Source organism: Struthio camelus, chromosome 14 (genome assembly GCF_040807025.1).
Source record: "Struthio camelus isolate bStrCam1 chromosome 14, bStrCam1.hap1, whole genome shotgun sequence".
Taxonomy (NCBI): domain Eukaryota; kingdom Metazoa; phylum Chordata; class Aves; order Struthioniformes; family Struthionidae; genus Struthio; species Struthio camelus.
The window spans coordinates 24,873,809-25,012,452 of NC_090955.1; positions in this window are offsets into that span (position 1 = coordinate 24,873,809).

Below are 138,644 nucleotides of genomic sequence, written 5' to 3' on the forward strand. Positions count from 1 at the left end.
GAAAGTTGGCCTGCGGCAGCAGTGACGTTGTTCCTCTTCTGAGTAGGCAACGTGAAGATCAAGCCGCTGAACTACTGGCGCTTGTCCCTGGCCACCTCCTTCTCGAGGCGCGTGGTGGAAAACTGTGTGGCAGAGACCATCCGCTTGTTCGCTTCCCACGTGAGGAACAAAGAGAGCGTCGCCTTTGCCTTCAGGGACATCGGTGTTCTGACCTGCCACGAAGAAAAAGTGCACATGAGGTTTTATGCCCACTGCACCCAGCGGCTGGAGGGCACTGCAAGCCTGACTGCGGCCCGCTGCAGTGTACGTTGCTCAGGTTTCCCAGGCTACTTTGATGTCTCTGGGAATCGTGCCGAAGGACGAGCGAGCGGATGTCTGTTGGCCAGCCCGGAGGTGGCAGGCCAACCTTCGGAACGCCTTCCGCAGGCCTTGCCCCCACGGCCTTCTCCATTAGCAAAGAGAGCGTCTCCTGAGTTTCTTGCCCCTACACAAAGCCTGGCAGCATTATTAGCTGCTCTCTGGTCTTTGGTGGGCAGCTTCTCCGCACCAGAATGAGGGGCTAATGATCTCGGTGGAGAGCTTAGGGGAGGGGTTTGGAGAGGCAGCTTGCTCCTGTAGCAGGAGAATGGTGTGCTGCCTTTGGGAGCAAGGAGAGAACTGCCTTGGAAGCCTCCCAATGGGTCTGGGTTACATTGCAGAGGTGGCGTTCGCCAGATCTGTGCATCTCTGGCAGACGAGCTGCTCTGGGGACCCGGCTGAGCCCCATCCACGTGTTCCCGAGGTGAGCGTGTTTCCTTTGCAGCCCTTGGCCAATGGAGCAGGCGGCTTCCCAGCTGCTGCTCGGGACCGGGCGCCGCCAGGGCGCGACACTCAGCTTCGAGTTGGGACTAACTCGCACAGTGATCGGTTCCTGCTTCACCAAGGCTCAGCTTGGGCTACGCCGTGTCTTTGCCTGGAGCGACCAGGAATCGTGACCATGTTTCTCATGGCCAGCCTGCCGTCCTTCCCATCGGAGAGAAGGGACTAGACACAGAGAGGCATCGAGGCTGTGCCTTCTGTCTTTTGGGGGAGAGTGCCCCAAAAAAAAGCCCCCAAAGAGCTGTGCATGGACACAAAGGAGGTGGGACGCGAGAGGGTCTCAAACGGCAGTGGGGAGGATGAGTGGCTGCAAGCTGCAAAGGGCAGACGGGGGCCTCTCTTCAAAGCTGGCTTGTCTTTTGCTTTCCAGGTTTCAGCTCAGTGTGGAAAGCGGCCCGGAGGCCAAGGCTGCCCACGCCGGCTCCACACAGCAGAAGGAGCCGGAAGAAGAGCTCGGGGGTGTCAGGAGCAGCAAAGGTAAGGGAAACGCTCCCTCCTGACCCGCCTGGCTCCCTGTGCCACGCTGGGTGACAGCAGCCAGCTTAAGACGCACGCCCCAAGAGGCTGCTCTCAAGAGCTTCCTTGTGTCCTACTTACAGAGCAGCGTCCTGGCAAGCTGCTGCAGCACCGGGAGGAGCTTTCTCTGCCCGTGCTGCCAAAGTGGGGGGCAGGCACGAGGGGGCAAGGCGCGGAGAGGAAGCCTCCTGCCAGGTGAGACCCTTGGGGGAAGGGCTGAGGGGGACCCTGGTACCTGCGCAGGGCAGACATCCCCTTTGGCCACGCCAGCCTGGCCTGAGGCACTCAAAAACGCTCCTGACACATGTCCCAGCAAAGGCGCCCTCTTGCCGCACGGCAAGCATGTGCAGGTTTGCGGGAGAGCGTCCCGTTGGCTTCGTTTCCCTCCAGCTCCCTCCGATCTTTTGGGGAGCTGAACGCAAATCTTTGTTAGCAAACGCCTCCTGCCCTTGTCCTAACGCAGCCTGTGGTGTCTTCTCAGGATCATTCTGAACCCGACAGCCCCCATGCTGGGCACCTCCCTGGGGAAGGAGGTTGGCCTTAAATACCTCCCGCATCCTCCCACCGGACCTCGGCCTGGCCGTGCCGGCGCCACTGCCAGGGGTGCAGCACAGGTGCGTGATCGGGCTCTGGGTAGTCCTTGCATCTCACTGACCGCTAGGAAAGCTCAGTCCTATGAGGCTCACTCTGCAAAGGGCCCTCAGTGCGTGGTCCCTGGAGCCACCAGTGGCCTCTCTGGCTGCTACTCTGGGGCGTAGCTAGGCACGACTTTTACAAGGGCTTTTTCAGCCTGCCTTCTGCTGAAAAAGGGGCAAACGGGTGGTGGTGGTGAGGCTCCAGACAAGGGGCAGAAGAGCGGGAGAAAAGGAAAAGCCAGTACCCACCCTGCCCAGAATCCCCACCCAAACAGACCAGACTAATACTGTTGCCTTTCCGTGGCCCCCCGCCAGGAAACAGCCTGCCCTCCCATGCAGGGCTTCGGAAGAGCTGCCCACGTCTCCCTCTTGCGAGAGAAGCAAAGGCAGGACCAAGCACTGTGGGAGGAGCAGCGGGCTGCACAGGAGAAACACGCCCGGCGTCAGGCCCAGGTACAGGCTGCCTCTGACAGCCCTCCGCGAAAGGGCATTTCCCACCTCCGGGGCGACGGAGCCTTGCAGGCAGCCAGGGCCCAGCCAGACTGCTGCCTGCCTCCGAGGAGCAGCGCCCAAGCTGGCCCACCCCTTCCTGGGAGGGAGACGGCTGCAGCCAGGACCCGGAGCCAGAAGCGGGGGGGGCCAGGTGCCGGAGCCAGGGCAGCTGGCTGGGTTGCCTCCCCACTAGGCAAGCTCTGCCTGCGGCGCCTGCCCTCGAGCCGCAAACCAGCTCTCAGGGGCAGCTGGCTTGAGCCACTGGCACCCAGACGTGCCGGGGGCAGAGCTCCGGGGCCCAGCTATGGTAGCCCGCTGTAGCAGCTCCTTGTGTAGCCCGAGTCTGGCTAACAAGGACTAGGTGCCTCCCCTGCGGCTGGGCCAGCGCTGTCTGCCCCATGCAGCCCTCCACCCTGAAACGCTTTCCTCTTCTTTGCCTTGCAAAACAGATCATGCTGCCAGAGAAGCAAGTCCACCTCGAGCAGCACCGTTACGCAGAGACTGACATGCTGGGGAGCCCCCCCCAAAAGTAAGCATGTGTGGGTGCACAAGCTCAGAGCCAGGGCCAGGGCCAGTGGAGGGGCTGTGACCGCCCACCCCCACCCAGCCCCGGAGGTGCCAGGAGCCCAAACGCCTCAGCTCTGGGGCACAACCTACCACAGCGCCTGGTTTCTGTCCTTCCACCATGGGTTTGCAGGGGCTGGGGCCGGAAGGGTCCCAGGAGAGCGGGAGAGGGACTTTGTCACTCCTATTGCAGGCAAGTGTCCCCGCAAGCAGAGCAGAACTTGCAGCTTTTGGCATCGTACACAGTACTTCGGGACAGGTGGAAGGAAAGGGTGGAACAAAACCGAGAGAGGCTGAAGAAGGAGGAGGTGATGCGCCGGTAAATACCTCCCAAGCCAGACGGCTTCCCCCCTTTCCACAATGCCCTGCCCTTCCTGCCATGGCCCTGGGGAAAGAGGGTCTTTTCCAGCCCTGCCTCGGGGGACAGAAGCAGCCTTGGAGCCTGGCCTGGGCTCTCACATCCAGCAGGGTGAGGGTGGGGGGTGCACCATAAGATTCCCAGGCACGTCTCGAGTGGCGCAACATCTTCCTCCTGAACCCCTCAGCGCTTTGGTGATGCGCCGCCTCCAGAACAGAGAGCAGCAGGACGGCACGTTGGGCAGTTACCGCAGAAAAGGCTTTTCTCCACGGAAATAAACGACCTTTCCGAGTTGGTGTGAGCCTTTCCTTGGTGGGGTGTGAAAAGGCAAGGGGCAGCAGGGCAGCTTGCGAGGGGCCGGCAAGAGGCCCGCGGGAGCAAGGAGAGGGGGCAGCCCCTCTTCCGGGCAGCTCTCACCCCGGCCATGCCCTAGCAGGTGACTTTGGGGACTGCCCTGCCAGGGGAGAGTGTGCAACTCGGCCTCCTGAAACGTGGGGAGCGTTCTCTCCTCCAGGCAGGCCCTGGCGGGGAGGCGGGAGGGAGGGGGACGGCAGCCGCTCCTTGGCATGGGCCGGAGCCAGCTCCCTCAGCGTGAAGGCAGAACGGACCCAGAATGTGGCTAGACATCACCTCTGGGGTCAAGGGATGTCACGGGAATGTAGGCGCTTGCAGTAACACTGTCTGTCATCTTCCTCACAGCAGCGGACCAGGTAGCAAATGGCAGTGGTGCCTTCCTAGGGGCTAAAATCCACTTTAGACTGCAAAGTAAAGACAGTTGGTGCCTGTTCACAGACCAAGTCACCAGCCTGTTCCTTGCAGGGGCTTGCTTTGCGGGAACAATAAAAGGAAGAACCTTTAAAGATACCATGTGTGGTCCCACAGTATCTCCTCTGGCCCTAATGGAATAGATGTTCTCCTCTAGCTCCCTACACTTGAGCACAGCAGTGGTCTCATGCACTCTTGGTGAGGCACATGGGATGACTTTTAACCCCGGCCTTCGGCTTTTGCAGTAACCTCACTTAACTTTCCAAGTTGGGGATGGTATGAGGGCTCTCATGCCATGGCGCACCATTCCCAAAGCACCTCTGAGCCTGGCTATGGTTAACAGCCCCACTGGAAAAGGTGAGTTCTGGTCTGTCTCTCATTTTCCCATTATCCCATTATCTCCTCCTTCCCTCATTACCTTTTATTCCTGTCTCACCAGGCTTTGTGCTTCCTAAGCCTGAGACCTGGCTCTGTTAGGATTTCTTTTTAGCAGCAGAGCCAAGGCCTTCTAACACCCCTTAGAAACCGCAAAAACAAAGTGTGAAAACCAACCCCATCCCCAGCCTTGCTACTGATGTATTCAGCACCAGAGAGCAGGAAAAACGAGCAGAGGTGAACAACGCTGTATAATGCTGTGAGGGCCAGCTGCCTGGCCTGCCCAGGGAAGGGAGATGAGCTGCGAGGAAGCAGTGCAGCTACACAGCAACCAGAGCGCAACAATAGTGTGCCCACCACAGGCCTTGTGTGTAAGCAGTGACAGACTGCTGCATGCCTGGGATGGCCCCCAAGGCTTGGGATTCTCCAGAGGGAAGTTTAAACAATTAATACTTTCAGTGTATTGATAAGAGGAAGGAAACATGTAAGCCCTGCAGAAAGGCCCTTAACCCAGCTGTTGCTGAGAGAACTCTGAGCACAGCAGCACTAGTTTCTCCTCCTCTGCTTCACTACCAGGAAGCTGTCCTTCCTGTTCCTCACTCTGCCCTGGGGGTGACACATGCCTGGCCTTTGAACTGGCTGCGGAGAAGGGGGGGGGGGGAGGAGGGGAAAAGAGGGGACAAGGGATCCCAGGAAGGGGCTATGGCTGCTACAGAAGTGAGGAGCAGGGGACTGCACCAGCTGCTGGCTTAGCTGAGCCAACTAATCCTGCAGCAAGTGTGGGTGATTGGGGGTGGGGGGGGTGGTGGCGCTACTTGGCTCAAGGGCTACTTGTGGGTGAGGATTGCTGGGCTCCCACCACAGCACCTTCAAATCAAATGTCCTGCTCGCGATTCCTGCTCTACCCTGCAGCCTGATTCAGGGGGTGTCAGACCTGGCACTCCCTCTTCCCTGGGACAGCAACCACAACAGCCTTCCTGGGCACCAGTCCCCATCACTTTGAAACCAAGGGACTGAGCACAGGCTCCCTTCCACACCTCCCCAAAACACACTCTTCTTCGTCTGGCCAGAAATCCTTTCTGCAGCAAATACAACTCAGTGATGCTGGAGCACTCCCGTCACACCTAGCGTCCTGACCAGCCTTCCAGAAACAACCATCAAAAAAACCTTGTCAAAACCAGTGCCTCTCCTCTTCCGTGTCCACCTGACCCCCTTTGATCCCTTCCCATCTCCATCCTTTTGGCCACGCAGTAGGGCCAGAAGTGCCTGGGGAAGGCAGAGCCACAGGCAGGGGAGAGCAAGCGTTCCCCTCAAAATGCAAGGGAGCCCAAGCCTTCATTGCCTTCTCCAGTTTTCTTCTCTCTTCTTGATAGAGCCACTTCCCACAGCAGTTTTGCCTGCAGAAGCATCACAAGGAATTGTATTGTTGGATCTTTTGTGGAGGACTCAGGAATTCCTTAAGAAAATGAACCAACTAAACTGGGTTGTGAGCTAGGGCAGCCAAAACACGTATTGTCTTCACAGCTTTGCTAGGAGAAATGGGGGGGAGAGCAGAGTCATCAGCAGTGAAGTGGGGGAGAAAGGCCTGGAAGAGGTAATGTAAAACCATTTCTCACACCCATTCCTCCTATATGCAGTCAGTATTTTATTGCAAGGGACCCCTTCTGCAGCTCCTCTCCTCCACATTAAAATGAAGGTCTAACCCAACTTTACCTCCACAGGCTTTTCTGCCCTCCTCTGCCACAGGGGCCAGAGTAGAGCCACCACCTACATTGAAATATTCTAGGACAAGAGGCTTTAGGCCCCAAATGTATTTAAATTACCAGCCAAAGAATATCCAGCAACTCAGTGTGCCATCTTTTGCCTTCCAGATTATGACTTTTTTTTGTGATAAGCAAAGGAGAAAAAAAAAAATCTGGTTGCATCCCAGAACAGTTTTTGTAGCCCTGTCAGTGAAGTCAGCTAGCCAGAAGCAGCAAAGGACTGTTTCCAAATGACCCTGTGGTCACTGTGCTGTACGAGCAACTGTCTCACAGCAGCTGGATAATCATCATAGCCTGTGCTGAGGTCAGTTGACTCAACTATTAACTTCAGCTAATGCCTGGCATGGACTCCACACATTCTAGTTGCTCCCTCACATAAAGAGCAACTCCAGCACCTCGCCTTCCTGGCCTGTCTTTCCTAAAAATGCCACACGTAGCCATCCATGACAGCATTCCAGTCACGTGAACTATCCCACCGTGTCTCTGGAACTGCAAGGAGATCATGGTCCTGCAACCGCACACAGATCGCACACAAGCGCTTCTGGGTGGTGGTGGCAAGGGACCGGCCAGGATCGCAGGGCTTGTGTGAGTCACCCTGTCGGCATGGCGTCAACTTGGGAGGAGAGCAGCAGCGCAGAGGTGCAGGCGTGGTGGGGCAGCTCTAGGGAGTGCAGGGCCGGCTGAGGGGCCCGAGAGAGCTGGGCTGCCAACGCCTCTTCATCGCTGCGGCAAGCGAGTAGTTAGGCCCAAATGCCTCTTGTTGTGCGAAAGCGCCAGCAGCAGGCACGGCGTCAGGTTGGGAAGAGAGGGGTGCGTTCATTGTGTGGTCAGCTAGGCATGCCAGGGCCCTGTTGGGTGGAAGGGGCGTTGGCTGCAACGCTTGTTGATGGCAATGGCGAGTGGTTTGGCCAAAATCACCTTTGCGCTAAGACTGTGCTAGCAGGCATGGGCTCAGTTTGGGAAAAGAGAGCAATGAGACCAGTGCTCTTTGTGCAGGCTTGGGGGAGGCGTTCAAGTTGCAGCGCAGGGCCCTAGCTGTATAGCTCAGCTGTGAGCCGTTTGGGGGGCCCAAGCCCTCTCACCGGCTTCACCTCTCTCGTTTGACTCTGCATGTAGGCATGTTGCCCCTGAGCAGCCTCCTCTCACGTCTCGCCCTACCCATGCCCCAGGAGCCCAGCTGAGCTTAGCGCAGGGCCATCAGCGCTAGCCCAGCAATGCTCTAGCACTGCCCGTCTCTGGCTCCACCACAGCCATAGCCCTCTCAGGCCACGGGCCCCGAGGATCAATCCGGGCTGCAGCATCCGTTTCCTTCCTCTGCTACCTGGCCTCTACACCTGCCTTTTCTTCTGATCACAGGCACCCCACTAAGCTCCTGCTCAGCCGGTACAGGTTGCCAGAGATTCCCGGGTGAAAGGAAGGCCTCCTGTGGTGTGCTTACCTGGGCTCTCCCTTGCCCACCAGTAGCAGGCCCCCTCAACATCCTCAGAGGGATCCCAGGGATCCCCCCCAGGCTCCACAAAGGTCCTAGGGAGATCTAAGCAGAGCCTAGAGACTGCGGCACAACCTTTTGTCTCTGCTGGCTGCGCTCCGGGCCTGCCTCTGACAGAGGCCTCTCCCTAGCACCGCCTCAAAAGGGGCTTTTCCTGGCAAGCTCTGGCAAGCTCTGGCGAGCTCTGGCAAGCTCTGGCAGCTGTGAAGCAGCTCTGTGGTTTGCCCCTGAGCAGAGCAAGAGCCAGGCCTTAAAGCACAGCTGCCAGAGCACAGGACACAGAGACAGCCAACCAATGCTGCAGCCTGCACTGATCATCAGGGCCTGTGGCCTGCTAGGGGCATGGCTGTGGTGGAGCTGGAGACCAGCAACGCTATGGCTTTGCTAGGCGGCGACTGATGCCCCGGGCTAAGCTCCAATGAGCTCCTGAGGCCTGGACAGGGCTAGGCGGAGGCCCCAGCAGCAGCTGCTCAGGGCCAGTGAGGCACAGTAGCGCACCCAAGGCCCTGAGGAAGAAGAAATACCTACAGCACGGCCCAGGCCTGCACCTCCTCTGGGTAGCCCCTTTTGCAGAAGTAGACTGCCTTACGTGGGCAACTAGGACGCGGCTTGGGGCCTTCCTCCTTTAGGCATCGGCTCGGGCTCTTTGGAAAGATATGATGATATGCGCGAGAAGAGCACGTGTGCCCTTAACACACATTGCCCAAGGTGTTTAGACAGGAACCTGGCCTCAGCCAAGCCATGGGCCATGCCAAGAGGGCAAAGCTGGGCACATGGCCCCCTTTCGCATGGATTTGGCCAGCTTTCCTGCTGGGCAAACCTGGGGAGAGACACTTCTCGTCTCCAAACCTCAGCCGGTCCGTGGGTTGTTCACGGTCACCTCTCCTGGCCGAGGTGCTCCGGCCAGAGTCGGGAACCCTGGCTCCACCCCTCCAGCTTCCCTGCCTCTCCAGTTCTTGACACCTCCTCCTCCCCTTTTTGGCCACCGAGCTTCTCAGCAAGTGCCCACGCCCTGCACTGCTGCTTTCCGGCCTCCAGTGGGCAGCCTTGAAGGCGAGGTGTCCAGAACTGCATGTTGACTCTTTGCACAGTTGCTAAGACCAACTTTGAGCTCGTGGGCTGTGTCTCGTAGGGCCAGGCTTTTCTGCTAGTCGCCGAGAGGCAAGGACTACCTGCCTCCCAGTCATGGCCCTGGGAATGGCACCGGCACGGCCGATCCAAGGCCAGGCGGGAGGATGCACGCGGGCAAGTATGTGTTAGAGAGCCTTGTAAGAGAGGCACTGGGGCTCCGTACGCTATGGATGGAAATGCTCTCTAAGGGAGGTGCCGTGAGAAGGAAAAGGGGGATAGCATAGGTATCCGGCGTCCCTTTGGATGCTGGGAGCGTTGAGCTGTTCAGCATGGGAGTGGCCTGGGGGGCTGGGGAGCCCGGGGAGATGCGCGGGCTGCCAGGGCAGGGGCCTCGCCCTCCAGGGCCCGTCCCACTCGCCGCCAGCCAGGGAGAAGGGCAGGTCGGGGCTTGGCAGGGGGCAGCCCTGAGCCCAGGCCGTTCAGGCACCTCCATGGTGAGGGGGGCCAGGCCAAGGCTAGGCCGCACAGTCAGCGCGCAGGTCGGGCTCCGGCTCGGCAGGGCCCGTGGCCCGGGAGGGGCACAGCCTTGGTGGAGCTGGGGAGCGCCACTGCTACGCCGCTGCTGGGGCAGGCACTGATGGCCCCGAGGGGAGCTGAACGGGGGTCCCGCTTGCAGTTTTGGAAGAGAAGTGGAGGCAAGGGATGTGCTTCCCGGGGAAAGAGGGCAAATCTCTCTGCTCCTTCCCTGGCTGTGGCATCTCTGTGCCAGTGAGCTAATGAGCCCCCAGAGATGACACAGGCTGAGGTCACAGTGGGACGCGCTGCATCACAGAGAGGTCTCCCCAGTCCCGTGGTGGCGTCTGTCCGCACTTCCCTGCCGAGGCCCGGGTGCAGGCCTGGTGCTGCTCACTGTGCTCCCCATCGCTGCTCTTTGGAGGCGCTCTGCAGCAAGCAGAGGGGACGGGAGGCAGCAGGGCCCCGCTGGGGGCCCCTCTCTGTCGGGCAGAGGAGCAGGGGCACCTTGGGCAGGAGTGTGGGGCGAGGAGACGCCAAGAGCGTCCTTTTCCCCTGGCTGGAGAGGCGAGCTGAGGGCAAGGGGGACAAGGGAGATGGAGGGCTGCTGGACGGAGACCATCAGCCCGGAGCAGAGGTTCTTGTTCCCAACGCTCCTGCAGCTCTGCACGGAGGGTAAGGGCTTGGGGAGCTGCTTCCCGAGGTGCCGCGGAGACTGTTGTCTGTCCAAGTCGCTGTGGCCCCTGGGCTGTGGGGGTGGCGGCACAGGGCTGGGGGCTGCCACAGAGAGCCTGGCCCGGGAAGAAAGGGGTCCCGGGTGCCAGAGGGCTGGGCTGGGGTGTCCTGCAGCTCCTGTGGGGTTCCCGAGTGCCTGCCAGAAAAGGCCCCACAGCGGGCTCGGAGTAAGGCCGGCGGTCTGCAATCGGGACAAAGGCCAGCTCTGCAGCCAGGGCAATGGCTTTTGGGAGGCTTTGTGACCCGCCTGCATCTGTCACCGCCGGGGTTAGGAGCTTGCTTGGGGAGAGGTTGCGAGCTGCTTGACCTGGGGCCTGACATGTCCTTCCCTTGCTTTCCAGAGATCGTTGCAATTTGGGACGCTGTGTCCACTTACATCCTGGAACAGCTGATGCAGGACAAGGTGGGCTGGTGTCCTGGTCGCCCTCGCCCTGCAGGGTTTCAGCTGTCCGGAGAGCCCTGGGTGCCCGGGAGCATCCCTTCCCCCAGCGCCACGGCAAAACACCACAACCGGCCCCTGTGCTGCCGAGCAGCTTTCTGGTCGGCCGGGCGAGAAACCACGCGCACCTCTAGCGTGAGAAAGCGTTTGGCACGTGCCAGGGCTTCTCTCTGCCCTGTGGCCGCAGAGGAAAGACCAAGCAGGGAGATGGGGGTCTGTGCCAGGGTTCTTGGAAACGCCTGGGATCTTCTCTAGCTGAGGGACGTTAGCGAACGCTTCAGGGAGGGGGAGGGCGCAATCTGGGCAATGTGGCTCTTCTCAAAAGCCTTCCAAAGTGCCCCATTTGTACGTCAGGAGCGGGCAGGGCACAGAGCAGCGTTCCCCCGCTCCCGGACAAACACGACGTTTTTCCATCGCCAGAACGCTTACTGGTGGGCCTTTTTGTCTTTGCTGCGTGCAGGGTGTCCTGGTAGCGGGGCTCGGGACCTTCTGCACGGTCCGAGAGCCACCTCGCCTCGGCAAAGAGGACCTGCTGATGGTTCGAAGGCCTCTTTTCCAGCTGGGCATGGACATGGTCTGGCTGCAGGGCCTCCAGCGCCCCAAAGGGACTCTCCCTGGTGAGATGGCAGCGGCCACCCTCTGCTCCCCCTTGCCACGTCACGTACGGGGCGGGTGGCTGCTCCCTGCTCTGTGGAAGGGGCAAGGAGAAGTAGGGATGCCCAGCTTCACCTCCCCCCAAACACACCGCCCTCCCCCCACCCCACCCCCCCCCGAGAGAGCTCTTTCTGAAAAGGACCTTTTCTGTAGTATTTTCTACGACAGAATCTGGCACACGGTCGGGCTCTCTCTCTCTTTGAACTGCCCTAAACACCCGGCTCCACGCCACTCACGTTTCTTGATGGCCCAACGATGGAAAGTTGGCCTGCGGCGGCAGTGACGTTGTTCCTCTTCTGAGTAGGCAACGTGAAGATCAAGCCGCTGAACTACTGGCGCTTGTCCCTGGCCACCTCCTTCTCGAGGCGCGTGGTGGAAAACTGTGTGGCAGAGACCATCCGCTTGTTCGCTTCCCACGTGAGGAACAAAGAGAGCGTCGCCTTTGCCTTCAGGGACATCGGTGTTCTGACCTGCCGCGAAGAAAAAGTGCACATGAGGTTTTATGCCCACTGCACCCAGCGGCTGGAGGGCACTGCAAGCCTGACTGCGGCCCGCTGCAGTGTACGTTGCTCAGGTTTCCCAGGCTACTTTGATGTCTCTGGGAATCGTGCCGAAGGACGAGCGAGCGGATGTCTGTTGGCCAGCCCGGAGGTGGCAGGCTAATCAAACGCCTTCCGCAGGCCTTGCCCCCACGGCCTTCTCCGTTAGCAAAGAGAGCATCTCCTGAGTTTCTTGCCCCTACACAAAGCCTGGCAGCATTATTAGCTGCTCTCTGGTCTTTGGTGGGCAGCTTCTCCGCACCAGAATGAGGGGCTAATGATCTCGGTGGAGAGCTTAGAGGAGGGGTTTGAAGAGGCAGCTTGCTCCTGTAGCAGGAGAATGGTGTGCAGCCTTTGGGAGCAAGGAGAGAACTGCCTTGGAAGCCTCCCAATGGGTCTGGGTTACATTGCAGAGGTGGCGTTCGCCAGATCTGTGCATCTCTGGCAGACGTGCTGCTCTGGGGACCCGGCTGAGCCCCATCCACGTGTTCCCGAGGTGAGCGTGTTTCCTTTGCAGCCCTTGGCCAATGGAGCAGGCAGCTTCCCAGCTGCTGCTCGGGACCGGGCGCCGCCAGGGCGCGACACTCAGCTTCGAGTTGGGACTAACTCGCACGGTGATCGGTTCCTGCTTCACCAAGGCTCAGCTTGGGCTACGCGTGTCTTTGCCTGGAGCGACCAGGAATCGTGACCATGTTTCTCATGGCCAGCCTGCCGTCCTTCCCATCGGAGAGAAGGGACTAGACACAGAGAGGCATCGAGGCTGTGCCTTCTGTCTTTTGGGGGAGAGTGCCCCAAAAAAAAGCCCCCAAAGAGCTGTGCATGGACGCAAAGGAGGTGGGACGCGAGAAGGTCTCAAACGGCAGTGGGGAGGATGAGTGGCTGCAAGCTGCAAAGGGCAGACGGTGGCCTCTCTTCAAAGCTGGCTTGTCTTTTGCTTTCCAGGTTTCAGCTCAGTGTGGAAAGCGGCCCGGAGGCCAAGGCTGCCCACGCCGGCTCCACACAGGAGAGGGAGCCTGAAGAAGAGCTCGGGGGTGTCAGGAGCAGCAAAGGTAAGGGAAACGCTCCCTCCTGACCCGCCTGGCTCCCTGTGCCACGCTGGGTGACAGCAGCCAGCTTAAGACGCACGCCCCAAGAGGCTGCTCTCAAGAGCTTCCTTGTGTCCTACTTACAGAGCAGCGTCCTGGCAAGCTGCTGCAGCACCGGGAGGAGCTTTCTCTGCCCGTGCTGCCAAAGTGGGGGGCAGGCACGAGGGGGCAAGGCGCGGAGAGGAAGCCTCCTGCCAGGTGAGACCCTTGGGGGAAGGGCTGAGGGGGACCCTGGTACCTGCGCAGGGCAGACATCCCCTTTGGCCACGCCAGCCTGGCCTGAGGCACTCAAAAACGCTCCTGACACATGTCCCAGCAAAGGCGCCCTCTTGCCGCACGGCAAGCATGTGCAGGTTTGCGGGAGAGCGTCCCGTTGGCTTTGTTTCCCTCCAGCTCCCTCCGATCTTTTGGGGAGCTGAACGCAAATCTTTGTTAGCAAACGCCTCCTGCCCTTGTCCTAACACAGCCTGTGGTGTCTTCTCAGGATCATTCTGAACCCGACAGCCCCCATGCTGGGCACCTCCCTGGGGAAGGAGGTTGGCCTTAAATACCTCCCGCATCCTTCCACCGGACCTCGGCCTGGCCGTGCCGGCGCCACTGCCAGGGGTGCAGCACAGGTGCGTGATCGGGCTCTGGGTAGTCCTTGCATCTCACTGACCGCTAGGAAAGCTCAGTCCTATGAGACTCACTCCGCAAAGGGCCCTCAGTGCGTGGTCCCTGGAGCCACCAGTGGCCTCTCTGGCTGCTACTTTGGGGCGTAGCTAGGCACGACTTTTACAAGGGCTTATTCAAGGGCTTTTTTTTTGCTGAAAAAGGGGCAAACGGGTGGTGGTGGTGAGGCTCCAGACAAGGGGCAGAAGAGTTGGAGAAAAGGAAAAGCCAGTACCCACCCTGCCCAGAATCCCCACCCAAACAGACCAGACTAATACTGTTGCCTTTCCGTGGCCCCCCGCCAGGAAACAGCCTGCCCTCCCATGCAGGGCTTAGGAAGAGCTGCCCACGTCTCCCTCTTGCGAGAGAAGCAAAGGCAGGACCAAGCACTGTGGGAGGAGCAGCGGGCTGCACAGGAGAAACACGCCCAGCGTCAGGCCCAGGTACAGGCTGCCTCTGACAGCCCTCCGCGAAAGGGCATTTCCCACCTCCGGGGCGACGGAGCCTTGCAGGCAGCCAGGGCCCAGCCAGACTGCTGCCTGCCTCCGAGGAGCAGCGCCCAAGCTGGCCCACCCCTTCCTGGGAGGGAGACGGCTGCAGCCAGGACCCGGAGCCAGAAGCGGGGCCAGGTGCCGGAGCCAGGGCAGCTGGCTGGGTTGCCTCCCCACTAGGCAAGCTCTGCCTCGAGCCGCAAACCAGCTCTCAGGGGCAGCTGGCTTGAGCCACTGGCACCCAGACGTGCCGGGGGCAGAGCTCCGGGGCCCAGCTATGGTAGCCCGCTGTAGCAGCTCCTTGTGGAGCCCGAGTCTGGCTAACAAGGACTAGGTGCCTCCCCTGCGGCTGGGCCAGCGCTGTCTGCCCCATGCAGCCCTCCACCCTGAAACGCTTTCCTCTTCTTTGCCTTGCAAAACAGATCATGCTGCCAGAGAAGCAAGTCCACCTTGAGCAGCGCCGTTACGCAGACACTGACATGCTGGGGAGCTCCCCCCAAAAGTAAGCATGTGTGGGTGCACAAGCTCAGAGCCAGGGCCAGGGCCAGTGGAGGGGCTGTGACCGCCCACCCCCACCCAGCCCCGGAGGTGCCAGGAGCCCAAACACCTCAGCTCTGGGGCACAACCTACCACAGCGCCTGGTTTCTGTCCTTCCACCATGGGTTTGCAGGGGCTGGGGCCGGAAGGGTCCCAGGAGAGCGGGAGAGGGACTTTGTCACTCCTATTGCAGGCAAGTGTCCCCGCAAGCAGAGCAGAACTTGCAGCTTTTGGCATCGTACAAAGTTCTTCGGGACAGGTGGAAGGAAAGGGTGGAACAAAACCGAGAGAGGCTGAAGAAGGAGGAGGCGATGCGCCGGTAAATACCTCCCAAGCCAGACGGCTTCCCCCCTTTCCACAATGCCCTGCCCTTCCTGCCATGGCCCTGGGGAAAGAGGGTCTTTTCCAGCCCTGCCTCGGGGGACAGAAGCAGCCTTGGAGCCTGGCCTGGGCTCTCACATCCAGCAGGGTGAGGGTGGGGGGTGCACCATAAGATTCCCAGGCACGTCTCGAGTGGCGCAACATCTTCCTCCTGAACCCCTCAGCGCTTTGGTGATGCGCCGCCTCCAGAACAGAGAGCAGCAGGACGGCACGTTGGGCAGTTACTGCAGAAAAGGCTTTTCTCCACGGAAATAAACGACCTTTCCGAGTTGGTGTGAGCCTTTCCTTGGTGGGGTGTGAAAAGGCAAGGGGCACCAGGGCAGCTTGCGAGGGGCCGGCAAGAGGCCCGCGGGAGCAAGGAGAGGGGGGCAGCCCCTCTTCCGGGCAGCTCTCACCCCGGCCATGCCCTAGCAGGTGACTTTGGGGACTGCCCTGCCGGGGGAGAGCGTGCGGCTCGGCCGCCTGAAACGCGGGGAGCGTTCTCTCCTCCAGGCAGGCCCTGGCGGGGAGGCGGGAGGGAGGGGGACGGCAGCCGCTCCTTGGCATGGGCCGGAGCCAGCTCCCTCAGCGTGAAGGCAGAACGGACCCAGAATGTGGCTAGACATCACCTCTGGGGTCAAGGGATGTCACAGGAATGTAGGCGCTTGCAGTAACACTGTCTGTCATCTTCCTCACAGCAGCGGACCAGGTAGCAAATGGCAGTGGTGCCTTCCTAGGGGCTAAAATCCACTTTAGACTGCAAAGTAAAGACAGTTGGTGCCTGTTCACAGACCAAGTCACCAGCCTGTTCCTTGCAGGGGCTTGCTTTGCGGGAACAATAAAAGGAAGAACCTTTAAAGATACCATGTGTGGTCCCACAGTATCTCCTCTGGCCCTAATGGAATAGATGTTCTCCTCTAGCTCCCTACACTTGAGCACAGCAGTGGTCTCATGCACTCTTGGTGAGGCACATGGGATGACTTTTAACCCCAGCCTTCGGCTTTTGCAGTAACCTCACTTAACTTTCCAAGTTGGGGATGGTATGAGGGCTCTCATGCCATGGCGCACCATTCCCAAAGCACCTCTGAGCCTGGCTATGGTTAACAGCCCCACTGGAAAAGGTGAGTTCTGGTCTGTCTCTCATTTTCCCATTATCCCATTATCTCCTCCTTCCCTCATTACCTTTTATTCCTGTCTCACCAGGCTTTGTGCTTCCTAAGCCTGAGACCTGGCTCTGTTAGGATTTCTTTTTAGCAGCAGAGCCAAGGCCTTCTAACACCCCTTAGAAACCGCAAAAACAAAGTGTGAAAACCAACCCCATCCCCAGCCTTGCTACTGATGTATTCAGCACCAGAGAGCAGGAAAAACGAGCAGAGGTGAACAACGCTGTATAATGCTGTGAGGGCCAGCTGCCTGGCCTGCCCAGGGAAGGGAGATGAGCTGCGAGGAAGCAGTGCAGCTACACAGCAACCAGAGCGCAACAATAGTGTGCCCACCACAGGCCTTGTGTGTAAGCAGTGACAGACTGCTGCATGCCTGGGATGGCCCCCAAGGCTTGGGATTCTCCAGAGGGAAGTTTAAACAATTAATACTTTCAGTGTATTGATAAGAGGAAGGAAACATGTAAGCCCTGCAGAAAGGCCCTTAACCCAGCTGTTGCTGAGAGAACTCTGAGCACAGCAGCACTAGTTTCTCCTCCTCTGCTTCACTACCAGGAAGCTGTCCTTCCTGTTCCTCACTCTGCCCTGGGGGTGACACATGCCTGGCCTTTGAACTGGCTGCGGAGAAGGGGGAGGGGGGAGGAGGGGAAAAGAGGGGACAAGGGATCCCAGGAAGGGGCTATGGCTGCTACAGAAGTGAGGAGCAGGGGACTGCACCAGCTGCTGGCTTAGCTGAGCCAACTAATCCTGCAGCAAGTGTGGGTGATTGGGGGTGGGGGGGGTGGCGCTACTTGGCTCAAGGGCTACTTGTGGGTGAGGATTGCTGGGCTCCCACCACAGCACCTTCAAATCAAATGTCCTGCTCGCGATTCCTGCTCTACCCTGCAGCCTGATTCAGGGGGTGTCAGACCTGGCACTCCCTCTTCCCTGGGACAGCAACCACAACAGCCTTCCTGGGCACCAGTCCCCATCACTTTGAAACCAAGGGACTGAGCACAGGCTCCCTTCCACACCTCCCCAAAACACACTCTTCTTCGTCTGGCCAGAAATCCTTTCTGCAGCAAATACAACTCAGTGATGCTGGAGCACTCCCATCACACCTAGCGGCCTGACCAGCCTTCCAGAAACAACCATCAAAAAAACCTTGTCAAAACCAGTGCCTCTCCTCTTCCGTGTCCACCTGACCCCCTTTGATTCCCTTCCCATCTCCATCCTTTTGGCCACGCAGTAGGGCCAGAAGTGCCTGGGGAAGGCAGAGCCACAGGCAGGGGAGAGCAAGCGTTCCCCTCAAAATGCAAGGGAGCCCAAGCCTTCATTGCCTTCTCCGGTTTTCTTCTCTCTTCTTGATATAGCCACTTCCCACAGCAGTTTTGCCTGCAGAAGCATCACAAGGAAATGTATTGTTGGATCTTTTGTGGAGGACTCAGGAATTCCTTAAGAAAATGAACCAACTAAACTGGGTTGTGAGCTAGGGCAGCCAAAACACGTATTGTCTTCACAGCTTTGCTAGGAGAAATGGGGGGGAGAGCAGAGTCATCAGCAGTGAAGTGGGGGAGAAAGGCCTGGAAGAGGTAATGTAAAACCATTTCTCACACCCATTCCTCCTATATGCAGTCAGTATTTTATTGCAAGGGACCCCTTCTGCAGCTCCTCTCCTCCACATTAAAATGAAGGTCTAACCCAACTTCATCTCCACAGGCTTTTCTGCCCTCCTCTGCCACAGGGGCCAGAGTAGAGCCACCACCTACATTGAAATATTCTAGGACAAGAGGCTTTAGGCCCCAAATGTATTTAAATTACCAGCCAAAGAATATCCAGCAACTCAGTGTGCCATTTTTTGCCTTCCAGATTATGACTTTTTTTTGTGATAAGCAAAGGAGAAAAAAAAAAAATCTGGTTGCATCCCAGAACAGTTTTTGTAGCCCTGTCAGTGAAGTCAGCTAGCCAGAAGCAGCAAAGGACTGTTTCCAAATGACCCTGTGGTCACTGTGCTGTACGAGCAACTGTCTCACAGCAGCTGGATAATCATCATAGCCTGTGCTGAGGTCAGTTGACTCAACTATTAACTTCAGCTAATGCCTGGCATGGACTCCACACATTCTAGTTGCTCCCTCACATAAAGAGCAACTCCAGCACCTCGCCTTCCTGGCCTGTCTTTCCTAAAAATGCCACACGTAGCCATCCATGACAGCATTCCAGTCACGTGAACTATCCCACCGTGTCTCTGGAACTGCAAGGAGATCATGGTCCTGCGACCGCACACAGACTGCACACAAGCGCTTCTGGGTGGTGGTGGCAAGGCAGTAGACCGGCCAGGATTGCAGTGCTTGGGTGAGTCACCCTGTCGGCATGGCATCAACTTGGGAGGAGAGCAGCAGCGCAGAGGTGCAGGCGTGGTGGGGCAGCTCTGGGGAGTGCAGGGCCGGCTGAGGGGCCCGAGAGAGCTGGGCTGCCAATGCCTCTTCATCGCTGCGGCAAGCGAGTAGTTAGGCCCAAATGCCTCTTGTTGTGCGAAAGCGCCAGCAGCAGGCACGGCGTCAGGTTGGGAAGAGAGGGGTGCGTTCATTGTGTGGTCGGCTAGGCATGCCAGGGCCCTGTTGGGTGGAAGGGGCGTTGGCTGCAAACGCTTGTTGATGGCAATGGCAAGTGAGTGGTTTGGCCAAAATCACCTTTGCGCTAAGACTGTGCTAGCAGGCATGGGCTCAGTTTGGGAAAAGCGAGCAATGAGACCAGTGCTCTTTGTGCAGGCTTGGGGGAGGCGTTCAAGCTGCAGCGCAGGGCCCTAGCTGTATAGCTCAGCTGTGAGCCGTTTGGGGGGCCCAAGCCCTCTCACCGGCTTCACCTCTCTCGTTTGACTCTGCATGTAGGCATGTTGCCCCTGAGCAGCCTCCTCTCACGTCTCGCCCTACCCATGCCCCAGGAGCCCAGCTGAGCTTAGCGCAGGGCCATCAGCGCTAGCCCAGCAATGCTCTAGCACTGCCCGTCTCCGGCTCCACCACAGCCATAGCCCTCTCAGGCCACGGGCCCCGAGGATCAATCCGGGCTGCAGCATCCGTTTCCTTCCTCTGCTACCTGGCCTCCAGACCTGCCTTTTCTTCTGATCACAGGCACCCCACTAAGCTCCTGCTCAGCCGGTACAGGTTGCCAGAGATTCCCGGGTGAAAGGAAGGCCTCCTGTGGTGTGCTTACCTGGGCTCTCCCTTGCCCACCAGTAGCAGGCCCCCTCAACATCCTCAGAGGGATCCCAGGGATCCCCCCCAGGCTCCACAAAGGTCCTAGGGAGATCTAAGCAGAGCCTAGAGACTGCGGCACAACCTTTTGTCTCTGCTGGCTGCGCTCCGGGCCTGCCTCTGACAGAGGCCTCTCCTTAGCACCGCCTCAAAAGGGGCTTTTCCTGGCAAGCTCTGGCAAGCTCTGACAAGCTCTGGCAGCTGTGAAGCAGCCCCGTGGTTTGCCCCTGAGCAGAGCAAGAGCCAGGCCTAAAGCACAGCTGCCAGAGCACAGGACACAGAGGCAGCCAACCAATGCTGCAGCCCGCACTGATCATCCGGGCCTGTGGCCTGCTAGGGGCATGGCTGTGGTGGAGCTGGAGACCAGCAACGCTATGGCTTTGCTAGGCGGGGACTAATGCCCCGAGCTAAGCTCCAATGAGCTCCTGAGGCCAGGGAGAGCCTAGGCAGGGCTAGGCGGAGGCCCCAGCAGCAGCTGCTCAGGGCCAGTGAGGCACAGTAGCGCACCCAAGGCCCGGAGGAAGAAGGGATACCTACAGCACGGCCCAGGCCTGCACCTCCTCTGGGTAGCCCCTTTTGCAGAAGTAGACTGCCTTATGCGGGCAACTAGGATGCGGCTTGGGGCCTTCCTCCTTTAGGCATCGGCTCGGGCTCTTTGGAATGATATGATGATATGCGCGAGAAGAGCACGTGTGCCCTTAACACACATTGCCCAAGGTGTTTAGACAGGAACCTGGCCCCAGCCACGCCATGGGCCATGCCAAGAGGGCAAAGCTGGGCACATGGCCCCCTTTCGCATGGATTTGGCCAGCTTTCCTGCTGGGCAAACCTGGGGAGAGACACTTCTCGTCTCCAAACCTCAGCCGGTCCGTGGGTTGTTCGCGGTCACCTCTCCTGGCCGAGGTGCTCTGGCCAGAGTCGGGAACCCTGGTTCCACCCCTCCAGCTTCCCTGCCTCTCCAGTTCTTGACACCTCCTCCTCCCCTTTTTGGCCACCGAGCTTCTCAGCAAGTGCCCACGCCCTGCACTGCTGCTTTCCGGCCTCCAGTGGGCAGCCTTGAAGGCGAGGTGTCCAGAACTGCATGTTGACTCTTTGCACAGTTGCTAAGACCAACTTTGAGCTCGTGGGCTGTGTCTCGTAGGGCCAGGCTTTTCTGCTAGTCGCCGAGAGGCAAGGACTACCTGCCTCCCAGTCATGGCCCTGGGAATGGCACCGGCACGGCCGATCCAAGGCCAGGCAGGAGGATGCACGCGGGCAAGTATGTGTTAGAGAGCCTTGTAAGAGAGGCACTGGGGCTCTGTACGCTATGGATGAAAATGCTCTCTAAGGGAGGTGCCGTGAGAAGGAAAAGGGGGATAGCATAGGTATCCGGCGTCCCTTTGGATGCTGGGAGCGTTGAGCTGTTCAGCATGGGAGTGGCCTGGGGGGCTGGGGAGCCCGGGGAGATGCGCGGGCTGCCAGGGCAGGGGCCTCGCCCTCCAGGGCCCGTCCCACTCGCCGCCAGCCAGGGAGAAGGGCAGGTCGGGGCTTGGCAGGGGGCAGCCCTGAGCCCAGGCCGTTCAGGCACCTCCATGGTGAGGGGGGCCAGGCCAAGGCTAGGCCGCACAGTCAGCGCGCAGGTCGGGCTCCGGCTCGGCAGGGCCCGTGGCCCGGGAGGGGCACAGCCTTGGCGGAGCTGGGGAGCGCCACTGCTACGCCGCTGCTGGGGCAGGCACTGATGGCCCCGAGGCGAGCTGAACGGGGGTCCCGCTTGCAGTTTTGGAAGAGAAGTGGAGGCAAGGGATGTGCTTCCCGGGGAAAGAGGGCAAATCTCTCTGCTCCTTCCCTGGCTGTGGCATCTCTGTGCCAGTGAGCTAATGAGCCCCCAGAGATGACACAGGCTGAGGTCACAGTGGGACGTGCTGCATCACAGAGAGGTCTCCCCAGTCCCGTGGTGGCGTCTGTCCGCACTTCCCTGCCGAGGCCCGGGTGCAGGCCTGGTGCTGCTCACTGTGCTCCCCATCGCTGCTCTTTGGAGGCGCTCTGCAGCAAGCAGAGGGGACGGGAGGCAGCAGGGCCCCGCTGGGGGCCCCTCTCTGTCGGGCAGAGGAGCAGGGGCACCTTGGGCAGGAGTGTGGGGCAAGGAGACGCCAAGAGCGTCCTTTTCCCCTGGCTGGAGAGGCGAGCTGAGGGCAAGGGGGACAAGGGAGATGGAGGGCTGCTGGACGGAGACCATCAGCCCGGAGCAGAGGTTCTTGTTCCCAACGCTCCTGCAGCTCTGCACGGAGGGTAAGGGCTTGGGGAGCTGCTTCCCGAGGTGCCGCGGAGACTGTTGTCTGACCAAGTCGCTGTGGCCCCTGGGCTGTGGGGGTGGCAGCACAGGGCTGGGGGCTGCCACAGAGAGCCTGGCCCGGGAAAAAAGTGGTCCTGGGTGCCAGAGGGCTGGGCTGGGGTGTCCTGCAGCTCCTGTGGGGTTCCCGAGTGCCTGCCAGAAAAGGCCCCACAGCGGGCTCGGAGTAAGGCCGGCGGTCTGCAATCGGGACAAAGGCCAGCTCTGCAGCCAGGGCAATGGCTTTTGGGAGGCTTTGTGACCGCCTGCATCTGTCACCACCGGGGTTAGGAGCTTGCTTGGGGAGAGGTTGCGAGCTGCTTGACCTGGGGCCTGACATGTCCTTCCCTTGCTTTCCAGAGATCGTTGCAATTTGGGACGCTGTGTCCGCTTACATCCTGGAACAGCTGATGCAGGACAAGGTGGGCTGGTGTCCTGGTCGCCCTCGCCCTGCAGGGTTTCAGCTGTCCGGAGAGCCCTGGGTGCCCGGGAGCATCCCTTCCCCCAGCGCCACGGCAAAACACCACAACCGGCCCCTGTGCTGCCGAGCAGCTTTCTGGCCAGCCGGGCGAGAAACCACGCGCACCTCTAGCGTGAGAAAGCCAGGGCTTCTCTCTGCCCTGTGGCCGCAGAGGAAAGACCAAGCAGGGAGATGGGGGTCTGTGCCAGGGTTCTTGGAAACGCCTGGGATCTTCTCTAGCTGAGGGACGTTAGCGAACGCTTCAGGGAGGGGGAGGGCGCAATCTGGGCAATGTGGCTCTTCTCAAAAGCCTTCCAAAGTGCCCCATTTGTACGTCAGGAGCGGGCAGGGCACAGAGCAGCGTTCCCCCGCTCCCGGACAAACATGACGTTTTTCCATCGCCAGAACGCTTACTGGTGGGCCTTTTTGTCTTTGCTGCGTGCAGGGTGTCCTGGTAGCGGGGCTCGGGACCTTCTGCACGGTCCGAGAGCCACCTCGCCTCGGCAAAGAGGACCTGCTGATGGTTCGAAGGCCTCTTTTCCAGCTGGGCATGGACATGGTCTGGCTGCAGGGCCTCCAGCGCCCCAAAGGGACTCTCCCTGGTGAGATGGCAGCGGCCACCCTCTGCTCCCCCTTGCCACGTCACGTACGGGGCGGGTGGCTGCTCCCTGCTCTGTGGAAGGGGCAAGGAGAAGTAGGGATGCCCAGCTTCACCTCCCCCCAAACACACTGCCCTCCCCCCACCCACCCCCCCCCGAGAGAGCTCTTTCTGAAAAGGACCTTTTCTGTAGTATTTTCTACGACAGAATCTGGCACACGGTCGGGCTCTCTCTCTCTTTGAACTGCCCTAAACACCCGGCTCCACGCCACTCACGTTTCTTGATGGCCCAACGATAGAAAGTTGGCCTGCGGCAGCAGTGACGTTGTTCCTCTTCTGAGTAGGCAACATGAAGATCAAGCCGCTGAACTACTGGCGCTTGTCCCTGGCCACCTCCTTCTCGAGGCGCGTGGTGGAAAACTGTGTGGCAGAGACCATCCGCTTGTTCGCTTCCCACGTGAGGAACAAAGAGAGCGTCGCCTTTGCCTTCAGGGACATCGGTGTTCTGACCTGCCACGAAGAAAAAGTGCACATGAGGTTTTATGCCCACTGCACCCAGCGGCTGGAGGGCACTGCAAGCCTGACTGCGGCCCGCTGCAGTGTACGTTGCTCAGGTTTCCCAGGCTACTTTGATGTCTCTGGGAATCGTGCCGAAGGACGAGCGAGCAGATGTCTGTTGGCCAGCCCGGAGGTGGCAGGCCAACCTTCGGAACGCCTTCCGCAGGCCTTGCCCCCACGGCCTTCTCCATTAGCAAAGAGAGCGTCTCCTGAGTTTCTTGCCCCTACACAAAGCCTGGCAGCATTATTAGCTGCTCTCTGGTCTTTGGTGGGCAGCTTCTCCGCACCAGAATGAGGGGCTAATGATCTCGGTGGAGAGCTTAGAGGAGGGGTTTGAAGAGGCAGCTTGCTCCTGTAGCAGGAGAATGGTGTGCTGCCTTTGGGAGCAAGGAGAGAACTGCCTTGGAAGCCTCCCAATGGGTCTGGGTTACATTGCAGAGGTGGCGTTCGCCAGATCTGTGCATCTCTGGCAGACGAGCTGCTCTGGGGACCCGGCTGAGCCCCATCCACGTGTTCCCGAGGTGAGCGTGTTTCCTTTGCAGCCCTTGGCCAATGGAGCAGGCGGCTTCCCAGCTGCTGCTCGGGACCGGGCGCCGCCAGGGCGCGACACTCAGCTTCGAGTTGGGACTAACTCGCACAGTGATCGGTTCCTGCTTCACCAAGGCTCAGCTTGGGCTACGCGTGTCTTTGCCTGGAGTGACCAGGAATCGTGACCATGTTTCTCATGGCCAGCCTGCCGTCCTTCCCATCGGAGAGAAGGGACTAGACACAGAGAGGCATCGAGGCTGTGCCTTCTGTCTTTTGGGGGAGAGTGCCCCAAAAAAAAGCCCCCAAAGAGCTGTGCATGGACACAAAGGAGGTGGGACGCGAGAGGGTCTCAAACGGCAGTGGGGAGGATGAGTGGCTGCAAGCTGCAAAGGGCAGACGGTGGCCTCTCTTCAAAGCTGGCTTGTCTTTTGCTTTCCAGGTTTCAGCTCAGTGTGGAAAGCGGCCCGGAGGCCAAGGCTGCCCACGCCGGCTCCACACAGCAGAAGGAGCCGGAAGAAGAGCTCGGGGGTGTCAGGAGCAGCAAAGGTAAGGGAAACGCTCCCTCCTGACCCGCCTGGCTCCCTGTGCCACGCTGGGTGACAGCAGCCAGCTTAAGACGCACGCCCCAAGAGGCTGCTCTCAAGAGCTTCCTTGTGTCCTACTTACAGAGCAGCGTCCTGGCAAGCTGCTGCAGCACCGGGAGGAGCTTTCTCTGCCCGTGCTGCCAAAGTGGGGGGCAGGCACGAGGGGGCAAGGCGCGGAGAGGAAGCCTCCTGCCAGGTGAGACCCTTGGGGGAAGGGCTGAGGGGGACCCTGGTACCTGCGCAGGGCAGACATCCCCTTTGGCCACGCCAGCCTGGCCTGAGGCACTCAAAAACGCTCCTGACACATGTCCCAGCAAAGGCGCCCTCTTGCCGCACGGCAAGCATGTGCAGGTTTGCGGGAGAGCGTCCCGTTGGCTTTGTTTCCCTCCAGCTCCCTCCGATCTTTTGGGGAGCTGAACGCAAATCTTTGTTAGCAAACGCCTCCTGCCCTTGTCCTAACGCAGCCTGTGGTGTCTTCTCAGGATCATTCTGAACCCGACAGCCCCCATGCTGGGCACCTCCCTGGGGAAGGAGGTTGGCCTTAAATACCTCCCGCATCCTCCCACCGGACCTCGGCCTGGCCGTGCCGGCGCCACTGCCAGGGGTGCAGCACAGGTGCGTGATCGGGCTCTGGGTAGTCCTTGCATCTCACTGACCGCTAGGAAAGCTCAGTCCTATGAGACTCACTCCGCAAAGGGCCCTCAGTGCGTGGTCCCTGGAGCCACCAGTGGCCTCTCTGGCTGCTACTTTGGGGCGTAGCTAGGCACGACTTTTACAAGGGCTTTTTCAAGGGCTTTTTTTTTGCTGAAAAAGTCGCAAACGGGTGGTGGTGGTGAGGCTCCAGACAAGGGGCAGAAGAGCAGGAGAAAAGGAAAAGCCAGTACCCACCCTGCCCAGAATCCCCACCCAAACAGACCAGACTAATACTGTTGCCTTTCCGTGGCCCCCCGCCAGGAAACAGCCTGCCCTCCCATGCAGGGCTTCGGAAGAGCTGCCCACGTCTCCCTCTTGCGAGAGAAGCAAAGGCAGGACCAAGCACTGTGGGAGGAGCAGCGGGCTGCACAGGAGAAACACGCCCGGCGTCAGGCCCAGGTACAGGCTGCCTCTGACAGCCCTCCGCGAAAGGGCATTTCCCACCTCCGGGGCGACGGAGCCTTGCAGGCAGCCAGGGCCCAGCCAGACTGCTGCCTGCCTCCGAGGAGCAGCGCCCAAGCTGGCCCACCCCTTCCTGGGAGGGAGACGGCTGCAGCCAGGACCCGGAGCCAGAAGCGGGGGGGGCCAGGTGCCGGAGCCAGGGCAGCTGGCTGGGTTGCCTCCCCACTAGGCAAGCTCTGCCTGCGGCGCCTGCCCTCGAGCCGCAAACCAGCTCTCAGGGGCAGCTGGCTTGAGCCACTGGCACCCAGACGTGCCGGGGGCAGAGCTCCGGGGCCCAGCTATGGTAGCCCACTGTAGCAGCTCCTTGTGGAGCCCGAGTCTGGCTAACAAGGACTAGGTGCCTCCCCTGCGGCTGGGCCAGTGCTGTCTGCCCCATGCAGCCCTCCACCCTGAAACGCTTTCCTCTTCTTTGCCTTGCAAAACAGATCATGCTGCCAGAGAAGCAAGTCCACCTTGAGCAGCACCGTTACGCAGACACTGACATGCTGGGGAGCTCCCCCCAAAAGTAAGCATGTGTGGGTGCACAAGCTCAGAGCCAGGGCCAGGGCCAGTGGAGGGGCTGTGACCGCCCACCCCCACCCAGCCCCGGAGGTGCCAGGAGCCCAAACGCCTCAGCTCTGGGGCACAACCTACCACAGCGCCTGGTTTCTGTCCTTCCACCATGGGTTTGCAGGGGCTGGGGCCGGAAGGGTCCCAGGAGAGCGGGAGAGGGACTTTGTCACTCCTATTGCAGGCAAGTGTCCCCGCAAGCAGAGCAGAACTTGCAGCTTTTGGCATCGTACAAAGTTCTTCGGGACAGGTGGAAGGAAAGGGTGGAACAAAACCGAGAGAGGCTGAAGAAGGAGGAGGCGATGCGCTGGTAAATACCTCCCAAGCCAGACGGCTTCCCCCCTTTCCACAATGCCCTGCCCTTCCTGCCATGGCCCTGGGGAAAGAGGGTCTTTTCCAGCCCTGCCTCGGGGGACAGAAGCAGCCTTGGAGCCTGGCCTGGGCTCTCACATCCAGCAGGGTGAGGGTGGGGGGTGCACCATAAGATTCCCAGGCACGTCTCGAGTGGCGCAACATCTTCCTCCTGAACCCCTCAGCGCTTTGGTGATGCGCCGCCTCCAGAACAGAGAGCAGCAGGACGGCACGTTGGGCAGTTACCGCAGAAAAGGCTTTTCTCCACGGAAATAAACGACCTTTCCGAGTTGGTGTGAGCCTTTCCTTGGTGGGGTGTGAAAAGGCAAGGGGCAGCAGGGCAGCTTGCGAGGGGCCGGCAAGAGGCCCGCGGGAGCAAGGAGAGGGGGGCAGCCCCTCTTCCGGGCAGCTCTCACCCCGGCCATACCCTAGCAGGTGACTTTGGGGACTGCCCTGCCGGGGGAGAGCGTGCGGCTCGGCCGCCTGAAACGCGGGGAGCGTTCTCTCCTCCAGGCAGGCCCTGGCGGGGAGGCGGGAGGGAGGGGGACGGCAGCCGCTCCTTGGCATGGGCCGGAGCCAGCTCCCTCAGCGTGAAGGCAGAACGGACCCAGAATGTGGCTAGACATCACCTCTGGGGTCAAGGGATGTCACAGGAATGTAGGCGCTTGCAGTAACACTGTCTGTCATCTTCCTCACAGCAGCGGACCAGGTAGCAAATGGCAGTGGTGCCTTCCTAGGGGCTAAAATCCACTTTAGACTGCAAAGTAAAGACAGTTGGTGCCTGTTCACAGACCAAGTCACCAGCCTGTTCCTTGCAGGGGCTTGCTTTGCGGGAACAATAAAAGGAAGAACCTTTAAAGATACCATGTGTGGTCCCACAGTATCTCCTCTGGCCCTAATGGAATAGATGTTCTCCTCTAGCTCCCTACACTTGAGCACAGCAGTGGTCTCATGCACTCTTGGTGAGGCACATGGGATGACTTTTAACCCCGGCCTTCGGCTTTTGCAGTAACCTCACTTAACTTTCCAAGTTGGGGATGGTATGAGGGCTCTCATGCCATGGCACACCATTCCCAAAGCACCTCTGAGCCTGGCTATGGTTAACAGCCCCACTGGAAAAGGTGAGTTCTGGTCTGTCTCTCATTTTCCCATTATCCCATTATCTCCTCCTTCCCTCATTACCTTTTATTCCTGTCTCACCAGGCTTTGTGCTTCCTAAGCCTGAGACCTGGCTCTGTTAGGATTTCTTTTTAGCAGCAGAGCCAAGGCCTTCTAACACCCCTTAGAAACCGCAAAAACAAAGTGTGAAAACCAACCCCATCCCCAGCCTTGCTACTGATGTATTCAGCACCAGAGAGCAGGAAAAACGAGCAGAGGTGAACAACGCTGTATAATGCTGTGAGGGCCAGCTGCCTGGCCTGCCCAGGGAAGGGAGATGAGCTGCGAGGAAGCAGTGCAGCTACACAGCAACCAGAGCGCAACAATAGTGTGCCCACCACAGGCCTTGTGTGTAAGCAGTGACAGACTGCTGCATGCCTGGGATGGCCCCCAAGGCTTGGGATTCTCCAGAGGGAAGTTTAAACAATTAATACTTTCAGTGTATTGATAAGAGGAAGGAAACATGTAAGCCCTGCAGAAAGGCCCTTAACCCAGCTGTTGCTGAGAGAACTCTGAGCACAGCAGCACTAGTTTCTCCTCCTCTGCTTCACTACCAGGAAGCTGTCCTTCCTGTTCCTCACTCTGCCCTGGGGGTGACACATGCCTGGCCTTTGAACTGGCTGCGGAGAAGGGGGGGGGGGAAGGAGGGGAAAAGAGGGGACAAGGGATCCCAGGAAGGGGCTATGGCTGCTACAGAAGTGAGGAGCAGGGGACTGCACCAGCTGCTGGCTTAGCTGAGCCAACTAATCCTGCAGCAAGTGTGGGTGATTGGGGGTGGGGGGGTGGCGCTACTTGGCTCAAGGGCTACTTGTGGGTGAGGATTGCTGGGCTCCCACCACAGCACCTTCAAATCAAATGTCCTGCTCGCGATTCCTGCTCTACCCTGCAGCCTGATTCAGGGGGTGTCAGACCTGGCACTCCCTCTTCCCTGGGACAGCAACCACAACAGCCTTCCTGGGCACCAGTCCCCATCACTTTGAAACCAAGGGACTGAGCACAGGCTCCCTTCCACACCTCCCCAAAACACACTCTTCTTCGTCTGGCCAGAAATCCTTTCTGCAGCAAATACAACTCAGTGATGCTGGAGCACTCCCATCACACCTAGCGGCCTGACCAGCCTTCCAGAAACAACCATCAAAAAAACCTTGTCAAAACCATTGCCTCTCCTCTTCCGTGTCCACCTGACCCCCTTTGATTCCCTTCCCATCTCCATCCTTTTGGCCACGCAGTAGGGCCAGAAGTGCCTGGGGAAGGCAGAGCCACAGGCAGGGGAGAGCAAGCGTTCCCCTCAAAATGCAAGGGAGCCCAAGCCTTCATTGCCTTCTCCAGTTTTCTTCTCTCTTCTTGATATAGCCACTTCCCACAGCAGTTTTGCCTGCAGAAGCATCACAAGGAATTGTATTGTTGGATCTTTTGTGGAGGACTCAGGAATTCCTTAAGAAAATGAACCAACTAAACTGGGTTGTGAGCTAGGGCAGCCAAAACACGTATTGTCTTCACAGCTTTGCTAGGAGAAATGGGGGGGAGAGCAGAGTCATCAGCAGTGAAGTGGGGGAGAAAGGCCTGGAAGAGGTAATGTAAAACCATTTCTCACACCCATTCCTCCTATATGCAGTCAGTATTTTATTGCAAGGGACCCCTTCTGCAGCTCCTCTCCTCCACATTAAAATGAAGGTCTAACCCAACTTCATCTCCACAGGCTTTTCTGCCCTCCTCTGCCACAGGGGCCAGAGTAGAGCCACCACCTACATTGAAATATTCTAGGACAAGAGGCTTTAGGCCCCAAATGTATTTAAATTACCAGCCAAAGAATATCCAGCAACTCAGTGTGCCATTTTTTGCCTTCCAGATTATGACTTTTTTTTGTGATAAGCAAAGGAGAAAAAAAAAAAAATCTGGTTGCATCCCAGAACAGTTTTTGTAGCCCTGTCAGTGAAGTCAGCTAGCCAGAAGCAGCAAAGGACTGTTTCCAAATGACCCTGTGGTCACTGTGCTGTACGAGCAACTGTCTCACAGCAGCTGGATAATCATCATAGCCTGTGCTGAGGTCAGTTGACTCAACTATTAACTTCAGCTAATGCCTGGCATGGACTCCACACATTCTAGTTGCTCCCTCACATAAAGAGCAACTCCAGCACCTCGCCTTCCTGGCCTGTCTTTCCTAAAAATGCCACACGTAGCCATCCATGACAGCATTCCAGTCACGTGAACTATCCCACCGTGTCTCTGGAACTGCAAGGAGATCATGGTCCTGCGACCGCACACAGACCGCACACAAGCGCTTCTGGGTGGTGGTGGCAAGGCAGTAGACCGGCCAGGATTGCAGTGCTTGGGTGAGTCACCCTGTCGGCATGGCATCAACTTGGGAGGAGAGCAGCAGCGCAGAGGTGCAGGCGTGGTGGGGCAGCTCTGGGGAGTGCAGGGCCGGCTGAGGGGCCCGAGAGAGCTGGGCTGCCAATGCCTCTTCATCGCTGCGGCAAGCGAGTAGTTAGGCCCAAATGCCTCTTGTTGTGCGAAAGCGCCAGCAGCAGGCACGGCGTCAGGTTGGGAAGAGAGGGGTGCGTTCATTGTGTGGTCGGCTAGGCATGCCAGGGCCCTGTTGGGTGGAAGGGGCGTTGGCTGCAAACGCTTGTTGATGGCAATGGCAAGTGAGTGGTTTGGCCAAAATCACCTTTGCGCTAAGACTGTGCTAGCAGGCATGGGCTCAGTTTGGGAAAAGCGAGCAATGAGACCAGTGCTCTTTGTGCAGGCTTGGGGGAGGCGTTCAAGCTGCAGCGCAGGGCCCTAGCTGTATAGCTCAGCTGTGAGCCGTTTGGGGGGCCCAAGCCCTCTCACCGGCTTCACCTCTCTCGTTTGACTCTGCATGTAGGCATGTTGCCCCTGAGCAGCCTCCTCTCACGTCTCGCCCTACCCATGCCCCAGGAGCCCAGCTGAGCTTAGCGCAGGGCCATCAGCGCTAGCCCAGCAATGCTCTAGCACTGCCCGTCTCCGGCTCCACCACAGCCATAGCCCTCTCAGGCCACGGGCCCCGAGGATCAATCCGGGCTGCAGCATCCGTTTCCTTCCTCTGCTACCTGGCCTCCAGACCTGCCTTTTCTTCTGATCACAGGCACCCCACTAAGCTCCTGCTCAGCCGGTACAGGTTGCCAGAGATTCCCGGGTGAAAGGAAGGCCTCCTGTGGTGTGCTTACCTGGGCTCTCCCTTGCCCACCAGTAGCAGGCCCCCTCAACATCCTCAGAGGGATCCCAGGGATCCCCCCCAGGCTCCACAAAGGTCCTAGGGAGATCTAAGCAGAGCCTAGAGACTGCGGCACAACCTTTTGTCTCTGCTGGCTGCGCTCCGGGCCTGCCTCTGACAGAGGCCTCTCCTTAGCACCGCCTCAAAAGGGGCTTTTCCTGGCAAGCTCTGGCAAGCTCTGACAAGCTCTGGCAGCTGTGAAGCAGCCCCGTGGTTTGCCCCTGAGCAGAGCAAGAGCCAGGCCTAAAGCACAGCTGCCAGAGCACAGGACACAGAGGCAGCCAACCAATGCTGCAGCCCGCACTGATCATCCGGGCCTGTGGCCTGCTAGGGGCATGGCTGTGGTGGAGCTGGAGACCAGCAACGCTATGGCTTTGCTAGGCGGGGACTAATGCCCCGAGCTAAGCTCCAATGAGCTCCTGAGGCCAGGGAGAGCCTAGGCAGGGCTAGGCGGAGGCCCCAGCAGCAGCTGCTCAGGGCCAGTGAGGCACAGTAGCGCACCCAAGGCCCGGAGGAAGAAGGGATACCTACAGCACGGCCCAGGCCTGCACCTCCTCTGGGTAGCCCCTTTTGCAGAAGTAGACTGCCTTATGCGGGCAACTAGGATGCGGCTTGGGGCCTTCCTCCTTTAGGCATCGGCTCGGGCTCTTTGGAATGATATGATGATATGCACGAGAAGAGCACGTGTGCCCTTAACACACATTGCCCAAGGTGTTTAGACAGGAACCTGGCCCCAGCCACGCCATGGGCCATGCCAAGAGGGCAAAGCTGGGCACATGGCCCCCTTTCGCATGGATTTGGCCAGCTTTCCTGCTGGGCAAACCTGGGGAGAGACACTTCTCGTCTCCAAACCTCAGCCGGTCCGTGGGTTGTTCGCGGTCACCTCTCCTGGCCGAGGTGCTCTGGCCAGAGTCGGGAACCCTGGCTCCACCCCTCCAGCTTCCCTGCCTCTCCAGTTCTTGACACCTCCTCCTCCCCTTTTTGGCCACCGAGCTTCTCAGCAAGTGCCCACGCCCTGCACTGCTGCTTTCCGGCCTCCAGTGGGCAGCCTTGAAGGCGAGGTGTCCAGAACTGCATGTTGACTCTTTGCACAGTTGCTAAGACCAACTTTGAGCTCGTGGGCTGTGTCTCGTAGGGCCAGGCTTTTCTGCTAGTCGCCGAGAGGCAAGGACTACCTGCCTCCCAGTCATGGCCCTGGGAATGGCACCGGCACGGCCGATCCAAGGCCAGGCGGGAGGATGCACGCGGGCAAGTATGTGTTAGAGAGCCTTGTAAGAGAGGCACTGGGGCTCCGTACGCTATGGATGAAAATGCTCTCTAAGGGAGGTGCCGTGAGAAGGAAAAGGGGGATAGCATAGGTATCCGGCGTCCCTTTGGATGCTGTTGAGCTGTTCAGCATGGGAGTGGCCTGGGGGGCTGGGGAGCCCGGGGAGATGCGCGGGCTGCCAGGGCAGGGGCCTCGCCCTCCAGGGCCCGTCCCACTCGCCGCCAGCCAGGGAGAAGGGCAGGTCGGGGCTTGGCAGGGGGCAGCCCTGAGCCCAGGCCGTTCAGGCACCTCCATGGTGAGGGGGGCCAGGCCAAGGCTAGGCCGCACAGTCAGCGCGCAGGTCGGGCTCCGGCTCGGCAGGGCCCGTGGCCCGGGAGGGGCACAGCCTTGGCGGAGCTGGGGAGCGCCACTGCTACGCCGCTGCTGGGGCAGGCACTGATGGCCCCGAGGCGAGCTGAACGGGGGTCCCGCTTGCAGTTTTGGAAGAGAAGTGGAGGCAAGGGATGTGCTTCCCGGGGAAAGAGGGCAAATCTCTCCGCTCCTTCCCTGGCTGTGGCATCTCTGTGCCAGTGAGCTAATGAGCCCCCAGAGATGACACAGGCTGAGGTCACAGTGGGACGCGCTGCATCACAGAGAGGTCTCCCCAGTCCCGTGGTGGCGTCTGTCCGCACTTCCCTGCCGAGGCCCGGGTGCAGGCCTGGTGCTGCTCACTGTGCTCCCCATCGCTGCTCTTTGGAGGCGCTCTGCAGCAAGCAGAGGGGACGGGAGGCAGCAGGGCCCCGCTGGGGGCCCCTCTCTGTCGGGCAGAGGAGCAGGGGCACCTTGGGCAGGAGTGTGGGGTGAGGAGACGCCAAGAGCATCCTTTTCCCCTGGCTGGAGAGGCGAGCTGAGGGCAAGGGGGACAAGGGAGATGGAGGGCTGCTGGACGGAGACCATCAGCCCGGAGCAGAGGTTCTTGTTCCCAACGCTCCTGCAGCTCTGCACGGAGGGTAAGGGCTTGGGGAGCTGCTTCCCGAGGTGCCGCGGAGACTGTTGTCTGTCCAAGTCGCTGTGGCCCCTGGGCTGTAGGGGTGGCGGCACAGGGCTGGGGGCTGCCACAGAGAGCCTGGCCCGGGAAGAAAGGGGTCCCGGGTGCCAGAGGGCTGGGCTGGGGTGTCCTGCAGCTCCTGTGGGGTTCCCGAGTGCCTGCCAGAAAAGGCCCCACAGCGGGCTCGGAGTAAGGCCGGCGGTCTGCAATCGGGACAAAGGCCAGCTCTGCAGCCAGGGCAATGGCTTTTGGGAGGCTTTGTGACCGCCTGCATCTGTCACCACCGGGGTTAGGAGCTTGCTTGGGGAGAGGTTGCGAGCTGCTTGACCTGGGGCCTGACATGTCCTTCCCTTGCTTTCCAGAGATCGTTGCAATTTGGGACGCTGTGTCCGCTTACATCCTGGAACAGCTGATGCAGGACAAGGTGGGCTGGTGTCCTGGTCGCCCTCGCCCTGCAGGGTTTCAGCTGTCCGGAGAGCCCTGGGTGCCCGGGAGCATCCCTTCCCCCAGCGCCACGGCAAAACACCACAACCGGCCCCTGTGCTGCCGAGCAGCTTTCTGGTCGGCCGGGCGAGAAACCACGCGCACCTCTAGCGTGAGAAAGCGTTTGGCACGTGCCAGGGCTTCTCTCTGCCCTGTGGCCGCAGAGGAAAGACCAAGCAGGGAGATGGGGGTCTGTGCCAGGGTTCTTGGAAACGCCTGGGATCTTCTCTAGCTGAGGGACGTTAGCGAACGCTTCAGGGAGGGGGAGGGCGCAATCTGGGCAATGTGGCTCTTCTCAAAAGCCTTCCAAAGTGCCCCATTTGTACGTCAGGAGCGGGCAGGGCACAGAGCAGCGTTCCCCCGCTCCCGGACAAACATGACGTTTTTCCATCGCCAGAACGCTTACTGGTGGGCCTTTTTGTCTTTGCTGCGTGCAGGGTGTCCTGGTAGCGGGGCTCGGGACCTTCTGCATGGTCCGAGAGCCACCTCGCCTCGGCAAAGAGGACCTGCTGATGGTTCGAAGGCCTCTTTTCCAGCTGGGCATGGACATGGTCTGGCTGCAGGGCCTCCAGCGCCCCAAAGGGACTCTCCCTGGTGAGATGGCAGCGGCCACCCTCTGCTCCCCCTTGCCACGTCACGTACGGGGCGGGTGGCTGCTCCCTGCTCTGTGGAAGGGGCAAGGAGAAGTAGGGATGCCCAGCTTCACCTCCCCCCAAACACACTGCCCTCCCCCCCCCCCCCCCCCGAGAGAGCTCTTTCTGAAAAGGACCTTTTCTGTAGTATTTTCTACGACAGAATCTGGCACACGGTCGGGCTCTCTCTCTCTTTGAACTGCCCTAAACACCCGGCTCCACGCCACTCACGTTTCTTGATGGCCCAACGATAGAAAGTTGGCCTGCGGCGGCAGTGACGTTGTTCCTCTTCTGAGTAGGCAACGTGAAGATCAAGCCGCTGAACTACTGGCGCTTGTCCCTGGCCACCTCCTTCTCGAGGCGCGTGGTGGAAAACTGTGTGGCAGAGACCATCCGCTTGTTCGCTTCCCACGTGAGGAACAAAGAGAGCGTCGCCTTTGCCTTCAGGGACATCGGTGTTCTGACCTGCCGCGAAGAAAAAGTGCACATGAGGTTTTATGCCCACTGCACCCAGCGGCTGGAGGGCACTGCAAGCCTGACTGCGGCCCGCTGCAGTGTACGTTGCTCAGGTTTCCCAGGCTACTTTGATGTCTCTGGGAATCGTGCCGAAGGACGAGCGAGCGGATGTCTGTTGGCCAGCCCGGAGGTGGCAGGCTAATCAAACGCCTTCCGCAGGCCTTGCCCCCACGGCCTTCTCCGTTAGCAAAGAGAGCATCTCCTGAGTTTCTTGCCCCTACACAAAGCCTGGCAGCATTATTAGCTGCTCTCTGGTCTTTGGTGGGCAGCTTCTCCGCACCAGAATGAGGGGCTAATGATCTCGGTGGAGAGCTTAGAGGAGGGGTTTGGAGAGGCAGCTTGCTCCTGTAGCAGGAGAATGGTGTGCTGCCTTTGGGAGCAAGGAAAGAACTGCCTTGGAAGCCTCCCAATGGGTCTGGGTTACATTGCAGAGGTGGCGTTCGCCAGATCTGTGCATCTCTGGCAGACGTGCTGCTCTGGGGACCCGGCTGAGCCCCATCCACGTGTTCCCAAGGTGAGCGTGTTTCCTTTGCAGCCCTTGGCCAATGGAGCAGGCGGCTTCCCAGCTGCTGCTCGGGACCGGGCGCCGCCAGGGCGCGACACTCAGCTTCGAGTTGGGACTAACTCGCACAGTGATCGGTTCCTGCTTCACCAAGGCTCAGCTTGGGCTACGCGTGTCTTTGCCTGGAGCGACCAGGAATCGTGACCATGTTTCTCATGGCCAGCCTGCCGTCCTTCCCATCGGAGAGAAGGGACTAGACACAGAGAGGCATCGAGGCTGTGCCTTCTGTCTTTTGGGGGAGAGTGCCCCAAAAAAAAGCCCCCAAAGAGCTGTGCATGGACACAAAGGAGGTGGGACGCGAGAGGGTCTCAAACGGCAGTGAGGAGGATGAGTGGCTGCAAGCTGCAAAGGGCAGACGGTGGCCTCTCTTCAAAGCTGGCTTGTCTTTTGCTTTCCAGGTTTCAGCTCAGTGTGGAAAGCGGCCCGGAGGCCAAGGCTGCCCACGCCGGCTCCACACAGCAGAAGGAGCCGGAAGAAGAGCTCGGGGGTGTCAGGAGCAGCAAAGGTAAGGGAAACGCTCCCTCCTGACCCGCCTGGCTCCCTGTGCCACGCTGGGTGACAGCAGCCAGCTTAAGACGCACGCCCCAAGAGGCTGCTCTCAAGAGCTTCCTTGTGTCCTACTTACAGAGCAGCGTCCTGGCAAGCTGCTGCAGCACCGGGAGGAGCTTTCTCTGCCCGTGCTGCCAAAGTGGGGGGCAGGCACGAGGGGGCAAGGCGCGGAGAGGAAGCCTCCTGCCAGGTGAGACCCTTGGGGGAAGGGCTGAGGGGGACCCTGGTACCTGCGCAGGGCAGACATCCCCTTTGGCCACGCCAGCCTGGCCTGAGGCACTCAAAAACGCTCCTGACACATGTCCCAGCAAAGGCGCCCTCTTGCCGCACGGCAAGCATGTGCAGGTTTGCGGGAGAGCGTCCCGTTGGCTTTGTTTCCCTCCAGCTCCCTCCGATCTTTTGGGGAGCTGAACGCAAATCTTTGTTAGCAAACGCCTCCTGCCCTTGTCCTAACGCAGCCTGTGGTGTCTTCTCAGGATCATTCTGAACCCGACAGCCCCCATGCTGGGCACCTCCCTGGGGAAGGAGGTTGGCCTTAAATACCTCCCGCATCCTCCCACCGGACCTCGGCCTGGCCGTGCCGGCGCCACTGCCAGGGGTGCAGCACAGGTGCGTGATCGGGCTCTGGGTAGTCCTTGCATCTCACTGACCGCTAGGAAAGCTCAGTCCTATGAGACTCACTCCGCAAAGGGCCCTCAGTGCGTGGTCCCTGGAGCCACCAGTGGCCTCTCTGGCTGCTACTTTGGGGCGTAGCTAGGCACGACTTTTACAAGGGCTTTTTCAAGGGCTTTTTTTTTGCTGAAAAAGTCGCAAACGGGTGGTGGTGGTGAGGCTCCAGACAAGGGGCAGAAGAGCAGGAGAAAAGGAAAAGCCAGTACCCACCCTGCCCAGAATCCCCACCCAAACAGACCAGACTAATACTGTTGCCTTTCCGTGGCCCCCCGCCAGGAAACAGCCTGCCCTCCCATGCAGGGCTTAGGAAGAGCTGCCCACGTCTCCCTCTTGCGAGAGAAGCAAAGGCAGGACCAAGCACTGTGGGAGGAGCAGCGGGCTGCACAGGAGAAACACGCCCGGCGTCAGGCCCAGGTACAGGCTGCCTCTGACAGCCCTCCGCGAAAGGGCATTTCCCACCTCCGGGGCGACGGAGCCTTGCAGGCAGCCAGGGCCCAGCCAGACTGCTGCCTGCCTCCGAGGAGCAGCGCCCAAGCTGGCCCACCCCTTCCTGGGAGGGAGACGGCTGCAGCCAGGACCCGGAGCCAGAAGCGGGGCCAGGTGCCGGAGCCAGGGCAGCTGGCTGGGTTGCCTCCCCACTAGGCAAGCTCTGCCTGCGGCGCCTGCCCTCGAGCCGCAAACCAGCTCTCAGGGGCAGCTGGCTTGAGCCACTGGCACCCAGACGTGCCGGGGGCAGAGCTCCGGGGCCCAGCTATGGTAGCCCGCTGTAGCAGCTCCTTGTGGAGCCCGAGTCTGGCTAACAAGGACTAGGTGCCTCCCCTGCGGCTGGGCCAGTGCTGTCTGCCCCATGCAGCCCTCCACCCTGAAACGCTTTCCTCTTCTTTGCCTTGCAAAACAGATCATGCTGCCAGAGAAGCAAGTCCACCTTGAGCAGCGCCGTTACGCAGACACTGACATGCTGGGGAGCTCCCCCCAAAAGTAAGCATGTGTGGGTGCACAAGCTCAGAGCCAGGGCCAGGGCCAGTGGAGGGGCTGTGACCGCCCACCCCCACCCAGCCCCGGAGGTGCCAGGAGCCCAAACGCCTCAGCTCTGGGGCACAACCTACCACAGCGCCTGGTTTCTGTCCTTCCACCATGGGTTTGCAGGGGCTGGGGCCGGAAGGGTCCCAGGAGAGCGGGAGAGGGACTTTGTCACTCCTATTGCAGGCAAGTGTCCCCGCAAGCAGAGCAGAACTTGCAGCTTTTGGCATCGTACAAAGTTCTTCGGGACAGGTGGAAGGAAAGGGTGGAACAAAACCGAGAGAGGCTGAAGAAGGAGGAGGTGATGCGCTGGTAAATACCTCCCAAGCCAGACGGCTTCCCCCCTTTCCACAATGCCCTGCCCTTCCTGCCATGGCCCTGGGGAAAGAGGGTCTTTTCCAGCCCTGCCTCGGGGGACAGAAGCAGCCTTGGAGCCTGGCCTGGGCTCTCACATCCAGCAGGGTGAGGGTGGGGGGTGCACCATAAGATTCCCAGGCACGTCTCGAGTGGCGCAACATCTTCCTCCTGAACCCCTCAGCGCTTTGGTGATGTGCCGCCTCCAGAACAGAGAGCAGCAGGACGGCATGTTGGGCAGTTACCGCAGAAAAGGCTTTTCTCCACGGAAATAAACGACCTTTCCGAGTTGGTGTGAGCCTTTCCTTGGTGGGGTGTGAAAAGGCAAGGGGCAGCAGGGCAGCTTGCGAGGGGCCGGCAAGAGGCCCGCGGGAGCAAGGAGAGGGGGGCAGCCCCTCTTCCGGGCAGCTCTCACCCCGGCCATGCCCTAGCAGGTGACTTTGGGGACTGCCCTGCCGGGGGAGAGCGTGCGGCTCGGCCGCCTGAAACGCGGGGAGCGTTCTCTCCTCCAGGCAGGCCCTGGCGGGGAGGCGGGAGGGAGGAGGACGGCAGCCGCTCCTTGGCATGGGCCGGAGCCAGCTCCCTCAGCGTGAAGGCAGAACGGACCCAGAATGTGGCTAGACATCACCTCTGGGGTCAAGGGATGTCACAGGAATGTAGGCGCTTGCAGTAACACTGTCTGTCATCTTCCTCACAGCAGCGGACCAGGTAGCAAATGGCAGTGGTGCCTTCCTAGGGGCTAAAATCCACTTTAGACTGCAAAGTAAAGACAGTTGGTGCCTGTTCACAGACCAAGTCACCAGCCTGTTCCTTGCAGGGGCTTGCTTTGCGGGAACAATAAAAGGAAGAACCTTTAAAGATACCATGTGTGGTCCCACAGTATCTCCTCTGGCCCTAATGGAATAGATGTTCTCCTCTAGCTCCCTACACTTGAGCACAGCAGTGGTCTCATGCACTCTTGGTGAGGCACATGGGATGACTTTTAACCCCGGCCTTCGGCTTTTGCAGTAACCTCACTTAACTTTCCAAGTTGGGGATGGTATGAGGGCTCTCATGCCATGGCGCACCATTCCCAAAGCACCTCTGAGCCTGGCTATGGTTAACAGCCCCACTGGAAAAGGTGAGTTCTGGTCTGTCTCTCATTTTCCCATTATCCCATTATCTCCTCCTTCCCTCATTACCTTTTATTCCTGTCTCACCAGGCTTTGTGCTTCCTAAGCCTGAGACCTGGCTCTGTTAGGATTTCTTTTTAGCAGCAGAGCCAAGGCCTTCTAACACCCCTTAGAAACCGCAAAAACAAAGTGTGAAAACCAACCCCATCCCCAGCCTTGCTACTGATGTATTCAGCACCAGAGAGCAGGAAAAACGAGCAGAGGTGAACAACGCTGTATAATGCTGTGAGGGCCAGCTGCCTGGCCTGCCCAGGGAAGGGAGATGAGCTGCGAGGAAGCAGTGCAGCTACACAGCAACCAGAGCGCAACAATAGTGTGCCCACCACAGGCCTTGTGTGTAAGCAGTGACAGACTGCTGCATGCCTGGGATGGCCCCCAAGGCTTGGGATTCTCCAGAGGGAAGTTTAAACAATTAATACTTTCAGTGTATTGATAAGAGGAAGGAAACATGTAAGCCCTGCAGAAAGGCCCTTAACCCAGCTGTTGCTGAGAGAACTCTGAGCACAGCAGCACTAGTTTCTCCTCCTCTGCTTCACTACCAGGAAGCTGTCCTTCCTGTTCCTCACTCTGCCCTGGGGGTGACACATGCCTGGCCTTTGAACTGGCTGCGGAGAAGGGGGGGGGGGAAGGAGGGGAAAAGAGGGGACAAGGGATCCCAGGAAGGGGCTATGGCTGCTACAGAAGTGAGGAGCAGGGGACTGCACCAGCTGCTGGCTTAGCTGAGCCAACTAATCCTGCAGCAAGTGTGGGTGATTGGGGGTGGGGGTGGTGGCGCTACTTGGCTCAAGGGCTACTTGTGGGTGAGGATTGCTGGGCTCCCACCACAGCACCTTCAAATCAAATGTCCTGCTCGCGATTCCTGCTCTACCCTGCAGCCTGATTCAGGGGGTGTCAGACCTGGCACTCCCTCTTCCCTGGGACAGCAACCACAACAGCCTTCCTGGGCACCAGTCCCCATCACTTTGAAACCAAGGGACTGAGCACAGGCTCCCTTCCACACCTCCCCAAAACACACTCTTCTTCGTCTGGCCAGAAATCCTTTCTGCAGCAAATACAACTCAGTGATGCTGGAGCACTCCCATCACACCTAGCGGCCTGACCAGCCTTCCAGAAACAACCATCAAAAAAACCTTGTCAAAACCATTGCCTCTCCTCTTCCGTGTCCACCTGACCCCCTTTGATTCCCTTCCCATCTCCATCCTTTTGGCCACGCAGTAGGGCCAGAAGTGCCTGGGGAAGGCAGAGCCACAGGCAGGGGAGAGCAAGCGTTCCCCTCAAAATGCAAGGGAGCCCAAGCCTTCATTGCCTTCTCCGGTTTTCTTCTCTCTTCTTGATATAGCCACTTCCCACAGCAGTTTTGCCTGCAGAAGCATCACAAGGAATTGTATTGTTGGATCTTTTGTGGAGGACTCAGGAATTCCTTAAGAAAATGAACCAACTAAACTGGGTTGTGAGCTAGGGCAGCCAAAACACGTATTGTCTTCACAGCTTTGCTAGGAGAAATGGGGGGGAGAGCAGAGTCATCAGCAGTGAAGTGGGGGAGAAAGGCCTGGAAGAGGTAATGTAAAACCATTTCTCACACCCATTCCTCCTATATGCAGTCAGTATTTTATTGCAAGGGACCCCTTCTGCAGCTCCTCTCCTCCACATTAAAATGAAGGTCTAACCCAACTTCATCTCCACAGGCTTTTCTGCCCTCCTCTGCCACAGGGGCCAGAGTAGAGCCACCACCTACATTGAAATATTCTAGGACAAGAGGCTTTAGGCCCCAAATGTATTTAAATTACCAGCCAAAGAATATCCAGCAACTCAGTGTGCCATTTTTTGCCTTCCAGATTATGACTTTTTTTTGTGATAAGCAAAGGAGAAAAAAAAAAAATCTGGTTGCATCCCAGAACAGTTTTTGTAGCCCTGTCAGTGAAGTCAGCTAGCCAGAAGCAGCAAAGGACTGTTTCCAAATGACCCTGTGGTCACTGTGCTGTACGAGCAACTGTCTCACAGCAGCTGGATAATCATCATAGCCTGTGCTGAGGTCAGTTGACTCAACTATTAACTTCAGCTAACGCCTGGCATGGACTCCACACATTCTAGTTGCTCCCTCACATAAAGAGCAACTCCAGCACCTCGCCTTCCTGGCCTGTCTTTCCTAAAAATGCCACACGTAGCCATCCATGACAGCATTCCAGTCACGTGAACTATCCCACCGTGTCTCTGGAACTGCAAGGAGATCATGGTCCTGCGACCGCACACAGACCGCACACAAGCGCTTCTGGGTGGTGGTGGCAAGGCAGTAGACCGGCCAGGATTGCAGTGCTTGGGTGAGTCACCCTGTCGGCATGGCATCAACTTGGGAGGAGAGCAGCAGCGCAGAGGTGCAGGCGTGGTGGGGCAGCTCTGGGGAGTGCAGGGCCGGCTGAGGGGCCCGAGAGAGCTGGGCTGCCAATGCCTCTTCATCGCTGCGGCAAGCGAGTAGTTAGGCCCAAATGCCTCTTGTTGTGCGAAAGCGCCAGCAGCAGGCACGGCGTCAGGTTGGGAAGAGAGGGGTGCGTTCATTGTGTGGTCGGCTAGGCATGCCAGGGCCCTGTTGGGTGGAAGGGGCGTTGGCTGCAAACGCTTGTTGATGGCAATGGCAAGTGAGTGGTTTGGCCAAAATCACCTTTGCGCTAAGACTGTGCTAGCAGGCATGGGCTCAGTTTGGGAAAAGCGAGCAATGAGACCAGTGCTCTTTGTGCAGGCTTGGGGGAGGCGTTCAAGCTGCAGCGCAGGGCCCTAGCTGTATAGCTCAGCTGTGAGCCGTTTGGGGGGCCCAAGCCCTCTCACCGGCTTCACCTCTCTCGTTTGACTCTGCATGTAGGCATGTTGCCCCTGAGCAGCCTCCTCTCACGTCTCGCCCTACCCATGCCCCAGGAGCCCAGCTGAGCTTAGCGCAGGGCCATCAGCGCTAGCCCAGCAATGCTCTAGCACTGCCCGTCTCCGGCTCCACCACAGCCATAGCCCTCTCAGGCCACGGGCCCCGAGGATCAATCCGGGCTGCAGCATCCGTTTCCTTCCTCTGCTACCTGGCCTCCAGACCTGCCTTTTCTTCTGATCACAGGCACCCCACTAAGCTCCTGCTCAGCCGGTACAGGTTGCCAGAGATTCCCGGGTGAAAGGAAGGCCTCCTGTGGTGTGCTTACCTGGGCTCTCCCTTGCCCACCAGTAGCAGGCCCCCTCAACATCCTCAGAGGGATCCCAGGGATCCCCCCCAGGCTCCACAAAGGTCCTAGGGAGATCTAAGCAGAGCCTAGAGACTGCGGCACAACCTTTTGTCTCTGCTGGCTGCGCTCCGGGCCTGCCTCTTACAGAGGCCTCTCCCTAGCACCGCCTCAAAAGGGGCTTTTCCTGGCAAGCTCTGGCAAGCTCTGGTGAGCTCTGGCAAGCTCTGGCAGCTGTGAAGCAGCTCTGTGGTTTGCCCCTGAGCAGAGCAAGAGCCAGGCCTTAAAGCACAGCTGCCAGAGCACAGGACACAGAGACAGCCAACCAATGCTGCAGCCTGCACTGATCATCAGGGCCTGTGGCCTGCTAGGGGCATGGCTGTGGTGGAGCTGGAGACCAGCAACGCTATGGCTTTGCTAGGCGGGGACTGATGCCCCGGGCTAAGCTCCAATGAGCTCCTGAGGCCTGGACAGGGCTAGGCGGAGGCCCCAGCAGCAGCTGCTCAGGGCCAGTGAGGCACAGTAGCGCACCCAAGGCCCTGAGGAAGAAGAAATACCTACAGCACGGCCCAGGCCTGCACCTCCTCTGGGTAGCCCCTTTTGCAGAAGTAGACTGCCTTACGTGGGCAACTAGGACGCGGCTTGGGGCCTTCCTCCTTTAGGCATCGGCTCGGGCTCTTTGGAAAGATATGATGATATGCGCGAGAAGAGCACGTGTGCCCTTAACACACATTGCCCAAGGTGTTTAGACAGGAACCTGGCCTCAGCCAAGCCATGGGCCATGCCAAGAGGGCAAAGCTGGGCACATGGCCCCCTTTCGCATGGATTTGGCCAGCTTTCCTGCTGGGCAAACCTGGGGAGAGACACTTCTCGTCTCCAAACCTCAGCTGGTCCGTGGGTTGTTCGCGGTCACCTCTCCTGGCCGAGGTGCTCCGGCCAGAGTCGGGAACCCTGGCTCCACCCCTCCAGCTTCCCTGCCTCTCCAGTTCTTGACACCTCCTCCTCCCCTTTTTGGCCACCGAGCTTCTCAGCAAGTGCCCACGCCCTGCACTGCTGCTTTCCGGCCTCCAGTGGGCAGCCTTGAAGGCGAGGTGTCCAGAACTGCATGTTGACTCTTTGCACAGTTGCTAAGACCAACTTTGAGCTCGTGGGCTGTGTCTCGTAGGGCCAGGCTTTTCTGCTAGTCGCCGAGAGGCAAGGACTACCTGCCTCCCAGTCATGGCCCTGGGAATGGCACCGGCACGGCCGATCCAAGGCCAGGCGGGAGGATGCACGCGGGCAAGTATGTGTTAGAGAGCCTTGTAAGAGAGGCACTGGGGCTCCGTACGCTATGGATGGAAATGCTCTCTAAGGGAGGTGCCATGAGAAGGAAAAGGGGGATAGCATAGGTATCCGGCGTCCCTTTGGATGCTGGGAGCGTTGAGCTGTTCAGCATGGGAGTGGCCTGGGGGGCTGGGGAGCCCGGGGAGATGCGCGGGCTGCCAGGGCAGGGGCCTCGCCCTCCAGGGCCCGTCCCACTCGCCGCCAGCCAGGGAGAAGGGCAGGTCGGGGCTTGGCAGGGGGCAGCCCTGAGCCCAGGCCGTTCAGGCACCTCCATGGTGAGGGGGGCCAGGCCAAGGCTAGGCCGCACAGTCAGCGCGCAGGTCGGGCTCCGGCTCGGCAGGGCCCGTGGCCCGGGAGGGGCACAGCCTTGGCGGAGCTGGGGAGCGCCACTGCTACGCCGCTGCTGGGGCAGGCACTGATGGCCCCGAGGCGAGCTGAACGGGGGTCCCGCTTGCAGTTTTGGAAGAGAAGTGGAGGCAAGGGATGTGCTTCCCGGGGAAAGAGGGCAAATCTCTCCGCTCCTTCCCTGGCTGTGGCATCTCTGTGCCAGTGAGCTAATGAGCCCCCAGAGATGACACAGGCTGAGGTCACAGTGGGACGCGCTGCATCACAGAGAGGTCTCCCCAGTCCCGTGGTGGCGTCTGTCCGCACTTCCCTGCCGAGGCCCGGGTGCAGGCCTGGTGCTGCTCACTGTGCTCCCCATCGCTGCTCTTTGGAGGCGCTCTGCAGCAAGCAGAGGGGACGGGAGGCAGCAGGGCCCCGCTGGGGGCCCCTCTCTGTCGGGCAGAGGAGCAGGGGCACCTTGGGCAGGAGTGTGGGGTGAGGAGACGCCAAGAGCATCCTTTTCCCCTGGCTGGAGAGGCGAGCTGAGGGCAAGGGGGACAAGGGAGATGGAGGGCTGCTGGACGGAGACCATCAGCCCGGAGCAGAGGTTCTTGTTCCCAACGCTCCTGCAGCTCTGCACGGAGGGTAAGGGCTTGGGGAGCTGCTTCCCGAGGTGCCGCGGAGACTGTTGTCTGTCCAAGTCGCTGTGGCCCCTGGGCTGTAGGGGTGGCGGCACAGGGCTGGGGGCTGCCACAGAGAGCCTGGCCCGGGAAGAAAGGGGTCCCGGGTGCCAGAGGGCTGGGCTGGGGTGTCCTGCAGCTCCTGTGGGGTTCCCGAGTGCCTGCCAGAAAAGGCCCCACAGCGGGCTCGGAGTAAGGCCGGCGGTCTGCAATCGGGACAAAGGCCAGCTCTGCAGCCAGGGCAATGGCTTTTGGGAGGCTTTGTGACCGCCTGCATCTGTCACCACCGGGGTTAGGAGCTTGCTTGGGGAGAGGTTGCGAGCTGCTTGACCTGGGGCCTGACATGTCCTTCCCTTGCTTTCCAGAGATCGTTGCAATTTGGGACGCTGTGTCCGCTTACATCCTGGAACAGCTGATGCAGGACAAGGTGGGCTGGTGTCCTGGTCGCCCTCGCCCTGCAGGGTTTCAGCTGTCCGGAGAGCCCTGGGTGCCCGGGAGCATCCCTTCCCCCAGCGCCACGGCAAAACACCACAACCGGCCCCTGTGCTGCCGAGCAGCTTTCTGGCCAGCCGGGCGAGAAACCACGCGCACCTCTAGCGTGAGAAAGCCAGGGCTTCTCTCTGCCCTGTGGCCGCAGAGGAAAGACCAAGCAGGGAGACGGGGGTCTGTGCCAGGGTTCTTGGAAACGCCTGGGATCTTCTCTAGCTGAGGGACGTTAGCGAACGCTTCAGGGAGGGGGAGGGCGCAATCTGGGCAATGTGGCTCTTCTCAAAAGCCTTCCAAAGTGCCCCATTTGTACGTCAGGAGCGGGCAGGGCACAGAGCAGCGTTCCCCCGCTCCCGGACAAACATGACGTTTTTCCATCGCCAGAACGCTTACTGGTGGGCCTTTTTGTCTTTGCTGCGTGCAGGGTGTCCTGGTAGCGGGGCTCGGGACCTTCTGCACGGTCCGAGAGCCACCTCGCCTCGGCAAAGAGGACCTGCTGATGGTTCGAAGGCCTCTTTTCCAGCTGGGCATGGACATGGTCTGGCTGCAGGGCCTCCAGCGCCCCAAAGGGACTCTCCCTGGTGAGATGGCAGCGGCCACCCTCTGCTCCCCCTTGCCACGTCACGTACGGGGCGGGTGGCTGCTCCCTGCTCTGTGGAAGGGGCAAGGAGAAGTAGGGATGCCCAGCTTCACCTCCCCCCAAACACACCGCCCTCCCCCCACCCCACCCCCCCCGAGAGAGCTCTTTCTGAAAAGGACCTTTTCTGTAGTATTTTCTACGACAGAATCTGGCACACGGTCGGGCTCTCTCTCTCTTTGAACTGCCCTAAACACCCGGCTCCACGCCACTCACGTTTCTTGATGGCCCAACAATAGAAAGTTGGCCTGCGGCGGCAGTGACGTTGTTCCTCTTCTGAGTAGGCAACGTGAAGATCAAGCCGCTGAACTACTGGCGCTTGTCCCTGGCCACCTCCTTCTCGAGGCGCGTGGTGGAAAACTGTGTGGCAGAGACCATCCGCTTGTTCGCTTCCCACGTGAGGAACAAAGAGAGCGTCGCCTTTGCCTTCAGGGACATCGGTGTTCTGACCTGCCGCGAAGAAAAAGTGCACATGAGGTTTTATGCCCACTGCACCCAGCGGCTGGAGGGCACTGCAAGCCTGACTGCGGCCCGCTGCAGTGTACGTTGCTCAGGTTTCCCAGGCTACTTTGATGTCTCTGGGAATCGTGCCGAAGGACGAGCGAGCGGATGTCTGTTGGCCAGCCCGGAGGTGGCAGGCTAATCAAACGCCTTCCGCAGGCCTTGCCCCCACGGCCTTCTCCGTTAGCAAAGAGAGCATCTCCTGAGTTTCTTGCCCCTACACAAAGCCTGGCAGCATTATTAGCTGCTCTCTGGTCTTTGGTGGGCAGCTTCTCCGCACCAGAATGAGGGGCTAATGATCTCGGTGGAGAGCTTAGAGGAGGGGTTTGGAGAGGCAGCTTGCTCCTGTAGCAGGAGAATGGTGTGCTGCCTTTGGGAGCAAGGAAAGAACTGCCTTGGAAGCCTCCCAATGGGTCTGGGTTACATTGCAGAGGTGGCGTTCGCCAGATCTGTGCATCTCTGGCAGACGAGCTGCTCTGGGGACCCGGCTGAGCCCCATCCACGTGTTCCCGAGGTGAGCGTGTTTCCTTTGCAGCCCTTGGCCAATGGAGCAGGCGGCTTCCCAGCTGCTGCTCGGGACCGGGCGCCGCCAGGGCGCGACACTCAGCTTCGAGTTGGGACTAACTCGCACAGTGATCGGTTCCTGCTTCACCAAGGCTCAGCTTGGGCTACGCGTGTCTTTGCCTGGAGCGACCAGGAATCGTGACCATGTTTCTCATGGCCAGCCTGCCGTCCTTCCCATCGGAGAGAAGGGACTAGACACAGAGAGGCATCGAGGCTGTGCCTTCTGTCTTTTGGGGGAGAGTGCCCCAAAAAAAAGCCCCCAAAGAGCTGTGCATGGACACAAAGGAGGTGGGACGCGAGAGGGTCTCAAACAGCAGTGGGGAGGATGAGTGGCTGCAAGCTGCAAAGGGCAGACGGTGGCCTCTCTTCAAAGCTGGCTTGTCTTTTGCTTTCCAGGTTTCAGCTCAGTGTGGAAAGCGGCCCGGAGGCCAAGGCTGCCCACGCCGGCTCCACACAGCAGAAGGAGCCGGAAGAAGAGCTCGGGGGTGTCAGGAGCAGCAAAGGTAAGGGAAACGCTCCCTCCTGACCCGCCTGGCTCCCTGTGCCACGCTGGGTGACAGCAGCCAGCTTAAGACGCACGCCCCAAGAGGCTGCTCTCAAGAGCTTCCTTGTGTCCTACTTACAGAGCAGCGTCCTGGCAAGCTGCTGCAGCACCGGGAGGAGCTTTCTCTGCCCGTGCTGCCAAAGTGGGGGGCAGGCACGAGGGGGCAAGGCGCGGAGAGGAAGCCTCCTGCCAGGTGAGACCCTTGGGGGAAGGGCTGAGGGGGACCCTGGTACCTGCGCAGGGCAGACATCCCCTTTGGCCACGCCAGCCTGGCCTGAGGCACTCAAAAACGCTCCTGACACATGTCCCAGCAAAGGCGCCCTCTTGCCGCACGGCAAGCATGTGCAGGTTTGCGGGAGAGCGTCCCGTTGGCTTTGTTTCCCTCCAGCTCCCTCCGATCTTTTGGGGAGCTGAACGCAAATCTTTGTTAGCAAACGCCTCCTGCCCTTGTCCTAACACAGCCTGTGGTGTCTTCTCAGGATCATTCTGAACCCGACAGCCCCCATGCTGGGCACCTCCCTGGGGAAGGAGGTTGGCCTTAAATACCTCCCGCATCCTTCCACAGGAGCTCGGCCTGGCCGTGCCGGCGCCACTGCCAGGGGTGCAGCACAGGTGCGTGATCGGGCTCTGGGTAGTCCTTGCATCTCACTGACCGCTAGGAAAGCTCAGTCCTATGAGACTCACTCCGCAAAGGGCCCTCAGTGCGTGGTCCCTGGAGCCACCAGTGGCCTCTCTGGCTGCTACTTTGGGGCGTAGCTAGGCACGACTTTTACAAGGGCTTATTCAAGGGCTTTTTTTTTGCTGAAAAAGTCGCAAACGGGTGGTGGTGGTGAGGCTCCAGACAAGGGGCAGAAGAGCAGGAGAAAAGGAAAAGCCAGTACCCACCCTGCCCAGAATCCCCACCCAAACAGACCAGACTAATACTGTTGCCTTTCCGTGGCCCCCCGCCAGGAAACAGCCTGCCCTCCCATGCAGGGCTTCGGAAGAGCTGCCCACGTCTCCCTCTTGCGAGAGAAGCAAAGGCAGGACCAAGCACTGTGGGAGGAGCAGCGGGCTGCACAGGAGAAACACGCCCGGCGTCAGGCCCAGGTACAGGCTGCCTCTGACAGCCCTCCGCGAAAGGGCATTTCCCACCTCCGGGGCAACGGAGCCTTGCAGGCAGCCAGGGCCCAGCCAGACTGCTGCCTGCCTCCGAGGAGCAGCGCCCAAGCTGGCCCACCCCTTCCTGGGAGGGAGACGGCTGCAGCCAGGACCTGGAGCCAGAAGCGGGGCCAGGTGCCGGAGCCAGGGCAGCTGGCTGGGTTGCCTCCCCACTAGGCAAGCTCTGCCTGCGGCGCCTGCCCTCGAGCCGCAAACCAGCTCTCAGGGGCAGCTGGCTTGAGCCACTGGCACCCAGACGTGCCGGGGGCAGAGCTCCGGGGCCCAGCTATGGTAGCCCGCTGTAGCAGCTCCTTGTGTAGCCCGAGTCTGGCTAACAAGGACTAGGTGCCTCCCCTGCGGCTGGGCCAGTGCTGTCTGCCCCATGCAGCCCTCCACCCTGAAACGCTTTCCTCTTCTTTGCCTTGCAAAACAGATCATGCTGCCAGAGAAGCAAGTCCACCTTGAGCAGCGCCGTTACGCAGACACTGACATGCTGGGGAGCTCCCCCCAAAAGTAAGCATGTGTGGGTGCACAAGCTCAGAGCCAGGGCCAGGGCCAGTGGAGGGGCTGTGACCGCCCACCCCCACCCAGCCCCGGAGGTGCCAGGAGCCCAAACGCCTCAGCTCTGGGGCACAACCTACCACAGCGCCTGGTTTCTGTCCTTCCACCATGGGTTTGCAGGGGCTGGGGCCGGAAGGGTCCCAGGAGAGCGGGAGAGGGACTTTGTCACTCCTATTGCAGGCAAGTGTCCCCGCAAGCAGAGCAGAACTTGCAGCTTTTGGCATCGTACAAAGTTCTTCGGGACAGGTGGAAGGAAAGGGTGGAACAAAACCGAGAGAGGCTGAAGAAGGAGGAGGCGATGCGCTGGTAAATACCTCCCAAGCCAGACGGCTTCCCCCCTTTCCACAATGCCCTGCCCTTCCTGCCATGGCCCTGGGGAAAGAGGGTCTTTTCCAGCCCTGCCTCGGGGGACAGAAGCAGCCTTGGAGCCTGGCCTGGGCTCTCACATCCAGCAGGGTGAGGGTGGGGGGTGCACCATAAGATTCCCAGGCACGTCTCGAGTGGCGCAACATCTTCCTCCTGAACCCCTCAGCGCTTTGGTGATGCGCCGCCTCCAGAACAGAGAGCAGCAGGACGGCATGTTGGGCAGTTACCGCAGAAAAGGCTTTTCTCCACGGAAATAAACGACCTTTCCGAGTTGGTGTGAGCCTTTCCTTGGTGGGGTGTGAAAAGGCAAGGGGCAGCAGGGCAGCTTGCGAGGGGCCGGCAAGAGGCCCGCGGGAGCAAGGAGAGGGGGGCAGCCCCTCTTCCGGGCAGCTCTCACCCCGGCCATGCCCTAGCAGGTGACTTTGGGGACTGCCCTGCCGGGGGAGAGCGTGCGGCTCGGCCGCCTGAAACGCGGGGAGCGTTCTCTCCTCCAGGCAGGCCCTGGCGGGGAGGCGGGAGGGAGGGGGACGGCAGCCGCTCCTTGGCATGGGCCGGAGCCAGCTCCCTCAGCGTGAAGGCAGAACGGACCCAGAATGTGGCTAGACATCACCTCTGGGGTCAAGGGATGTCACAGGAATGTAGGCGCTTGCAGTAACACTGTCTGTCATCTTCCTCACAGCAGCGGACCAGGTAGCAAATGGCAGTGGTGCCTTCCTAGGGGCTAAAATCCACTTTAGACTGCAAAGTAAAGACAGTTGGTGCCTGTTCACAGACCAAGTCACCAGCCTGTTCCTTGCAGGGGCTTGCTTTGCGGGAACAATAAAAGGAAGAACCTTTAAAGATACCATGTGTGGTCCCACAGTATCTCCTCTGGCCCTAATGGAATAGATGTTCTCCTCTAGCTCCCTACACTTGAGCACAGCAGTGGTCTCATGCACTCTTGGTGAGGCACATGGGATGACTTTTAACCCCGGCCTTCGGCTTTTGCAGTAACCTCACTTAACTTTCCAAGTTGGGGATGGTATGAGGGCTCTCATGCCATGGCACACCATTCCCAAAGCACCTCTGAGCCTGGCTATGGTTAACAGCCCCACTGGAAAAGGTGAGTTCTGGTCTGTCTCTCATTTTCCCATTATCCCATTATCTCCTCCTTCCCTCATTACCTTTTATTCCTGTCTCACCAGGCTTTGTGCTTCCTAAGCCTGAGACCTGGCTCTGTTAGGATTTCTTTTTAGCAGCAGAGCCAAGGCCTTCTAACACCCCTTAGAAACCGCAAAAACAAAGTGTGAAAACCAACCCCATCCCCAGCCTTGCTACTGATGTATTCAGCACCAGAGAGCAGGAAAAACGAGCAGAGGTGAACAACGCTGTATAATGCTGTGAGGGCCAGCTGCCTGGCCTGCCCAGGGAAGGGAGATGAGCTGCGAGGAAGCAGTGCAGCTACACAGCAACCAGAGCGCAACAATAGTGTGCCCACCACAGGCCTTGTGTGTAAGCAGTGACAGACTGCTGCATGCCTGGGATGGCCCCCAAGGCTTGGGATTCTCCAGAGGGAAGTTTAAACAATTAATACTTTCAGTGTATTGATAAGAGGAAGGAAACATGTAAGCCCTGCAGAAAGGCCCTTAACCCAGCTGTTGCTGAGAGAACTCTGAGCACAGCAGCACTAGTTTCTCCTCCTCTGCTTCACTACCAGGAAGCTGTCCTTCCTGTTCCTCACTCTGCCCTGGGGGTGACACATGCCTGGCCTTTGAACTGGCTGCGGAGAAGGGGGGGGGGGAGGAGGGGAAAAGAGGGGACAAGGGATCCCAGGAAGGGGCTATGGCTGCTACAGAAGTGAGGAGCAGGGGACTGCACCAGCTGCTGGCTTAGCTGAGCCAACTAATCCTGCAGCAAGTGTGGGTGATTGGGGGTGGGGGGGGTGGCGCTACTTGGCTCAAGGGCTACTTGTGGGTGAGGATTGCTGGGCTCCCACCACAGCACCTTCAAATCAAATGTCCTGCTCGCGATTCCTGCTCTAGCCTGCAGCCTGATTCAGGGGGTGTCAGACCTGGCACTCCCTCTTCCCTGGGACAGCAACCACAACAGCCTTCCTGGGCACCAGTCCCCATCACTTTGAAACCAAGGGACTGAGCACAGGCTCCCTTCCACACCTCCCCAAAACACACTCTTCTTCGTCTGGCCAGAAATCCTTTCTGCAGCAAATACAACTCAGTGATGCTGGAGCACTCCCATCACACCTAGCGGCCTGACCAGCCTTCCAGAAACAACCATCAAAAAAACCTTGTCAAAACCATTGCCTCTCCTCTTCCGTGTCCACCTGACCCCCTTTGATTCCCTTCCCATCTCCATCCTTTTGGCCACGCAGTAGGGCCAGAAGTGCCTGGGGAAGGCAGAGCCACAGGCAGGGGAGAGCAAGCGTTCCCCTCAAAATGCAAGGGAGCCCAAGCCTTCATTGCCTTCTCCGGTTTTCTTCTCTCTTCTTGATATAGCCACTTCCCACAGCAGTTTTGCCTGCAGAAGCATCACAAGGAATTGTATTGTTGGATCTTTTGTGGAGGACTCAGGAATTCCTTAAGAAAATGAACCAACTAAACTGGGTTGTGAGCTAGGGCAGCCAAAACACGTATTGTCTTCACAGCTTTGCTAGGAGAAATGGGGGGGAGAGCAGAGTCATCAGCAGTGAAGTGGGGGAGAAAGGCCTGGAAGAGGTAATGTAAAACCATTTCTCACACCCATTCCTCCTATATGCAGTCAGTATTTTATTGCAAGGGACCCCTTCTGCAGCTCCTCTCCTCCACATTAAAATGAAGGTCTAACCCAACTTCATCTCCACAGGCTTTTCTGCCCTCCTCTGCCACAGGGGCCAGAGTAGAGCCACCACCTACATTGAAATATTCTAGGACAAGAGGCTTTAGGCCCCAAATGTATTTAAATTACCAGCCAAAGAATATCCAGCAACTCAGTGTGCCATTTTTTGCCTTCCAGATTATGACTTTTTTTTGTGATAAGCAAAGGAGAAAAAAAAAAAATCTGGTTGCATCCCAGAACAGTTTTTGTAGCCCTGTCAGTGAAGTCAGCTAGCCAGAAGCAGCAAAGGACTGTTTCCAAATGACCCTGTGGTCACTGTGCTGTACGAGCAACTGTCTCACAGCAGCTGGATAATCATCATAGCCTGTGCTGAGGTCAGTTGACTCAACTATTAACTTCAGCTAATGCCTGGCATGGACTCCACACATTCTAGTTGCTCCCTCACATAAAGAGCAACTCCAGCACCTCGCCTTCCTGGCCTGTCTTTCCTAAAAATGCCACACGTAGCCATCCATGACAGCATTCCAGTCACGTGAACTATCCCACCGTGTCTCTGGAACTGCAAGGAGATCATGGTCCTGCGACCGCACACAGACCGCACACAAGCGCTTCTGGGTGGTGGTGGCAAGGCAGTAGACCGGCCAGGATTGCAGTGCTTGGGTGAGTCACCCTGTCGGCATGGCATCAACTTGGGAGGAGAGCAGCAGCGCAGAGGTGCAGGCGTGGTGGGGCAGCTCTGGGGAGTGCAGGGCCGGCTGAGGGGCCCGAGAGAGCTGGGCTGCCAACGCCTCTTCATCGCTGCGGCAAGCGAGTAGTTAGGCCCAAATGCCTCTTGTTGTGCGAAAGCGCCAGCAGCAGGCACGGCGTCAGGTTGGGAAGAGAGGGGTGCGTTCATTGTGTGGTCGGCTAGGCATGCCAGGGCCCTGTTGGGTGGAAGGGGCGTTGGCTGCAAACGCTTGTTGATGGCAATGGCAAGTGAGTGGTTTGGCCAAAATCACCTTTGCGCTAAGACTGTGCTAGCAGGCATGGGCTCAGTTTGGGAAAAGCGAGCAATGAGACCAGTGCTCTTTGTGCAGGCTTGGGGGAGGCGTTCAAGTTGCAGCGCAGGGCCCTAGCTGTATAGCTCAGCTGTGAGCCGTTTGGGGGGCCCAAGCCCTCTCACCGGCTTCACCTCTCTCGTTTGACTCTGCATGTAGGCATGTTGCCCCTGAGCAGCCTCCTCTCACGTCTCGCCCTACCCATGCCCCAGGAGCCCAGCTGAGCTTAGCGCAGGGCCATCAGCGCTAGCCCAGCAATGCTCTAGCACTGCCCGTCTCTGGCTCCACCACAGCCATAGCCCTCTCAGGCCACGGGCCCCGAGGATCAATCCGGGCTGCAGCATCCGTTTCCTTCCTCTGCTACCTGGCCTCTACACCTGCCTTTTCTTCTGATCACAGGCACCCCACTAAGCTCCTGCTCAGCCGGTACAGGTTGCCAGAGATTCCCGGGTGAAAGGGAAAGGAAGGCCTCCTGTGGTGTGCTTACCTGGGCTCTCCCTTGCCCACCAGTAGCAGGCCCCCTCAACATCCTCAGAGGGATCCCAGGGATCCCCCCCAGGCTCCACAAAGGTCCTAGGGAGATCTAAGCAGAGCCTAGAGACTGCGGCACAACCTTTTGTCTCTGCTGGCTGCGCTCCGGGCCTGCCTCTGACAGAGGCCTCTCCTTAGCACCGCCTCAAAAGGGGCTTTTCCTGGCAAGCTCTGGCAAGCTCTGGCAAGCTCTGGCAAGCTCTGGCAGCTGTGAAGCAGCTCTGTGGTTTGCCCCTGAGCAGAGCAAGAGCCAGGCCTAAAGCACAGCTGCCAGAGCACAGGACACAGAGGCAGCCAACCAATGCTGCAGCCCGCACTGATCATCAGGGCCTGTGGCCTGCTAGGGGCATGGCTGTGGTGCAGCTGGAGACCAGCAATGCTATGGCTTTGCTAGGCGGGGACTAATGCCCCGAGCTAAGCTCCAATGAGCTCCTGAGGCAAGGGAGAGCCTAGGCAGGGCTAGGCAGAGGCCCCAGCAGCGGCTGCTCAGGGCCAGTGAGGCACAGTAGTGCACCCAAGGCCCGGAGGAAGAAGGGATACCTACAGCACGGCCCAGGTCTGCACCTCCTCTGGGTAGCCCCTTTTGCAGAAGTAGACTGCCTTATGCGGGCAACTAGGACGCGGCTTGGGGCCTTCCTCCTTTAGGCATCGGCTCGGGCTCTTTGGAATGATATGATGATATGCGCGAGAAGAGCACGTGTGCCCTTAACACACATTGCCCAAGGTGTTTAGACAGGAACCTGGCCCCAGCCAAGCCATGGGCCATGCCAAGAGGGCAAAGCTGGGCACATGGCCCCCTTTCGCATGGATTTGGCCAGCTTTCCTGCTGGGCAAACCTGGGGAGAGACACTTCTCGTCTCCAAACCTCAGCTGGTCCGTGGGTTGTTCGCGGTCACCTCTCCTGGCTGAGGTGCTCCGGCCAGAGTCAGGAACCCTGGCTCCACCCCTCCAGCTTCCCTGCCTCTCCAGTTCTTGACACCTCCTCCTCCCCTTTTTGGCCACCGAGCTTCTCAGCAAGTGCCCACGCCCTGCACTGCTGCTTTCCGGCCTCCAGTGGGCAGCCTTGAAGGCGAGGTGTCCAGAACTGCATGTTGACTCTTTGCACAGTTGCTAAGACCAACTTTGAGCTCGTGGGCTGTGTCTCGTAGGGCCAGGCTTTTCTGCTAGTCGCCGAGAGGCAAGGACTACCTGCCTCCCAGTCATGGCCCTGGGAATGGCACCGGCACGGCCGATCCAAGGCCAGGCGGGAGGATGCACGCGGGCAAGTATGTGTTAGAGAGCCTTGTAAGAGAGGCACTGGGGCTCCGTACGCTATGGATGGAAATGCTCTCTAAGGGAGGTGCCGTGAGAAGGAAAAGGGGGATAGCATAGGTATCCGGCGTCCCTTTGGATGCTGGGAGCGTTGAGCTGTTCAGCATGGGAGTGGCCTGGGGGGCTGGGGACCCCGGGGAGATGCGCGGGCTGCCAGGGCAGGGGCCTCGCCCTCCAGGGCCCGTCCCACTCGCCGCCAGCCAGGGAGAAGGGCAGGTCGGGGCTTGGCAGGGGGCAGCCCTGAGCCCAGGCCGTTCAGGCACCTCCATGGTGAGGGGGGCCAGGCCAAGGCTAGGCCGCACAGTCAGCGCGCAGGTCGGGCTCCGGCTTGGCAGGGCCCGTGGCCCGGGAGGGGCACAGCCTTGGCGGAGCTGGGGAGCGCCACTGCTACGCCGCTGCTGGGGCAGGCACTGATGGCCCCGAGGGGAGCTGAGCGGGGGTCCCGCTTGCAGTTTTGGAAGAGAAGTGGAGGCAAGGGATGTGCTTCCCGGGGAAAGAGGGCAAATCTCTCTGCTCCTTCCCTGGCTGTGGCATCTCTGTGCCAGTGAGCTAATGAGCCCCCAGAGATGACACAGGCTGAGGTCACAGTGGGACGCGCTGCATCACAGAGAGGTCTCCCCAGTCCCGTGGTGGCGTCTGTCCGCACTTCCCTGCCGAGGCCCGGGTGCAGGCCTGGTGCTGCTCACTGTGCTCCCCATCGCTGCTCTTTGGAGGCGCTCTGCAGCAAGCAGAGGGGACGGGAGGCAGCAGGGCCCCGCTGGGGGCCCCTCTCTGTCGGGCAGAGGAGCAGGGGCACCTTGGGCAGGAGTGTGGGGCGAGGAGACGCCAAGAGCGTCCTTTTCCCCTGGCTGGAGAGGCGAGCTGAGGGCAAGGGGGACAAGGGAGATGGAGGGCTGCTGGATGGAGACCATCAGCCCGGAGCAGAGGTTCTTGTTCCCAACGCTCCTGCAGCTCTGCACGGAGGGTAAGGGCTTGGGGAGCTGCTTCCCGAGGTGCCGCGGAGACTGTTGTCTGACCAAGTCGCTGTGGCCCCTGGGCTGTGGGGGTGGCGGCACAGGGCTGGGGGCTGCCACAGAGAGCCTGGCCCGGGAAAAAAGGGGTCCTGGGTGCCAGAGGGCTGGGCTGGGGTGTCCTGCAGCTCCTGTGGGGTTCCCGAGTGCCTGCCAGAAAAGGCCCCACAGCGGGCTCGGAGTAAGGCCGGCGGTCTGCAATCGGGACAAAGGCCAGCTCTGCAGCCAGGGCAATGGCTTTTGGGAGGCTTTGTGACCGCCTGCATCTGTCACCGCCGGGGTTAGGAGCTTGCTTGGGGAGAGGTTGCGAGCTGCTTGACCTGGGGCCTGACATGTCCTTCCCTTGCTTTCCAGAGATCGTTGCAATTTGGGACGCTGTGTCCGCTTACATCCTGGAACAGCTGATGCAGGACAAGGTGGGCTGGTGTCCTGGTCACCCTCGCCCTGCAGGGTTTCAGCTGTCCGGAGAGCCCTGGGTGCCCGGGAGCATCCCTTCCCCCAGCGCCACGGCAAAACACCACAACCGGCCCCTGTGCTGCCGAGCAGCTTTCTGGCCAGCCGGGCGAGAAACCACGCGCACCTCTAGCGTGAGAAAGCCAGGGCTTCTCTCTGCCCTGTGGCCGCAGAGGAAAGACCAAGCAGGGAGACGGGGGTCTGTGCCAGGGTTCTTGGAAACGCCTGGGATCTTCTCTAGCTGAGGGACGTTAGCGAACGCTTCAGGGAGGGGGAGGGCGCAATCTGGGCAATGTGGCTCTTCTCAAAAGCCTTCCAAAGTGCCCCATTTGTACGTCAGGAGCGGGCAGGGCACAGAGCAGCGTTCCCCCGCTCCCGGACAAACATGACGTTTGGGCCAACATGACTGGTGGGCCTTTTTGTCTTTGCTGCGTGCAGGGTGTCCTGGTAGCGGGGCTCGGGACCTTCTGCACGGTCCGAGAGCCACCTCGCCTCGGCAAAGAGGACCTGCTGATGGTTCGAAGGCCTCTTTTCCAGCTGGGCATGGACATGGTCTGGCTGCAGGGCCTCCAGCGCCCCAAAGGGACTCTCCCTGGTGAGATGGCAGCGGCCACCCTCTGCTCCCCCTTGCCACGTCACGTACGGGGCGGGTGGCTGCTCCCTGCTCTGTGGAAGGGGCAAGGAGAAGTAGGGATGCCCAGCTTCACCTCCCCCCAAACACACCGCCCTCCCCCCACCCCACCCCCCCCGAGAGAGCTCTTTCTGAAAAGGACCTTTTCTGCAGTATTTTCTACGACAGAATCTGGCACACGGTCGGGCTCTCTCTCTCTTTGAACTGCCCTAAACACCCGGCTCCACGCCACTCACGTTTCTTGATGGCCCAACGATAGAAAGTTGGCCTGCGGCAGCAGTGACGTTGTTCCTCTTCTGAGTAGGCAACATGAAGATCAAGCCGCTGAACTACTGGCGCTTGTCCCTGGCCACCTCCTTCTCGAGGCGCGTGGTGGAAAACTGTGTGGCAGAGACCATCCGCTTGTTCGCTTCCCACGTGAGGAACAAAGAGAGCGTCGCCTTTGCCTTCAGGGACATCGGTGTTCTGACCTGCCGCGAAGAAAAAGTGCACATGAGGTTTTATGCCCACTGCACCCAGCGGCTGGAGGGCACTGCAAGCCTGACTGCGGCCCGCTGCAGTGTACGTTGCTCAGGTTTCCCAGGCTACTTTGATGTCTCTGGGAATCGTGCCGAAGGACGAGCGAGCAGATGTCTGTTGGCCAGCCCGGAGGTGGCAGGCCAACCTTCAGAACGCCTTCCGCAGGCCTTGCCCCCACGGCCTTCTCCATTAGCAAAGAGAGCGTCTCCTGAGTTTCTTGCCCCTACACAAAGCCTGGCAGCATTATTAGCTGCTCTCTGGTCTTTGGTGGGCAGCTTCTCCGCACCAGAATGAGGGGCTAATGATCTCGGTGGAGAGCTTAGAGGAGGGGTTTGAAGAGGCAGCTTGCTCCTGTAGCAGGAGAATGGTGTGCTGCCTTTGGGAGCAAGGAAAGAACTGCCTTGGAAGCCTCCCAATGGGTCTGGGTTACATTGCAGAGGTGGCGTTCGCCAGATCTGTGCATCTCTGGCAGACGAGCTGCTCTGGGGACCCGGCTGAGCCCCATCCACGTGTTCCCGAGGTGAGCGTGTTTCCTTTGCAGCCCTTGGCCAATGGAGCAGGCGGCTTCCCAGCTGCTGCTCGGGACCGGGCGCCGCCAGGGCGCGACACTCAGCTTCGAGTTGGGACTAACTCGCACAGTGATCGGTTCCTGCTTCACCAAGGCTCAGCTTGGGCTACGCGTGTCTTTGCCTGGAGCGACCAGGAATCGTGACCATGTTTCTCATGGCCAGCCTGCCGTCCTTCCCATCGGAGAGAAGGGACTAGACACAGAGAGGCATCGAGGCTGTGCCTTCTGTCTTTTGGGGGAGAGTGCCCCAAAAAAAAGCCCCCAAAGAGCTGTGCATGGACACAAAGGAGGTGGGACGCGAGAGGGTCTCAAACGGCAGTGGGGAGGATGAGTGGCTGCAAGCTGCAAAGGGCAGACGGGGGCCTCTCTTCAAAGCTGGCTTGTCTTTTGCTTTCCAGGTTTCAGCTCAGTGTGGAAAGCGGCCCGGAGGCCAAGGCTGCCCACGCCGGCTCCACACAGCAGAAGGAGCCGGAAGAAGAGCTCGGGGGTGTCAGGAGCAGCAAAGGTAAGGGAAACGCTCCCTCCTGACCCGCCTGGCTCCCTGTGCCACGCTGGGTGACAGCAGCCAGCTTAAGACGCACGCCCCAAGAGGCTGCTCTCAAGAGCTTCCTTGTGTCCTACTTACAGAGCAGCGTCCTGGCAAGCTGCTGCAGCACCGGGAGGAGCTTTCTCTGCCCGTGCTGCCAAAGTGGGGGGCAGGCACGAGGGGGCAAGGCGCGGAGAGGAAGCCTCCTGCCAGGTGAGACCCTTGGGGGAAGGGCTGAGGGGGACCCTGGTACCTGCGCAGGGCAGACATCCCCTTTGGCCACGCCAGCCTGGCCTGAGGCACTCAAAAACGCTCCTGACACATGTCCCAGCAAAGGCGCCCTCTTGCCGCACGGCAAGCATGTGCAGGTTTGCGGGAGAGCGTCCCGTTGGCTTCGTTTCCCTCCAGCTCCCTCCGATCTTTTGGGGAGCTGAACGCAAATCTTTGTTAGCAAACGCCTCCTGCCCTTGTCCTAACGCAGCCTGTGGTGTCTTCTCAGCATCGTTCTGAACCCGACAGCCCCCATGCTGGGCACCTCCCTGGGGAAGGAGGTTGGCCTTAAATACCTCCCGCATCCTCCCACAGGAGCTCGGCCTGGCCGTGCCGGCGCCACTGCCAGGGGTGCAGCACAGGTGCGTGATCGGGCTCTGGGTAGTCCTTGCATCTCACTGACCGCTAGGAAAGCTCAGTCCTATGAGACTCACTCCGCAAAGGGCCCTCAGTGCGTGGTCCCTGGAGCCACCAGTGGCCTCTCTGGCTGCTACTTTGGGGCGTAGCTAGGCACGACTTTTACAAGGGCTTTTTCAGCCTGCCTTCTGCTGAAAAAGGGGCAAACGGGTGGTGGTGGTGAGGCTCCAGACAAGGGGCAGAAGAGTTGGAGAAAAGGAAAAGCCAGTACCCACCCTGCCCAGAATCCCCACCCAAACAGACCAGACTAATACTGTTGCCTTTCCGTGGCCCCCCGCCAGGAAACAGCCTGCCCTCCCATGCAGGGCTTCGGAAGAGCTGCCCACGTCTCCCTCTTGCGAGAGAAGCAAAGGCAGGACCAAGCACTGTGGGAGGAGCAGCGGGCTGCACAGGAGAAACACGCCCGGCGTCAGGCCCAGGTACAGGCTGCCTCTGACAGCCCTCCGCGAAAGGGCATTTCCCACCTCCGGGGCGACGGAGCCTTGCAGGCAGCCAGGGCCCAGCCAGACTGCTGCCTGCCTCCGAGGAGCAGCGCCCAAGCTGGCCCACCCCTTCCTGGGAGGGAGACGGCTGCAGCCAGGACCCGGAGCCAGAAGCGGGGGGGGCCAGGTGCCGGAGCCAGGGCAGCTGGCTGGGTTGCCTCCCCACTAGGCAAGCTCTGCCTGCGGCGCCTGCCCTCGAGCCGCAAACCAGCTCTCAGGGGCAGCTGGCTTGAGCCACTGGCACCCAGACGTGCCGGGGGCAGAGCTCCGGGGCCCAGCTATGGTAGCCCGCTGTAGCAGCTCCTTGTGGAGCCCGAGTCTGGCTAACAAGGACTAGGTGCCTCCCCTGCGGCTGGGCCAGTGCTGTCTGCCCCATGCAGCCCTCCACCCTGAAACGCTTTCCTCTTCTTTGCCTTGCAAAACAGATCATGCTGCCAGAGAAGCAAGTCCACCTTGAGCAGCGCCGTTACGCAGACACTGACATGCTGGGGAGCTCCCCCCAAAAGTAAGCATGTGTGGGTGCACAAGCTCAGAGCCAGGGCCAGGGCCAGTGGAGGGGCTGTGACCGCCCTCCCCCACCCAGCCCCGGAGGTGCCAGGAGCCCAAACGCCTCAGCTCTGGGGCACAACCTACCACAGCGCCTGGTTTCTGTCCTTCCACCATGGGTTTGCAGGGGCTGGGGCCGGAAGGGTCCCAGGAGAGCGGGAGAGGGACTTTGTCACTCCTATTGCAGGCAAGTGTCCCCGCAAGCAGAGCAGAACTTGCAGCTTTTGGCATCGTACAAAGTTCTTCGGGACAGGTGGAAGGAAAGGGTGGAACAAAACTGAGAGAGGCTGAAGAAGGAGGAGGCGATGCGCCGGTAAATACCTCCCAAGCCAGACGGCTTCCCCCCTTTCCACAATGCCCTGCCCTTCCTGCCATGGCCCTGGGGAAAGAGGGTCTTTTCCAGCCCTGCCTCGGGGGACAGAAGCAGCCTTGGAGCCTGGCCTGGGCTCTCACATCCAGCAGGGTGAGGGTGGGGGGTGCACCATAAGATTCCCAGGCACGTCTCGAGTGGCGCAACATCTTCCTCCTGAACCCCTCAGCGCTTTGGTGATGCGCCGCCTCCAGAACAGAGAGCAGCAGGACGGCACGTTGGGCAGTTACCGCAGAAAAGGCTTTTCTCCGCGGAAATAAACGACCTTTCCGAGTTGGTGTGAGCCTTTCCTTGGTGGGGTGTGAAAAGGCAAGGGGCAGCAGGGCAGCTTGCGAGGGGCCGGCAAGAGGCCCGCGGGAGCAAGGAGAGGGGGGCAGCCCCTGTTCCGGGCAGCTCTCACCCCGGCCATGCCCTAGCAGGTGACTTTGGGGACTGCCCTGCCGGGGGAGAGCGTGCGGCTCGGCCGCCTGAAACGCGGGGAGCGTTCTCTCCTCCAGGCAGGCCCTGGCGGGGAGGCGGGAGGGAGGGGGACGGCAGCCGCTCCTTGGCATGGGCCGGAGCCAGCTCCCTCAGCGTGAAGGCAGAACGGACCCAGAATGTGGCTAGACATCACCTCTGGGGTCAAGGGATGTCACGGGAATGTAGGCGCTTGCAGTAACACTGTCTGTCATCTTCCTCACAGCAGCGGACCAGGTAGCAAATGGCAGTGGTGCCTTCCTAGGGGCTAAAATCCACTTTAGACTGCAAAGTAAAGACAGTTGGTGCCTGTTCACAGACCAAGTCACCAGCCTGTTCCTTGCAGGGGCTTGCTTTGCGGGAACAATAAAAGGAAGAACCTTTAAAGATACCATGTGTGGTCCCACAGTATCTCCTCTGGCCCTAATGGAATAGATGTTCTCCTCTAGCTCCCTACACTTGAGCACAGCAGTGGTCTCATGCACTCTTGGTGAGGCACATGGGATGACTTTTAACCCCGGCCTTCGGCTTTTGCAGTAACCTCACTTAACTTTCCAAGTTGGGGATGGTATGAGGGCTCTCATGCCATGGCGCACCATTCCCAAAGCACCTCTGAGCCTGGCTATGGTTAACAGCCCCACTGGAAAAGGTGAGTTCTGGTCTGTCTCTCATTTTCCCATTATCCCATTATCTCCTCCTTCCCTCATTACCTTTTATTCCTGTCTCACCAGGCTTTGTGCTTCCTAAGCCTGAGACCTGGCTCTGTTAGGATTTCTTTTTAGCAGCAGAGCCAAGGCCTTCTAACACCCCTTAGAAACCGCAAAAACAAAGTGTGAAAACCAACCCCATCCCCAGCCTTGCTACTGATGTATTCAGCACCAGAGAGCAGGAAAAACGAGCAGAGGTGAACAACGCTGTATAATGCTGTGAGGGCCAGCTGCCTGGCCTGCCCAGGGAAGGGAGATGAGCTGCGAGGAAGCAGTGCAGCTACACAGCAACCAGAGCGCAACAATAGTGTGCCCACCACAGGCCTTGTGTGTAAGCAGTGACAGACTGCTGCATGCCTGGGATGGCCCCCAAGGCTTGGGATTCTCCAGAGGGAAGTTTAAACAATTAATACTTTCAGTGTATTGATAAGAGGAAGGAAACATGTAAGCCCTGCAGAAAGGCCCTTAACCCAGCTGTTGCTGAGAGAACTCTGAGCACAGCAGCACTAGTTTCTCCTCCTCTGCTTCACTACCAGGAAGCTGTCCTTCCTGTTCCTCACTCTGCCCTGGGGGTGACACATGCCTGGCCTTTGAACTGGCTGCGGAGAAGGGGGGGGGGGAGGAGGGGAAAAGAGGGGACAAGGGATCCCAGGAAGGGGCTATGGCTGCTACAGAAGTGAGGAGCAGGGGACTGCACCAGCTGCTGGCTTAGCTGAGCCAACTAATCCTGCAGCAAGTGTGGGTGATTGGGGGTGGGGGGGGGTGGCGCTACTTGGCTCAAGGGCTACTTGTGGGTGAGGATTGCTGGGCTCCCACCACAGCACCTTCAAATCAAATGTCCTGCTCGCGATTCCTGCTCTACCCTGCAGCCTGATTCAGGGGGTGTCAGACCTGGCACTCCCTCTTCCCTGGGACAGCAACCACAACAGCCTTCCTGGGCACCAGTCCCCATCACTTTGAAACCAAGGGACTGAGCACAGGCTCCCTTCCACACCTCCCCAAAACACACTCTTCTTCGTCTGGCCAGAAATCCTTTCTGCAGCAAATACAACTCAGTGATGCTGGAGCACTCCCGTCACACCTAGCGTCCTGACCAGCCTTCCAGAAACAACCATCAAAAAAACCTTGTCAAAACCAGTGCCTCTCCTCTTCCGTGTCCACCTGACCCCCTTTGATCCCTTCCCATCTCCATCCTTTTGGCCACGCAGTAGGGCCAGAAGTGCCTGGGGAAGGCAGAGCCACAGGCAGGGGAGAGCAAGCGTTCCCCTCAAAATGCAAGGGAGCCCAAGCCTTCATTGCCTTCTCCAGTTTTCTTCTCTCTTCTTGATAGAGCCACTTCCCACAGCAGTTTTGCCTGCAGAAGCATCACAAGGAATTGTATTGTTGGATCTTTTGTGGAGGACTCAGGAATTCCTTAAGAAAATGAACCAACTAAACTGGGTTGTGAGCTAGGGCAGCCAAAACACGTATTGTCTTCACAGCTTTGCTAGGAGAAATGGGGGGGAGAGCAGAGTCATCAGCAGTGAAGTGGGGGAGAAAGGCCTGGAAGAGGTAATGTAAAACCATTTCTCACACCCATTCCTCCTATATGCAGTCAGTATTTTATTGCAAGGGACCCCTTCTGCAGCTCCTCTCCTCCACATTAAAATGAAGGTCTAACCCAACTTTACCTCCACAGGCTTTTCTGCCCTCCTCTGCCACAGGGGCCAGAGTAGAGCCACCACCTACATTGAAATATTCTAGGACAAGAGGCTTTAGGCCCCAAATGTATTTAAATTACCAGCCAAAGAATATCCAGCAACTCAGTGTGCCATCTTTTGCCTTCCAGATTATGACTTTTTTTTGTGATAAGCAAAGGAGAAAAAAAAAAAATCTGGTTGCATCCCAGAACAGTTTTTGTAGCCCTGTCAGTGAAGTCAGCTAGCCAGAAGCAGCAAAGGACTGTTTCCAAATGACCCTGTGGTCACTGTGCTGTACGAGCAACTGTCTCACAGCAGCTGGATAATCATCATAGCCTGTGCTGAGGTCAGTTGACTCAACTATTAACTTCAGCTAATGCCTGGCATGGACTCCACACATTCTAGTTGCTCCCTCACATAAAGAGCAACTCCAGCACCTCGCCTTCCTGGCCTGTCTTTCCTGAAAATGCCACACGTAGCCATCCATGACAGCATTCCAGTCACGTGAACTATCCCACCGTGTCTCTGGAACTGCAAGGAGATCATGGTCCTGCAACCGCACACAGACCGCACACAAGCGCTTCTGGGTGGTGGTGGCAAGGGACCGGCCAGGATCGCAGGGCTTGTGTGAGTCACCCTGTCGGCATGGCGTCAACTTGGGAGGAGAGCAGCAGCGCAGAGGTGCAGGCGTGGTGGGGCAGCTCTAGGGAGTGCAGGGCCGGCTGAGGGGCCCGAGAGAGATGGGCTGCCAACGCCTCTTCATCGCTGCGGCAAGCGAGTAGTTAGGCCCAAATGCCTCTTGTTGTGCGAAAGCGCCAGCAGCAGGCACGGCGTCAGGTTGGGAAGAGAGGGGTGCGTTCATTGTGTGGTCAGCTAGGCATGCCAGGGCCCTGTTGGGTGGAAGGGGCGTTGGCTGCAAACGCTTGTTGATGGCAATGGCGAGTGGTTTGGCCAAAATCACCTTTGCGCTAAGACTGTGCTAGCAGGCATGGGCTCAGTTTGGGAAAAGCGAGCAATGAGACCGACCAGTGCTCTTTGTGCAGGCTTGGGGGAGGCGTTCAAGTTGCAGCGCAGGGCCCTAGCTGTATAGCTCAGCTGTGAGCCGTTTGGGGGGCCCAAGCCCTCTCACCGGCTTCACCTCTCTCGTTTGACTCTGCATGTAGGCATGTTGCCCCTGAGCAGCCTCCTCTCACGTCTCGCCCTACCCATGCCCCAGGAGCCCAGCTGAGCTTAGCGCAGGGCCATCAGCGCTAGCCCAGCAATGCTCTAGCACTGCCCGTCTCCGGCTCCACCACAGCCATAGCCCTCTCAGGCCACGGGCCCCGAGGATCAATCCGGGCTGCAGCATCCGTTTCCTTCCTCTGCTACCTGGCCTCTACACCTGCCTTTTCTTCTGATCACAGGCACCCCACTAAGCTCCTGCTCAGCCGGTAGAGGTTGCCAGAGATTCCCGGGTGAAAGGGAAAGGAAGGCCTCCTGTGGTGTGCTTACCTGGGCTCTCCCTTGCCCACCAGTAGCAGGCCCCCTCAACATCCTCAGAGGGATCCCAGGGATCCCCCCCAGGCTCCACAAAGGTCCTAGGGAGATCTAAGCAGAGCCTAGAGACTGCGGCACAACCTTTTGTCTCTGCTGGCTGCGCTCCGGGCCTGCCTCTTACAGAGGCCTCTCCCTAGCACCGCCTCAAAAGGTGCTTTTCCTGGCAAGCTCTGGCGAGCTCTGGCAAGCTCTGGCAGCTGTGAAGCAGCTCTGTGGTTTGCCCCTGAGCAGAGCAAGAGCCAGGCCTAAAGCACAGCTGCCAGAGCACAGGACTCAGAGGCAGCCAACCAATGCTGCAGCCCGCACTGATCATCAGGGCCTGTGGCCTGCTAGGGGCATGGCTGTGGTGGAGCTGGAGACCAGCAACGCTATGGCTTTGCTAGGCGGGGAGTGATGGCCCCGGGCTAAGCTCCAATGAGCTCCTGAGGCAAGGGAGAGCCTAGGCAGGGCTAGGCAGAGGCCCCAGCAGCGGCTGCTCAGGGCCAGTGAGGCACAGTAGTGCACCCAAGGCCCGGAGGAAGAAGGGATACCTACAGCACGGCCCAGGTCTGCACCTCCTCTGGGTAGCCCCTTTTGCAGAAGTAGACTGCCTTATGTGGGCAACTAGGACGCGGCTTGGGGCCTTCCTCCTTTAGGCATCGGCTCGGGCTCTTTGGAAAGATATGATGATATGCGCGAGAAGAGCACGTGTGCCCTTAACACACATTGCCCAAGGTGTTTAGACAGGAACCTGGCCTCAGCCAAGCCATGGGCCATGCCAAGAGGGCAAAGCTGGGCACATGGCCCCCTTTCGCATGGATTTGGCCAGCTTTCCTGCTGGGCAAACCTGGGGAGAGACACTTCTCGTCTCCAAACCTCAGCTGGTCCGTGGGTTGTTCGCGGTCACCTCTCCTGGCCGAGGTGCTCCGGCCAGAGTCGGGAACCCTGGCTCCACCCCTCCAGCTTCCCTGCCTCTCCAGTTCTTGACACCTCCTCCTCCCCTTTTTGGCCACCGAGCTTCTCAGCAAGTGCCCACGCCCTGCACTGCTGCTTTCCGGCCTCCAGTGGGCAGCCTTGAAGGCGAGGTGTCCAGAACTGCATGTTGACTCTTTGCACAGTTGCTAAGACCAACTTTGAGCTCGTGGGCTGTGTCTCGTAGGGCCAGGCTTTTCTGCTAGTCGCCGAGAGGCAAGGACTACCTGCCTCCCAGTCATGGCCCTGGGAATGGCACCGGCACGGCCGATCCAAGGCCAGGCGGGAGGATGCACGCGGGCAAGTATGTGTTAGAGAGCCTTGTAAGAGAGGCACTGGGGCTCCGTACGCTATGGATGGAAATGCTCTCTAAGGGAGGTGCCGTGAGAAGGAAAAGGGGGATAGCATAGGTATCCGGCGTCCCTTTGGATGCTGGGAGCGTTGAGCTGTTCAGCATGGGAGTGGCCTGGGGGGCTGGGGAGCCCGGGGAGATGCGCGGGCTGCCAGGGCAGGGGCCTCGCCCTCCAGGGCCCGTCCCACTCGCCGCCAGCCAGGGAGAAGGGCAGGTCGGGGCTTGGCAGGGGGCAGCCCTGAGCCCAGGCCGTTCAGGCACCTCCATGGTGAGGGGGGCCAGGCCAAGGCTAGGCCGCACAGTCAGCGCGCAGGTCGGGCTCCGGCTCGGCAGGGCCCGTGGCCCGGGAGGGGCACAGCCTTGGCGGAGCTGGGGAGCGCCACTGCTACGCCGCTGCTGGGGCAGGCACTGATGGCCCCGAGGCGAGCTGAACGGGGGTCCCGCTTGCAGTTTTGGAAGAGAAGTGGAGGCAAGGGATGTGCTTCCCGGGGAAAGAGGGCAAATCTCTCCGCTCCTTCCCTGGCTGTGGCATCTCTGTGCCAGTGAGCTAATGAGCCCCCAGAGATGACACAGGCTGAGGTCACAGTGGGACGCGCTGCATCACAGAGAGGTCTCCCCAGTCCCGTGGTGGCGTCTGTCCGCACTTCCCTGCCGAGGCCCGGGTGCAGGCCTGGTGCTGCTCACTGTGCTCCCCATCGCTGCTCTTTGGAGGCGCTCTGCAGCAAGCAGAGGGGACGGGAGGCAGCAGGGCCCCGCTGGGGGCCCCTCTCTGTCGGGCAGAGGAGCAGGGGCACCTTGGGCAGGAGTGTGGGGCGAGGAGACGCCAAGAGCGTCCTTTTCCCCTGGCTGGAGAGGCGAGCTGAGGGCAAGGGGGACAAGGGAGATGGAGGGCTGCTGGACGGAGACCATCAGCCCGGAGCAGAGGTTCTTGTTCCCAACGCTCCTGCAGCTCTGCACGGAGGGTAAGGGCTTGGGGAGCTGCTTCCCGAGGTGCCGCGGAGACTGTTGTCTGTCCAAGTCGCTGTGGCCCCTGGGCTGTGGGGGTGGCGGCACAGGGCTGGGGGCTGCCACAGAGAGCCTGGCCCGGGAAGAAAGGGGTCCCGGGTGCCAGAGGGCTGGGCTGGGGTGTCCTGCAGCTCCTGTGGGGTTCCCGAGTGCCTGCCAGAAAAGGCCCCACAGCGGGCTCGGAGTAAGGCCGGTGGTCTGCAATCGGGACAAAGGCCAGCTCTGCAGCCAGGGCAATGGCTTTTGGGAGGCTTTGTGACCGCCTGCATCTGTCACCGCCGGGGTTAGGAGCTTGCTTGGGGAGAGGTTGCGAGCTGCTTGACCTGGGGCCTGACATGTCCTTCCCTTGCTTTCCAGAGATCGTTGCAATTTGGGACGCTGTGTCCGCTTACATCCTGGAACAGCTGATGCAGGACAAGGTGGGCTGGTGTCCTGGTCGCCCTCGCCCTGCAGGGTTTCAGCTGTCCGGAGAGCCCTGGGTGCCCGGGAGCATCCCTTCCCCCAGCGCCACGGCAAAACACCACAACCGGCCCCTGTGCTGCCGAGCAGCTTTCTGGCCAGCCGGGCGAGAAACCACGCGCACCTCTAGCGTGAGAAAGCCAGGGCTTCTCTCTGCCCTGTGGCCGCAGAGGAAAGACCAAGCAGGGAGACGGGGGTCTGTGCCAGGGTTCTTGGAAACGCCTGGGATCTTCTCTAGCTGAGGGACGTTAGCGAACGCTTCAGGGAGGGGGAGGGCGCAATCTGGGCAATGTGGCTCTTCTCAAAAGCCTTCCAAAGTGCCCCATTTGTACGTCAGGAGCGGGCAGGGCACAGAGCAGCGTTCCCCCGCTCCCGGACAAACATGACGTTTTTCCATCGCCAGAACGCTTACTGGTGGGCCTTTTTGTCTTTGCTGCGTGCAGGGTGTCCTGGTAGCGGGGCTCGGGACCTTCTGCACGGTCCGAGAGCCACCTCGCCTCGGCAAAGAGGACCTGCTGATGGTTCGAAGGCCTGTTTTCCAGCTGGGCATGGACATGGTCTGGCTGCAGGGCCTCCAGCGCCCCAAAGGGACTCTCCCTGGTGAGATGGCAGCGGCCACCCTCTGCTCCCCCTTGCCACGTCACGTACGGGGCGGGTGGTTGCTCCCTGCTCTGTGGAAGGGGCAAGGAGAAGTAGGGATGCCCAGCTTCACCTCCCCCCAAACACACCGCCCTCCCCCCACCCCACCCCGAGAGAGCTCTTTCTGAAAAGGACCTTTTCTGCAGTATTTTCTACGACAGAATCTGGCACACGGTCGGGCTCTCTCTCTCTTTGAACTGCCCTAAACACCCGGCTCCACGCCACTCACGTTTCTTGATGGCCCAACGATAGAAAGTTGGCCTGCGGCAGCAGTGACGTTGTTCCTCTTCTGAGTAGGCAACGTGAAGATCAAGCCGCTGAACTACTGGCGCTTGTCCCTGGCCACCTCCTTCTCGAGGCGCGTGGTGGAAAACTGTGTGGCAGAGACCATCCGCTTGTTCGCTTCCCACGTGAGGAACAAAGAGAGCGTCGCCTTTGCCTTCAGGGACATCGGTGTTCTGACCTGCCACGAAGAAAAAGTGCACATGAGGTTTTATGCCCACTGCACCCAGCGGCTGGAGGGCACTGCAAGCCTGACTGCGGCCCGCTGCAGTGTACGTTGCTCAGGTTTCCCAGGCTACTTTGATGTCTCTGGGAATCGTGCCGAAGGACGAGCGAGCGGATGTCTGTTGGCCAGCCCGGAGGTGGCAGGCCAACCTTCGGAACGCCTTCCGCAGGCCTTGCCCCCACGGCCTTCTCCATTAGCAAAGAGAGCGTCTCCTGAGTTTCTTGCCCGTACACAAAGCCTGGCAGCATTATTAGCTGCTCTCTGGTCTTTGGTGGGCAGCTTCTCCGCACCAGAATGAGGGGCTAATGATCTCGGTGGAGAGCTTAGGGGAGGGGTTTGGAGAGGCAGCTTGCTCCTGTAGCAGGAGAATGGTGTGCTGCCTTTGGGAGCAAGGAGAGAACTGCCTTGGAAGCCTCCCAATGGGTCTGGGTTACATTGCAGAGGTGGCGTTCGCCAGATCTGTGCATCTCTGGCAGACGAGCTGCTCTGGGGACCCGGCTGAGCCCCATCCACGTGTTCCCGAGGTGAGCGTGTTTCCTTTGCAGCCCTTGGCCAATGGAGCAGGCGGCTTCCCAGCTGCTGCTCGGGACCGGGCGCCGCCAGGGCGCGACACTCAGCTTCGAGTTGGGACTAACTCGCACAGTGATCGGTTCCTGCTTCACCAAGGCTCAGCTTGGGCTACGCCGTGTCTTTGCCTGGAGCGACCAGGAATCGTGACCATGTTTCTCATGGCCAGCCTGCCGTCCTTCCCATCGGAGAGAAGGGACTAGACACAGAGAGGCATCGAGGCTGTGCCTTCTGTCTTTTGGGGGAGAGTGCCCCAAAAAAAAGCCCCCAAAGAGCTGTGCATGGACACAAAGGAGGTGGGACGCGAGAGGGTCTCAAACGGCAGTGGGGAGGATGAGTGGCTGCAAGCTGCAAAGGGCAGACGGGGGCCTCTCTTCAAAGCTGGCTTGTCTTTTGCTTTCCAGGTTTCAGCTCAGTGTGGAAAGCGGCCCGGAGGCCAAGGCTGCCCACGCCGGCTCCACACAGCAGAAGGAGCCGGAAGAAGAGCTCGGGGGTGTCAGGAGCAGCAAAGGTAAGGGAAACGCTCCCTCCTGACCCGCCTGGCTCCCTGTGCCACGCTGGGTGACAGCAGCCAGCTTAAGACGCACGCCCCAAGAGGCTGCTCTCAAGAGCTTCCTTGTGTCCTACTTACAGAGCAGCGTCCTGGCAAGCTGCTGCAGCACCGGGAGGAGCTTTCTCTGCCCGTGCTGCCAAAGTGGGGGGCAGGCACGAGGGGGCAAGGCGCGGAGAGGAAGCCTCCTGCCAGGTGAGACCCTTGGGGGAAGGGCTGAGGGGGACCCTGGTACCTGCGCAGGGCAGACATCCCCTTTGGCCACGCCAGCCTGGCCTGAGGCACTCAAAAACGCTCCTGACACATGTCCCAGCAAAGGCGCCCTCTTGCCGCACGGCAAGCATGTGCAGGTTTGCGGGAGAGCGTCCCGTTGGCTTCGTTTCCCTCCAGCTCCCTCCGATCTTTTGGGGAGCTGAACGCAAATCTTTGTTAGCAAACGCCTCCTGCCCTTGTCCTAACGCAGCCTGTGGTGTCTTCTCAGGATCATTCTGAACCCGACAGCCCCCATGCTGGGCACCTCCCTGGGGAAGGAGGTTGGCCTTAAATACCTCCCGCATCCTCCCACCGGACCTCGGCCTGGCCGTGCCGGCGCCACTGCCAGGGGTGCAGCACAGGTGCGTGATCGGGCTCTGGGTAGTCCTTGCATCTCACTGACGGCTAGGAAAGCTCAGTCCTATGAGGCTCACTCTGCAAAGGGCCCTCAGTGCGTGGTCCCTGGAGCCACCAGTGGCCTCTCTGGCTGCTACTCTGGGGCGTAGCTAGGCACGACTTTTACAAGGGCTTTTTCAGCCTGCCTTCTGCTGAAAAAGGGGCAAACGGGTGGTGGTGGTGAGGCTCCAGACAAGGGGCAGAAGAGCGGGAGAAAAGGAAAAGCCAGTACCCACCCTGCCCAGAATCCCCACCCAAACAGACCAGACTAATACTGTTGCCTTTCCGTGGCCCCCCGCCAGGAAACAGCCTGCCCTCCCATGCAGGGCTTCGGAAGAGCTGCCCACGTCTCCCTCTTGCGAGAGAAGCAAAGGCAGGACCAAGCACTGTGGGAGGAGCAGCGGGCTGCACAGGAGAAACACGCCCGGCGTCAGGCCCAGGTACAGGCTGCCTCTGACAGCCCTCCGCGAAAGGGCATTTCCCACCTCCGGGGCGACGGAGCCTTGCAGGCAGCCAGGGCCCAGCCAGACTGCTGCCTGCCTCCGAGGAGCAGCGCCCAAGCTGGCCCACCCCTTCCTGGGAGGGAGACGGCTGCAGCCAGGACCCGGAGCCAGAAGCGGGGGGGGCCAGGTGCCGGAGCCAGGGCAGCTGGCTGGGTTGCCTCCCCACTAGGCAAGCTCTGCCTGCGGCGCCTGCCCTCGAGCCGCAAACCAGCTCTCAGGGGCAGCTGGCTTGAGCCACTGGCACCCAGACGTGCCGGGGGCAGAGCTCCGGGGCCCAGCTATGGTAGCCCGCTGTAGCAGCTCCTTGTGTAGCCCGAGTCTGGCTAACAAGGACTAGGTGCCTCCCCTGCGGCTGGGCCAGCGCTGTCTGCCCCATGCAGCCCTCCACCCTGAAACGCTTTCCTCTTCTTTGCCTTGCAAAACAGATCATGCTGCCAGAGAAGCAAGTCCACCTCGAGCAGCACCGTTACGCAGAGACTGACATGCTGGGGAGCCCCCCCCAAAAGTAAGCATGTGTGGGTGCACAAGCTCAGAGCCAGGGCCAGGGCCAGTGGAGGGGCTGTGACCGCCCACCCCCACCCAGCCCCGGAGGTGCCAGGAGCCCAAACGCCTCAGCTCTGGGGCACAACCTACCACAGCGCCTGGTTTCTGTCCTTCCACCATGGGTTTGCAGGGGCTGGGGCCGGAAGGGTCCCAGGAGAGCGGGAGAGGGACTTTGTCACTCCTATTGCAGGCAAGTGTCCCCGCAAGCAGAGCAGAACTTGCAGCTTTTGGCATCGTACACAGTACTTCGGGACAGGTGGAAGGAAAGGGTGGAACAAAACCGAGAGAGGCTGAAGAAGGAGGAGGTGATGCGCCGGTAAATACCTCCCAAGCCAGACGGCTTCCCCCCTTTCCACAATGCCCTGCCCTTCCTGCCATGGCCCTGGGGAAAGAGGGTCTTTTCCAGCCCTGCCTCGGGGGACAGAAGCAGCCTTGGAGCCTGGCCTGGGCTCTCACATCCAGCAGGGTGAGGGTGGGGGGTGCACCATAAGATTCCCAGGCACGTCTCGAGTGGCGCAACATCTTCCTCCTGAACCCCTCAGCGCTTTGGTGATGCGCCGCCTCCAGAACAGAGAGCAGCAGGACGGCACGTTGGGCAGTTACCGCAGAAAAGGCTTTTCTCCACGGAAATAAACGACCTTTCCGAGTTGGTGTGAGCCTTTCCTTGGTGGGGTGTGAAAAGGCAAGGGGCAGCAGGGCAGCTTGCGAGGGGCCGGCAAGAGGCCCGCGGGAGCAAGGAGAGGGGGCAGCCCCTCTTCCGGGCAGCTCTCACCCCGGCCATGCCCTAGCAGGTGACTTTGGGGACTGCCCTGCCAGGGGAGAGTGTGCAACTCGGCCTCCTGAAACGTGGGGAGCGTTCTCTCCTCCAGGCAGGCCCTGGCGGGGAGGCGGGAGGGAGGGGGACGGCAGCCGCTCCTTGGCATGGGCCGGAGCCAGCTCCCTCAGCGTGAAGGCAGAACGGACCCAGAATGTGGCTAGACATCACCTCTGGGGTCAAGGGATGTCACGGGAATGTAGGCGCTTGCAGTAACACTGTCTGTCATCTTCCTCACAGCAGCGGACCAGGTAGCAAATGGCAGTGGTGCCTTCCTAGGGGCTAAAATCCACTTTAGACTGCAAAGTAAAGACAGTTGGTGCCTGTTCACAGACCAAGTCACCAGCCTGTTCCTTGCAGGGGCTTGCTTTGCGGGAACAATAAAAGGAAGAACCTTTAAAGATACCATGTGTGGTCCCACAGTATCTCCTCTGGCCCTAATGGAATAGATGTTCTCCTCTAGCTCCCTACACTTGAGCACAGCAGTGGTCTCATGCACTCTTGGTGAGGCACATGGGATGACTTTTAACCCCGGCCTTCGGCTTTTGCAGTAACCTCACTTAACTTTCCAAGTTGGGGATGGTATGAGGGCTCTCATGCCATGGCGCACCATTCCCAAAGCACCTCTGAGCCTGGCTATGGTTAACAGCCCCACTGGAAAAGGTGAGTTCTGGTCTGTCTCTCATTTTCCCATTATCCCATTATCTCCTCCTTCCCTCATTACCTTTTATTCCTGTCTCACCAGGCTTTGTGCTTCCTAAGCCTGAGACCTGGCTCTGTTAGGATTTCTTTTTAGCAGCAGAGCCAAGGCCTTCTAACACCCCTTAGAAACCGCAAAAACAAAGTGTGAAAACCAACCCCATCCCCAGCCTTGCTACTGATGTATTCAGCACCAGAGAGCAGGAAAAACGAGCAGAGGTGAACAACGCTGTATAATGCTGTGAGGGCCAGCTGCCTGGCCTGCCCAGGGAAGGGAGATGAGCTGCGAGGAAGCAGTGCAGCTACACAGCAACCAGAGCGCAACAATAGTGTGCCCACCACAGGCCTTGTGTGTAAGCAGTGACAGACTGCTGCATGCCTGGGATGGCCCCCAAGGCTTGGGATTCTCCAGAGGGAAGTTTAAACAATTAATACTTTCAGTGTATTGATAAGAGGAAGGAAACATGTAAGCCCTGCAGAAAGGCCCTTAACCCAGCTGTTGCTGAGAGAACTCTGAGCACAGCAGCACTAGTTTCTCCTCCTCTGCTTCACTACCAGGAAGCTGTCCTTCCTGTTCCTCACTCTGCCCTGGGGGTGACACATGCCTGGCCTTTGAACTGGCTGCGGAGAAGGGGGGGGGGGAGGAGGGGAAAAGAGGGGACAAGGGATCCCAGGAAGGGGCTATGGCTGCTACAGAAGTGAGGAGCAGGGGACTGCACCAGCTGCTGGCTTAGCTGAGCCAACTAATCCTGCAGCAAGTGTGGGTGATTGGGGGTGGGGGGGGTGGTGGCGCTACTTGGCTCAAGGGCTACTTGTGGGTGAGGATTGCTGGGCTCCCACCACAGCACCTTCAAATCAAATGTCCTGCTCGCGATTCCTGCTCTACCCTGCAGCCTGATTCAGGGGGTGTCAGACCTGGCACTCCCTCTTCCCTGGGACAGCAACCACAACAGCCTTCCTGGGCACCAGTCCCCATCACTTTGAAACCAAGGGACTGAGCACAGGCTCCCTTCCACACCTCCCCAAAACACACTCTTCTTCGTCTGGCCAGAAATCCTTTCTGCAGCAAATACAACTCAGTGATGCTGGAGCACTCCCGTCACACCTAGCGTCCTGACCAGCCTTCCAGAAACAACCATCAAAAAAACCTTGTCAAAACCAGTGCCTCTCCTCTTCCGTGTCCACCTGACCCCCTTTGATCCCTTCCCATCTCCATCCTTTTGGCCACGCAGTAGGGCCAGAAGTGCCTGGGGAAGGCAGAGCCACAGGCAGGGGAGAGCAAGCGTTCCCCTCAAAATGCAAGGGAGCCCAAGCCTTCATTGCCTTCTCCAGTTTTCTTCTCTCTTCTTGATAGAGCCACTTCCCACAGCAGTTTTGCCTGCAGAAGCATCACAAGGAATTGTATTGTTGGATCTTTTGTGGAGGACTCAGGAATTCCTTAAGAAAATGAACCAACTAAACTGGGTTGTGAGCTAGGGCAGCCAAAACACGTATTGTCTTCACAGCTTTGCTAGGAGAAATGGGGGGGAGAGCAGAGTCATCAGCAGTGAAGTGGGGGAGAAAGGCCTGGAAGAGGTAATGTAAAACCATTTCTCACACCCATTCCTCCTATATGCAGTCAGTATTTTATTGCAAGGGACCCCTTCTGCAGCTCCTCTCCTCCACATTAAAATGAAGGTCTAACCCAACTTTACCTCCACAGGCTTTTCTGCCCTCCTCTGCCACAGGGGCCAGAGTAGAGCCACCACCTACATTGAAATATTCTAGGACAAGAGGCTTTAGGCCCCAAATGTATTTAAATTACCAGCCAAAGAATATCCAGCAACTCAGTGTGCCATCTTTTGCCTTCCAGATTATGACTTTTTTTTGTGATAAGCAAAGGAGAAAAAAAAAAATCTGGTTGCATCCCAGAACAGTTTTTGTAGCCCTGTCAGTGAAGTCAGCTAGCCAGAAGCAGCAAAGGACTGTTTCCAAATGACCCTGTGGTCACTGTGCTGTACGAGCAACTGTCTCACAGCAGCTGGATAATCATCATAGCCTGTGCTGAGGTCAGTTGACTCAACTATTAACTTCAGCTAATGCCTGGCATGGACTCCACACATTCTAGTTGCTCCCTCACATAAAGAGCAACTCCAGCACCTCGCCTTCCTGGCCTGTCTTTCCTAAAAATGCCACACGTAGCCATCCATGACAGCATTCCAGTCACGTGAACTATCCCACCGTGTCTCTGGAACTGCAAGGAGATCATGGTCCTGCAACCGCACACAGATCGCACACAAGCGCTTCTGGGTGGTGGTGGCAAGGGACCGGCCAGGATCGCAGGGCTTGTGTGAGTCACCCTGTCGGCATGGTGTCAACTTGGGAGGAGAGCAGCAGCGCAGAGGTGCAGGCGTGGTGGGGCAGCTCTAGGGAGTGCAGGGCCGGCTGAGGGGCCCGAGAGAGCTGGGCTGCCAACGCCTCTTCATCGCTGCGGCAAGCGAGTAGTTAGGCCCAAATGCCTCTTGTTGTGCGAAAGCGCCAGCAGCAGGCACGGCGTCAGGTTGGGAAGAGAGGGGTGCGTTCATTGTGTGGTCAGCTAGGCATGCCAGGGCCCTGTTGGGTGGAAGGGGCGTTGGCTGCAACGCTTGTTGATGGCAATGGCGAGTGGTTTGGCCAAAATCACCTTTGCGCTAAGACTGTGCTAGCAGGCATGGGCTCAGTTTGGGAAAAGCGAGCAATGAGACCAGTGCTCTTTGTGCAGGCTTGGGGGAGGCGTTCAAGTTGCAGCGCAGGGCCCTAGCTGTATAGCTCAGCTGTGAGCCGTTTGGGGGGCCCAAGCCCTCTCACCGGCTTCACCTCTCTCGTTTGACTCTGCATGTAGGCATGTTGCCCCTGAGCAGCCTCCTCTCACGTCTCGCCCTACCCATGCCCCAGGAGCCCAGCTGAGCTTAGCGCAGGGCCATCAGCGCTAGCCCAGCAATGCTCTAGCACTGCCCGTCTCCAGCTCCACCACAGCCATAGCCCTCTCAGGCCACGGGCCCCGAGGATCAATCCGGGCTGCAGCATCCGTTTCCTTCCTCTGCTACCTGGCCTCTACACCTGCCTTTTCTTCTGATCACAGGCACCCCACTAAGCTCCTGCTCAGCCGGTACAGGTTGCCAGAGATTCCCGGGTGAAAGGAAGGCCTCCTGTGGTGTGCTTACCTGGGCTCTCCCTTGCCCACCAGTAGCAGGCCCCCTCAACATCCTCAGAGGGATCCCAGGGATCCCCCCCAGGCTCCACAAAGGTCCTAGGGAGATCTAAGCAGAGCCTAGAGACTGCGGCACAACCTTTTGTCTCTGCTGGCTGCGCTCCGGGCCTGCCTCTGACAGAGGCCTCTCCCTAGCACCGCCTCAAAAGGGGCTTTTCCTGGCAAGCTCTGGCAAGCTCTGGCGAGCTCTGGCAAGCTCTGGCAGCTGTGAAGCAGCTCTGTGGTTTGCCCCTGAGCAGAGCAAGAGCCAGGCCTTAAAGCACAGCTGCCAGAGCACAGGACACAGAGACAGCCAACCAATGCTGCAGCCTGCACTGATCATCAGGGCCTGTGGCCTGCTAGGGGCATGGCTGTGGTGGAGCTGGAGACCAGCAACGCTATGGCTTTGCTAGGCGGCGACTGATGCCCCGGGCTAAGCTCCAATGAGCTCCTGAGGCCTGGACAGGGCTAGGCGGAGGCCCCAGCAGCAGCTGCTCAGGGCCAGTGAGGCACAGTAGCGCACCCAAGGCCCTGAGGAAGAAGAAATACCTACAGCACGGCCCAGGCCTGCACCTCCTCTGGGTAGCCCCTTTTGCAGAAGTAGACTGCCTTACGTGGGCAACTAGGACGCGGCTTGGGGCCTTCCTCCTTTAGGCATCGGCTCGGGCTCTTTGGAAAGATATGATGATATGCGCGAGAAGAGCACGTGTGCCCTTAACACACATTGCCCAAGGTGTTTAGACAGGAACCTGGCCTCAGCCAAGCCATGGGCCATGCCAAGAGGGCAAAGCTGGGCACATGGCCCCCTTTCGCATGGATTTGGCCAGCTTTCCTGCTGGGCAAACCTGGGGAGAGACACTTCTCGTCTCCAAACCTCAGCCGGTCCGTGGGTTGTTCACGGTCACCTCTCCTGGCCGAGGTGCTCCGGCCAGAGTCGGGAACCCTGGCTCCACCCCTCCAGCTTCCCTGCCTCTCCAGTTCTTGACACCTCCTCCTCCCCTTTTTGGCCACCGAGCTTCTCAGCAAGTGCCCACGCCCTGCACTGCTGCTTTCCGGCCTCCAGTGGGCAGCCTTGAAGGCGAGGTGTCCAGAACTGCATGTTGACTCTTTGCACAGTTGCTAAGACCAACTTTGAGCTCGTGGGCTGTGTCTCGTAGGGCCAGGCTTTTCTGCTAGTCGCCGAGAGGCAAGGACTACCTGCCTCCCAGTCATGGCCCTGGGAATGGCACCGGCACGGCCGATCCAAGGCCAGGCGGGAGGATGCACGCGGGCAAGTATGTGTTAGAGAGCCTTGTAAGAGAGGCACTGGGGCTCCGTACGCTATGGATGGAAATGCTCTCTAAGGGAGGTGCCGTGAGAAGGAAAAGGGGGATAGCATAGGTATCCGGCGTCCCTTTGGATGCTGGGAGCGTTGAGCTGTTCAGCATGGGAGTGGCCTGGGGGGCTGGGGAGCCCGGGGAGATGCGCGGGCTGCCAGGGCAGGGGCCTCGCCCTCCAGGGCCCGTCCCACTCGCCGCCAGCCAGGGAGAAGGGCAGGTCGGGGCTTGGCAGGGGGCAGCCCTGAGCCCAGGCCGTTCAGGCACCTCCATGGTGAGGGGGGCCAGGCCAAGGCTAGGCCGCACAGTCAGCGCGCAGGTCGGGCTCCGGCTCGGCAGGGCCCGTGGCCCGGGAGGGGCACAGCCTTGGTGGAGCTGGGGAGCGCCACTGCTACGCCGCTGCTGGGGCAGGCACTGATGGCCCCGAGGCGAGCTGAACGGGGGTCCCGCTTGCAGTTTTGGAAGAGAAGTGGAGGCAAGGGATGTGCTTCCCGGGGAAAGAGGGCAAATCTCTCTGCTCCTTCCCTGGCTGTGGCATCTCTGTGCCAGTGAGCTAATGAGCCCCCAGAGATGACACAGGCTGAGGTCACAGTGGGACGCGCTGCATCACAGAGAGGTCTCCCCAGTCCCGTGGTGGCGTCTGTCCGCACTTCCCTGCCGAGGCCCGGGTGCAGGCCTGGTGCTGCTCACTGTGCTCCCCATCGCTGCTCTTTGGAGGCGCTCTGCAGCAAGCAGAGGGGACGGGAGGCAGCAGGGCCCCGCTGGGGGCCCCTCTCTGTCGGGCAGAGGAGCAGGGGCACCTTGGGCAGGAGTGTGGGGCGAGGAGACGCCAAGAGCGTCCTTTTCCCCTGGCTGGAGAGGCGAGCTGAGGGCAAGGGGGACAAGGGAGATGGAGGGCTGCTGGACGGAGACCATCAGCCCAGAGCAGAGGTTCTTGTTCCCAACGCTCCTGCAGCTCTGCACGGAGGGTAAGGGCTTGGGGAGCTGCTTCCCGAGGTGCCGCGGAGACTGTTGTCTGTCCAAGTCGCTGTGGCCCCTGGGCTGTGGGGGTGGCGGCACAGGGCTGGGGGCTGCCACAGAGAGCCTGGCCCGGGAAGAAAGGGGTCCCGGGTGCCAGAGGGCTGGGCTGGGGTGTCCTGCAGCTCCTGTGGGGTTCCCGAGTGCCTGCCAGAAAAGGCCCCACAGCGGGCTCGGAGTAAGGCCGGCGGTCTGCAATCGGGACAAAGGCCAGCTCTGCAGCCAGGGCAATGGCTTTTGGGAGGCTTTGTGACCCGCCTGCATCTGTCACCGCCGGGGTTAGGAGCTTGCTTGGGGAGAGGTTGCGAGCTGCTTGACCTGGGGCCTGACATGTCCTTCCCTTGCTTTCCAGAGATCGTTGCAATTTGGGACGCTGTGTCCGCTTACATCCTGGAACAGCTGATGCAGGACAAGGTGGGCTGGTGTCCTGGTCGCCCTCGCCCTGCAGGGTTTCAGCTGTCCGGAGAGCCCTGGGTGCCCGGGAGCATCCCTTCCCCCAGCGCCACGGCAAAACACCACAACCGGCCCCTGTGCTGCCGAGCAGCTTTCTGGTCGGCCGGGCGAGAAACCACGCGCACCTCTAGCGTGAGAAAGCGTTTGGCACGTGCCAGGGCTTCTCTCTGCCCTGTGGCCGCAGAGGAAAGACCAAGCAGGGAGATGGGGGTCTGTGCCAGGGTTCTTGGAAACGCCTGGGATCTTCTCTAGCTGAGGGACGTTAGCGAACGCTTCAGGGAGGGGGAGGGCGCAATCTGGGCAATGTGGCTCTTCTCAAAAGCCTTCCAAAGTGCCCCATTTGTACGTCAGGAGCGGGCAGGGCACAGAGCAGCGTTCCCCCGCTCCCGGACAAACACGACGTTTTTCCATCGCCAGAACGCTTACTGGTGGGCCTTTTTGTCTTTGCTGCGTGCAGGGTGTCCTGGTAGCGGGGCTCGGGACCTTCTGCACGGTCCGAGAGCCACCTCGCCTCGGCAAAGAGGACCTGCTGATGGTTCGAAGGCCTCTTTTCCAGCTGGGCATGGACATGGTCTGGCTGCAGGGCCTCCAGCACTCCAAAGGGACTCTCCCTGGTGAGATGGCAGCGGCCACCCTCTGCTCCCCCTTGCCACGTCACGTACGGGGCGGGTGGCTGCTCCCTGCTCTGTGGAAGGGGCAAGGAGAAGTAGGGATGCCCAGCTTCACCTCCCCCCAAACACACCGCCCTCCCCCCACCCCACCCCCCCCCGAGAGAGCTCTTTCTGAAAAGGACCTTTTCTGTAGTATTTTCTACGACAGAATCTGGCACACGGTCGGGCTCTCTCTCTCTTTGAACTGCCCTAAACACCCGGCTCCACGCCACTCACGTTTCTTGATGGCCCAACGATGGAAAGTTGGCCTGCGGCGGCAGTGACGTTGTTCCTCTTCTGAGTAGGCAACGTGAAGATCAAGCCGCTGAACTACTGGCGCTTGTCCCTGGCCACCTCCTTCTCGAGGCGCGTGGTGGAAAACTGTGTGGCAGAGACCATCCGCTTGTTCGCTTCCCACGTGAGGAACAAAGAGAGCGTCGCCTTTGCCTTCAGGGACATCGGTGTTCTGACCTGCCGCGAAGAAAAAGTGCACATGAGGTTTTATGCCCACTGCACCCAGCGGCTGGAGGGCACTGCAAGCCTGACTGCGGCCCGCTGCAGTGTACGTTGCTCAGGTTTCCCAGGCTACTTTGATGTCTCTGGGAATCGTGCCGAAGGACGAGCGAGCGGATGTCTGTTGGCCAGCCCGGAGGTGGCAGGCTAATCAAACGCCTTCCGCAGGCCTTGCCCCCACGGCCTTCTCCGTTAGCAAAGAGAGCATCTCCTGAGTTTCTTGCCCCTACACAAAGCCTGGCAGCATTATTAGCTGCTCTCTGGTCTTTGGTGGGCAGCTTCTCCGCACCAGAATGAGGGGCTAATGATCTCGGTGGAGAGCTTAGAGGAGGGGTTTGAAGAGGCAGCTTGCTCCTGTAGCAGGAGAATGGTGTGCAGCCTTTGGGAGCAAGGAGAGAACTGCCTTGGAAGCCTCCCAATGGGTCTGGGTTACATTGCAGAGGTGGCGTTCGCCAGATCTGTGCATCTCTGGCAGACGTGCTGCTCTGGGGACCCGGCTGAGCCCCATCCACGTGTTCCCGAGGTGAGCGTGTTTCCTTTGCAGCCCTTGGCCAATGGAGCAGGCAGCTTCCCAGCTGCTGCTCGGGACCGGGCGCCGCCAGGGCGCGACACTCAGCTTCGAGTTGGGACTAACTCGCACGGTGATCGGTTCCTGCTTCACCAAGGCTCAGCTTGGGCTACGCGTGTCTTTGCCTGGAGCGACCAGGAATCGTGACCATGTTTCTCATGGCCAGCCTGCCGTCCTTCCCATCGGAGAGAAGGGACTAGACACAGAGAGGCATCGAGGCTGTGCCTTCTGTCTTTTGGGGGAGAGTGCCCCAAAAAAAAGCCCCCAAAGAGCTGTGCATGGACGCAAAGGAGGTGGGACGCGAGAAGGTCTCAAACGGCAGTGGGGAGGATGAGTGGCTGCAAGCTGCAAAGGGCAGACGGTGGCCTCTCTTCAAAGCTGGCTTGTCTTTTGCTTTCCAGGTTTCAGCTCAGTGTGGAAAGCGGCCCGGAGGCCAAGGCTGCCCACGCCGGCTCCACACAGGAGAGGGAGCCTGAAGAAGAGCTCGGGGGTGTCAGGAGCAGCAAAGGTAAGGGAAACGCTCCCTCCTGACCCGCCTGGCTCCCTGTGCCACGCTGGGTGACAGCAGCCAGCTTAAGACGCACGCCCCAAGAGGCTGCTCTCAAGAGCTTCCTTGTGTCCTACTTACAGAGCAGCGTCCTGGCAAGCTGCTGCAGCACCGGGAGGAGCTTTCTCTGCCCGTGCTGCCAAAGTGGGGGGCAGGCACGAGGGGGCAAGGCGCGGAGAGGAAGCCTCCTGCCAGGTGAGACCCTTGGGGGAAGGGCTGAGGGGGACCCTGGTACCTGCGCAGGGCAGACATCCCCTTTGGCCACGCCAGCCTGGCCTGAGGCACTCAAAAACGCTCCTGACACATGTCCCAGCAAAGGCGCCCTCTTGCCGCACGGCAAGCATGTGCAGGTTTGCGGGAGAGCGTCCCGTTGGCTTTGTTTCCCTCCAGCTCCCTCCGATCTTTTGGGGAGCTGAACGCAAATCTTTGTTAGCAAACGCCTCCTGCCCTTGTCCTAACACAGCCTGTGGTGTCTTCTCAGGATCATTCTGAACCCGACAGCCCCCATGCTGGGCACCTCCCTGGGGAAGGAGGTTGGCCTTAAATACCTCCCGCATCCTTCCACCGGACCTCGGCCTGGCCGTGCCGGCGCCACTGCCAGGGGTGCAGCACAGGTGCGTGATCGGGCTCTGGGTAGTCCTTGCATCTCACTGACCGCTAGGAAAGCTCAGTCCTATGAGACTCACTCCGCAAAGGGCCCTCAGTGCGTGGTCCCTGGAGCCACCAGTGGCCTCTCTGGCTGCTACTTTGGGGCGTAGCTAGGCACGACTTTTACAAGGGCTTATTCAAGGGCTTTTTTTTTGCTGAAAAAGGGGCAAACGGGTGGTGGTGGTGAGGCTCCAGACAAGGGGCAGAAGAGTTGGAGAAAAGGAAAAGCCAGTACCCACCCTGCCCAGAATCCCCACCCAAACAGACCAGACTAATACTGTTGCCTTTCCGTGGCCCCCCGCCAGGAAACAGCCTGCCCTCCCATGCAGGGCTTAGGAAGAGCTGCCCACGTCTCCCTCTTGCGAGAGAAGCAAAGGCAGGACCAAGCACTGTGGGAGGAGCAGCGGGCTGCACAGGAGAAACACGCCCAGCGTCAGGCCCAGGTACAGGCTGCCTCTGACAGCCCTCCGCGAAAGGGCATTTCCCACCTCCGGGGCGACGGAGCCTTGCAGGCAGCCAGGGCCCAGCCAGACTGCTGCCTGCCTCCGAGGAGCAGCGCCCAAGCTGGCCCACCCCTTCCTGGGAGGGAGACGGCTGCAGCCAGGACCCGGAGCCAGAAGCGGGGCCAGGTGCCGGAGCCAGGGCAGCTGGCTGGGTTGCCTCCCCACTAGGCAAGCTCTGCCTCGAGCCGCAAACCAGCTCTCAGGGGCAGCTGGCTTGAGCCACTGGCACCCAGACGTGCCGGGGGCAGAGCTCCGGGGCCCAGCTATGGTAGCCCGCTGTAGCAGCTCCTTGTGGAGCCCGAGTCTGGCTAACAAGGACTAGGTGCCTCCCCTGCGGCTGGGCCAGCGCTGTCTGCCCCATGCAGCCCTCCACCCTGAAACGCTTTCCTCTTCTTTGCCTTGCAAAACAGATCATGCTGCCAGAGAAGCAAGTCCACCTCGAGCAGCGCCGTTACGCAGACACTGACATGCTGGGGAGCCCCCCCCAAAAGTAAGCGTGTGTGGGTGCACAAGCTCAGAGCCAGGGCCAGGGCCAGTGGAGGGGCTGTGACCGCCCACCCCCACCCAGCCCCGGAGGTGCCAGGAGCCCAAACGCCTCAGCTCTGGGGCACAACCTACCACAGCGCCTGGTTTCTGTCCTTCCACCATGGGTTTGCAGGGGCTGGGGCCGGAAGGGTCCCAGGAGAGCGGGAGAGGGACTTTGTCACTCCTATTGCAGGCAAGTGTCCCCGCAAGCAGAGCAGAACTTGCAGCTTTTGGCATCGTACAAAGTTCTTCGGGACAGGTAGAAGGAAAGGGTGGAACAAAACCGAGAGAGGCTGAAGAAGGAGGAGGCGATGCGCTGGTAAATACCTCCCAAGCCAGACGGCTTCCCCCCTTTCCACAATGCCCTGCCCTTCCTGCCATGGCCCTGGGGAAAGAGGGTCTTTTCCAGCCCTGCCTCGGGGGACAGAAGCAGCCTTGGAGCCTGGCCTGGGCTCTCACATCCAGCAGGGTGAGGGTGGGGGGTGCACCATAAGATTCCCAGGCACGTCTCGAGTGGCGCAACATCTTCCTCCTGAACCCCTCAGCGCTTTGGTGATGCGCCGCCTCCAGAACAGAGAGCAGCAGGACGGCACGTTGGGCAGTTACCGCAGAAAAGGCTTTTCTCCGCGGAAATAAACGACCTTTCCGAGTTGGTGTGAGCCTTTCCTTGGTGGGGTGTGAAAAGGCAAGGGGCAGCAGGGCAGCTTGCGAGGGGCCGGCAAGAGGCCCACGGGAGCAAGGAGAGGGGGCAGCCCCTGTTCCGGGCAGCTCTCACCCCGGCCATGCCCTAGCAGGTGACTTTGGGGACTGCCCTGCCAGGGGAGAGTGTGCGACTCGGCCGCCTGAAACGTGAGGAGCGTTCTCTCCTCCAGGCAGGCCCTGGCGGGGAGGCGGGAGGGAGGGGGACGGCAGCCGCTCCTTGGCATGGGCCGGAGCCAGCTCCCTCAGCGTGAAGGCAGAACGGACCCAGAATGTGGCTAGACATCACCTCTGGGGTCAAGGGATGTCACGGGAATGTAGGCGCTTGCAGTAACACTGTCTGTCATCTTCCTCACAGCAGCGGACCAGGTAGCAAATGGCAGTGGTGCCTTCCTAGGGGCTAAAATCCACTTTAGACTGCAAAGTAAAGACAGTTGGTGCCTGTTCACAGACCAAGTCACCAGCCTGTTCCTTGCAGGGGCTTGCTTTGCGGGAACAATAAAAGGAAGAACCTTTAAAGATACCATGTGTGGTCCCACAGTATCTCCTCTGGCCCTAATGGAATAGATGTTCTCCTCTAGCTCCCTACACTTGAGCACAGCAGTGGTCTCATGCACTCTTGGTGAGGCACATGGGATGACTTTTAACCCCGGCCTTCGGCTTTTGCAGTAACCACACTTAACTTTCCAAGTTGAGGATGGTATGAGGGCTCTCATGCCATGGCGCATCATTCCCAAAGCACCTCTGAGCCTGGCTATGGTTAACAGCCCCACTGGAAAAGGTGAGTTCTGGTCTGTCTCTCATTTTCCCATTATCCCATTATCTCCTCCTTCCCTCATTACCTTTTATTCCTGTCTCACCAGGCTTTGTGCTTCCTAAGCCTGAGACCTGGCTCTGTTAGGATTTCTTTTTAGCAGCAGAGCCAAGGCCTTCTAACACCCCTTAGAAACCGCAAAAACAAAGTGTGAAAACCAACCCCATCCCCAGCCTTGCTACTGATGTATTCAGCACCAGAGAGCAGGAAAAACGAGCAGAGGTGAACAACGCTGTATAATGCTGTGAGGGCCAGCTGCCTGGCCTGCCCAGGGAAGGGAGATGAGCTGCGAGGAAGCAGTGCAGCTACACAGCAACCAGAGCGCAACAATAGTGTGCCCACCACAGGCCTTGTGTGTAAGCAGTGACAGACTGCTGCATGCCTGGGATGGCCCCCAAGGCTTGGGATTCTCCAGAGGGAAGTTTAAACAATTAATACTTTCAGTGTATTGATAAGAGGAAGGAAACATGTAAGCCCTGCAGAAAGGCCCTTAACCCAGCTGTTGCTGAGAGAACTCTGAGCACAGCAGCACTAGTTTCTCCTCCTCTGCTTCACTACCAGGAAGCTGTCCTTCCTGTTCCTCACTCTGCCCTGGGGGTGACACATGCCTGGCCTTTGAACTGGCTGCGGAGAAGGGGGAGGGGGGAAGGAGGGGAAAAGAGGGGACAAGGGATCCCAGGAAGGGGCTATGGCTGCTACAGAAGTGAGGAGCAGGGGACTGCACCAGCTGCTGGCTTAGCTGAGCCAACTAATCCTGCAGCAAGTGTGGGTGATTGGGGGTGGGGGGGGTGGCGCTACTTGGCTCAAGGGCTACTTGTGGGTGAGGATTGCTGGGCTCCCACCACAGCACCTTCAAATCAAATGTCCTGCTCGCGATTCCTGCTCTACCCTGCAGCCTGATTCAGGGGGTGTCAGACCTGGCACTCCCTCTTGCCTGGGACAGCAACCACAACAGCCTTCCTGGGCACCAGTCCCCATCACTTTGAAACCAAGGGACTGAGCACAGGCTCCCTTCCACACCTCCCCAAAACACACTCTTCTTCGTCTGGCCAGAAATCCTTTCTGCAGCAAATACAACTCAGTGATGCTGGAGCACTCCCGTCACACCTAGCGTCCTGACCAGCCTTCCAGAAACAACCATCAAAAAAACCTTGTCAAAACCAGTGCCTCTCCTCTTCCGTGTCCACCTGACCCCCTTTGATCCCTTCCCATCTCCATCCTTTTGGCCACGCAGTAGGGCCAGAAGTGCCTGGGGAAGGCAGAGCCACAGGCAGGGGAGAGCAAGCGTTCCCCTCAAAATGCAAGGGAGCCCAAGCCTTCATTGCCTTCTCCAGTTTTCTTCTCTCTTCTTGATAGAGCCACTTCCCAGTGTTGCCAGCAGGTCGAGGGAGGTGATCCTGCCCCTCTATTCAGCCCTGGTGAGGCCTCACCTGGAGTACTGTGTCCAGTTCTGGGCTCCCCAGTACAAGAGAGACATGGCACTCCTGGAGAGAGTCCAGCGAAGGGCTACCAAGATGATTAGAGGGCTGGAGCATCTCTCCTATGAAGAAAGACTGCAAGAGCTGGGCCTGTTCAGCCTGGAGAAGAGAAGATTGAGAGGGGATCTCATCAACGTGTACAAGTATCTGAAGGGGGAGTGTCAAGAGGATGAGGCCAGCCTCTTCTCTGTGGTGCCCAGCAACAGGACAAGAGGCAATGGGCAGAAACTGAACCACAGGAAGTTCCATCTGAACCTGAGAAAAAACTTCTTCACTGTGAGGGTGACAGAGCATTGGAACAGGTTGCCCAGAGGGGTGGTGGAGTCTCCTTCGCTGGAGATATTCAAAACCCGTCTGGATGTGATCCTGGGCAATATGCTCTAGGTGACCCTGCTTGAGCAGGGAGGTTGGACGAGATGATCTCCAGAGGTCCCTTCCAACCTAAACGATTCTGTGATTCCCACAGCAGTTTTGCCTGCAGAAGCATCACAAGGAATTGTATTGTTGGATCTTTTGTGGAGGACTCAGGAATTCCTTAAGAAAATGAACCAACTAAACTGGGTTGTGAGCTAGGGCAGCCAAAACACGTATTGTCTTCACAGCTTTGCTAGGAGAAATGGGGGGGAGAGCAGAGTCATCAGCAGTGAAGTGGGGGAGAAAGGCCTGGAAGAGGTAATGTAAAACCATTTCTCACACCCATTCCTCCTATATGCAGTCAGTATTTTATTGCAAGGGACCCCTTCTGCAGCTCCTCTCCTCCACATTAAAATGAAGGTCTAACCCAACTTTACCTCCACAGGCTTTTCTGCCCTCCTCTGCCACAGGGGCCAGAGTAGAGCCACCACCTACATTGAAATATTCTAGGACAAGAGGCTTTAGGCCCCAAATGTATTTAAATTACCAGCCAAAGAATATCCAGCAACTCAGTGTGCCATCTTTTGCCTTCCAGATTATGACTTTTTTTTGTGATAAGCAAAGGAGAAAAAAAAAAATCTGGTTGCATCCCAGAACAGTTTTTGTAGCCCTGTCAGTGAAGTCAGCTAGCCAGAAGCAGCAAAGGACTGTTTCCAAATGACCCTGTGGTCACTGTGCTGTACGAGCAACTGTCTCACAGCAGCTGGATAATCATCATAGCCTGTGCTGAGGTCAGTTGACTCAACTATTAACTTAGCTAATGCCTGGCATGGACTCCACACATTCTAGTTGCTCCCTCACATAAAGAGCAACTCCAGCACCTCGCCTTCCTGGCCTGTCTTTCCTAAAAATGCCACACGTAGCCATCCATGACAGCATTCCAGTCACGTGAACTATCCCACCGTGTCTCTGGAACTGCAAGGAGATCATGGTCCTGCAACCGCACACAGACCGCACACAAGCGCTTCTGGGTGGTGGTGGCAAGGGACCGGCCAGGATCGCAGGGCTTGTGTGAGTCACCCTGTCGGCATGGCGTCAACTTGGGAGGAGAGCAGCAGCGCAGAGGTGCAGGCGTGGTGGGGCAGCTCTAGGGAGTGCAGGGCCGGCTGAGGGGCCCGAGAGAGCTGGGCTGCCAACGCCTCTTCATCGCTGCGGCAAGCGAGTAGTTAGGCCCAAATGCCTCTTGTTGTGCGAAAGCGCCAGCAGCAGGCACGGCGTCAGGTTGGGAAGAGAGGGGTGCGTTCATTGTGTGGTCGGCTAGGCATGCCAGGGCCCTGTTGGGTGGAAGGGGCGTTGGCTGCAACGCTTGTTGATGGCAATGGCGAGTGGTTTGACCAAAATCACCTTTGCGCTAAGACTGTGCTAGCAGGCATGGGCTCAGTTTGGGAAAAGCGAGCAATGAGACCAGTGCTCTTTGTGCAGGCTTGGGGGAGGCGTTCAAGTTGCAGCGCAGGGCCCTAGCTGTATAGCTCAGCTGTGAGCCGTTTGGGGGGCCCAAGCCCTCTCACCGGCTTCACCTCTCTCGTTTGACTCTGCATGTAGGCATGTTGCCCCTGAGCAGCCTCCTCTCACGTCTCGCCCTATCCATGCCCCAGGAGCCCAGCTGAGCTTAGCGCAGGGCCATCAGCGCTAGCCCAGCAATGCTCTAGCACTGCCCGTCTCTGGCTCCACCACAGCCATAGCCCTCTCAGGCCACGGGCCCCGAGGATCAATCCGGGCTGCAGCATCCGTTTCCTTCCTCTGCTACCTGGCCTCTACACCTGCCTTTTCTTCTGATCACAGGCACCCCACTAAGCTCCTGCTCAGCCGGTACAGGTTGCCAGAGATTCCCGGGTGAAAGGGAAAGGAAGGCCTCCTGTGGTGTGCTTACCTGGGCTCTCCCTTGCCCACCAGTAGCAGGCCCCCTCAACATCCTCAGAGGGATCCCAGGGATCCCCCCCAGGCTCCACAAAGGTCCTAGGGAGATCTAAGCAGAGCCTAGAGACTGCGGCACAACCTTTTGTCTCTGCTGGCTGCGCTCCGGGCCTGCCTCTGACAGAGGCCTCTCCCTAGCACCGCCTCAAAAGGGGCTTTTCCTGGCAAGCTCTGGCAAGCTCTGGCGAGCTCTGGCAAGCTCTGGCAGCTGTGAAGCAGCTCTGTGGTTTGCCCCTGAGCAGAGCAAGAGCCAGGCCTTAAAGCACAGCTGCCAGAGCACAGGACACAGAGACAGCCAACCAATGCTGCAGCCTGCACTGATCATCAGGGCCTGTGGCCTGCTAGGGGCATGGCTGTGGTGGAGCTGGAGACCAGCAACGCTATGGCTTTGCTAGGCGGCGACTGATGCCCCGGGCTAAGCTCCAATGAGCTCCTGAGGCCTGGACAGGGCTAGGCGGAGGCCCCAGCAGCAGCTGCTCAGGGCCAGTGAGGCACAGTAGCACACCCAAGGCCCTGAGGAAGAAGAGATACCTACAGCACGGCCCAGGCCTGCACCTCCTCTGGGTAGCCCCTTTTGCAGAAGTAGACTGCCTTACGTGGGCAACTAGGACGCGGCTTGGGGCCTTCCTCCTTTAGGCATCGGCTCGGGCTCTTTGGAAAGATATGATGATATGCGCGAGAAGAGCACGTGTGCCCTTAACACACATTGCCCAAGGTGTTTAGACAGGAACCTGGCCTCAGCCAAGCCATGGGCCATGCCAAGAGGGCAAAGCTGGGCACATGGCCCCCTTTCGCATGGATTTGGCCAGCTTTCCTGCTGGGCAAACCTGGGGAGAGACACTTCTCGTCTCCAAACCTCAGCCGGTCCGTGGGTTGTTCGCGGTCACCTCTCCTGGCCGAGGTGCTCCGGCCAGAGTCGGGAACCCTGGCTCCACCCCTCCAGCTTCCCTGCCTCTCCAGTTCTTGACACCTCCTCCTCCCCTTTTTGGCCACCGAGCTTCTCAGCAAGTGCCCACGCCCTGCACTGCTGCTTTCCGGCCTCCAGTGGGCAGCCTTGAAGGCGAGGTGTCCAGAACTGCATGTTGACTCTTTGCACAGTTGCTAAGACCAACTTTGAGCTCGTGGGCTGTGTCTCGTAGGGCCAGGCTTTTCTGCTAGTCGCCGAGAGGCAAGGACTACCTGCCTCCCAGTCATGGCCCTGGGAATGGCACCGGCACGGCCGATCCAAGGCCAGGCGGGAGGATGCACGCGGGCAAGTATGTGTTAGAGAGCCTTGTAAGAGAGGCACTGGGGCTCCGTACGCTATGGATGGAAATGCTCTCTAAGGGAGGTGCCGTGAGAAGGAAAAGGGGGATAGCATAGGTATCCGGCGTCCCTTTGGATGCTGGGAGCGTTGAGCTGTTCAGCATGGGAGTGGCCTGGGGGGCTGGGGAGCCCGGGGAGATGCGCGGGCTGCCAGGGCAGGGGCCTCGCCCTCCAGGGCCCGTCCCACTCGCCGCCAGCCAGGGAGAAGGGCAGGTCGGGGCTTGGCAGGGGGCAGCCCTGAGCCCAGGCCGTTCAGGCACCTCCATGGTGAGGGGGGCCAGGCCAAGGCTAGGCCGCACAGTCAGCGCGCAGGTCGGGCTCCGGCTCGGCAGGGCCCGTGGCCCGGGAGGGGCACAGCCTTGGCGGAGCTGGGGAGCGCCACTGCTACGCCGCTGCTGGGGCAGGCACTGATGGCCCCGAGGCGAGCTGAACGGGGGTCCCGCTTGCAGTTTTGGAAGAGAAGTGGAGGCAAGGGATGTGCTTCCCGGGGAAAGAGGGCAAATCTCTCCGCTCCTTCCCTGGCTGTGGCATCTCTGTGCCAGTGAGCTAATGAGCCCCCAGAGATGACACAGGCTGAGGTCACAGTGGGACGCGCTGCATCACAGAGAGGTCTCCCCAGTCCCGTGGTGGCGTCTGTCCGCACTTCCCTGCCGAGGCCCGGGTGCAGGCCTGGTGCTGCTCACTGTGCTCCCCATCGCTGCTCTTTGGAGGCGCTCTGCAGCAAGCAGAGGGGACGGGAGGCAGCAGGGCCCCGCTGGGGGCCCCTCTCTGTCGGGCAGAGGAGCAGGGGCACCTTGGGCAGGAGTGTGGGGTGAGGAGACGCCAAGAGCATCCTTTTCCCCTGGCTGGAGAGGCGAGCTGAGGGCAAGGGGGACAAGGGAGATGGAGGGCTGCTGGACGGAGACCATCAGCCCGGAGCAGAGGTTCTTGTTCCCAACGCTCCTGCAGCTCTGCACGGAGGGTAAGGGCTTGGGGAGCTGCTTCCCGAGGTGCCGCGGAGACTGTTGTCTGTCCAAGTCGCTGTGGCCCCTGGGCTGTAGGGGTGGCGGCACAGGGCTGGGGGCTGCCACAGAGAGCCTGGCCCGGGAAGAAAGGGGTCCCGGGTGCCAGAGGGCTGGGCTGGGGTGTCCTGCAGCTCCTGTGGGGTTCCCGAGTGCCTGCCAGAAAAGGCCCCACAGCGGGCTCGGAGTAAGGCCGGCGGTCTGCAATCGGGACAAAGGCCAGCTCTGCAGCCAGGGCAATGGCTTTTGGGAGGCTTTGTGACCCGCCTGCATCTGTCACCGCCGGGGTTAGGAGCTTGCTTGGGGAGAGGTTGCGAGCTGCTTGACCTGGGGCCTGACATGTCCTTCCCTTGCTTTCCAGAGATCGTTGCAATTTGGGACGCTGTGTCCGCTTACATCCTGGAACAGCTGATGCAGGACAAGGTGGGCTGGTGTCCTGGTCGCCCTCGCCCTGCAGGGTTTCAGCTGTCCGGAGAGCCCTGGGTGCCCGGGAGCATCCCTTCCCCCAGCGCCACGGCAAAACACCACAACCGGCCCCTGTGCTGCCGAGCAGCTTTCTGGTCGGCCGGGCGAGAAACCACGCGCACCTCTAGCGTGAGAAAGCGTTTGGCACGTGCCAGGGCTTCTCTCTGCCCTGTGGCCGCAGAGGAAAGACCAAGCAGGGAGATGGGGGTCTGTGCCAGGGTTCTTGGAAACGCCTGGGATCTTCTCTAGCTGAGGGACGTTAGCGAACGCTTCAGGGAGGGGGAGGGCGCAATCTGGGCAATGTGGCTCTTCTCAAAAGCCTTCCAAAGTGCCCCATTTGTACGTCAGGAGCGGGCAGGGCACAGAGCAGCGTTCCCCCGCTCCCGGACAAACATGACGTTTTTCCATCGCCAGAACGCTTACTGGTGGGCCTTTTTGTCTTTGCTGCGTGCAGGGTGTCCTGGTAGCGGGGCTCGGGACCTTCTGCACGGTCCGAGAGCCACCTCGCCTCGGCAAAGAGGACCTGCTGATGGTTCGAAGGCCTCTTTTCCAGCTGGGCATGGACATGGTCTGGCTGCAGGGCCTCCAGCACTCCAAAGGGACTCTCCCTGGTGAGATGGCAGCGGCCACCCTCTGCTCCCCCTTGCCACGTCACGTACGGGGCGGGTGGCTGCTCCCTGCTCTGTGGAAGGGGCAAGGAGAAGTAGGGATGCCCAGCTTCACCTCCCCCCAAACACACCGCCCTCCCCCCCCCCCCCCCCCGAGAGAGCTCTTTCTGAAAAGGACCTTTTCTGTAGTATTTTCTATGACAGAATCTGGCACACGGTCGGGCTCTCTCTCTCTTTGAACTGCCCTAAACACCCAGCTCCACGCCACTCACGTTTCTTGATGGCCCAACGATGGAAAGTTGGCCTGCGGCGGCAGTGACGTTGTTCCTCTTCTGAGTAGGCAACGTGAAGATCAAGCCGCTGAACTACTGGCGCTTGTCCCTGGCCACCTCCTTCTCGAGGCGCGTGGTGGAAAACTGTGTGGCAGAGACCATCCGCTTGTTCGCTTCCCACGTGAGGAACAAAGAGAGCGTCGCCTTTGCCTTCAGGGACATCGGTGTTCTGACCTGCCGCGAAGAAAAAGTGCACATGAGGTTTTATGCCCACTGCACCCAGCGGCTGGAGGGCACTGCAAGCCTGACTGCGGCCCGCTGCAGTGTACGTTGCTCAGGTTTCCTAGGCTACTTTGATGTCTCTGGGAATCGTGCCGAAGGACGAGCGAGCGGATGTCTGTTGGCCAGCCCGGAGGTGGCAGGCTAATCAAACGCCTTCCGCAGGCCTTGCCCCCACGGCCTTCTCCGTTAGCAAAGAGAGCATCTCCTGAGTTTCTTGCCCCTACACAAAGCCTGGCAGCATTATTAGCTGCTCTCTGGTCTTTGGTGGGCAGCTTCTCCGCACCAGAATGAGGGGCTAATGATCTCGGTGGAGAGCTTAGGGGAGGGGTTTGGAGAGGCAGCTTGCTCCTGTAGCAGGAGAATGGTATGCAGCCTTTGGGAGCAAGGAGAGAACTGCCTTGGAAGCCTCCCAATGGGTCTGGGTTACATTGCAGAGGTGGCGTTCGCCAGATCTGTGCATCTCTGGCAGACGTGCTGCTCTGGGGACCCGGCTGAGCCCCATCCACGTGTTCCCGAGGTGAGCGTGTTTCCTTTGCAGCCCTTGGCCAATGGAGCAGGCGGCTTCCCAGCTGCTGCTCGGGACCGGGCGCCGCCAGGGCGCGACACTCAGCTTCGAGTTGGGACTAACTCGCACGGTGATCGGTTCCTGCTTCACCAAGGCTCAGCTTGGGCTACGCGTGTCTTTGCCTGGAGCGACCAGGAATTGTGACCATGTTTCTCATGGCCAGCCTGCCGTCCTTCCCATCGGAGAGAAGGGACTAGACACAGAGAGGCATCGAGGCTGTGCCTTCTGTCTTTTGGGGGAGAATGCCCCAAAAAAAGCCCCCAAAGAGCTGTGCATGGACACAAAGGAGGTGGGACGCGAGAGGGTCTCAAACGGCAGTGGGGAGGATGAGTGGCTGCAAGCTGCAAAGGGCAGACGGTGGCCTCTCTTCAAAGCTGGCTTGTCTTTTGCTTTCCAGGTTTCAGCTCAGTGTGGAAAGCGGCCCGGAGGCCAAGGCTGCCCACGCCGGCTCCACACAGGAGAGGGAGCCTGAAAAAGAGCTCGGGGGTGTCAGGAGCAGCAAAGGTAAGGGAAACGCTCCCTCCTGACCTGCCTGGCTCCCTGTGCCACGCTGGGTGACAGCAGCCAGCTTAAGACGCACGCCCCAAGAGGCTGCTCTCAAGAGCTTCCTTGTGTCCTACTTACAGAGCAGCGTCCTGGCAAGCTGCTGCAGCACCGGGAGGAGCTTTCTCTGCCCGTGCTGCCAAAGTGGGGGGCAGGCACGAGGGGGCAAGGCGCGGAGAGGAAGCCTCCTGCCAGGTGAGACCCTTGGGGGAAGGGCTGAGGGGGACCCTGGTACCTGCGCAGGGCAGACATCCCCTTTGGCCACGCCAGCCTGGCCTGAGGCACTCAAAAACGCTCCTGACACATGTCCCAGCAAAGGCGCCCTCTTGCCGCACGGCAAGCATGTGCAGGTTTGCGGGAGAGCGTCCCGTTGGCTTCGTTTCCCTCCAGCTCCCTCCGATCTTTTGGGGAGCTGAACGCAAATCTTTGTTAGCAAACGCCTCCTGCCCTTGTCCTAACGCAGCCTGTGGTGTCTTCTCAGGATCATTCTGAACCCGACAGCCCCCATGCTGGGCACCTCCCTGGGGAAGGAGGTTGGCCTTAAATACCTCCCGCATCCTCCCACCGGACCTCGGCCTGGCCGTGCCGGCGCCACTGCCAGGGGTGCAGCACAGGTGCGTGATCGGGCTCTGGGTAGTCCTTGCATCTCACTGACCGCTAGGAAAGCTCAGTCCTATGAGACTCACTCCGCAAAGGGCCCTCAGTGCGTGGTCCCTGGAGCCACCAGTGGCCTCTCTGGCTGCTACTTTGGGGCGTAGCTAGGCACGACTTTTACAAGGGCTTATTCAAGGGCTTTTTTTTTGCTGAAAAAGGGGCAAACGGGTGGTGGTGGTGAGGCTCCAGACAAGGGGCAGAAGAGCGGGAGAAAAGGAAAAGCCAGTACCCACCCTGCCCAGAATCCCCACCCAAACAGACCAGACTAATACTGTTGCCTTTCCGTGGCCCCCCGCCAGGAAACAGCCTGCCCTCCCATGCAGGGCTTAGGAAGAGCTGCCCACGTCTCCCTCTCGCGAGAGAAGCAAAGGCAGGACCAAGCACTGTGGGAGGAACAGCGGGCTGCACAGGAGAAACACGCCCGGCGTCAGGCCCAGGTACAGGCTGCCTCTGACAGCCCTCCGCGAAAGGGCATTTCCCACCTCCGGGGCAACGGAGCCTTGCAGGCAGCCAGGGCCCAGCCAGACTGCTGCCTGCCTCCGAGGAGCAGCGCCCAAGCTGGCCCACCCCTTCCTGGGAGGGAGACGGCTGCAGCCAGGACCCGGAGCCAGAAGCGGGGCCAGGTGCCGGAGCCAGGGCAGCTGGCTGGGTTGCCTCCCCACTAGGCAAGCTCTGCCTGCGGCGCCTGCCCTCGAGCCGCAAACCAGCTCTCAGGGGCAGCTGGCTTGAGCCACTGGCACCCAGACGTGCCGGGGGCAGAGCTCCGGGGCCCAGCTATGGTAGCCCGCTGTAGCAGCTCCTTGTGGAGCCCGAGTCTGGCTAACAAGGACTAGGTGCCTCCCCTGCGGCTGGGCCAGCGCTGTCTGCCCCATGCAGCCCTCCACCCTGAAACGCTTTCCTCTTCTTTGCCTTGCAAAACAGATCATGCTGCCAGAGAAGCAAGTCCACCTCGAGCAGTGCCGTTACGCAGAGACTGACATGCTGGGGAGCCCCCCCCAAAAGTAAGCGTGTGTGGGTGCACAAGCTCAGAGCCAGGGCCAGGGCCAGTGGAGGGGCTGTGACCGCCCACCCCCACCCAGCCCCGGAGGTGCCAGGAGCCCAAACGCCTCAGCTCTGGGGCACAACCTACCACAGCGCCTGGTTTCTGTCCTTCCACCATGGGTTTGCAGGGGCTGGGGCCGGAAGGGTCCCAGGAGAGCGGGAGAGGGACTTTGTCACTCCTATTGCAGGCAAGTGTCCCCGCAAGCAGAGCAGAACTTGCAGCTTTTGGCATCGTACACAGTTCTTCGGGACAGGTGGAAGGAAAGGGTGGAACAAAACCGAGAGAGGCTGAAGAAGGAGGAGGCGATGCGCTGGTAAATACCTCCCAAGCCAGACGGCTTCCCCCCTTTCCACAATGCCCTGCCCTTCCTGCCATGGCCCTGGGGAAAGAGGGTCTTTTCCAGCCCTGCCTCGGGGGACAGAAGCAGCCTTGGAGCCTGGCCTGGGCTCTCACATCCAGCAGGGTGAGGGTGGGGGGTGCACCATAAGATTCCCAGGCACGTCTCGAGTGGTGCAACATCTTCCTCCTGAACCCCTCAGCGCTTTGGTGATGCGCCGCCTCCAGAACAGAGAGCAGCAGGACGGCACGTTGGGCAGTTACCGCAGAAAAGGCTTTTCTCCGCGGAAATAAACGACCTTTCCGAGTTGGTGTGAGCCTTTCCTTGGTGGGGTGTGAAAAGGCAAGGGGCAGCAGGGCAGCTTGCGAGGGGCCGGCAAGAGGCCCGCGGGAGCAAGGAGAGGGGGGCAGCCCCTCTTCTGGGCAGCTCTCACCCTGGCCATGCCCTAGCAGGTGACTTTGGGGACTGCCCTGCCAGGGGAGAGTGTGCGACTCGGCCGCCTGAAACGTGAGGAGCGTTCTCTCCTCCAGGCAGGCCCTGGCGGGGAGGCGGGAGGGAGGGGGACGGCAACCACTCCTTGACATGGGCCGGAGCCAGCTCCCTCAGCGTGAAGGCAGAACGGACCCAGAATGTGGCTAGACATCACCTCTGGGGTCAAGGGATGTCACGGGAATGTAGGCGCTTGCAGTAACACTGTCTGTCATCTTCCTCACAGCAGCGGACCAGGTAGCAAATGGCAGTGGTGCCTTCCTAGGGGCTAAAATCCACTTTAGACTGCAAAGTAAAGACAGTTGGTGCCTGTTCACAGACCAAGTCACCAGCCTGTTCCTTGCAGGGGCTTGCTTTGCGGGAACAATAAAAGGAAGAACCTTTAAAGATACCATGTGTGGTCCCACAGTATCTCCTCTGGCCCTAATGGAATAGATGTTCTCCTCTAGCTCCCTACACTTGAGCACAGCAGTGGTCTCATGCACTCTTGGTGAGGCACATGGGATGACTTTTAACCCCGGCCTTCGGCTTTTGCAGTAACCACACTTAACTTTCCAAGTTGGGGATGGTATGAGGGCTCTCATGCCATGGCGCACCATTCCCAAAGCACCTCTGAGCCTGGCTATGGTTAACAGCCCCACTGGAAAAGGTGAGTTCTGGTCTGTCTCTCATTTTCCCATTATCCCATTATCTCCTCCTTCCCTCATTACCTTTTATTCCTGTCTCACCAGGCTTTGTGCTTCCTAAGCCTGAGACCTGGCTCTGTTAGGATTTCTTTTTAGCAGCAGAGCCAAGGCCTTCTAAGAGCCAAGGCCCCTTAGAAACCGCAAAAACAAAGTGTGAAAACCAACCCCATCCCCAGCCTTGCTACTGATGTATTCAGCACCAGAGAGCAGGAAAAACGAGCAGAGGTGAACAACGCTGTATAATGCTGTGAGGGCCAGCTGCCTGGCCTGCCCAGGGAAGGGAGATGAGCTGCGAGGAAGCAGTGCAGCTACACAGCAACCAGAGCGCAACAATAGTGTGCCCACCACAGGCCTTGTGTGTAAGCAGTGACAGACTGCTGCATGCCTGGGATGGCCCCCAAGGCTTGGGATTCTCCAGAGGGAAGTTTAAACAATTAATACTTTCAGTGTATTGATAAGAGGAAGGAAACATGTAAGCCCTGCAGAAAGGCCCTTAACCCAGCTGTTGCTGAGAGAACTCTGAGCACAGCAGCACTAGTTTCTCCTCCTCTGCTTCACTACCAGGAAGCTGTCCTTCCTGTTCCTCACTCTGCCCTGGGGGTGACACATGCCTGGCCTTTGAACTGGCTGCGGAGAAGGGGGAGGGGGGAAGGAGGGGAAAAGAGGGGACAAGGGATCCCAGGAAGGGGCTATGGCTGCTACAGAAGTGAGGAGCAGGGGACTGCACCAGCTGCTGGCTTAGCTGAGCCAACTAATCCTGCAGCAAGTGTGGGTGATTGGGGGTGGGGGGGGTGGCGCTACTTGGCTCAAGGGCTACTTGTGGGTGAGGATTGCTGGGCTCCCACCACAGCACCTTCAAATCAAATGTCCTGCTCGCGATTCCTGCTCTACCCTGCAGCCTGATTCAGGGGGTGTCAGACCTGGCACTCCCTCTTGCCTGGGACAGCAACCACAACAGCCTTCCTGGGCACCAGTCCCCATCACTTTGAAACCAAGGGACTGAGCACAGGCTCCCTTCCACACCTCCCCAAAACACACTCTTCTTCGTCTGGCCAGAAATCCTTTCTGCAGCAAATACAACTCAGTGATGCTGGAGCACTCCCGTCACACCTAGCGTCCTGACCAGCCTTCCAGAAACAACCATCAAAAAAACCTTGTCAAAACCAGTGCCTCTCCTCTTCCGTGTCCACCTGACCCCCTTTGATCCCTTCCCATCTCCATCCTTTTGGCCACGCAGTAGGGCCAGAAGTGCCTGGGGAAGGCAGAGCCACAGGCAGGGGAGAGCAAGCGTTCCCCTCAAAATGCAAGGGAGCCCAAGCCTTCATTGCCTTCTCCAGTTTTCTTCTCTCTTCTTGATAGAGCCACTTCCCACAGCAGTTTTGCCTGCAGAAGCATCACAAGGAATTGTATTGTTGGATCTTTTGTGGAGGACTCAGGAATTCCTTAAGAAAATGAACCAACTAAACTGGGTTGTGAGCTAGGGCAGCCAAAACACGTATTGTCTTCACAGCTTTGCTAGGAGAAATGGGGGGGAGAGCAGAGTCATCAGCAGTGAAGTGGGGGAGAAAGGCCTGGAAGAGGTAATGTAAAACCATTTCTCACACCCATTCCTCCTATATGCAGTCAGTATTTTATTGCAAGGGACCCCTTCTGCAGCTCCTCTCCTCCACATTAAAATGAAGGTCTAACCCAACTTTACCTCCACAGGCTTTTCTGCCCTCCTCTGCCACAGGGGCCAGAGTAGAGCCACCACCTACATTGAAATATTCTAGGACAAGAGGCTTTAGGCCCCAAATGTATTTAAATTACCAGCCAAAGAATATCCAGCAACTCAGTGTGCCATCTTTTGCCTTCCAGATTATGACTTTTTTTTGTGATAAGCAAAGGAGAAAAAAAAAAATCTGGTTGCATCCCAGAACAGTTTTTGTAGCCCTGTCAGTGAAGTCAGCTAGCCAGAAGCAGCAAAGGACTGTTTCCAAATGACCCTGTGGTCACTGTGCTGTACGAGCAACTGTCTCACAGCAGCTGGATAATCATCATAGCCTGTGCTGAGGTCAGTTGACTCAACTATTAACTTAGCTAATGCCTGGCATGGACTCCACACATTCTAGTTGCTCCCTCACATAAAGAGCAACTCCAGCACCTCACCTTCCTGGCCTGTCTTTCCTAAAAATGCCACACGTAGCCATCCATGACAGCATTCCAGTCACGTGAACTATCCCACCGTGTCTCTGGAACTGCAAGGAGATCATGGTCCTGCAACCGCACACAGACCGCACACAAGCGCTTCTGGGTGGTGGTGGCAAGGGACCGGCCAGGATCGCAGGGCTTGTGTGAGTCACCCTGTCGGCATGGCGTCAACTTGGGAGGAGAGCAGCAGCGCAGAGGTGCAGGCGTGGTGGGGCAGCTCTAGGGAGTGCAGGGCCGGCTGAGGGGCCCGAGAGAGCTGGGCTGCCAACGCCTCTTCATCGCTGCGGCAAGCGAGTAGTTAGGCCCAAATGCCTCTTGTTGTGCGAAAGCGCCAGCAGCAGGCACGGCGTCAGGTTGGGAAGAGAGGGGTGCGTTCATTGTGTGGTCAGCTAGGCATGCCAGGGCCCTGTTGGGTGGAAGGGGCGTTGGCTGCAACGCTTGTTGATGGCAATGGCGAGTGGTTTGACCAAAATCACCTTTGCGCTAAGACTGTGCTAGCAGGCATGGGCTCAGTTTGGGAAAAGAGAGCAATGAGACCAGTGCTCTTTGTGCAGGCTTGGGGGAGGCGTTCAAGTTGCAGCGCAGGGCCCTAGCTGTATAGCTCAGCTGTGAGCCGTTTGGGGGGCCCAAGCCCTCTCACCGGCTTCACCTCTCTCGTTTGACTCTGCATGTAGGCATGTTGCCCCTGAGCAGCCTCCTCTCACGTCTCGCCCTACCCATGCCCCAGGAGCCCAGCTGAGCTTAGCGCAGGGCCATCAGCGCTAGCCCAGCAATGCTCTAGCACTGCCCGTCTCCAGCTCCACCACAGCCATAGCCCTCTCAGGCCACGGGCCCCGAGGATCAATCCGGGCTGCAGCATCCGTTTCCTTCCTCTGCTACCTGGCCTCTACACCTGCCTTTTCTTCTGATCACAGGCACCCCACTAAGCTCCTGCTCAGCCGGTACAGGTTGCCAGAGATTCCCGGGTGAAAGGGAAAGGAAGGCCTCCTGTGGTGTGCTTACCTGGGCTCTCCCTTGCCCACCAGTAGCAGGCCCCCTCAACATCCTCAGAGGGATCCCAGGGATCCCCCCCAGGCTCCACAAAGGTCCTAGGGAGATCTAAGCAGAGCCTAGAGACTGCGGCACAACCTTTTGTCTCTGCTGGCTGCGCTCCGGGCCTGCCTCTGACAGAGGCCTCTCCCTAGCACCGCCTCAAAAGGGGCTTTTCCTGGCAAGCTCTGGCAAGCTCTGGCGAGCTCTGGCAAGCTCTGGCAGCTGTGAAGCAGCTCTGTGGTTTGCCCCTGAGCAGAGCAAGAGCCAGGCCTTAAAGCACAGCTGCCAGAGCACAGGACACAGAGACAGCCAACCAATGCTGCAGCCTGCACTGATCATCAGGGCCTGTGGCCTGCTAGGGGCATGGCTGTGGTGCAGCTGGAGACCAGCAACGCTATGGCTTTGCTAGGCGGGGACTGATGCCCCGGGCTAAGCTCCAATGAGCTCCTGAGGCCTGGACAGGGCTAGGCGGAGGCCCCAGCAGCAGCTGCTCAGGGCCAGTGAGGCACAGTAGCGCACCCAAGGCCCTGAGGAAGAAGAAATACCTACAGCACGGCCCAGGCCTGCACCTCCTCTGGGTAGCCCCTTTTGCAGAAGTAGACTGCCTTACGTGGGCAACTAGGACGCGGCTTGGGGCCTTCCTCCTTTAGGCATCGGCTCGGGCTCTTTGGAAAGATATGATGATATGCGCGAGAAGAGCACGTGTGCCCTTAACACACATTGCCCAAGGTGTTTAGACAGGAACCTGGCCTCAGCCAAGCCATGGGCCATGCCAAGAGGGCAAAGCTGGGCACATGGCCCCCTTTCGCATGGATTTGGCCAGCGTTCCTGCTGGGCAAACCTGGGGAGAGACACTTCTCGTCTCCAAACCTCAGCCGGTCCGTGGGTTGTTCGCGGTCACCTCTCCTGGCCGAGGTGCTCCGGCCAGAGTCGGGAACCCTGGCTCCACCCCTCCAGCTTCCCTGCCTCTCCAGTTCTTGACACCTCCTCCTCCCCTTTTTGGCCACCGAGCTTCTCAGCAAGTGCCCACGCCCTGCACTGCTGCTTTCCGGCCTCCAGTGGGCAGCCTTGAAGGCGAGGTGTCCAGAACTGCATGTTGACTCTTTGCACAGTTGCTAAGACCAACTTTGAGCTCGTGGGCTGTGTCTCGTAGGGCCAGGCTTTTCTGCTAGTCGCCGAGAGGCAAGGACTACCTGCCTCCCAGTCATGGCCCTGGGAATGGCACCGGCACGGCCGATCCAAGGCCAGGCGGGAGGATGCACGCGGGCAAGTATGTGTTAGAGAGCCTTGTAAGAGAGGCACTGGGGCTCCGTACGCTATGGATGGAAATGCTCTCTAAGGGAGGTGCCGTGAGAAGGAAAAGGGGGATAGCATAGGTATCCGGCGTCCCTTTGGATGCTGGGAGCGTTGAGCTGTTCAGCATGGGAGTGGCCTGGGGGGCTGGGGAGCCCGGGGAGATGCGCGGGCTGCCAGGGCAGGGGCCTCGCCCTCCAGGGCCCGTCCCACTCGCCGCCAGCCAGGGAGAAGGGCAGGTCGGGGCTTGGCAGGGGGCAGCCCTGAGCCCAGGCCGTTCAGGCACCTCCATGGTGAGGGGGGCCAGGCCAAGGCTAGGCCGCACAGTCAGCGCGCAGGTCGGGCTCCGGCTCGGCAGGGCCCGTGGCCCGGGAGGGGCACAGCCTTGGCGGAGCTGGGGAGCGCCACTGCTACGCCGCTGCTGGGGCAGGCACTGATGGCCCCGAGGCGAGCTGAGCGGGGGTCCCGCTTGCAGTTTTGGAAGAGAAGTGGAGGCAAGGGATGTGCTTCCCGGGGAAAGAGGGCAAATCTCTCTGCTCCTTCCCTGGCTGTGGCATCTCTGTGCCAGTGAGCTAATGAGCCCCCAGAGATGACACAGGCTGAGGTCACAGTGGGACGCGCTGCATCACAGAGAGGTCTCCCCAGTCCCGTGGTGGCGTCTGTCCGCACTTCCCTGCCGAGGCCCGGGTGCAGGCCTGGTGCTGCTCACTGTGCTCCCCATCGCTGCTCTTTGGAGGCGCTCTGCAGCAAGCAGAGGGGACGGGAGGCAGCAGGGCCCCGCTGGGGGCCCCTCTCTGTCGGGCAGAGGAGCAGGGGCACCTTGGGCAGGAGTGTGGGGCGAGGAGACGCCAAGAGCGTCCTTTTCCCCTGGCTGGAGAGGCGAGCTGAGGGCAAGGGGGACAAGGGAGATGGAGGGCTGCTGGACGGAGACCATCAGCCCGGAGCAGAGGTTCTTGTTCCCAACGCTCCTGCAGCTCTGCACGGAGGGTAAGGGCTTGGGGAGCTGCTTCCCGAGGTGCCGCGGAGACTGTTGTCTGTCCAAGTCGCTGTGGCCCCTGGGCTGTGGGGGTGGCGGCACAGGGCTGGGGGCTGCCACAGAGAGCCTGGCCCGGGAAGAAAGGGGTCCCGGGTGCCAGAGGGCTGGGCTGGGGTGTCCTGCAGCTCCTGTGGGGTTCCCGAGTGCCTGCCAGAAAAGGCCCCACAGCGGGCTCGGAGTAAGGCCGGCGGTCTGCAATCGGGACAAAGGCCAGCTCTGCAGCCAGGGCAATGGCTTTTGGGAGGCTTTGTGACCCGCCTGCATCTGTCACCGCCGGGGTTAGGAGCTTGCTTGGGGAGAGGTTGCGAGCTGCTTGACCTGGGGCCTGACATGTCCTTCCCTTGCTTTCCAGAGATCGTTGCAATTTGGGACGCTGTGTCCGCTTACATCCTGGAACAGCTGATGCAGGACAAGGTGGGCTGGTGTCCTGGTCGCCCTCGCCCTGCAGGGTTTCAGCTGTCCGGAGAGCCCTGGGTGCCCGGGAGCATCCCTTCCCCCAGCGCCACGGCAAAACACCACAACCGGCCCCTGTGCTGCCGAGCAGCTTTCTGGTCGGCCGGGCGAGAAACCACGCGCACCTCTAGCGTGAGAAAGCGTTTGGCACGTGCCAGGGCTTCTCTCTGCCCTGTGGCCGCAGAGGAAAGACCAAGCAGGGAGATGGGGGTCTGTGCCAGGGTTCTTGGAAACGCCTGGGATCTTCTCTAGCTGAGGGACGTTAGCGAACGCTTCAGGGAGGGGGAGGGCGCAATCTGGGCAATGTGGCTCTTCTCAAAAGCCTTCCAAAGTGCCCCATTTGTACGTCAGGAGCGGGCAGGGCACAGAGCAGCGTTCCCCCGCTCCCGGACAAACATGACGTTTTTCCATCGCCAGAACGCTTACTGGTGGGCCTTTTTGTCTTTGCTGCGTGCAGGGTGTCCTGGTAGCGGGGCTCGGGACCTTCTGCACGGTCCGAGAGCCACCTCGCCTCAGCAAAGAGGACCTGCTGATGGTTCGAAGGCCTGTTTTCCAGCTGGGCATGGACATGGTCTGGCTGCAGGGCCTCCAGCACTCCAAAGGGACTCTCCCTGGTGAGATGGCAGCGGCCACCCTCTGCTCCCCCTTGCCACGTCACGTACGGGGCGGGTGGCTGCTCCCTGCTCTGTGGAAGGGGCAAGGAGAAGTAGGGATGCCCAGCTTCACCTCCCCCCAAACACACCGCCCTCCCCCCACCCCACCCCCCCCCGAGAGAGCTCTTTCTGAAAAGGACCTTTTCTGTAGTATTTTCTATGACAGAATCTGGCACACGGTCGGGCTCTCTCTCTCTTTGAACTGCCCTAAACACCCGGCTCCACGCCACTCACGTTTCTTGATGGCCCAACGATGGAAAGTTGGCCTGCGGCGGCAGTGACGTTGTTCCTCTTCTGAGTAGGCAACATGAAGATCAAGCCGCTGAACTACTGGCGCTTGTCCCTGGCCACCTCCTTCTCGAGGCGCGTGGTGGAAAACTGTGTGGCAGAGACCATCCGCTTGTTGTTTCTTGCCCCTTTTCTGCTAGTCGCCGAGAGGCAAGGACTACCTGCCTCCCAGTCATGGCCCTGGGAATGGCACCGGCACGGCCGATCCAAGGCCAGGCGGGAGGATGCACGCGGGCAAGTATGTGTTAGAGAGCCTTGTAAGAGAGGCACTGGGGCTCCGTACGCTATGGATGGAAATGCTCTCTAAGGGAGGTGCCGTGAGAAGGAAAAGGGGGATAGCATAGGTATCCGGCGTCCCTTTGGATGCTGGGAGCGTTGAGCTGTTCAGCATGGGAGTGGCCTGGGGGGCTGGGGAGCCCGGGGAGATGCGCGGGCTGCCAGGGCAGGGGCCTCGCCCTCCAGGGCCCGTCCCACTCGCCGCCAGCCAGGGAGAAGGGCAGGTCGGGGCTTGGCAGGGGGCAGCCCTGAGCCCAGGCCGTTCAGGCACCTCCATGGTGAGGGGGGCCAGGCCAAGGCTAGGCCGCACAGTCAGCGCGCAGGTCGGGCTCCGGCTCGGCAGGGCCCGTGGCCCGGGAGGGGCACAGCCTTGGCGGAGCTGGGGAGCGCCACTGCTACGCCGCTGCTGGGGCAGGCACTGATGGCCCCGAGGCGAGCTGAACGGGGGTCCCGCTTGCAGTTTTGGAAGAGAAGTGGAGGCAAGGGATGTGCTTCCCGGGGAAAGAGGGCAAATCTCTCTGCTCCTTCCCTGGCTGTGGCATCTCTGTGCCAGTGAGCTAATGAGCCCCCAGAGATGACACAGGCTGAGGTCACAGTGGGACGCGCTGCATCACAGAGAGGTCTCCCCAGTCCCGTGGTGGCGTCTGTCCGCACTTCCCTGCCGAGGCCCGGGTGCAGGCCTGGTGCTGCTCACTGTGCTCCCCATCGCTGCTCTTTGGAGGCGCTCTGCAGCAAGCAGAGGGGACGGGAGGCAGCAGGGCCCCGCTGGGGGCCCCTCTCTGTCGGGCAGAGGAGCAGGGGCACCTTGGGCAGGAGTGTGGGGCGAGGAGACGCCAAGAGCGTCCTTTTCCCCTGGCTGGAGAGGCGAGCTGAGGGCAAGGGGGACAAGGGAGATGGAGGGCTGCTGGACGGAGACCATCAGCCCGGAGCAGAGGTTCTTGTTCCCAACGCTCCTGCAGCTCTGCACGGAGGGTAAGGGCTTGGGGAGCTGCTTCCCGAGGTGCCGCGGAGACTGTTGTCTGTCCAAGTCGCTGTGGCCCCTGGGCTGTGGGGGTGGCGGCACAGGGCTGGGGGCTGCCACAGAGAGCCTGGCCCGGGAAGAAAGGGGTCCCGGGTGCCAGAGGGCTGGGCTGGGGTGTCCTGCAGCTCCTGTGGGGTTCCCGAGTGCCTGCCAGAAAAGGCCCCACAGCGGGCTCGGAGTAAGGCCGGCGGTCTGCAATCGGGACAAAGGCCAGCTCTGCAGCCAGGGCAATGGCTTTTGGGAGGCTTTGTGACCCGCCTGCATCTGTCACCGCCGGGGTTAGGAGCTTGCTTGGGGAGAGGTTGCGAGCTGCTTGACCTGGGGCCTGACATGTCCTTCCCTTGCTTTCCAGAGATCGTTGCAATTTGGGACGCTGTGTCCGCTTACATCCTGGAACAGCTGATGCAGGACAAGGTGGGCTGGTGTCCTGGTCGCCCTCGCCCTGCAGGGTTTCAGCTGTCCGGAGAGCCCTGGGTGCCCGGGAGCATCCCTTCCCCCAGCGCCACGGCAAAACACCACAACCGGTCCCTGTGCTGCCGAGCAGCTTTCTGGTCGGCCGGGCGAGAAACCACGCGCACCTCTAGCGTGAGAAAGCGTTTGGCACGTGCCAGGGCTTCTCTCTGCCCTGTGGCCGCAGAGGAAAGACCAAGCAGGGAGATGGGGGTCTGTGCCAGGGTTCTTGGAAACGCCTGGGATCTTCTCTAGCTGAGGGACGTTAGCGAACGCTTCAGGGAGGGGGAGGGCGCAATCTGGGCAATGTGGCTCTTCTCAAAAGCCTTCCAAAGTGCCCCATTTGTACGTCAGGAGCGGGCAGGGCACAGAGCAGCGTTCCCCCGCTCCCGGACAAACACGACGTTTTTCCATCGCCAGAACGCTTACTGGTGGGCCTTTTTGTCTTTGCTGCGTGCAGGGTGTCCTGGTAGCGGGGCTCGGGACCTTCTGCACGGTCCGAGAGCCACCTCGCCTCGGCAAAGAGGACCTGCTGATGGTTCGAAGGCCTGTTTTCCAGCTGGGCATGGACATGGTCTGGCTGCAGGGCCTCCAGCACTCCAAAGGGACTCTCCCTGGTGAGATGGCAGCGGCCACCCTCTGCTCCCCCTTGCCACGTCACGTACGGGGCGGGTGGCTGCTCCCTGCTCTGTGGAAGGGGCAAGGAGAAGTAGGGATGCCCAGCTTCACCTCCCCCCAAACACACCGCCCTCCCCCCACCCCACCCCCCCCGAGAGAGCTCTTTCTGAAAAGGACCTTTTCTGTAGTATTTTCTACGACAGAATCTGGCACACGGTCGGGCTCTCTCTCTCTTTGAACTGCCCTAAACACCCGGCTCCACGCCACTCACGTTTCTTGATGGCCCAACGATGGAAAGTTGGCCTGCGGCGGCAGTGACGTTGTTCCTCTTCTGAGTAGGCAACGTGAAGATCAAGCCGCTGAACTACTGGCGCTTGTCCCTGGCCACCTCCTTCTCGAGGCGCGTGGTGGAAAACTGTGTGGCAGAGACCATCCGCTTGTTCGCTTCCCACGTGAGGAACAAAGAGAGCGTCGCCTTTGCCTTCAGGGACATCGGTGTTCTGACCTGCCGCGAAGAAAAAGTGCACATGAGGTTTTATGCCCACTGCACCCAGCGGCTGGAGGGCACTGCAAGCCTGACTGCGGCCCGCTGCAGTGTACGTTGCTCAGGTTTCCCAGGCTACTTTGATGTCTCTGGGAATCGTGCCGAAGGACGAGCGAGCGGATGTCTGTTGGCCAGCCCGGAGGTGGCAGGCTAATCAAACGCCTTCCGCAGGCCTTGCCCCCACGGCCTTCTCCGTTAGCAAAGAGAGCATCTCCTGAGTTTCTTGCCCCTACACAAAGCCTGGCAGCATTATTAGCTGCTCTCTGGTCTTTGGTGGGCAGCTTCTCCGCACCAGAATGAGGGGCTAATGATCTTGGTGGAGAGCTTAGGGGAGGGGTTTGGAGAGGCAGCTTGCTCCTGTAGCAGGAGAATGGTGTGCAGCCTTTGGGAGCAAGGAGAGAACTGCCTTGGAAGCCTCCCAATGGGTCTGGGTTACATTGCAGAGGTGGCGTTCGCCAGATCTGTGCATCTCTGGCAGACGTGCTGCTCTGGGGACCCGGCTGAGCCCCATCCACGTGTTCCCGAGGTGAGCGTGTTTCCTTTGCAGCCCTTGGCCAATGGAGCAGGCAGCTTCCCAGCTGCTGCTCGGGACCGGGCGCCGCCAGGGCGCGACACTCAGCTTCGAGTTGGGACTAACTCGCACGGTGATCGGTTCCTGCTTCACCAAGGCTCAGCTTGGGCTACGCGTGTCTTTGCCTGGAGTGACCAGGAATCGTGACCATGTTTCTCATGGCCAGCCTGCCGTCCTTCCCATCGGAGAGAAGGGACTAGACACAGAGAGGCATCGAGGCTGTGCCTTCTGTCTTTTGGGGGAGAGTGCCCCAAAAAAAAGCCCCCAAAGAGCTGTGCATGGACGCAAAGGAGGTGGGACGCGAGAAGGTCTCAAACAGCAGTGGGGAGGATGAGTGGCTGCAAGCTGCAAAGGGCAGACGGTGGCCTCTCTTCAAAGCTGGCTTGTCTTTTGCTTTCCAGGTTTCAGCTCAGTGTGGAAAGCGGCCCGGAGGCCAAGGCTGCCCACGCCGGCTCCACACAGGAGAGGGAGCCTGAAGAAGAGCTCGGGGGTGTCAGGAGCAGCAAAGGTAAGGGAAACGCTCCCTCCTGACCCGCCTGGCTCCCTGTGCCACGCTGGGTGACAGCAGCCAGCTTAAGACGCACGCCCCAAGAGGCTGCTCTCAAGAGCTTCCTTGTGTCCTACTTACAGAGCAGCGTCCTGGCAAGCTGCTGCAGCACCGGGAGGAGCTTTCTCTGCCCGTGCTGCCAAAGTGGGGGGCAGGCACGAGGGGGCAAGGCGTGGAGAGGAAGCCTCCTGCCAGGTGAGACCCTTGGGGGAAGGGCTGAGGGGGACCCTGGTACCTGCGCAGGGCAGACATCCCCTTTGGCCACGCCAGCCTGGCCTGAGGCACTCAAAAACGCTCCTGACACATGTCCCAGCAAAGGCGCCCTCTTGCCGCACGGCAAGCATGTGCAGGTTTGCGGGAGAGCGTCCCGTTGGCTTCGTTTCCCTCCAGCTCCCTCCGATCTTTTGGGGAGCTGAACGCAAATCTTTGTTAGCAAACGCCTCCTGCCCTTGTCCTAACGCATCCTGTGGTGTCTTCTCAGGATCATTCTGAACCCGACAGCCCCCATGCTGGGCACCTCCCTGGGGAAGGAGGTTGGCCTTAAATACCTCCCGCATCCTTCCACCGGACCTCGGCCTGGCCGTGCCGGCGCCACTGCCAGGGGTGCAGCACAGGTGCGTGATCGGGCTCTGGGTAGTCCTTGCATCTCACTGACCGCTAGGAAAGCTCAGTCCTATGAGACTCACTCCGCAAAGGGCCCTCAGTGCGTGGTCCCTGGAGCCACCAGTGGCCTCTCTGGCTGCTACTTTGGGGCGTAGCTAGGCACGACTTTTACAAGGGCTTATTCAAGGGCTTTTTTTTTGCTGAAAAAGGGGCAAACGGGTGGTGGTGGTGAGGCTCCAGACAAGGGGCAGAAGAGTTGGAGAAAAGGAAAAGCCAGTACCCACCCTGCCCAGAATCCCCACCCAAACAGACCAGACTAATACTGTTGCCTTTCCGTGGCCCCCCGCCAGGAAACAGCCTGCCCTCCCATGCAGGGCTTAGGAAGAGCTGCCCACGTCTCCCTCTCGCGAGAGAAGCAAAGGCAGGACCAAGCACTGTGGGAGGAGCAGCGGGCTGCACAGGAGAAACACGCCCAGCGTCAGGCCCAGGTACAGGCTGCCTCTGACAGCCCTCCGCGAAAGGGCATTTCCCACCTCCGGGGCAACGGAGCCTTGCAGGCAGCCAGGGTCTAGCCAGACTGCTGCCTGCCTCCGAGGAGCAGCGCCCAAGCTGGCCCACCCCTTCCTGGGAGGGAGACGGCTGCAGCCAGGACCCGGAGCCAGAAGCGGGGCCAGGTGCCGGAGCCAGGGCAGCTGGCTGGGTTGCCTCCCCACTAGGCAAGCTCTGCCTCGAGCCGCAAACCAGCTCTCAGGGGCAGCTGGCTTGAGCCACTGGCACCCAGACGTGCCGGGGGCAGAGCTCCGGGGCCCAGCTATGGTAGCCCGCTGTAGCAGCTCCTTGTGGAGCCCGAGTCTGGCTAACAAGGACTAGGTGCCTCCCCTGCGGCTGGGCCAGCGCTGTCTGCCCCATGCAGCCCTCCACCCTGAAACGCTTTCCTCTTCTTTGCCTTGCAAAACAGATCATGCTGCCAGAGAAGCAAGTCCACCTCGAGCAGTGCCGTTACGCAGAGACTGACATGCTGGGGAGCTCCCCCCAAAAGTAAGCGTGTGTGGGTGCACAAGCTCAGAGCCAGGGCCAGGGCCAGTGGAGGGGCTGTGACCGCCCACCCCCACCCAGCCCCGGAGGTGCCAGGAGCCCAAACGCCTCAGCTCTGGGGCACAACCTACCACAGCGCCTGGTTTCTGTCCTTCCACCATGGGTTTGCAGGGGCTGGGGCCGGAAGGGTCCCAGGAGAGCGGGAGAGGGACTTTGTCACTCCTATTGCAGGCAAGTGTCCCCGCAAGCAGAGCAGAACTTGCAGCTTTTGGCATCGTACAAAGTTCTTCGGGACAGGTGGAAGGAAAGGGTGGAACAAAACCGAGAGAGGCTGAAGAAGGAGGAGGCGATGCGCCGGTAAATACCTCCCAAGCCAGACGGCTTCCCCCCTTTCCACAATGCCCTGCCCTTCCTGCCATGGCCCTGGGGAAAGAGGGTCTTTTCCAGCCCTGCCTCGGGGGACAGAAGCAGCCTTGGAGCCTGGCCTGGGCTCTCACATCCAGCAGGGTGAGGGTGGGGGGTGCACCATAAGATTCCCAGGCACGTCTCGAGTGGCGCAACATCTTCCTCCTGAACCCCTCAGCGCTTTGGTGATGCGCCGCCTCCAGAACAGAGAGCAGCAGGACGGCACGTTGGGCAGTTACCGCAGAAAAGGCTTTTCTCCGCGGAAATAAACGACCTTTCCGAGTTGGTGTGAGCCTTTCCTTGGTGGGGTGTGAAAAGGCAAGGGGCAGCAGGGCAGCTTGCGAGGGGCCGGCAAGAGGCCCGCGGGAGCAAGGAGAGGGGGGCAGCCCCTCTTCTGGGCAGCTCTCACCCTGGCCATGCCCTAGCAGGTGACTTTGGGGACTGCCCTGCCAGGGGAGAGTGTGCGACTCGGCCGCCTGAAACGTGAGGAGCGTTCTCTCCTCCAGGCAGGCCCTGGCGGGGAGGCGGGAGGGAGGGGGACGGCAACCACTCCTTGACATGGGCCGGAGCCAGCTCCCTCAGCGTGAAGGCAGAACGGACCCAGAATGTGGCTAGACATCACCTCTGGGGTCAAGGGATGTCACGGGAATGTAGGCGCTTGCAGTAACACTGTCTGTCATCTTCCTCACAGCAGCGGACCAGGTAGCAAATGGCAGTAGTGCCTTCCTAGGGGCTAAAATCCACTTTAGACTGCAAAGTAAAGACAGTTGGTGCCTGTTCACAGACCAAGTCACCAGCCTGTTCCTTGCAGGGGCTTGCTTTGCGGGAACAATAAAAGGAAGAACCTTTAAAGATACCATGTGTGGTCCCACAGTATCTCCTCTGGCCCTAATGGAATAGATGTTCTCCTCTAGCTCCCTACACTTGAGCACAGCAGTGGTCTCATGCACTCTTGGTGAGGCACATGGGATGACTTTTAACCCCGGCCTTCGGCTTTTGCAGTAACCACACTTAACTTTCCAAGTTGAGGATGGTATGAGGGCTCTCATGCCATGGCGCACCATTCCCAAAGCACCTCTGAGCCTGGCTATGGTTAACAGCCCCACTGGAAAAGGTGAGTTCTGGTCTGTCTCTCATTTTCCCATTATCCCATTATCTCCTCCTTCCCTCATTACCTTTTATTCCTGTCTCACCAGGCTTTGTGCTTCCTAAGCCTGAGACCTGGCTCTGTTAGGATTTCTTTTTAGCAGCAGAGCCAAGGCCTTCTAACACCCCTTAGAAACCGCAAAAACAAAGTGTGAAAACCAACCCCATCCCCAGCCTTGCTACTGATGTATTCAGCACCAGAGAGCAGGAAAAACGAGCAGAGGTGAACAACGCTGTATAATGCTGTGAGGGCCAGCTGCCTGGCCTGCCCAGGGAAGGGAGATGAGCTGCGAGGAAGCAGTGCAGCTACACAGCAACCAGAGCGCAACAATAGTGTGCCCACCACAGGCCTTGTGTGTAAGCAGTGACAGACTGCTGCATGCCTGGGATGGCCCCCAAGGCTTGGGATTCTCCAGAGGGAAGTTTAAACAATTAATACTTTCAGTGTATTGATAAGAGGAAGGAAACATGTAAGCCCTGCAGAAAGGCCCTTAACCCAGCTGTTGCTGAGAGAACTCTGAGCACAGCAGCACTAGTTTCTCCTCCTCTGCTTCACTACCAGGAAGCTGTCCTTCCTGTTCCTCACTCTGCCCTGGGGGTGACACATGCCTGGCCTTTGAACTGGCTGCGGAGAAGGGGGAGGGGGAGGAGGGGAAAAGAGGGGACAAGGGATCCCAGGAAGGGGCTATGGCTGCTACAGAAGTGAGGAGCAGGGGACTGCACCAGCTGCTGGCTTAGCTGAGCCAACTAATCCTGCAGCAAGTGTGGGTGATTGGGGGTGGGGGGGGGTGGCGCTACTTGGCTCAAGGGCTACTTGTGGGTGAGGATTGCTGGGCTCCCACCACAGCACCTTCAAATCAAATGTCCTGCTCGCGATTCCTGCTCTACCCTGCAGCCTGATTCAGGGGGTGTCAGACCTGGCACTCCCTCTTGCCTGGGACAGCAACCACAACAGCCTTCCTGGGCACCAGTCCCCATCACTTTGAAACCAAGGGACTGAGCACAGGCTCCCTTCCACACCTCCCCAAAACACACTCTTCTTCGTCTGGCCAGAAATCCTTTCTGCAGCAAATACAACTCAGTGATGCTGGAGCACTCCCGTCACACCTAGCGTCCTGACCAGCCTTCCAGAAACAACCATCAAAAAAACCTTGTCAAAACCAGTGCCTCTCCTCTTCCGTGTCCACCTGACCCCCTTTGATCCCTTCCCATCTCCATCCTTTTGGCCACGCAGTAGGGCCAGAAGTGCCTGGGGAAGGCAGAGCCACAGGCAGGGGAGAGCAAGCGTTCCCCTCAAAATGCAAGGGAGCCCAAGCCTTCATTGCCTTCTCCAGTTTTCTTCTCTCTTCTTGATAGAGCCACTTCCCACAGCAGTTTTGCCTGCAGAAGCATCACAAGGAATTGTATTGTTGGATCTTTTGTGGAGGACTCAGGAATTCCTTAAGAAAATGAACCAACTAAACTGGGTTGTGAGCTAGGGCAGCCAAAACACGTATTGTCTTCACAGCTTTGCTAGGAGAAATGGGGGGGAGAGCAGAGTCATCAGCAGTGAAGTGGGGGAGAAAGGCCTGGAAGAGGTAATGTAAAACCATTTCTCACACCCATTCCTCCTATATGCAGTCAGTATTTTATTGCAAGGGACCCCTTCTGCAGCTCCTCTCCTCCACATTAAAATGAAGGTCTAACCCAACTTTACCTCCACAGGCTTTTCTGCCCTCCTCTGCCACAGGGGCCAGAGTAGAGCCACCACCTACATTGAAATATTCTAGGACAAGAGGCTTTAGGCCCCAAATGTATTTAAATTACCAGCCAAAGAATATCCAGCAACTCAGTGTGCCATCTTTTGCCTTCCAGATTATGACTTTTTTTTGTGATAAGCAAAGGAGAAAAAAAAAAATCTGGTTGCATCCCAGAACAGTTTTTGTAGCCCTGTCAGTGAAGTCAGCTAGCCAGAAGCAGCAAAGGACTGTTTCCAAATGACCCTGTGGTCACTGTGCTGTACGAGCAACTGTCTCACAGCAGCTGGATAATCATCATAGCCTGTGCTGAGGTCAGTTGACTCAACTATTAACTTCAGCTAATGCCTGGCATGGACTCCACACATTCTAGTTGCTCCCTCACATAAAGAGCAACTCCAGCACCTCACCTTCCTGGCCTGTCTTTCCTAAAAATGCCACACGTAGCCATCCATGACAGCATTCCAGTCACGTGAACTATCCCACCGTGTCTCTGGAACTGCAAGGAGATCATGGTCCTGCAACCGCACACAGACCGCACACAAGCGCTTCTGGGTGGTGGTGGCAAGGGACCGGCCAGGATCGCAGGGCTTGTGTGAGTCACCCTGTCGGCATGGCGTCAACTTGGGAGGAGAGCAGCAGCGCAGAGGTGCAGGCGTGGTGGGGCAGCTCTAGGGAGTGCAGGGCCGGCTGAGGGGCCCGAGAGAGCTGGGCTGCCAACGCCTCTTCATCGCTGCGGCAAGCGAGTAGTTAGGCCCAAATGCCTCTTGTTGTGCGAAAGCGCCAGCAGCAGGCACGGCGTCAGGTTGGGAAGAGAGGGGTGCGTTCATTGTGTGGTCAGCTAGGCATGCCAGGGCCCTGTTGGGTGGAAGGGGCGTTGGCTGCAACGCTTGTTGATGGCAATGGCGAGTGGTTTGACCAAAATCACCTTTGCGCTAAGACTGTGCTAGCAGGCATGGGCTCAGTTTGGGAAAAGAGAGCAATGAGACCAGTGCTCTTTGTGCAGGCTTGGGGGAGGCGTTCAAGTTGCAGCGCAGGGCCCTAGCTGTATAGCTCAGCTGTGAGCCGTTTGGGGGGCCCAAGCCCTCTCACCGGCTTCACCTCTCTCGTTTGACTCTGCATGTAGGCATGTTGCCCCTGAGCAGCCTCCTCTCACGTCTCGCCCTACCCATGCCCCAGGAGCCCAGCTGAGCTTAGCGCAGGGCCATCAGCGCTAGCCCAGCAATGCTCTAGCACTGCCCGTCTCCAGCTCCACCACAGCCATAGCCCTCTCAGGCCACGGGCCCCGAGGATCAATCCGGGCTGCAGCATCCGTTTCCTTCCTCTGCTACCTGGCCTCTACACCTGCCTTTTCTTCTGATCACAGGCACCCCACTAAGCTCCTGCTCAGCCGGTACAGGTTGCCAGAGATTCCCGGGTGAAAGGGAAAGGAAGGCCTCCTGTGGTGTGCTTACCTGGGCTCTCCCTTGCCCACCAGTAGCAGGCCCCCTCAACATCCTCAGAGGGATCCCAGGGATCCCCCCCAGGCTCCACAAAGGTCCTAGGGAGATCTAAGCAGAGCCTAGAGACTGCGGCACAACCTTTTGTCTCTGCTGGCTGCGCTCCGGGCCTGCCTCTGACAGAGGCCTCTCCCTAGCACCGCCTCAAAAGGGGCTTTTCCTGGCAAGCTCTGGCAAGCTCTGGCGAGCTCTGGCAAGCTCTGGCAGCTGTGAAGCAGCTCTGTGGTTTGCCCCTGAGCAGAGCAAGAGCCAGGCCTTAAAGCACAGCTGCCAGAGCACAGGACACAGAGACAGCCAACCAATGCTGCAGCCTGCACTGATCATCAGGGCCTGTGGCCTGCTAGGGGCATGGCTGTGGTGCAGCTGGAGACCAGCAACGCTATGGCTTTGCTAGGCGGGGACTGATGCCCCGGGCTAAGCTCCAATGAGCTCCTGAGGCCTGGACAGGGCTAGGCGGAGGCCCCAGCAGCAGCTGCTCAGGGCCAGTGAGGCACAGTAGCGCACCCAAGGCCCTGAGGAAGAAGAAATACCTACAGCACGGCCCAGGCCTGCACCTCCTCTGGGTAGCCCCTTTTGCAGAAGTAGACTGCCTTACGTGGGCAACTAGGACGCGGCTTGGGGCCTTCCTCCTTTAGGCATCGGCTCGGGCTCTTTGGAAAGATATGATGATATGCGCGAGAAGAGCACGTGTGCCCTTAACACACATTGCCCAAGGTGTTTAGACAGGAACCTGGCCTCAGCCAAGCCATGGGCCATGCCAAGAGGGCAAAGCTGGGCACATGGCCCCCTTTCGCATGGATTTGGCCAGCGTTCCTGCTGGGCAAACCTGGGGAGAGACACTTCTCGTCTCCAAACCTCAGCCGGTCCGTGGGTTGTTCGCGGTCACCTCTCCTGGCCGAGGTGCTCCGGCCAGAGTCGGGAACCCTGGCTCCACCCCTCCAGCTTCCCTGCCTCTCCAGTTCTTGACACCTCCTCCTCCCCTTTTTGGCCACCGAGCTTCTCAGCAAGTGCCCACGCCCTGCACTGCTGCTTTCCGGCCTCCAGTGGGCAGCCTTGAAGGCGAGGTGTCCAGAACTGCATGTTGACTCTTTGCACAGTTGCTAAGACCAACTTTGAGCTCGTGGGCTGTGTCTCGTAGGGCCAGGCTTTTCTGCTAGTCGCCGAGAGGCAAGGACTACCTGCCTCCCAGTCATGGCCCTGGGAATGGCACCGGCACGGCCGATCCAAGGCCAGGCGGGAGGATGCACGCGGGCAAGTATGTGTTAGAGAGCCTTGTAAGAGAGGCACTGGGGCTCCGTACGCTATGGATGGAAATGCTCTCTAAGGGAGGTGCCGTGAGAAGGAAAAGGGGGATAGCATAGGTATCCGGCGTCCCTTTGGATGCTGGGAGCGTTGAGCTGTTCAGCATGGGAGTGGCCTGGGGGGCTGGGGAGCCCGGGGAGATGCGCGGGCTGCCAGGGCAGGGGCCTCGCCCTCCAGGGCCCGTCCCACTCGCCGCCAGCCAGGGAGAAGGGCAGGTCGGGGCTTGGCAGGGGGCAGCCCTGAGCCCAGGCCGTTCAGGCACCTCCATGGTGAGGGGGGCCAGGCCAAGGCTAGGCCGCACAGTCAGCGCGCAGGTCGGGCTCCGGCTCGGCAGGGCCCGTGGCCCGGGAGGGGCACAGCCTTGGCGGAGCTGGGGAGCGCCACTGCTACGCCGCTGCTGGGGCAGGCACTGATGGCCCCGAGGCGAGCTGAACGGGGGTCCCGCTTGCAGTTTTGGAAGAGAAGTGGAGGCAAGGGATGTGCTTCCCGGGGAAAGAGGGCAAATCTCTCTGCTCCTTCCCTGGCTGTGGCATCTCTGTGCCAGTGAGCTAATGAGCCCCCAGAGATGACACAGGCTGAGGTCACAGTGGGACGCGCTGCATCACAGAGAGGTCTCCCCAGTCCCGTGGTGGCGTCTGTCCGCACTTCCCTGCCGAGGCCCGGGTGCAGGCCTGGTGCTGCTCACTGTGCTCCCCATCGCTGCTCTTTGGAGGCGCTCTGCAGCAAGCAGAGGGGACGGGAGGCAGCAGGGCCCCGCTGGGGGCCCCTCTCTGTCGGGCAGAGGAGCAGGGGCACCTTGGGCAGGAGTGTGGGGCGAGGAGACGCCAAGAGCGTCCTTTTCCCCTGGCTGGAGAGGCGAGCTGAGGGCAAGGGGGACAAGGGAGATGGAGGGCTGCTGGACGGAGACCATCAGCCCGGAGCAGAGGTTCTTGTTCCCAACGCTCCTGCAGCTCTGCACGGAGGGTAAGGGCTTGGGGAGCTGCTTCCCGAGGTGCCGCGGAGACTGTTGTCTGTCCAAGTCGCTGTGGCCCCTGGGCTGTGGGGGTGGCGGCACAGGGCTGGGGGCTGCCACAGAGAGCCTGGCCCGGGAAGAAAGGGGTCCCGGGTGCCAGAGGGCTGGGCTGGGGTGTCCTGCAGCTCCTGTGGGGTTCCCGAGTGCCTGCCAGAAAAGGCCCCACAGCGGGCTCGGAGTAAGGCCGGCGGTCTGCAATCGGGACAAAGGCCAGCTCTGCAGCCAGGGCAATGGCTTTTGGGAGGCTTTGTGACCCGCCTGCATCTGTCACCGCCGGGGTTAGGAGCTTGCTTGGGGAGAGGTTGCGAGCTGCTTGACCTGGGGCCTGACATGTCCTTCCCTTGCTTTCCAGAGATCGTTGCAATTTGGGACGCTGTGTCTGCTTACATCCTGGAACAGCTGATGCAGGACAAGGTGGGCTGGTGTCCTGGTCGCCCTCGCCCTGCAGGGTTTCAGCTGTCCGGAGAGCCCTGGGTGCCCGGGAGCATCCCTTCCCCCAGCGCCACGGCAAAACACCACAACCGGTCCCTGTGCTGCCGAGCAGCTTTCTGGTCGGCCGGGCGAGAAACCACGCGCACCTCTAGCGTGAGAAAGCGTTTGGCACGTGCCAGGGCTTCTCTCTGCCCTGTGGCCGCAGAGGAAAGACCAAGCAGGGAGATGGGGGTCTGTGCCAGGGTTCTTGGAAACGCCTGGGATCTTCTCTAGCTGAGGGACGTTAGCGAACGCTTCAGGGAGGGGGAGGGCGCAATCTGGGCAATGTGGCTCTTCTCAAAAGCCTTCCAAAGTGCCCCATTTGTACGTCAGGAGCGGGCAGGGCACAGAGCAGCGTTCCCCCGCTCCCGGACAAACACGACGTTTTTCCATCGCCAGAACGCTTACTGGTGGGCCTTTTTGTCTTTGCTGCGTGCAGGGTGTCCTGGTAGCGGGGCTCGGGACCTTCTGCACGGTCCGAGAGCCACCTCGCCTCGGCAAAGAGGACCTGCTGATGGTTCGAAGGCCTGTTTTCCAGCTGGGCATGGACATGGTCTGGCTGCAGGGCCTCCAGCACTCCAAAGGGACTCTCCCTGGTGAGATGGCAGCGGCCACCCTCTGCTCCCCCTTGCCACGTCACGTACGGGGCGGGTGGCTGCTCCCTGCTCTGTGGAAGGGGCAAGGAGAAGTAGGGATGCCCAGCTTCACCTCCCCCCAAACACACCGCCCTCCCCCCACCCCACCCCCCCCGAGAGAGCTCTTTCTGAAAAGGACCTTTTCTGTAGTATTTTCTACGACAGAATCTGGCACACGGTCGGGCTCTCTCTCTCTTTGAACTGCCCTAAACACCCGGCTCCACGCCACTCACGTTTCTTGATGGCCCAACGATGGAAAGTTGGCCTGCGGCGGCAGTGACGTTGTTCCTCTTCTGAGTAGGCAACGTGAAGATCAAGCCGCTGAACTACTGGCGCTTGTCCCTGGCCACCTCCTTCTCGAGGCGCGTGGTGGAAAACTGTGTGGCAGAGACCATCCGCTTGTTCGCTTCCCACGTGAGGAACAAAGAGAGCGTCGCCTTTGCCTTCAGGGACATCGGTGTTCTGACCTGCCGCGAAGAAAAAGTGCACATGAGGTTTTATGCCCACTGCACCCAGCGGCTGGAGGGCACTGCAAGCCTGACTGCGGCCCGCTGCAGTGTACGTTGCTCAGGTTTCCCAGGCTACTTTGATGTCTCTGGGAATCGTGCCGAAGGACGAGCGAGCGGATGTCTGTTGGCCAGCCCGGAGGTGGCAGGCTAATCAAACGCCTTCCGCAGGCCTTGCCCCCACGGCCTTCTCCGTTAGCAAAGAGAGCATCTCCTGAGTTTCTTGCCCCTACACAAAGCCTGGCAGCATTATTAGCTGCTCTCTGGTCTTTGGTGGGCAGCTTCTCCGCACCAGAATGAGGGGCTAATGATCTCGGTGGAGAGCTTAGAGGAGGGGTTTGAAGAGGCAGCTTGCTCCTGTAGCAGGAGAATGGTATGCAGCCTTTGGGAGCAAGGAGAGAACTGCCTTGGAAGCCTCCCAATGGGTCTGGGTTACATTGCAGAGGTGGCGTTCGCCAGATCTGTGCATCTCTGGCAGACGTGCTGCTCTGGGGACCCGGCTGAGCCCCATCCACGTGTTCCCGAGGTGAGCGTGTTTCCTTTGCAGCCCTTGGCCAATGGAGCAGGCGGCTTCCCAGCTGCTGCTCGGGACCGGGCGCCGCCAGGGCGCGACACTCAGCTTCGAGTTGGGACTAACTCGCACGGTGATCGGTTCCTGCTTCACCAAGGCTCAGCTTGGGCTACGCGTGTCTTTGCCTGGAGCGACCAGGAATCGTGACCATGTTTCTCATGGCCAGCCTGCCGTCCTTCCCATCGGAGAGAAGGGACTAGACACAGAGAGGCATCGAGGCTGTGCCTTCTGTCTTTTGGGGGAGAGTGCCCCAAAAAAAAGCCCCCAAAGAGCTGTGCATGGACGCAAAGGAGGTGGGACGCGAGAAGGTCTCAAACGGCAGTGGGGAGGATGAGTGGCTGCAAGCTGCAAAGGGCAGACGGTGGCCTCTCTTCAAAGCTGGCTTGTCTTTTGCTTTCCAGGTTTCAGCTCAGTGTGGAAAGCGGCCCGGAGGCCAAGGCTGCCCGCGCCGGCTCCACACAGGAGAGGGAGCCTGAAGAAGAGCTCGGGGGTGTCAGGAGCAGCAAAGGTAAGGGAAACGCTCCCTCCTGACCTGCCTGGCTCCCTGTGCCACGCTGGGTGACAGCAGCCAGCTTAAGACGCACGCCCCAAGAGGCTGCTCTCAAGAGCTTCCTTGTGTCCTACTTACAGAGCAGCGTCCTGGCAAGCTGCTGCAGCACCGGGAGGAGCTTTCTCTGCCCGTGCTGCCAAAGTGGGGGGCAGGCACGAGGGGGCAAGGCGCGGAGAGGAAGCCTCCTGCCAGGTGAGACCCTTGGGGGAAGGGCTGAGGGGGACCCTGGTACCTGCGCAGGGCAGACATCCCCTTTGGCCACGCCAGCCTGGCCTGAGGCACTCAAAAACGCTCCTGACACATGTCCCAGCAAAGGCGCCCTCTTGCCGCACGGCAAGCATGTGCAGGTTTGCGGGAGAGCGTCCCGTTGGCTTCGTTTCCCTCCAGCTCCCTCCGATCTTTTGGGGAGCTGAACGCAAATCTTTATTAGCAAACGCCTCCTGCCCTTGTCCTAACGCAGCCTGTGGTGTCTTCTCAGGATCATTCTGAACCCGACAGCCCCCATGCTGGGCACCTCCCTGGGGAAGGAGGTTGGCCTTAAATACCTCCCGCATCCTCCCACCGGACCTCGGCCTGGCCGTGCCGGCGCCACTGCCAGGGGTGCAGCACAGGTGCGTGATCGGGCTCTGGGTAGTCCTTGCATCTCACTGACCGCTAGGAAAGCTCAGTCCTATGAGACTCACTCCGCAAAGGGCCCTCAGTGCGTGGTCCCTGGAGCCACCAGTGGCCTCTCTGGCTGCTACTTTGGGGCGTAGCTAGGCACGACTTTTACAAGGGCTTTTTCAAGGGCTTTTTTTTTGCTGAAAAAGGGGCAAACGGGTGGTGGTGGTGAGGCTCCAGACAAGGGGCAGAAGAGCGGGAGAAAAGGAAAAGCCAGTACCCACCCTGCCCAGAATCCCCACCCAAACAGACCAGACTAATACTGTTGCCTTTCCGTGGCCCCCCGCCAGGAAACAGCCTGCCCTCCCATGCAGGGCTTAGGAAGAGCTGCCCACGTCTCCCTCTCGCGAGAGAAGCAAAGGCAGGACCAAGCACTGTGGGAGGAGCAGCGGGCTGCACAGGAGAAACACGCCCGGCGTCAGGCCCAGGTACAGGCTGCCTCTGACAGCCCTCCGCGAAAGGGCATTTCCCACCTCCGGGGCAACGGAGCCTTGCAGGCAGCCAGGGCCCAGCCAGACTGCTGCCTGCCTCCGAGGAGCAGCGCCCAAGCTGGCCCACCCCTTCCTGGGAGGGAGACGGCTGCAGCCAGGACCCGGAGCCAGAAGCGGGGCCAGGTGCCGGAGCCAGGGCAGCTGGCTGGGTTGCCTCCCCACTAGGCAAGCTCTGCCTCGAGCCGCAAACCAGCTCTCAGGGGCAGCTGGCTTGAGCCACTGGCACCCAGACGTGCCGGGGGCAGAGCTCCGGGGCCCAGCTATGGTAGCCCGCTGTAGCAGCTCCTTGTGGAGCCCGAGTCTGGCTAACAAGGACTAGGTGCCTCCCCTGCGGCTGGGCCAGTGCTGTCTGCCCCATGCAGCCCTCCACCCTGAAACGCTTTCCTCTTCTTTGCCTTGCAAAACAGATCATGCTGCCAGAGAAGCAAGTCCACCTCGAGCAGTGCCGTTACGCAGACACTGACATGCTGGGGAGCCCCCCCCAAAAGTAAGCGTGTGTGGGTGCACAAGCTCAGAGCCAGGGCCAGGGCCAGTGGAGGGGCTGTGACCGCCCACCCCCACCCAGCCCCGGAGGTGCCAGGAGCCCAAACGCCTCAGCTCTGGGGCACAACCTACCACAGCGCCTGGTTTCTGTCCTTCCACCATGGGTTTGCAGGGGCTGGGGCCGGAAGGGTCCCAGGAGAGCGGGAGAGGGACTTTGTCACTCCTATTGCAGGCAAGTGTCCCCGCAAGCAGAGCAGAACTTGCAGCTTTTGGCATCGTACAAAGTTCTTCGGGACAGGTGGAAGGAAAGGGTGGAACAAAACCGAGAGAGGCTGAAGAAGGAGGAGGCGATGCGCCGGTAAATACCTCCCAAGCCAGACGGCTTCCCCCCTTTCCACAATGCCCTGCCCTTCCTGCCATGGCCCTGGGGAAAGAGGGTCTTTTCCAGCCCTGCCTCGGGGGACAGAAGCAGCCTTGGAGCCTGGCCTGGGCTCTCACATCCAGCAGGGTGAGGGTGGGGGGTGCACCATAAGATTCCCAGGCACGTCTCGAGTGGCGCAACATCTTCCTCCTGAACCCCTCAGCGCTTTGGTGATGCGCCGCCTCCAGAACAGAGAGCAGCAGGACAGCACGTTGGGCAGTTACCACAGAAAAGGCTTTTCTCCGCGGAAATAAACGACCTTTCCGAGTTGGTGTGAGCCTTTCCTTGGTGGGGTGTGAAAAGGCAAGGGGCAGCAGGGCAGCTTGCGAGGGGCCGGCAAGAGGCCCGCGGGAGCAAGGAGAGGGGGGCAGCCCCTCTTCTGGGCAGCTCTCACCCTGGCCATGCCCTAGCAGGTGACTTTGGGGACTGCCCTGCCAGGGGAGAGTGTGCGACTCGGCCGCCTGAAACGTGAGGAGCGTTCTCTCCTCCAGGCAGGCCCTGGCGGGGAGGCGGGAGGGAGGGGGACGGCAACCGCTCCTTGACATGGGCCGGAGCCAGCTCCCTCAGCGTGAAGGCAGAACGGACCCAGAATGTGGCTAGACATCACCTCTGGGGTCAAGGGATGTCACGGGAATGTAGGCGCTTGCAGTAACACTGTCTGTCATCTTCCTCACAGCAGCGGACCAGGTAGCAAATGGCAGTAGTGCCTTCCTAGGGGCTAAAATCCACTTTAGACTGCAAAGTAAAGACAGTTGGTGCCTGTTCACAGACCAAGTCACCAGCCTGTTCCTTGCAGGGGCTTGCTTTGCGGGAACAATAAAAGGAAGAACCTTTAAAGATACCATGTGTGGTCCCACAGTATCTCCTCTGGCCCTAATGGAATAGATGTTCTCCTCTAGCTCCCTACACTTGAGCACAGCAGTGGTCTCATGCACTCTTGGTGAGGCACATGGGATGACTTTTAACCCCGGCCTTCGGCTTTTGCAGTAACCACACTTAACTTTCCAAGTTGAGGATGGTATGAGGGCTCTCATGCCATGGCGCACCATTCCCAAAGCACCTCTGAGCCTGGCTATGGTTAACAGCCCCACTGGAAAAGGTGAGTTCTGGTCTGTCTCTCATTTTCCCATTATCCCATTATCTCCTCCTTCCCTCATTACCTTTTATTCCTGTCTCACCAGGCTTTGTGCTTCCTAAGCCTGAGACCTGGCTCTGTTAGGATTTCTTTTTAGCAGCAGAGCCAAGGCCTTCTAACACCCCTTAGAAACCGCAAAAACAAAGTGTGAAAACCAACCCCATCCCCAGCCTTGCTACTGATGTATTCAGCACCAGAGAGCAGGAAAAACGAGCAGAGGTGAACAACGCTGTATAATGCTGTGAGGGCCAGCTGCCTGGCCTGCCCAGGGAAGGGAGATGAGCTGCGAGGAAGCAGTGCAACTACACAGCAACCAGAGCGCAACAATAGTGTGCCCACCACAGGCCTTGTGTGTAAGCAGTGACAGACTGCTGCATGCCTGGGATGGCCCCCAAGGCTTGGGATTCTCCAGAGGGAAGTTTAAACAATTAATACTTTCAGTGTATTGATAAGAGGAAGGAAACATGTAAGCCCTGCAGAAAGGCCCTTAACCCAGCTGTTGCTGAGAGAACTCTGAGCACAGCAGCACTAGTTTCTCCTCCTCTGCTTCACTACCAGGAAGCTGTCCTTCCTGTTCCTCACTCTGCCCTGGGGGTGACACATGCCTGGCCTTTGAACTGGCTGTGGAGAAGGGGGGGGGGGGAAGGAGGGGAAAAGAGGGGACAAGGGATCCCAGGAAGGGGCTATGGCTGCTACAGAAGTGAGGAGCAGGGGACTGCACCAGCTGCTGGCTTAGCTGAGCCAACTAATCCTGCAGCAAGTGTGGGTGATTGGGGGTGGTGGGGGGTGGCGCTACTTGGCTCAAGGGCTACTTGTGGGTGAGGATTGCTGGGCTCCCACCACAGCACCTTCAAATCAAATGTCCTGCTCGCGATTCCTGCTCTAGCCTGCAGCCTGATTCAGGGGGTGTCAGACCTGGCACTCCCTCTTGCCTGGGACAGCAACCACAACAGCCTTCCTGGGCACCAGTCCCCATCACTTTGAAACCAAGGGACTGAGCACAGGCTCCCTTCCACACCTCCCCAAAACACACTCTTCTTTGTCTGGCCAGAAATCCTTTCTGCAGCAAATACAACTCAGTGATGCTGGAGCACTCCCGTCACACCTAGCGTCCTGACCAGCCTTCCAGAAACAACCATCAAAAAAACCTTGTCAAAACCAGTGCCTCTCCTCTTCCGTGTCCACCTGACCCCCTTTGATCCCTTCCCATCTCCATCCTTTTGGCCACGCAGTAGGGCCAGAAGTGCCTGGGGAAGGCAGAGCCACAGGCAGGGGAGAGCAAGCATTCCCCTCAAAATGCAAGGGAGCCCAAGCCTTCATTGCCTTCTCCAGTTTTCTTCTCTCTTCTTGATAGAGCCACTTCCCACAGCAGTTTTGCCTGCAGAAGCATCACAAGGAATTGTATTGTTGGATCTTTTGTGGAGGACTCAGGAATTCCTTAAGAAAATGAACCAACTAAACTGGGTTGTGAGCTAGGGCAGCCAAAACACGTATTGTCTTCACAGCTTTGCTAGGAGAAATGGGGGGGAGAGCAGAGTCATCAGCAGTGAAGTGGGGGAGAAAGGCCTGGAAGAGGTAATGTAAAACCATTTCTCACACCCATTCCTCCTATATGCAGTCAGTATTTTATTGCAAGGGACCCCTTCTGCAGCTCCTCTCCTCCACATTAAAATGAAGGTCTAACCCAACTTTACCTCCACAGGCTTTTCTGCCCTCCTCTGCCACAGGGGCCAGAGTAGAGCCACCACCTACATTGAAATATTCTAGGACAAGAGGCTTTAGGCCCCAAATGTATTTAAATTACCAGCCAAAGAATATCCAGCAACTCAGTGTGCCATCTTTTGCCTTCCAGATTATGACTTTTTTTTGTGATAAGCAAAGGAGAAAAAAAAAAATCTGGTTGCATCCCAGAACAGTTTTTGTAGCCCTGTCAGTGAAGTCAGCTAGCCAGAAGCAGCAAAGGACTGTTTCCAAATGACCCTGTGGTCACTGTGCTGTACGAGCAACTGTCTCACAGCAGCTGGATAATCATCATAGCCTGTGCTGAGGTCAGTTGACTCAACTATTAACTTAGCTAATGCCTGGCATGGACTCCACACATTCTAGTTGCTCCCTCACATAAAGAGCAACTCCAGCACCTCGCCTTCCTGGCCTGTCTTTCCTAAAAATGCCACACGTAGCCATCCATGACAGCATTCCAGTCACGTGAACTATCCCACCGTGTCTCTGGAACTGCAAGGAGATCATGGTCCTGCAACCGCACACAGACCGCACACAAGCGCTTCTGGGTGGTGGTGGCAAGGGACCGGCCAGGATCGCAGGGCTTGTGTGAGTCACCCTGTCGGCATGGCGTCAACTTGGGAGGAGAGCAGCAGCGCAGAGGTGCAGGCGTGGTGGGGCAGCTCTAGGGAGTGCAGGGCCGGCTGAGGGGCCCGAGAGAGCTGGGCTGCCAACGCCTGTTCATCGCTGCGGCAAGCGAGTAGTTAGGCCCAAATGCCTCTTGTTGTGCGAAAGCGCCAGCAGCAGGCACGGCGTCAGGTTGGGAAGAGAGGGGTGCGTTCATTGTGTGGTCAGCTAGGCATGCCAGGGCCCTGTTGGGTGGAAGGGGCGTTGGCTGCAACGCTTGTTGATGGCAATGGCGAGTGGTTTGACCAAAATCACCTTTGCGCTAAGACTGTGCTAGCAGGCATGGGCTCAGTTTGGGAAAAGCGAGCAATGAGACCAGTGCTCTTTGTGCAGGCTTGGGGGAGGCGTTCAAGCTGCAGCGCAGGGCCCTAGCTGTATAGCTCAGCTGTGAGCCGTTTGGGGGGCCCAAGCCCTCTCACCGGCTTCACCTCTCTCGTTTGACTCTGCATGTAGGCATGTTGCCCCTGAGCAGCCTCCTCTCACGTCTCGCCCTACCCATGCCCCAGGAGCCCAGCTGAGCTTAGCGCAGGGCCATCAGCGCTAGCCCAGCAATGCTCTAGCACTGCCCGTCTCCAGCTCCACCACAGCCATAGCCCTCTCAGGCCACGGGCCCCGAGGATCAATCCGGGCTGCAGCATCCGTTTCCTTCCTCTGCTACCTGGCCTCTACACCTGCCTTTTCTTCTGATCACAGGCACCCCACTAAGCTCCTGCTCAGCCGGTACAGGTTGCCAGAGATTCCCGGGTGAAAGGGAAAGGAAGACCTCCTGTGGTGTGCTTACCTGGGCTCTCCCTTGCCCACCAGTAGCAGGCCCCCTCAACATCCTCAGAGGGATCCCAGGGATCCCCCCCAGGCTCCACAAAGGTCCTAGGGAGATCTAAGCAGAGCCTAGAGACTGCGGCACAACCTTTTGTCTCTGCTGGCTGCGCTCCGGGCCTGCCTCTTACAGAGGCCTCTCCCTAGCACCGCCTCAAAAGGGGCTTTTCCTGGCAAGCTCTGGCAAGCTCTGGCGAGCTCTGGCAAGCTCTGGCAGCTGTGAAGCAGCTCTGTGGTTTGCCCCTGAGCAGAGCAAGAGCCAGGCCTTAAAGCACAGCTGCCAGAGCACAGGACACAGAGACAGCCAACCAATGCTGCAGCCTGCACTGATCATCAGGGCCTGTGGCCTGCTAGGGGCATGGCTGTGGTGGAGCTGGAGACCAGCAACGCTATGGCTTTGCTAGGCGGGGACTGATGCCCCGGGCTAAGCTCCAATGAGCTCCTGAGGCCTGGACAGGGCTAGGCGGAGGCCCCAGCAGCAGCTGCTCAGGGCCAGTGAGGCACAGTAGCGCACCCAAGGCCCTGAGGAAGAAGAAATACCTACAGCACGGCCCAGGCCTGCACCTCCTCTGGGTAGCCCCTTTTGCAGAAGTAGACTGCCTTACGTGGGCAACTAGGACGCGGCTTGGGGCCTTCCTCCTTTAGGCATCGGCTCGGGCTCTTTGGAAAGATATGATGATATGCGCGAGAAGAGCACGTGTGCCCTTAACACACATTGCCCAAGGTGTTTAGACAGGAACCTGGCCTCAGCCAAGCCATGGGCCATGCCAAGAGGGCAAAGCTGGGCACATGGCCCCCTTTCGCATGGATTTGGCCAGCTTTCCTGCTGGGCAAACCTGGGGAGAGACACTTCTCGTCTCCAAACCTCAGCCGGTCCGTGGGTTGTTCGCGGTCACCTCTCCTGGCCGAGGTGCTCCGGCCAGAGTCGGGAACCCTGGCTCCACCCCTCCAGCTTCCCTGCCTCTCCAGTTCTTGACACCTCCTCCTCCCCTTTTTGGCCACCGAGCTTCTCAGCAAGTGCCCACGCCCTGCACTGCTGCTTTCCGGCCTCCAGTGGGCAGCCTTGAAGGCGAGGTGTCCAGAACTGCATGTTGACTCTTTGCACAGTTGCTAAGACCAACTTTGAGCTCGTGGGCTGTGTCTCGTAGGGCCAGGCTTTTCTGCTAGTCGCCGAGAGGCAAGGACTACCTGCCTCCCAGTCATGGCCCTGGGAATGGCACCGGCACGGCCGATCCAAGGCCAGGCGGGAGGATGCACGCGGGCAAGTATGTGTTAGAGAGCCTTGTAAGAGAGGCACTGGGGCTCCGTACGCTATGGATGGAAATGCTCTCTAAGGGAGGTGCCGTGAGAAGGAAAAGGGGGATAGCATAGGTATCCGGCGTCCCTTTGGATGCTGGGAGCGTTGAGCTGTTCAGCATGGGAGTGGCCTGGGGGGCTGGGGAGCCCGGGGAGATGCGCGGGCTGCCAGGGCAGGGGCCTCGCCCTCCAGGGCCCGTCCCACTCGCCGCCAGCCAGGGAGAAGGGCAGGTCGGGGCTTGGCAGGGGGCAGCCCTGAGCCCAGGCCGTTCAGGCACCTCCATGGTGAGGGGGGCCAGGCCAAGGCTAGGCCGCACAGTCAGCGCGCAGGTCGGGCTCCGGCTCGGCAGGGCCCGTGGCCCGGGAGGGGCACAGCCTTGGCGGAGCTGGGGAGCGCCACTGCTACGCCGCTGCTGGGGCAGGCACTGATGGCCCCGAGGCGAGCTGAACGGGGGTCCCGCTTGCAGTTTTGGAAGAGAAGTGGAGGCAAGGGATGTGCTTCCCGGGGAAAGAGGGCAAATCTCTCTGCTCCTTCCCTGGCTGTGGCATCTCTGTGCCAGTGAGCTAATGAGCCCCCAGAGATGACACAGGCTGAGGTCACAGTGGGACGCGCTGCATCACAGAGAGGTCTCCCCAGTCCCGTGGTGGCGTCTGTCCGCACTTCCCTGCCGAGGCCCGGGTGCAGGCCTGGTGCTGCTCACTGTGCTCCCCATCGCTGCTCTTTGGAGGCGCTCTGCAGCAAGCAGAGGGGACGGGAGGCAGCAGGGCCCCGCTGGGGGCCCCTCTCTGTCGGGCAGAGGAGCAGGGGCACCTTGGGCAGGAGTGTGGGGCGAGGAGACGCCAAGAGCGTCCTTTTCCCCTGGCTGGAGAGGCGAGCTGAGGGCAAGGGGGACAAGGGAGATGGAGGGCTGCTGGACGGAGACCATCAGCCTGGAGCAGAGGTTCTTGTTCCCAACGCTCCTGCAGCTCTGCACGGAGGGTAAGGGCTTGGGGAGCTGCTTCCCGAGGTGCCGCGGAGACTGTTGTCTGTCCAAGTCGCTGTGGCCCCTGGGCTGTGGGGGTGGCGGCACAGGGCTGGGGGCTGCCACAGAGAGCCTGGCCCGGGAAGAAAGGGGTCCCGGGTGCCAGAGGGCTGGGCTGGGGTGTCCTGCAGCTCCTGTGGGGTTCCCGAGTGCCTGCCAGAAAAGGCCCCACAGCGGGCTCGGAGTAAGGCCGGCGGTCTGCAATCGGGACAAAGGCCAGCTCTGCAGCCAGGGCAATGGCTTTTGGGAGGCTTTGTGACCCGCCTGCATCTGTCACCGCCGGGGTTAGGAGCTTGCTTGGGGAGAGGTTGCGAGCTGCTTGACCTGGGGCCTGACATGTCCTTCCCTTGCTTTCCAGAGATCGTTGCAATTTGGGACGCTGTGTCCGCTTACATCCTGGAACAGCTGATGCAGGACAAGGTGGGCTGGTGTCCTGGTCGCCCTCGCCCTGCAGGGTTTCAGCTGTCCGGAGAGCCCTGGGTGCCCGGGAGCATCCCTTCCCCCAGCGCCACGGCAAAACACCACAACCGGTCCCTGTGCTGCCGAGCAGCTTTCTGGTCGGCCGGGCGAGAAACCACGCACACCTCTAGCGTGAGAAAGCGTTTGGCACGTGCCAGGGCTTCTCTCTGCCCTGTGGCCGCAGAGGAAAGACCAAGCAGGGAGATGGGGGTCTGTGCCAGGGTTCTTGGAAACGCCTGGGATCTTCTCTAGCTGAGGGACGTTAGCGAACGCTTCAGGGAGGGGGAGGGCGCAATCTGGGCAATGTGGCTCTTCTCAAAAGCCTTCCAAAGTGCCCCATTTGTACGTCAGGAGCGGGCAGGGCACAGAGCAGCGTTCCCCCGCTCCCGGACAAACATGACGTTTTTCCATCGCCAGAACGCTTACTGGTGGGCCTTTTTGTCTTTGCTGCGTGCAGGGTGTCCTGGTAGCGGGGCTCGGGACCTTCTGCACGGTCCGAGAGCCACCTCGCCTCGGCAAAGAGGACCTGCTGATGGTTCGAAGGCCTGTTTTCCAGCTGGGCATGGACATGGTCTGGCTGCAGGGCCTCCAGCACTCCAAAGGGACTCTCCCTGGTGAGATGGCAGCGGCCACCCTCTGCTCCCCCTTGCCACGTCACGTACGGGGCGGGTGGCTGCTCCCTGCTCTGTGGAAGGGGCAAGGAGAAGTAGGGATGCCCAGCTTCACCTCCCCCCAAACACACCGCCCTCCCCCCACCCCACCCCCCCCGAGAGAGCTCTTTCTGAAAAGGACCTTTTCTGTAGTATTTTCTACGACAGAATCTGGCACACGGTCGGGCTCTCTCTCTCTTTGAACTGCCCTAAACACCCGGCTCCACGCCACTCACGTTTCTTGATGGCCCAACGATGGAAAGTTGGCCTGCGGCGGCAGTGACGTTGTTCCTCTTCTGAGTAGGCAACGTGAAGATCAAGCCGCTGAACTACTGGCGCTTGTCCCTGGCCACCTCCTTCTCGAGGCGCGTGGTGGAAAACTGTGTGGCAGAGACCATCCGCTTGTTCGCTTCCCACGTGAGGAACAAAGAGAGCGTCGCCTTTGCCTTCAGGGACATCGGTGTTCTGACCTGCCGCGAAGAAAAAGTGCACATGAGGTTTTATGCCCACTGCACCCAGCGGCTGGAGGGCACTGCAAGCCTGACTGTGGCCCGCTGCAGTGTACGTTGCTCAGGTTTCCCAGGCTACTTTGATGTCTCTGGGAATCGTGCCGAAGGACGAGTGAGCGGATGTCTGTTGGCCAGCCCGGAGGTGGCAGGCTAATCAAACGCCTTCCGCAGGCCTTGCCCCCACGGCCTTCTCCGTTAGCAAAGAGAGCATCTCCTGAGTTTCTTGCCCCTACACAAAGCCTGGCAGCATTATTAGCTGCTCTCTGGTCTTTGGTGGGCAGCTTCTCCGCACCAGAATGAGGGGCTAATGATCTCGGTGGAGAGCTTAGAGGAGGGGTTTGGAGAGGCAGCTTGCTCCTGTAGCAGGAGAATGGTATGCAGCCTTTGGGAGCAAGGGGAGAACTGCCTTGGAAGCCTCCCAATGGGTCTGGGTTACATTGCAGAGGTGGCGTTCGCCAGATCTGTGCATCTCTGGCAGACGTGCTGCTCTGGGGACCCAGCTGAGCCCCATCCACGTGTTCCCGAGGTGAGCGTGTTTCCTTTGCAGCCCTTGGCCAATGGAGCAGGCGGCTTCCCAGCTGCTGCTCGGGACCGGGCGCCGCCAGGGCGCGACACTCAGCTTCGAGTTGGGACTAACTCGCACGGTGATCGGTTCCTGCTTCACCAAGGCTCAGCTTGGGCTACGCGTGTCTTTGCCTGGAGCGACCAGGAATCGTGACCATGTTTCTCATGGCCAGCCTGCCGTCCTTCCCATCGGAGAGAAGGGACTAGACACAGAGAGGCATCGAGGCTGTGCCTTCTGTCTTTTGGGGGAGAGTGCCCCAAAAAAAAGCCCCCAAAGAGCTGTGCATGGACGCAAAGGAGGTGGGACGCGAGAAGGTCTCAAACGGCAGTGGGGAGGATGAGTGGCTGCAAGCTGCAAAGGGCAGACGGTGGCCTCTCTTCAAAGCTGGCTTGTCTTTTGCTTTCCAGGTTTCAGCTCAGTGTGGAAAGCGGCCCGGAGGCCAAGGCTGCCCGCGCCGGCTCCACACAGGAGAGGGAGCCTGAAGAAGAGCTCGGGGGTGTCAGGAGCAGCAAAGGTAAGGGAAACGCTCCCTCCTGACCTGCCTGGCTCCCTGTGCCACGCTGGGTGACAGCAGCCAGCTTAAGACGCACGCCCCAAGAGGCTGCTCTCAAGAGCTTCCTTGTGTCCTACTTACAGAGCAGCGTCCTGGCAAGCTGCTGCAGCACCGGGAGGAGCTTTCTCTGCCCGTGCTGCCAAAGTGGGGGGCAGGCACGAGGGGGCAAGGCGCGGAGAGGAAGCCTCCTGCCAGGTGAGACCCTTGGGGGAAGGGCTGAGGGGGACCCTGGTACCTGCGCAGGGCAGACATCCCCTTTGGCCACGCCAGCCTGGCCTGAGGCACTCAAAAACGCTCCTGACACATGTCCCAGCAAAGGCGCCCTCTTGCCGCACGGCAAGCATGTGCAGGTTTGCGGGAGAGCGTCCCGTTGGCTTCGTTTCCCTCCAGCTCCCTCCGATCTTTTGGGGAGCTGAACGCAAATCTTTATTAGCAAACGCCTCCTGCCCTTGTCCTAACGCAGCCTGTGGTGTCTTCTCAGGATCATTCTGAACCCGACAGCCCCCATGCTGGGCACCTCCCTGGGGAAGGAGGTTGGCCTTAAATACCTCCCGCATCCTCCCACCGGACCTCGGCCTGGCCGTGCCGGTGCCACTGCCAGGGGTGCAGCACAGGTGCGTGATCGGGCTCTGGGTAGTCCTTGCATCTCACTGACCGCTAGGAAAGCTCAGTCCTATGAGACTCACTCCGCAAAGGGCCCTCAGTGCGTGGTCCCTGGAGCCACCAGTGGCCTCTCTGGCTGCTACTTTGGGGCGTAGCTAGGCACGACTTTTACAAGGGCTTATTCAAGGGCTTTTTTTTTGCTGAAAAAGGGGCAAACGGGTGGTGGTGGTGAGGCTCCAGACAAGGGGCAGAAGAGCGGGAGAAAAGGAAAAGCCAGTACCCACCCTGCCCAGAATCCCCACCCAAACAGACCAGACTAATACTGTTGCCTTTCCGTGGCCCCCCGCCAGGAAACAGCCTGCCCTCCCATGCAGGGCTTAGGAAGAGCTGCCCACGTCTCCCTCTCGCGAGAGAAGCAAAGGCAGGACCAAGCACTGTGGGAGGAACAGCGGGCTGCACAGGAGAAACACGCCCGGCGTCAGGCCCAGGTACAGGCTGCCTCTGACAGCCCTCCGCAAAAGGGCATTTCCCACCTCCGGGGCAACGGAGCCTTGCAGGCAGCCAGGGCCCAGCCAGACTGCTGCCTGCCTCCGAGGAGCAGCGCCCAAGCTGGCCCACCCCTTCCTGGGAGGGAGACGGCTGCAGCCAGGACCCGGAGCCAGAAGCGGGGCCAGGTGCCGGAGCCAGGGCAGCTGGCTGGGTTGCCTCCCCACTAGGCAAGCTCTGCCTCGAGCCGCAAACCAGCTCTCAGGGGCAGCTGGCTTGAGCCACTGGCACCCAGACGTGCCGGGGGCAGAGCTCCGGGGCCCAGCTATGGTAGCCCGCTGTAGCAGCTCCTTGTGGAGCCCGAGTCTGGCTAACAAGGACTAGGTGCCTCCCCTGCGGCTGGGCCAGTGCTGTCTGCCCCATGCAGCCCTCCACCCTGAAACGCTTTCCTCTTCTTTGCCTTGCAAAACAGATCATGCTGCCAGAGAAGCAAGTCCACCTCGAGCAGTGCCGTTATGCAGACACTGACATGCTGGGGAGCCCCCCCCAAAAGTAAGCGTGTGTGGGTGCACAAGCTCAGAGCCAGGGCCAGGGCCAGTGGAGGGGCTGTGACCGCCCACCCCCACCCAGCCCCGGAGGTGCCAGGAGCCCAAACGCCTCAGCTCTGGGGCACAACCTACCACAGCGCCTGGTTTCTGTCCTTCCACCATGGGTTTGCAGGGGCTGGGGCCGGAAGGGTCCCAGGAGAGCGGGAGAGGGACTTTGTCACTCCTATTGCAGGCAAGTGTCCCCGCAAGCAGAGCAGAACTTGCAGCTTTTGGCATCGTACAAAGTTCTTCGGGACAGGTGGAAGGAAAGGGTGGAACAAAACCGAGAGAGGCTGAAGAAGGAGGAGGCGATGCGCTGGTAAATACCTCCCAAGCCAGACGGCTTCCCCCCTTTCCACAATGCCCTGCCCTTCCTGCCATGGCCCTGGGGAAAGAGGGTCTTTTCCAGCCCTGCCTCGGGGGACAGAAGCAGCCTTGGAGCCTGGCCTGGGCTCTCACATCCAGCAGGGTGAGGGTGGGGGGTGCACCATAAGATTCCCAGGCACGTCTCGAGTGGCGCAACATCTTCCTCCTGAACCCCTCAGCGCTTTGGTGATGCGCCGCCTCCAGAACAGAGAGCAGCAGGACGGCACGTTGGGCAGTTACCGCAGAAAAGGCTTTTCTCCGCGGAAATAAACGACCTTTCCGAGTTGGTGTGAGCCTTTCCTTGGTGGGGTGTGAAAAGGCAAGGGGCAGCAGGGCAGCTTGCGAGGGGCCGGCAAGAGGCCCGCGGGAGCAAGGAGAGGGGGGCAGCCCCTCTTCTGGGCAGCTCTCACCCTGGCCATGCCCTAGCAGGTGACTTTGGGGACTGCCCTGCCAGGGGAGAGTGTGCAACTCGGCCGCCTGAAACGTGAGGAGCGTTCTCTCCTCCAGGCAGGCCCTGGCGGGGAGGCGGGAGGGAGGGGGACGGCAGCCGCTCCTTGGCATGGGCCGGAGCCAGCTCCCTCAGCGTGAAGGCAGAACGGACCCAGAATGTGGCTAGACATCACCTCTGGGGTCAAGGGATGTCACGGGAATGTAGGCGCTTGCAGTAACACTGTCTGTCATCTTCCTCACAGCAGCGGACCAGGTAGCAAATGGCAGTGGTGCCTTCCTAGGGGCTAAAATCCACTTTAGACTGCAAAGTAAAGACAGTTGGTGCCTGTTCACAGACCAAGTCACCAGCCTGTTCCTTGCAGGGGCTTGCTTTGCGGGAACAATAAAAGGAAGAACCTTTAAAGATACCATGTGTGGTCCCACAGTATCTCCTCTGGCCCTAATGGAATAGATGTTCTCCTCTAGCTCCCTACACTTGAGCACAGCAGTGGTCTCATGCACTCTTGGTGAGGCACATGGGATGACTTTTAACCCCGGCCTTCGGCTTTTGCAGTAACCACACTTAACTTTCCAAGTTGGGGATGGTATGAGGGCTCTCATGCCATGGCGCACCATTCCCAAAGCACCTCTGAGCCTGGCTATGGTTAACAGCCCCACTGGAAAAGGTGAGTTCTGGTCTGTCTCTCATTTTCCCATTATCCCATTATCTCCTCCTTCCCTCATTACCTTTTATTCCTGTCTCACCAGGCTTTGTGCTTCCTAAGCCTGAGACCTGGCTCTGTTAGGATTTCTTTTTAGCAGCAGAGCCAAGGCCTTCTAACACCCCTTAGAAACCGCAAAAACAAAGTGTGAAAACCAACCCCATCCCCAGCCTTGCTACTGATGTATTCAGCACCAGAGAGCAGGAAAAACGAGCAGAGGTGAACAACGCTGTATAATGCTGTGAGGGCCAGCTGCCTGGCCTGCCCAGGGAAGGGAGATGAGCTGCGAGGAAGCAGTGCAGCTACACAGCAACCAGAGCGCAACAATAGTGTGCCCACCACAGGCCTTGTGTGTAAGCAGTGACAGACTGCTGCATGCCTGGGATGGCCCCCAAGGCTTGGGATTCTCCAGAGGGAAGTTTAAACAATTAATACTTTCAGTGTATTGATAAGAGGAAGGAAACATGTAAGCCCTGCAGAAAGGCCCTTAACCCAGCTGTTGCTGAGAGAACTCTGAGCACAGCAGCACTAGTTTCTCCTCCTCTGCTTCACTACCAGGAAGCTGTCCTTCCTGTTCCTCACTCTGCCCTGGGGGTGACACATGCCTGGCCTTTGAACTGGCTGCGGAGAAGGGGGAGGGGGGGGAAGGAGGGGAAAAGAGGGGACAAGGGATCCCAGGAAGGGGCTATGGCTGCTACAGAAGTGAGGAGCAGGGGACTGCACCAGCTGCTGGCTTAGCTGAGCCAACTAATCCTGCAGCAAGTGTGGGTGATTGGGGGTGGGGGGGGGTGGCGCTACTTGGCTCAAGGGCTACTTGTGGGTGAGGATTGCTGGGCTCCCACCACAGCACCTTCAAATCAAATGTCCTGCTCGCGATTCCTGCTCTAGCCTGCAGCCTGATTCAGGGGGTGTCAGACCTGGCACTCCCTCTTGCCTGGGACAGCAACCACAACAGCCTTCCTGGGCACCAGTCCCCATCACTTTGAAACCAAGGGACTGAGCACAGGCTCCCTTCCACACCTCCCCAAAACACACTCTTCTTTGTCTGGCCAGAAATCCTTTCTGCAGCAAATACAACTCAGTGATGCTGGAGCACTCCCGTCACACCTAGCGTCCTGACCAGCCTTCCAGAAACAACCATCAAAAAAACCTTGTCAAAACCAGTGCCTCTCCTCTTCCGTGTCCACCTGACCCCCTTTGATCCCTTCCCATCTCCATCCTTTTGGCCACGCAGTAGGGCCAGAAGTGCCTGGGGAAGGCAGAGCCACAGGCAGGGGAGAGCAAGCGTTCCCCTCAAAATGCAAGGGAGCCCAAGCCTTCATTGCCTTCTCCAGTTTTCTTCTCTCTTCTTGATAGAGCCACTTCCCACAGCAGTTTTGCCTGCAGAAGCATCACAAGGAATTGTATTGTTGGATCTTTTGTGGAGGACTCAGGAATTCCTTAAGAAAATGAACCAACTAAACTGGGTTGTGAGCTAGGGCAGCCAAAACACGTATTGTCTTCACAGCTTTGCTAGGAGAAATGGGGGGGAGAGCAGAGTCATCAGCAGTGAAGTGGGGGAGAAAGGCCTGGAAGAGGTAATGTAAAACCATTTCTCACACCCATTCCTCCTATATGCAGTCAGTATTTTATTGCAAGGGACCCCTTCTGCAGCTCCTCTCCTCCACATTAAAATGAAGGTCTAACCCAACTTTACCTCCACAGGCTTTTCTGCCCTCCTCTGCCACAGGGGCCAGAGTAGAGCCACCACCTACATTGAAATATTCTAGGACAAGAGGCTTTAGGCCCCAAATGTATTTAAATTACCAGCCAAAGAATATCCAGCAACTCAGTGTGCCATCTTTTGCCTTCCAGATTATGACTTTTTTTGGGATAAGCAAAGGAGAAAAAAAAAAATCTGGTTGCATCCCAGAACAGTTTTTGTAGCCCTGTCAGTGAAGTCAGCTAGCCAGAAGCAGCAAAGGACTGTTTCCAAATGACCCTGTGGTCACTGTGCTGTACGAGCAACTGTCTCACAGCAGCTGGATAATCATCATAGCCTGTGCTGAGGTCAGTTGACTCAACTATTAACTTCAGCTAATGCCTGGCATGGACTCCACACATTCTAGTTGCTCCCTCACATAAAGAGCAACTCCAGCACCTCGCCTTCCTGGCCTGTCTTTCCTAAAAATGCCACACGTAGCCATCCATGACAGCATTCCAGTCACGTGAACTATCCCACCGTGTCTCTGGAACTGCAAGGAGATCATGGTCCTGCAACCGCACACAGACCGCACACAAGCGCTTCTGGGTGGTGGTGGCAAGGCAGTAGACCGGCCAGGATCGCAGTGCTTGTGTGAGTCACCCTGTCGGCATGGCGTCAACTTGGGAGGAGAGCAGCAGCGCAGAGGTGCAGGCGTGGTGGGGCAGCTCTAGGGAGTGCAGGGCCGGCTGAGGGGCCCGAGAGAGCTGGGCTGCCAACGCCTCTTCATCGCTGCGGCAAGCGAGTAGTTAGGCCCAAATGCCTCTTGTTGTGCGAAAGCGCCAGCAGCAGGCACGGCGTCAGGTTGGGAAGAGAGGGGTGCGTTCATTGTGTGGTCAGCTAGGCATGCCAGGGCCCTGTTGGGTGGAAGGGGCGTTGGCTGCAACGCTTGTTGATGGCAATGGCGAGTGGTTTGACCAAAATCACCTTTGCGCTAAGACTGTGCTAGCAGGCATGGGCTCAGTTTGGGAAAAGCGAGCAATGAGACCAGTGCTCTTTGTGCAGGCTTGGGGGAGGCGTTCAAGTTGCAGCGCAGGGCCCTAGCTGTATAGCTCAGCTGTGAGCCGTTTGGGGGGCCCAAGCCCTCTCACCGGCTTCACCTCTCTCGTTTGACTCTGCATGTAGGCATGTTGCCCCTGAGCAGCCTCCTCTCACGTCTCGCCCTACCCATGCCCCAGGAGCCCAGCTGAGCTTAGCGCAGGGCCATCAGCGCTAGCCCAGCAATGCTCTAGCACTGCCCGTCTCCAGCTCCACCACAGCCATAGCCCTCTCAGGCCACGGGCCCCGAGGATCAATCCGGGCTGCAGCATCCGTTTCCTTCCTCTGCTACCTGGCCTCTACACCTGCCTTTTCTTCTGATCACAGGCACCCCACTAAGCTCCTGCTCAGCCGGTACAGGTTGCCAGAGATTCCCGGGTGAAAGGGAAAGGAAGGCCTCCTGTGGTGTGCTTACCTGGGCTCTCCCTTGCCCACCAGTAGCAGGCCCCCTCAACATCCTCAGAGGGATCCCAGGGATCCCCCCCAGGCTCCACAAAGGTCCTAGGGAGATCTAAGCAGAGCCTAGAGACTGCGGCACAACCTTTTGTCTCTGCTGGCTGCGCTCCGGGCCTGCCTCTGACAGAGGCCTCTCCCTAGCACCGCCTCAAAAGGGGCTTTTCCTGGCAAGCTCTGGCAAGCTCTGGCGAGCTCTGGCAAGCTCTGGCAGCTGTGAAGCAGCTCTGTGGTTTGCCCCTGAGCAGAGCAAGAGCCAGGCCTTAAAGCACAGCTGCCAGAGCACAGGACACAGAGACAGCCAACCAATGCTGCAGCCTGCACTGATCATCAGGGCCTGTGGCCTGCTAGGGGCATGGCTGTGGTGGAGCTGGAGACCAGCAACGCTATGGCTTTGCTAGGCGGGGACTGATGCCCCGGGCTAAGCTCCAATGAGCTCCTGAGGCCTGGACAGGGCTAGGCGGAGGCCCCAGCAGCAGCTGCTCAGGGCCAGTGAGGCACAGTAGCGCACCCAAGGCCCTGAGGAAGAAGAAATACCTACAGCACGGCCCAGGCCTGCACCTCCTCTGGGTAGCCCCTTTTGCAGAAGTAGACTGCCTTACGTGGGCAACTAGGACGCGGCTTGGGGCCTTCCTCCTTTAGGCATCGGCTCGGGCTCTTTGGAAAGATATGATGATATGCGCGAGAAAAGCACGTGTGCCCTTAACACACATTGCCCAAGGTGTTTAGACAGGAACCTGGCCTCAGCCAAGCCATGGGCCATGCCAAGAGGGCAAAGCTGGGCACATGGCCCCCTTTCGCATGGATTTGGCCAGCTTTCCTGCTGGGCAAACCTGGGGAGAGACACTTCTCGTCTCCAAACCTCAGCCGGTCCGTGGGTTGTTCGCGGTCACCTCTCCTGGCCGAGGTGCTCCGGCCAGAGTCGGGAACCCTGGCTCCACCCCTCCAGCTTCCCTGCCTCTCCAGTTCTTGACACCTCCTCCTCCCCTTTTTGGCCACCGAGCTTCTCAGCAAGTGCCCACGCCCTGCACTGCTGCTTTCCGGCCTCCAGTGGGCAGCCTTGAAGGCGAGGTGTCCAGAACTGCATGTTGACTCTTTGCACAGTTGCTAAGACCAACTTTGAGCTCGTGGGCTGTGTCTCGTAGGGCCAGGCTTTTCTGCTAGTCGCCGAGAGGCAAGGACTACCTGCCTCCCAGTCATGGCCCTGGGAATGGCACCGGCACGGCCGATCCAAGGCCAGGCGGGAGGATGCACGCGGGCAAGTATGTGTTAGAGAGCCTTGTAAGAGAGGCACTGGGGCTCCGTACGCTATGGATGGAAATGCTCTCTAAGGGAGGTGCCGTGAGAAGGAAAAG